Genomic DNA, 119,197 nt, shown 5'->3' with positions numbered 1-119,197 from the left:
TAATACAAAATCAATATCTTTTTTAAGTTATCTATAGGGATTGCTATCCGAATGATGAAGAAGACGGTGCTCGAAGATTATTATTTACTTTATGTGTTTTCCTGTATGGAGTTTTTCGTGTTTTAAGGAAAGCTTAGCACGATGTTGGGTGAGATGCTAATGCTTTCATTTTACAGCAAAGTGAATGAAAATGTAATCGTTAATCCTTGTCATTAAATGATAAATATGTAATATGTAGACTTTGAATGATGCCTAGACTGTGATGCTAAGAGACACAATGCTAAACACCAGTGTAACTAGTGATGTTAGTGTTAGTTATTAGTCTTGAACATCACTCTGACCGGCTAATACTTTCTACTCACTGAAACTGCGTCTGCTGAGCTTGTTATTTATGAATCTTATCAAACAAAACTGACATGCTCTCCTATCTACACTGACTGAGGGACAGGTGTTTTGTCTTTAGTCTGATATTCTGAACAAAAGCAATTGCAGATCCCCTATTTTAGTCAACATGAGAAGGAATTCGAGCCAGAAACTGACCTGAGTGGAGCATAATTGTATTGATGTATCTCATATTCCGCCCCATGTAGTTGTTTGTGTTGGGGTCATTTTGTTTGAGGCATGCGGCCTCCTATCAAAAGCACACCGACTGCTCTCAGCAACAAAACTGTCAAATGCCGTAACTCCAGCTGCAGAAAAGAAAGAACAAACAGTACCATGACCATTCTGATAGTCTCCCAAATGTCTGTGCTTCTCTTCAACACTAACTACCCTGTGGGTGTGTTTCCATACACCTGCTGCTAACTGCGGCAGAAAAATGAGAACGATTGTTGATGCACTCTGCACTCGATACACGTGTGTGCACCCAGCACGCACATTCTTGTTTACTATCGGCTGCAGTTGTCCCGCATGTTCCTGGAACAGGAAATGAACCAGAGGGCTGGATATGGACATGTGTCCACTCCTCCATGGGGTCAGGAGAGGAGACCTCCATGACACGGTGCAGCTGGGGTTCCCGGTCCTGCTGCCTCGCATCATTAGGAGGATTGTGACGCAATAATCGGGAGAAAGAGAGAGATTGTTCCTCCGATGTGTGTGTCTGTGTGTGTGTTTGTCTGTGTGTGTCTGTGTGTGTGTGTGTATGTATGTGTGTTTGTGGCCCACACCATATGTCCGTCAAGTCCAAACTTAATGTGATATTATTGTTTCTCAAGTTCCTTTACTCAACACATTTACCGTCAATTGATACAAATGCATCTGTAGGTGCACACAACTGTGTTGTCTGTGCATGTGAGTGTGTGTGTGTTGCCTTTCCCTGTGGTGTCCACCCGCTGAGGGTTCTTTGTGTATGTATAGGCTCCATTGTTGCCATGTGTGTCCTCAGCCTCCACAGTTCAGTCTATTTTCTGAAGAATTACCTCACAAACGGAAGCACCGCTGCTCTGATATCTGGTTCCCTTTATCTGCTGCTGGTCCTGGTTGAACATCTGGAGGACTGGTTAGGACCTGAGTCACCACAGGGTGGGTTGGGCAGGCGCGTGTACATACCAAATGTACACCCATACATAAGTCTTACAACACAACGCCTACAGATCTTGTGAAACATAGATCCATGATTCACTCGCCTCGTCTTTGCTGATGAATTGGAAATGAATCACTTACACTCCCTGAGCTGGAGACTTCCTCCTCTGATTCAGGGGTGTTATCTGAGGGTCCACTCACACACACACACACACACACACACACACACACACACACACACACACACACACACACACACACACACACACACACACACACACGCACACGCACACACGCACACGCACACCTTCTCCTACAGATGTCTACAATCAACCTCTTGTGCATTTACCGTCCATGAAGCATCATGGCCTTCTCGACATGACTCACTTGCTGCCAGTATGAGAAATAGCATTCTTTACATGTTAGTAACTTAATCAATCTTCACTTGTGTTTCACTTCTGTCATGTAAGGTATCGTCATTTTTTTAAATCTTGAAGATTATTGATTCGTATGTTTGATTGCTCACACGTTCATGTCTTTGCTCCAGCCAGGCATTCAGGCAAGATACCAAGGATCAATTTAACGTCACATAATGTGTTTTTACAGAAGGTAATAACGAGCAGAGGTATGTGTCTTTGTGGTATGATGGTTTTTGATTTAGCAGAGTTTATGACGTCCAAATAATTATTATAAATAACATATTAGAATCGAAGTCTGACCAGGTGTTTAGATTTTTTGTAGCAAAAGAAAAAATGTCAGACTTTTACCTCGAGGCTTCTTTATTTAAAACATTTATTTAATTTTAGGAGACAAGAGTTTTGGCAGATAGCCATCAGGCTGACCTGTGAGAGGTCACGGTCCATTTTATGTTAATGTTCTACACAAGCTAATTATGTTGAGCAAGTTGAATGAATGGACATTTAAGTACCTTTGTGTGGGCAATGTTCTCTTTTGCCCTGAACGTCTTTGTGGGGAACCGTCTACCTACGCACCGCCTCAGTTATTGATCCAGCCTTTAGCACGTTGATTAACTCTAAGGTGGGGGGATGGCACAGCTGTGTCTTTTGGGACCACCATGTCAATCTTCTAAATATCTATTTGGTATTCTAGCTAACACAAATAATTCACACTAGGAATTGCTGATAATTTGTATTTTGTATCTTTTGGCATTGGATAATAACTTATTTTTGTCAGACTGAATCATATGAAAGAGTTGAGTAATTCATTAATGGATGTGAAATGACATAACGCCTTGACGTTCAATAGTTTGGTAAATCAAGTTTAAAAAGTGTTAACCCTTTATACTGTCCTGAACTGAATCCATTCAGGTCGGAAAGGAGATGTGATGATGCAAATGCTGTGAACAGATTCCAAACACGTGGATCATGTCGAAATAAAGACACTATTTAGTACATTCAGAGTACTTGCCCTTCCTGAAACAACTTCCAAAACTCCACGTCCGGAGGCCGCTACTGTTTGTACGTTTTTAGAAGCTGGGAGGTCTTTAACAGGCTATCCCATAATTTCCTGGCTTCCTAAAGTGAATACATGCAACCTGTGACCACTAGATGGTGAAGAGAGAGAGAGATCAGCAGTATCAACCACAGTGTCTACCACAGAGGGACAAGTAGATTTGTCCCTGCGGATATATAGTTGAGGGTTTGCTGCTATTGATGAAAATAGAAAGGAAATAGAAGAAGTAACCGGAGGAAATAAAGATGAGTGAAAACATTTCACTTTCATATTGAAGGTTCCTGTCTGATAAAGAGAGGAAAGGCTTTAAGAGATAGCAAAGGGAAAGTGTGTGTGTGTGTGTGTGTGTGTGTGTGTGTGTGTGTGAGAGAGAGCGAGAGAGAGAGAGAGAGAGCACAGATTTGAGCCAATGAAGCAGGGCACAGGGCAGAGAGTGAAGGGGGGCCGGTTGGGAGTGGTTAGCCCTTCTTACTGCCTGTATATAGAGAAGACAGAGTCTGACAGAGCAGATCCAGCGAGAGAGTGAGGACAGAGAGAAGAGAGACATACCTTTTACCTCTGTACCTGTGGATGACTTCCTGAGCAACACACCAGCAAACGACTTCAGTTTTCTATCGGATTACCACAGCAGCATTTCTCTCTCAACTCAAGGTAACACAAGTTTTCAAACAGCAGCCCTCTTTAATACCAGACTCCCGCAGGTGCCGGCTCAACGTCACAGTACGGTGGAGACTGATTAAAGTATTTTTATGATTTATGGGATTTTTGGACTTTGCCTATCAGAATTTCTTCTGCCTTTCAGAATTTCTTATGAGGTTAATTGCTTTATGTAGCTAAAGGCTGAGAACTTAAGAACTTAAGTAAGTCAAGTCTCCACTGTTACGATATGTTTACCTTCTGGGTGTGGTGTGAGATTAGGATACAATATTCAAGTTATTAAAAGGTTCAAGAATAAGAGTGGGAGACTGATTTCTTTTAAAAACGTTATTGTACAATGCGTTTGTGGTCACTCCCCTTGTGTAATTCACAAAGAGACCAACTAAGACCAGTCAAAGTTCAGCCGTGTGAGAGTGGGGAAAGTTATACATAGTACAAGTATAAGTATATCACTACCTCTAGTAGCCATGCAGATAGTTTCGTTTTTTAGTTGTCCAGATTTTGATATATCTGTCCCAAATACAATCAATGCAATGATGAGATGAACACATTTGAACAAAAAATGACATTACAACACATTTAAAATGTTCAACATGCTGTTAAAACCTTTTATAGAGTCATCTGTCGAAGAAGTATCTGTGGTCACGTTGAGGTCTGTTCACCATCAAGACTGTTTTTACAGTGGTGCTGCTATTATGTTTTATCATTTGGGTGAACTGACCTATTACTAAATAAATATCTGTGTTTTTGACATCATCAACAATTCCTCACAGCATTGCTCGGTTTACTGAGATCTAGCAGGTCAAAGTTGTGAACATGGTCCTGAAGCGGTGATGACAGTCCGCCTGAGACAGTGACGGTGCAGTTCTACTACTTCTGCTGTTTGATGTGTGTATGCACTTTATGCATATGTGTGTGTGTGTGTGTGTGTGTGTGTGTGTGTGCGGGTTGCCCTTTCTGAGGGTTCATCCGTCCTGGGGCTGCAGTGTGGGATCATTAGCTTGGCTTCAGCTGTCCGGAGCACTGATGGGCCATATGGCTTCCAAACCGTGTTTCATAAGACTAAAAGGAGAATATTGATCCATCAGATGAAATGTCTCGCTTCAGCTGAGAACTATACCGAACACAATCAGCTATTGTCATACGTTAAAGTAAGTTGCTCTGAAGAGGGAGGTTATTGATTGAGGTACTGTCAGACGCCAGCATCACAATCAGGACTGCTGTTTCTTTACATGTCCAGTTTGACCTAAAGGCTTCAGCAGCTTGGTGGGCAGACTGGTGGGTGTTGCTTTGCACTGCTGCTCAGTCTGCCAGAACAAAACACTTGTGTTAGGAAGGATCTCTATGTGCAGAGGGTCCTTAGTGTCCGAGAGCTGATTGGATAATTAATGATGCTATTTATGTAAGCAGCAGGCCAACCCCTTGTCTTTGTCCAGCCCCACATAGACTCACACATTCAGTAACCTGAGACCAACACACACACACACACACACACACACACACACACACATGCATCCACGCAACCATTCATAATTATGGATGATTTTGGTTGACGTTTCGTTAAGAGTGAAAGTTGTGGATTGCTCGTTCATACACACCCACATTAAGTCATGGTCATTGAAGATGTTACACATCTGTACACCTATACTAGAAAATAAATAGTGTGACAATTAAAAAAAATAGAGGATCTATATCACCTTACTTTAAAATCATTGACCAAAATAAAATCAAAAACAGGTGATACAAATCCTTTAATAGCAGTTTGTAAAATTATTTGGATCCATTGACACGTTTGATTTCTTAAATCACTCAAATGGGATGATTTTTTTTCTTGATTATGCCCATTTCATACCAGAGTAACCAGCCGGAGCACAAGTGTGATACAGACATTTAGTGTGTGTGCATGGTTTCCCTCTGCCTGCCTGTCACTGTGCCTCAGCATTACTTTTAGATAACCGCTATTGTCTCAGAGGACCATTAATACTGGATGTGGGCTGTGTCTGGTCATTCAGACAATTTCCTTGAGTGTGACAGATTATCTTTGACAGCAGGACATTACTTTATTTCCGGAACTGAGATAGCATGCGGATCTGGAAAGATAATGTCCCCTCCCTCACACTCGGAACTGCACTGACAGGTCCCTCAAAGATACAGTAAAATACATAATTACAGTGTGATTGTAGTGCACCTGGATGTATATGTCATGCAAACAGTTCTGCATTAGTGAAAATAATAACAGTTCAGGATTGACTGTTATTATGCCTGCACACATTAAGGAAAAATATAGTATAATGTGGGACGTTAGGGTTGAGAATGAAAAATAAAAACATTCAACATGTTTAAAGACCTCATCATATACTTGTTTCCCATCACTTTCCTCTTGAGTACATCTACATATTTAGCTGCTGTTTGTTTTGGATGCTTGAAAGGAAATTGGAAAATGAAGCAGAGGATCTCCAAGGATCATGTGGGTTTGCTGCAAGCTCTGTTTACATGTATCTTGTGTGTGTGTGTGTGTGTGTGTCTGTGTAAGGTGCTAAGTGCATATGTGAACTACACAGCGGGAGGTGGATAAGGTGTTAGCAGCAGTCATATCCCAATCATGCTGCTCACAGTGCGACCCTTTCCCCTCTCTTCCTGTGGAGTGTGAAGCATTGTGTCTCTTGTGGGGAAAAGCAAGCCAACGTTAACAAACATAATTTTTCTCACTCATGTAAATGTCCATTGTGAGACTTGATTATAGCAGGGCATGTATTGTATATGTAATCATATTACCTTGACCTAACATCTTGAAATCTCATATCCTTCTACTCACAGATTTATCATGAAGCTCTTCCTGTTGACTGTGGCGGCGATGCTCCTGGTGTTGGGAGAGAGCACTGGTGAACGAATCCTCTCAAGAAGGACCAAGAGGGAGCTCGCCAGTCCGCTCCATGTTGGAGGCATCAGGGACCCGTTTGGCTCCTACTGCGAGAGGCGAGGAGGCTGCTGCCCCGGCAGAGACGACGTGTGCACGGTCCCCTACCTGGACACCATCTGCTACTGCGACCTGTTCTGCAACCGGACCGTCGCTGATTGCTGCCCTGACTTCTGGGGACATTGTCTTGGCGTGGAGCCACCTTTCATAGGTACCTCAAAGTGCACTAGTGAATGGGTTTGTGTGCGCATCGCTGAGTTTTGCAGGTGTGTAAGGGCCTGTCGTAGTTCGTCAGAGAGCAGCACAGAACCACACTGACAGACTCGTTGCTGCATCACAGCCCAAAGCAGCATCACACTTAAAAATTACAATTACAATTACATACCTGCTTTCTTAAACCCACAAGAAGGAAAAATGCTGAAGATAAGGGACCGTACGACAGTTTATGGACATATGAACATCTTCTTTTTTATGTCTGTTTGGCCCATTTGTTAATATTACATCTCAGAAGGTAGGGCTGAAATAAAATATAGTTATGGAGCAAGAGAAAAATAAATGACCTTCCCCTCCTAAAAAAGTCAGATTATCCTCAGATTTAGTGCATTTTACCATCTACCCCATTAAGACTCCCCACACAGTTATCATACCATTCTCTCATTGCAGAGGTGTAAGATGTGCCAGCGACAGCAGAAGACTACCTGCAAACAGAGCAGGGAACAGTAGGCTTCTTATTAACCCAGACAGAGGGAGGGAGGAGGGGTAGATGGAGGAATGAATGGAGGTCAAGAGAAGGAATGTGGGGTATGCGGAGGGAGGGGGACACAAACAACGGGTGCGGGACGGTAGACAGAAGGGTCGTTAAAGGTATGTGTTACCTGGACGACAAGGTAGGGGTATCGCGGGGTGGGACACTGATGCATGTTTAAGTGTGCGTGCACAAACACACAACGACAAGAGCCTGTCGGATGGCTATGGTGCTTCAAAAGAAAAGAGGTGATCGCTTCTCTTATCGCTGCCCTGCAGTTACAGATTGTTTTGTTCCGTAACTCATTTTCAAAGCTTCTGTTAAGGTGAAGTCGGTGAATAACGTTCTCATATTTGCTCACAGAAAAGAAACGTTTTCTTCATGCTACGTAACCTGTTACATTAACTCACATACTTTCAGTACAACAGAAGTCCTCTCTATAAAATCCTTCTCTGTCAATGAGTAACTTTTCAAACTCTTCAGCTCTGCAGTAACTGCGTTGTGACAGACTGGGCGAGACAGCTGTGAGGGGGATGATGGGTAACAGAGGGTCTCAGTCATAAATCACACAATCAGCTCTGGGCCTCACACCAGAGACAACGAAACCTGCTCACGCTGTAAATTCTCATCCGGCTCATGCCGTAAATTCCATGTAGGATTCACACCGACAGCACCTTCCACTGTAAATCAGTACGTATAGATAAACCTCATTGTGCCAACTCCAGGATCATGTTCACAACCTGTCAGTAAGCAGGGGTTCAAACTTCAAGTGAAATAGGCCAAAATATTTTCAAAAGAAATACCAATGCTATGTCCCTGCTTAATCATTTTTGTGGTTGGTTTATGAAGTTACTGAATGGACCTCTGCAGCTCACAAATGTTAACGATTTCCTGGTGCTTAATCGTGAACGTAATGGTATGCTTCTTCTGTGGCCCTTAACCCTCGGTCTCAGTAGGTGAAGTGGAGCTTAAGCTGGTTAAAGTACGACGAGGGCCCGGGAAGCCTGGGAAGGCAGGAAAGACGCTAACGCCACATTCCTACCCAGGATTACTAAAGCTTAGAACTCACATATATTCTGTGTTTGTACACTCGCACAAAGGCATAAACACTCTGGACACACACACACACACACACGCGCACGCACATGCACACGCACACAAGTGAAGTCATTTGGCCAGTATGACTGTATCTATCGTATTCAGTGTCAGTGCTTTACATATAAGTGCATCTCTGTTTACCATTTGTGTTTTTGCTTTTTTATTAAGTTCCCCTCTTTGTCTTCTCTCAGGCACCTGCGAAAGAAATGGAAACAAGTTCTTTACAGGGCAAACATACAAAGAGAACTGCAATTTATGGTATGTATGCCTGTCTTTCTTCCTCTTACTTCTCTTTGAACCTCTTAAATCCTGGGCTTTCCCTTAAATGTCCTTTTAAGTGGCTTAAAGCTTGAAAAACATGGTTTCCCCTCATTTTATTTCTGTGATCTGTGTCTACTTGTTCTAACACTTCACATGAACCACTGCATGCATATACTGAGGGAAACATTGAAGCCCAAGATTCCAGGTTTTTATGGCTGCACCATTACAACAAATTATAGTGATACAGTATATGTGTCGTGCCTCACATTTCTCCACATTTAATGCTGACACAGTAATTTGTGTTCTTAAAAACCCTGGGATCGGTCCTGGAGTAGACAATATAGTCGGTGGGTTAACAAAATATATTTGTGCACTGTATGTGTTCCAAATAATAAAGCCACTGCTGGCGTCATATTCAGTTTTTATATCCATATTTTGGTTATATTGATTTTCATATGATTATACATACACACACTGATCTTGTCTTTCTTTTCTGTGTGTTATACTTCTTACGCCGTAACAGGCGTTTTTTCTTTTAAGGTATTCAACCATTTGGCTGTTTGAGTTTCAGGGTACTATTCTTCACGCTGGCTCACTGTGATGGTTTACTGGGACGCTTTAATAGAGCGCAGCCATCGTTAATGTTGTTCGTAATACTTCCCCTTCTATCACAAGTCAAAAGGTCTGCTGTGAAAAGAGCGGAGACTCGAGTTAACTGTGAGAGTAATGAGATAGTTATTTTCCATGTATTGAACAGCTGATACTGATCAACTCGGTCATTCTTCTTTTTAAAGCTTTCTCTGTTATGATTTGTTGTTAAGTAAAAAATAGTGTGGTCATTGGTGTCGAGGAACAGGAGCTGCAGAACTGAGGATAAATCAAAACAGGCCCCATGCTAATGTGTCCTATCGGGTCGAGATGTTTTTGTGAGTGCCAACTCCTGCAACAGTGTGGTTCATATCCTCGAGGCCCACTGAGTAACATGGTCGACTTAACCTCAGTTGAAAGAGACTTTCTTTTGATCCTCTGAACTGTTCTTACTTTGATGTGGATACAAATCCACTTTCCTCTGAGCACTAATGTGAGGCTGGATATTGTAATACGGAGCTCATGTATTCTTGTTTTGACTCTTTTGATTAGAGCGCCACCACAATCTTGTATTCTTTTTTTCCAATTGGACACATTTTCCATCCATCTCTTCACTTTATGACCTCAAGCATTTCTGAAAACATTATTTTAGATTAGCTCTCAGTAACAGCAAAGTGCATTTTTATCTCCATGGCCTTCTACACCCTAAGGGCACCAGAGTCAATGTGGCTGTTGACATTTTTCTGCGTGGAAATAACGTTAAGTCAAGGAGAGGTAAAGTAGACCTTGAGCGACTAGAGGAAGGAGACGGAGGAGGTCGAGTAAGAGAAGGCAGGAAGAAGGGAAATGTAATTCCTCACTCGTCCTCCACTGTGTGCTCTCACGTCTGTGTCATTTGATGTTCCTCAAAGACCCTTTGTACGTGTGTGAACATGCACACCAATGTTGATTGAACATCCATTTGTACATCCCGATTATATTTATCCTCATGCACGAAGAACTCTGGCTGTTTGTCATGACACGTCTAACCCAAACCCCGCTGACCCCGCTGATCTCCACTTAAAAACGAGCAGCTGTTTGACTTCAGGAGCTCTGCTGTCTCAATCTGGTGGGCCTGAACTATGAACTATGTTGTCACTGCAGCTTTATTAGGTTTGTCCGAAAGGGTCTGAAGGTGTGCGTAGATATACCAGGATGGCAGTTGAAAAATGGCGGGCGAAAGTTTCTTCTTAAAGGAAAGACTTGTGTAAGCTGCTTGTTCTTAAAATAACCTCCAATGTCCTCGTTCACCAGAAAACAGCGTTTATGTGCTAACTCTCCCTTTCACTGGCAAACAAAAAGCGTCTTATGCACATACGCTCTCACACATGCTTGTTAAGGCAATACACAGGGATGCTTGAAAACTTGCACCACAGTTTTGGCGCGAAGGGACACACACTCCCTTTTCCTCCTCCCACTCCCTCCACTTATTAATTTCCCAAATGTGCATCTGCATCCTCCCAACTCTTAGAATAGTGGGCTGCAGGGTGGAGGAGAGGGCTTCCGCTTTGAGTTGATGAGCAGTTCTCCCTCTTTTCCCTCCAAAGTCTCTCATTAGCAGTGCTCTAGCTCCCGCACACTGTTATCTAGCCTCCCACATGTCTTCACTAACCACGAGCCAAACATCCCTGATACGGTCAATAAAAAGCTGCTCTTTGACCATCAGGATCACAATCTGTGAAACGTTGTCTTTTAGCTTGAAATAACTCCTGTCCAGAGTGCGTCAGTGCTCGACATCATGGAAACACGACCGGAATTAGAGCGCGTGTGTGTGTAAGTGTGAGTTAAGATGCAGCATGATATGTGTGGGAGTCTTCTGTTGTGTTAATGGGATAAAGCCACCAGAGACGTGCTCCTTCCATGAGCTGTTGGCATCCTGATAACTCTATCTGCTCCAAATGATCTGAAATGCGGCGCCAGCTGCTCATGGCGGCGACCGCACACGGTCCTGAAGGATCTGTTGTGATTTGGAAACAGCTCTTTCTTTTCAGCATGTACTTTAGTTCGGACAACAGCCAATGCCAACTTGTCTCGTTTCTCAGATTACACACGTCATATCTGAATGCGCTCCAACTGATTTAGTAATGCACACTCATGTCATCCAGGTGTGTGTATTACTATGTGTGTGTTTACGGCCCCAGAGGTGAAGAGGGTGTCTTTCTCTATGGGTGCGGCAGGGGATTTGTAAAATACTGCCCGCCACAGTCCTCAGAGCCGTCATATTTCTTTCTCAGCCACACTCTGTCCCCCTGTCTCAATGTGTCTGACATTATGCCTGTCCCTGTGTGCATGACCAGTACTATTACAGTGTGAATTTATTGTTGTCTTTGACCCCCCGGTGCTGAACTTGAATGTGTTCCTGCTGGAGGGAGAGGTGAAAGGTCATTGTCTCTTTCCACAGCCAATAGACGGTCCTGGTTTAAACTCTGCCATGTGTGTTTAAGTGTGTCAGGGTGGGTTTCTTTCACTCATGCACACATTTATTATGATATTCCTGAAACAACGGTTGACCTTGCAGCTGTTTATTTTTGGTAGCTCGGTAACTTTATTTAACTAGGTAGTCTTAGAAAGAGCGACTTTGGAATAATAATGTTTACAGTCAGACAACCCAGACACCAAGAAAATATAAATACAGCTTTAAAATATCTAAAGGGTAATGAAATAACTTAGCTTGTTTGAATTTCATTTAAACACATAGATACATACATATGACCTGAATCTAGTAAGGATTAATATACATAAAGAGACTTACTGATAAAACGTGCTGCCATTGACTGGATTGACTGTTAGCTTAGGTTAGCATAACGACTAAAACAAGATAGATTGTATTTATTTTTTGCTGGAGAAATTCAATTCAATTCAATATTTTGTATATTTGTTTTTCACAAAATACAAATTTGTACAAATTTGTCTTTACAATTACAATCTGTACATAGACATCCTGCCCAAAAACTCTCACGGAAAAAAAAAAAAAAAAATAACAGGGGGGGGGGAAAAAGAAGAAACCTGCAGGAGAGCAAGAGGAGGATCCTCTCCAAATGTAGGTGAATATGACAGAGTGGCATGGCGGGGAGGAGGGTAGGTGACAGGACAGATGCCAGGGAGAGGAGGGAGGAGGGCATATGGCGGATGGGAGTGGGGAGTACAGAGTGGCCAACAGTGGGCAGAACAGGACGGCCACAGAGTAGGAATGGCAGGAGATAGATGATCGGCCGTCTCGATGTCACTATGGAAAGCCCAGATAGTCGTCTCATAGGAGGATGCAGAGGGAGAAAGCAGTAAGTCAAGGAAGAGGAGGAGATGTTCATCCTTAAGAAAAATTGAGAGAGAGAAAAAAGTTCAAGGAGAGATAAAAAAATGGATCCTACTAGCAGCCTGGAGAGCCATAAACTATACTAAAATAGCAGAAGCCTAACTCTGGACCAGGTCAAACTACATCTCATACTAAGCTCCACTCTGTCATGATCTCTGCCTAACTCTACTCTCTGTGAAAGAGGAAAAAAAGAAGTCTACTGATAATAAAGGCTCTGGCTCCCATTCCTGACTTTAATTGGAAGCTGGTTCCATCTTCACTTTTCTCGATCGCGACAAGTCGGTCAATCGCGGCGACCTGGATCGACGCCTCCATGGCATATTGGTAGCCCAATCAATCGCATGACCCGCCCCTATCACTTTCTCTATAGCGCCCACATTCTCCCCTCAGCATGTTCTTTCAGCGCCCGTCTGCCCGCGCAGCAGTCCTTTCGTGTCGTCTATGCTTACAGCGCAGCGCCTCCGTCTGCGCTCCTCGCTAGCGCGCCGGCCCCACCAGTTTGCGCGCATCAAAAACTAGCAGTCCCCAACTCTTCCCTAGTCTCGTGAATCGTCAACCCCCCGGCCGGTCGGTCGATACGCTACCCCCCGTCAGTCGATCGCCTTGCAACCTTATGGAATACTATGCTGCGCATGCTGAAAAGTGCCGCAGCACTCTAGAACGCAAGTGGTAGTCCTCGCATTCTGGGAGCAATATGGGAGTGGGGCATATGAGTGCGATATGATCCTCAAGATGAATATGAACTTTGTAGCAAGGTTGATTTTAATGAAGAATTTTAATTTTTGATCTGAGATTTTACTGGGAGCAGTGATGGGTAGTTTTAGTGAGTTTTCTGCTTCTTGATTTTCTGAGTTTACTTTGAAATGATTTCTTAGGGCACTGATCTAGATTAACTGGAGGGACCCCTAAGATGCTAGGGAGCAGTCTGTAATAATAAGCAACTGCAGCGTGAACCAATTTTTTTGAACGTGAACTTTATTTTGAGACCTGATTTTGATTTATTGAATGATTTGTGAAAGTAAATTGAGATTTGCAAAAGAATGGTTTGAGGACAGAATTACGTGGGAAGTTAAGGACAAGTCGATCAAGAGAAAGTGATGTGGATTTGGATGCCAGTAGTCAACCCCGTCTGATCCACATCACCCGAGATCTGATCTCTGCTCCTCCTGAGGTGCAGGGTGATTAGTTTTTTTCAGGTTTTTCATTTGAGTTTACAAGTTTCATTGTCTTTAATTTTTTTTATGTCTTGTTTTACAGTTTTGGTTGGTTTTAGTTGGGTTTAGTTCTCGGTACAGGTCGATAAGTATAGTTTCATGTCATAACAATGTTGGAAAGTGTTGTTTGTGATCTGATAATATTAAAGGAAAAATATAAGGTATAAAAATTAAAATAACAACAGAAAAGTGTGGAACTATCGCGGTGACGCGTTTTGTGGTACAACATCGTCGTTTCTGATAAATACAAAGATCGATAAATTAGATATTGATAAAAAAAATGCCAAATTGTGCTAAATGCCAATCGACTGCTGTGCTCTCTAACATGTGATATAAGTCAATGGTGTGGAATGTTGCAGCACTAAGGTCTAACAAGACAGGACCAGGGAGTCCAAGTCTGCTGCCATTAAAGAGGTCATTGTATTTTTAATTTCACGTTCTCGGTGCTGTTTTGTTAGTGTTTTCTAAAAAAAATAATAAAATTTCTCAAATATGATATTATGATGGTGATTTACTGATTCTTTCTCTTAATCTTTCTTGAGAAGGGAGGAAGGAGGAGGGATCGAGATCGGTCTGGAGGATCCACCGCCTGGTCCCACTTGGAAGCTTCTTGTTGAAGTTTAGCCACAGCCCTTGAAGGTGTAGTAGTGTGGCTGTATAGCACAGAGACACATTGATAATAATACATTAATAAAAATTAAAGGCAAAACGTCTTTTAGCAGCCTCGTGGGGGTGGGATGGGGAGACAGGTAGACGTGTTCGTAGAAACCGATGAAAATGAAAAATTGGGGTTGGTGTTGAAAAAAAAAAATCCTCAAATATACAGGCCAGCAGCGGTTTCCAAGGCCATTCCACTTGAGGAATGCTGGTAGAAAGATTGACTTACCTTGAGACAAATTCAGTCTTCATGCTAAGCTAAGCCAAACTAGCTGTTGGCAGTAGCTTCATATTTATTGTATATGCAGAAAGTGTTTCCCAAAATATTAAACTAAATTATAACTAATAATATTAGTTCTTAATATGTAACAAATTATGAAACTGCATGACACTAAAGAATATCTACTGAATAAACTTAAAGCTAAAAGTTAACCCACCATAGTTTAAATTTAGAAAAGTGATGTGTAAATCACTGCATTATAATTATTCTGTATTATTCTATTCTATTCTGGTTGGATAATATAAAGTTTATAAAAGACAGGCCTCAGTTTTGATGTGTTGTTGTATCCACACAGATGCTTTTACAAACTCTATGTTCGTAAAAGACCTGTAGGTCTTTGTAGTTTCAAACGATTACTCAGCAAGTTGAGAGAACTCTTGTAAAGCTGTACATTTATACATTTGGCTCCAGTAAATCATTTACTGAGAAGTATCGGCGGAAGGTGAACTGAAGTGCATGGTGACTCATCTGTGTGAGTAAGCTTTCTGTCCGGTAGCATTTAAAAGTACACTTAATTTACTTAAATGAAGCATTTACATTTTTTGTTTATTTTTGATAATTTAGCTTTGAATAGGAATTTTACTTTTAGAAGTCTTTTTACTGAAGTAAAGAAGGATCTTGATACTTCCACCATGACTCACTTCTTCACAGTGAGTCATCAGAAAGAACACATTGGAAGTTATTTTTGAGCATCCCCTAAGTAAACATTGTTGTCATCATTAATATCCTGCTTCTATCTCTTCTGTCATCTTTTTCTCTGCTTCCTTCTGATTAAAAATGGATCTTCGTTCTACAGCCTTAAAAGATCGACTTTCTTCAGTTACTGACATTAACCTCTCAATTAACTTCTTATTTGGGAATTCCACTGAGTCCTTGAATATTTGTCTATGTCTTAGATAGTCCTTCTATTTTAGCTGTTGATCTCACTGGCTTCAGCATAAACATGTGAATTATAACTTGCTTAAGCCTTTTAATGGTCTCAACTCTTTGCCTACTCTCTGTCTGTTGCTCCTCTGTAGTACATGTGGGACCACAGGACGCTGGGAGTGTGAGCAAAACGCCTGTCTGATGGAGCCGGACGTGATCCACAGCATTAACAGCGGCAACTACGGGTAAAACAACCAACACGACATGCAATACCACATAATACTTGATAACATGATATTCAACAATAAGATTTTTTTCCACATTGTGACCAAAACATTCTCCTCCTGGTTTGTGCTTTCAGATGGAAGGCAGCCAACTACAGCCAGCTCTACGGCATGAGTCTAGACGAGGGTGTCCGCTACCGCCTGGGCACACAGAGACCCTCCAAGACGATTATGAACATGAATGAGATGCAGGTAGAGGACAGTATTCATCCCCAAAATGTATTCTGGGGTTGCTAGAACAAAGAAAGAAAGTGTGTGGGTATATATATATATATATAATGTTCGTTGTTCCCACTAAAGCTGTATCAGGTCATGTTGTTAGTCAGTTGTTAGTTTTGTTGTGGCCCGACACTTCTTTAAATGTTCCTGCATACTTCCTGTGAGTGATATGTTGATATTATTGTGATATGCAGGTTTAAAACCTATTACAACAAAAGAGCGCTGATCAAAACGTTTCTCGCTTAATTATGGTGGCTTGTCGATGACGATGGTGTCTCTGGCTGGAACCTCAGCCTACTCTGATCCGCTCAGTCTTTGTTTATATTTCACCCAGACAGATTACATAAGACGGAACCAAAACATAAGACAGAGAAGATGGTGGCTGGTGGCTGCCTGGAGAATAAAGAGCAAACCTATTTCAGTCTACACCCCCCCCCCCCCACACACACACACACCTCCATCTATGCCTTCATCCATCCATCCCCACTCCCCATGTTTAGCTCTCCCAGCATTCCACGACTACTTCCACCCTAAAAATCTCCCCCCCCCCCCCCCCCGTCTTCCGCTGTCAGCGTGTCCCTACCTGTGCCAGGAACCAGATCAGAGACTTGCAGCCCATTCATAAATCTCTCTGTCCCACTGAACCTTTCATGTATGTCTGTAGACTCCTGTGTATGGGATGGGAAATTATGAATTCATGTATTTGGATGTATTCTTGCAGGCCATTTCCCCTCTTTTATCAAACCTTTAGGTCAGGTGTTTCAGGTGTCTGTAGTTGTGAAAGGTCAAGGTCAAAAAGACAAAGTCTCAGCAGCAAATTCAATAGTTTTATATCAGGTGGCAGTTTATGCTTTGAATACATTGCTATTATCCTGAGGAATGCTGCACAGGAGCCCGGCTCTGAGAGCGAGAGAGGGGTGTAGTGGTACAGAAGTCTGAGCTCTGTTATAACACATAACGGAGAGATTAGGAGATTGTCCAACCTCTCGTGGAGACTAATATATGTTTGGCATGTGAGAAGCACCTTCCAGTGAACATGCGCTATCAGGAAGATATTTGCACTGGGATTTATAATCACAGTGACATTGGTGCCTCATGAAAGAATTTGGTTGGTTAAAATGACGCATTCGATGTAACCAAACGTCCTCATGCTTTCATGGAGAGGACCGGGATCAAAGTTCCTTCCCTTTCTACAGTGACCCGAGGCCAAATGGTCGAAGTGCTTGTGAATAAATCCTTTCTACTGGAGGGTCGATTAGCAGAATTTTGTCATTTGCCTGGGGTCCAAACTTGTCATACAAAGCAGTCCACAAGTACTTTAATTGCAGCTGTTAGTTTGTGGGGAAATAACTACATTGTGAATTCCACTGCCGCAACTCCGTGCTGGTGATTTGAACCGTTACTTCCTCTATTTTCCTCTAAATTGTTGCTTGAAATTGTGGTGATAGTTAATAATCGTTTTTACTGAGAAACATTAATGTTTTATGAATGAGGTTTGGTCTGTGAGAGTGTTATGGTGATTGAGCTCCATTGACTTGACTTTGATTAACAATCAGTGACCAGCTGAGGCCAATTAGACCTGGTCCCGACACCGTTACCTAAACCCCCCCCCCCCTCGCCCCGCCCCGCTCCACCCACTCTGTAGCCGAGCCTAAACACCCCCCACTGCCACGGTGGGCGTGGATGGTGGTCTGTCCAGGGTGAACCCTCTCTTCGCCTCATGTCAGCTGGGATCGGCTGAACAGGATAAAAGCGCTTTGGAGAATGGATTTTACTTGATACATCTTTCCTCTCTGTCAGATGAACATGGGTCCTGAGAGTGACCGTCTGCCAGCCTACTTCAACTCTTCAGAGAAGTGGCCGGGAAAGATTCATGAACCGTTGGACCAGGGCAACTGTGGTGCATCCTGGGCTTTCTCAACTGCAGGTAGAATACATGACGAAAATCCAGGGAAATATGGTATGGTAGAAAATAGAATGAAAACTTGTGAAAGTGTCACAAATGTTGACATATTTTACTTGTAAGGTGACATTGTTTCAAAAAGACAAAATCCAATACTTTACATGGTCATGATAATGTGCTGACCACAAAACCTCTTCCTCAAGTTTATGGTTGAAATATATCTATCTGTGCATATATTTGTTTTCCAGCACCTGACAAAAGTTTATGGATATTGATGATTATTTTAGCTTCCTCAATACACACATTGTTAAAATAATATAGAACAATAAAAAGGTTTTAAGCATGACATTTCATAATCACGCCTGTCCTTTTCTTTAGCTGTGGCATCAGACAGAATCTCCATCCAGTCAATGGGTCACATGACTCCTCAGCTGTCCCCACAAAATCTCATTTCCTGTGACACGCGCAACCAGGGAGGGTGTGATGGGGGACGCATGGATGGAGCCTGGTGGTTCCTCCGGCGTAGAGGGTAAAGGCTTCATGTTTAATCTGCAGTAGAAACCGAGAAAGCGAAGCAACATGCAATACGTTTTGACATTACTTGGTACCGGCTTCTAAAGATGTGGCCCATCTTACAATCTCTCCTCTTCTCTCACAGAGTGGTGACAGAAGACTGTTATCCATACCGACCCACGGAGCAAACACCAGTGGAGGTGGGCCGCTGTATGATGCAGAGTCGCTCCGTCGGCCGGGGGAAGAGGCAGGCCACCCAGCGCTGCCCCAACACACACAACTACCAAAACGACATCTACCAGTCCACTCCGCCCTACAGGCTCTCCTCCAATGTAAGCACTGCACAAACACAAAGCAACACATGCGGACACAGGTATTCCCTGGACACCTTTCCATCATCAGTTCTACACCCGACCAGCACTGAATTATACAGAAAACATGCAGCTTTAATAAAATTGCTGTACATTTTGGGGAATTCCTCGTGCTACAGTAGACTATTATCTCTCTCATGTGTTCATTAAAGTATGTGTTTGCGCATATTTTCCTTATCCATGCTTGACTCCTTCGTGAATGCACATGGGAATCTATCAAGTGCTCGACAACACTGAATGAATGAAGAGTTGCATTTTTATCTGCAAGCTCGCCACTGTCAAGGTCCAGGAAGTTGGATTCAGGATTCTGAAGGTTCATTGAAATATAATGCAGAAAGTAATAAATTCTGATTGTCGTTAGATTAGTTTAGCTGGAAATCTACGGGATGTACTGGCAAGTGAGTGAATGAACCATTATCCATAATCATTATCTACTAAAGATCAAGATTCAAGAGTGTATCTGGAATTATATTTCTGTGTTTAACTTCTAATATCAATGCCATCTATTCATGCTCCAGCTACAATAGTGAGTTAAATACATCAATATGTCAGTCAATATGTGTGTTGAGTGATCCGAATTAGAATAAAGTTGGTTATTCACATTGTGGTCAATTTGGCAAGAAAAAACATATTTATAGAAGGAAAGAATTCCAATATAAATATTTAAAAATACTAAAAAGAATCATGGTTTCAAGGAATTTTTACAGAATGAGAAATACACAATTAAACTATGAGCTCTACTTGGTTGATAATTAAAGGCAAAATGTACAAATTGCTTTGATAAAAGTGAAATGTTTATTTCCCAATTGTAAAAGCTGGATGTCTTGCATGAATGATGTTCTTCTCGTCATGCATTCATGTTGAAAGCACCTCTGCCCTCACTTTAGCACAAAGTATCACGTAACATTCCCTGAAACCATTTCCAGAAGCCATCTCTGCATGCAGCTCGGTGAATCTCCTCCAATTCAAAGTCGGCCACTGAGCTGCAGCCGACATGTGGTTTTATCGGCCAGCATCCATCATGGCTAAATGATGGCTAATGTCTCTCAAAGTCATTACAGCCTGTTGTTCCTGTCTCCCGATGGCCTGTGAAGTCAATAAACCGGGCATTAAGGCACGGGAGCCTGCGGGACTCAATCTTGTTATCTGACTTTTAACATCGGAGGGGTTGTTTTCGTCCTCTCCGTTTCACTAACGTATATCTTCCTGTCCTTCTCTCTGTCTCCTTCTTCCTTCCATCGTCTCTCTCAGGAAAAGGACATCATGAAAGAGATTATGGATAATGGCCCTGTGCAAGGTAAGGCAAACTTAATAATTTAGTGTAAACATTTGCTCCCAAGTGAGTGTTATTTTTAACAACACAACAACAATGTACTTCCAAGGGACACACACTTTCAAACACAGCCTTGTATTAGGTTTCCAACCCAGGATGAAGTCATGTTTGACCTTGTCATCATGATCGTTTCAACTTTGACCCCCAGTCACCTGGTCAGAAATAATGAGCCTTCATGTCGGTGTGCTGGAACTAACCGTTCTTTAGTAGCCCGCCTTACTGTCTGGTGTCCATCTGGACCATTGTCATGCATACTAGAATAGAGGCGGCATGTGGAAGTGTGTGTGTGTGTGTGTGTGTGAGAGAGAGAGATTCTCTATGAGCTTCTTGTTTGATTGTTTAGCAGGCCAGGAAAATGTATTGGCTTCATGTCAAGTTTCCTTTTTGTATATTAGCTTTTCTTTGACACAAAGGCCGAGAAATGTGTGTGTTTGGGTGTGTACGTTTACTCTCGTATTGTGTTTGTGTGAGCTATTTAAAAATGAGGAGGTTCACACACTGATTTGGTGCAGGTTGCCCTCCAAAAGAGTGAACTTCTCAGCTGTACATCATAAGATTTCATTTTCATTGAGCTGGAATAAGAATATTAAACAAGGTTCAGCTCGGACACACACACACACACACACACACACACACACACACACACACACACACACACACACACTGCTCTGTCGAATGTCTGGGTGTGTTTGGAATTGGAAATTGTTTGGTGAAATAAATAATTGCTTTCAGATTAATTGTTGTTTGAATGAGATTAAGATCTTTCCCTTCAATAATGGGTTCAAGCTGACTTAATAGTTATATATATATTGTGTGTGTGTGTGTGTGTGTTTTATCCACCCACTAATTTTCAATGCTTTTTTGTTCTTTCAGCTATGATGGAGGTCCATGAAGACTTCTTTGTCTATAAGAATGGGATCTATAAACACACGGATGTCAGCTTCACCAAACCTCCACAGTTCCGCAAACACGGCACACACTCAATTAGGATCACTGGGTAAGTTCCCAGTATGCAGTGCAAAGTCTTTTTTTGAATAAACAGCCTATTTATCATTGCATGGCCGTAAATCTGTACAAATCGGATTAGATTTAGCAAACTATTTTAATTTTGGGCTAGGATGTTATGCTTTTTGATGATGAAGGTTATTGACAGGAGAAGCATATATATGCCATGTTACACCGTGTTAGACAAAAGCATTTTTGCCCTCTCGATCCAAGTCTCCATGTTGCTACATCCTCAACTGATGCCCTTTCAGCAGATATATTTTTAATTAAAGATGCATCAGGTTTCATTCGAGTAGCTGCTGGATTCAAAGCATCACCTGCATGTGTGTTTGCACAAAGCTGAGAGTGTATGTGTCAACAAGCTTCCCACTTGGAGACACACCTTGGCTCCACTCCTCTGTCTGCCCCAGACGAGGCCCCCCCCCCTCAGCCTCGTCTATCTAGTAACTACGGCGACCACAAATATGTAGGCGGGTAGACAGCCGACACACCTGGATTACCTGCCCCCACCCATCTGTCTCTCGGTATTCCCCTGTCCTCCTCCGCTAGCCATCTGACTCACTGACCGCCTTGCTTCCTTCCTCTCTTTCCCTCTCCTCTGTGGGAGGTTTTGACCTCTAAGAAGTCCGAGACATCCTTCTCTCACTGTGAATATGTGATGGGGCTCTTATGTGTGAGTCATCCAGCTGGTTTTGAAATGTGTCTGTCGAGACAATAATACATTGCCACTCATTAGTTTCGCTTTCCAAATGAGAAAGATAAGCGGCTACCCCGCACTGGGTGTCTAGTGATGGCTGAGGAATGTGTGTTTGTGAGCATTTGCGTGTACCACAGAGTCTGAGCGTTTCCATCAACATCAGTTTCTAGAGAAACGGCATCTCAGTGCTGCTATCAAAACAGGCTCTCCGCTTTTATCTGCTTGGCCATTGGTTGAGACAAAATACAACCCATATACAAGCAGCTTTTCATGTCCGTGTCTTGCATGTGCACTTTATGATGTTTCATGTCGTGACATATGGCATGTAAAGGTATGTGTATGATACACACTCAAACGTGTACTTAGCTTGTTTGAATCACATACTTCACAAGCATGCACGGTTCTGAAATGTCCTTCCTGGAATCTGTGGATACACATGTTTCACATCACTTATGCCTGGCTTATACTATGTGGACGGTAATTACATCTCTACAACATGTCAATAAAATAGAGGTATGCATTGTGTAAAATGATGCTGCGGATGAGGATGTGGAATCCCACCTTTCCTGAATGCCTCTTTAGCTCCTTCTACTGACACTGTGATCCTTCACTCACTTGGCCAGTGTGTGTGGATGTAGCAGCGACACAGGTTTAAGGACAGATTGAGTGCGGGCGGAACACGGTGCTGTGAGCTCCAACCTGCCCGCTACAGGCATCAGTGTGTTTTCATAGGCCAAATCCGTTCCTTTAAGCCCAGGGCCTGGGAAAGTTTGTGGAAAGAGCATTGAGGTCCACTGTGGTGGAAAGGGCATTGTCTGGGCCGCTGATCCTGACTGCACCGGACAGAAAGAGAGGATCAATCCACGGAGGTCAGCGGTGGGTTGAGGGGAGTTGGGGAAAGGCGGGGCACATGGGCACAGCCGTATGCCCATCATTGTCTCCGCATGAGCAAGTGAGCTGATCGGAGGCCAGATAAGAGATCAGCAGTGGTCCGATTCTGTCTGGCTCTGTCCATCCCAATGAATATGCAGACAGGCATGCATGTTGGATCACACACACACACACACACACACACACACACACATACTGTACAGGTGTGAATGTGCCCTTACTCACAGGCACGAATCATAATTCTCCAATTTGGTTCAGATTGTCGTTGTCATCTTTGTTAACATGACTATTTGTAATGTGTCTGCGTTTTAGAAGGTTGGCACCATCTGCTCGTGTTGTGGTGGCGGGCTACACAGTTTACAGAGCCTGAGACCAGCCACTGTATTTCCCAGCATTCCTTTCCCTCATGAAAGATAACAAGTGATTGGTCTCTTGGGAAACGAAAGGCCAGGAGTGCAAAAACAGGATGGGAATTTGCTTTGGGAGAATGTTTTGATCATGACGAGCAGCATCAGCAGGCATATAAAAGTTGGCAGTGGCAAAGCTAAGAGCAAAGTGCAAGGCATGATGGGAATGTATGGGCCTTTTGCCAAGGTCTCCTGAGAACAAGGCTGCTGGTGAGGAAGAAGGGTAAATATTGACCGTGAAGTTCATCTTCACATATGTGTATTTTGACATTTTGTCATTTTGTTGTTGTCTGTGACGGGAGGAGGAGGTGTTCTCTTCCTCGGAACCTTCCCTCTTCTTCCTGTTTTATATCCAGTGTACGGAAGTGACGGAGGAAAAGAGGAATTCCGTGTTCTTTGGACTGGAGTGATGTAGGAGTACAACTAGGCATAACTCCTCTGTTTTCAGGATGTTGGAAACACAATGAATGATCTTTACACTACTTATACCTCTTCCTGCTTTTCTTTATCAATACATTCTGAGGGGGCTCTAGGTGAACACATTCCTGGGAAGTCTTTACTGGTGACATGTTCGTTGGGCAGCATCCATCCTTTAAAAATAGCATTTCAACTCTGACACATCTGGTTCTACGTCTGTATTTGAAAATAAGTTGGTGTCCTATTGTTTGGCTCTTATGTATTTTTAGTAACCATCTTCTCTGCTTTGTGCACCAGGTGGGGAGAGGAGACAAACTTTGATGGGACACCAACAAAATATTGGGTAAGTCATTGTGCTAATAAAAACCTGCCCTTAATTCGGTCCAATATGTTGTTCTTTCGAATATAAAATAGATTTTAAAGTGATTGTTTGACTGCGAATCTGTACTAAATTTGATGAAACTTTTTTTTTCAGATTGCTGCCAACTCCTGGGGAAAGAACTGGGGAGAGAACGGCTATTTCCGTATAGCTCGCGGGGACAATGAGTGTGAGATTGAAACATTTGTGATTGGTGTGTGGGGCAGAATCACGATGGAGGACATGCACAGCCATCGTCACCACCATCGTCGTCGGCACATTTAGAGATACGACAGATGTTAAAACCCCACAGAGACCTTTGTTTTTACTCCCACCTCTAGATGTGTTTTACCCCAGAGAAGAAGTGTCAGAACTTCAGCACATCCCCTTATGCATCAAGCTGGCTGGGACAGCCTCACAATCAACACCAGATCCCCGTAACCCTCTCATGTTATACCACTTCACTCTGGGGATCGTTACAACCCCTCTTCAATTTGATCTTTACCCTTTTGAAGAGAACAACCTTCCCCACTCTCCCTGTAACTCAGGGTTTATGGCACCAAAGCATCAAAGATAAACTCAACTAAGCGAAAGCTCTTTTGCGTCGCCTTACTGATCCAAAGACCACACTACCCAGAATCCTCAAGGTCATATCTGGTGAAACATGTCAAAGTTGTGTCAAAGCTGAAGCTCAGTCTGATCTTTGTATTCTTCTTCGCCCATCTTTGTAAACCTGAAACGTCTCTTCTAAATTAATAATCTAGACGGACCCAAATTCAGAGGGACAGTTTGGAAAAGAGGATATTTTAGAGACTCACCCAGCCGAACTGTGTCGCATGATAATATATCATAGATGGCCTCCCTGCCACTGACTTACTGTCAGTTACACAGAGTTCACAGTACGGCTCATACCCTCAGTTTTAGAGAGGACACTTATACAGAGTTAGCAGCTGCAGAGTTTCGCACATATTCCACTAAAAATGTCAAATCTGACACTAGAAATGGTAGAACATTTAATGTGGAGTCTAAAGATGACAAACACTCTGATTTGGGATTTAATGAGGTTTCACAGTACCACTGGCCATGACCAACACCGTTGGACATTTTAAATCAATTCAATAATTAATTTAATTCAATCTCAGCCCTTAAGTATAGATACAATTAAACATGTATGATTTGGCTCCAGGTGAAATAAATAATTTGAGTCACACTTGACGTCACCACTGAGAATGAACATAAGAGCCATGCTGCCATTCTTGACACCACCCTCCCATTTATAAGATGAATCCCTGATGCGTTAAGGGGTTAAAACGATTGTAATGCCTTAAAAAAATAGTTTAGACCACCGTGAAAGAAAGCGTTAGTGTATAGTAGTCTTAATGTGCTCCGTTCTGTGTACACTGTTACAGTTTAAGCTAAAGAACGTTATTTTTTTGTTGCAGTTATATTGTGAAGTTTTATTTTACTACTTGGTCAACGATGTACTTTATGGATTAACTTTCATGACACACTCATCACACAGTCGCTTCTCCACTTGAGCCTCTACATTGTTGTAACTGTTTGACCACAGCGAGGAGGATGGGGGGAGGGGTGTGTGTGCGTGTGTGTGTGTGTGTGGGGAGGGGGGGGGGGGGGGGTACCGCTGCTAGTCCAGTTTGTGCTTCGCTATTTGAATGCAGAGCCTGTAGTTTGATGCTTTCATGTGTAATAAACATGTAAAGCCACTTGTAACTAATGCAGAAACACTTCAAGTTGCACCGGTTCAGATGAGCTGTTAGACTTCATGCACTCGTAGTTATTTTGAGTGTTTTTTTGTAAGAAAGCGTAACAGCTTCCAACTTATTAGCCGTGGGCCTTTCTTTGCTACGTTGCTTTGTGATGTCTATATTTCAGACAAATTGAGGAATTTTCAGATCTTTCTGGAGTACATCCTCACTTGAAAAGAAAAGAATGGTGTATTATTACCACTAGCCTTAAATTACATCCTGGTGTGCTTTAGCTGTAATTTCAAAAGGCTTTTCCATTTCTATATCATCACGTCTTGTGATCTTTATGGTCCCTCTATCATCTTCTTCAGGCATAAGCAGAAAGGCATAAAAGCAAAGAGAAACGTCTGGATGGACAGGTAGTGTGCAATGTGGCGGCTAGATAAGCATGTTTTTCATGCAATGAATCTCTGTTTTCATTCTGAAGTGGAAGATGAAGAGCAGCCCATGAACACGAGATGCACAACAGGTTTACGATAAAGACGAGAAGGACAAAGTATAACTGAGCTCTTTGGCGTGTGGAGTGATTATGTCAATCTTCTGTCGACAGAAAGAAGGAGATTCTTTTTTCTATATTTTTCTACATCTGTGGGCATGTTGCTATCGCTCCTTTTACCTGAGAGAAAATATGGACAAAGCTTGCTTTGCTAGATTGGTTTAGATCACTGTTTTGCAGTCTCCACCAGAAGTTGGGTACATCTTTCATTTTTAACTATTGAAGATATGTCCATCTTCAAGAGCAGCAGCAACATTGGATATGTGAGTTTTGCACTTGGTGTGTATAAGTAGGCTAAGAAAAGTTATTTATTTCATGCAAAAGGAAGTATTGGAATCTGACCAATGCTGGAATCATCAGTTTCTTTTAAGTTGTCAGTGTCCATTTATGTTGCTTACAGTATGTTGCATTAATGGTCATTCAGGTTTATTGTTAGCTTGGACCTAAATGATGATACTGAAAATATAGAAGCTTTCTCAAGTAAATGAGCATTAACATGCGCTACAGTAATTATTATTAGATATATTTCAGATGTGACCAATAATAACTATATCAGTAAAGATTCTCTGCAAAACTGAAATATATTCCATATAAACGTATCTTACTTCCAGTAACAGTAAAAGCAAAAGCAACGCCAGGAGCTGCAGCAGACATCCACTCAGAAGCTGTGTATCTTATGTAAAATGAACCACTCCATATTCCCTGATATGTAGACTTTATTTATGACAAGATGTGTAAATTATATAATGTACTTTTATTCCTTGTTTTCCTGTGCAATGTGTTATTATCTCTCTGTCTCTTGTTTTGTGTGCACTAAATGCAATACCACATTAGTATTCACTTGTGCGGCACAATAAAGTCTTTCCAAAATCACATGGCCTCATTGTGAACTTGGACCTGTTTGTGTTGCATCATTGACATTTTAAAACAAGACGATGTGATCATGGAGAGGGCCTAGTTTATTCTGCATGTTTGTAGGTTGAATGGTTCAGATGGTGTATGATTTTTAGAAACATTAGGGATCAGTGATCCTCGATGAGAGTCACTGGATACAGGGGAAAGCTCCATGGGACGAGGCCGGGTGGGATGAGGACAGTTTTTATAAGAACCTTCCGTGTCAGCATACTCTTCCATCACTGAGAGCAATAACTGACCAACAGTCTGTGAAAGACGAGGCCCAAGAGTACGCATAATCCTTCATAAATATAAGAATAACAAAATAATAATGAATAATAATTATTAAATAAAGAAATACAGTTCATAAATAATAATAAAATTATTTAATATATATTTGTTAATTTATTGGCTCGAAGGATCCCCTGAAAAACATAAAAAGTGCAAACTCTGTCTCGCAAATATACATATATATATATATCGATATATATCAAAAACCTAGAAAAGATTGTCGATTGAACGTTCACTTTTATTACTCCAGTAAATGTTTGTCTCTAGGATTTAGGAGTTTAGACAATGAAGGAAATCCGATTGTGATGATTGTAAAAGGGTGTTAGATTTGTTTTTAAAAGTTCACTGTTTTTTTTTTGTAGATTGAAAATATACGCAGCACTCGGCATCTGGCTTCAATGTCTTTGTGATGTCTTGTAAGACAATGCTGGCTTTGCTTAGTTGGCCATATGAATGACTGTGATAACAATAATGCACAGACAGACCAACAGGCCAACTCTTTGGTCTCTGCGCTTGTTGGATTCAAAGACAAAATGCCTTCTGTGAGTTCTTTTTCATCTCAGCTCAATTTCATAGAAGATCATGAACAAAATTACCATTGATTTTAAGATGTAATTAGGACTCTAAAAAAAGAATGTAATTTAAAATCCATACACAGTATTTCAATAATACAATCCCCACATTTTCCTCCTCCTCCGATTTGTTTTGTTATGTAAGTGTGTTTAGCATGTCTGGCCCATATAAACACCTGGGTGAACATCTGCCCCAGAGAGGGACAGTGTTCTTACCTGGAGACAGGACACCCTCCTGTTTGAAGTGAAATACATTGCAGGTCTCGAGAATGTACCCTATTTAGCAAACAGTCACATATATCAGCCGGTTGTGTCAGTGAAAACTACCAGGTGTGATCCCGATGCACGTACAACACTTGGGCTGGTAGGCGGGTGAGCAGACCGGCACAGACCCCTGGGAGGGAGGGATGACCTTCACCTTGCATTCCTGAGTTCAATCACTCACCTATGAAACCTTTTAATGAGATTTAGAGTATATGTATTGCCCAATTTTAGTTACACATGTGCTCCAGACAGTTTCTGTTGGTAACACGTGAGCGGTTTTATTGGAAAAAGTATCTCTTGTTGCATTATGTTACGCTATCCAATACTTTTAAAGATCATTTTACAATGTGATTTGCTGAACTAAAGTATCCCCAGTGTGTAGAAATGTCACAATGATTGCTTGACATTTTTTTGTGCGTGAAGGGGCAGATGAGTGAAAATACCCCCACCATCATCACTTCCTCAATAGATAAAACCACCCATTGTAGTTATGCTGTAAATTAATATTATTAATCATTTAGTTGATTTGCTAAAATGTGAACATTTGCCAAGTTATCCCCCTGGCCTCGGTGAACGTTTTAAAGCAGGGTTATGAAAGAATCTAGTAGAAGCACCAAATATAACAGAGCTTATCTCTTCACAGCAGCCACAGAGACCAAGCATGGAAACTTGGATCAAGTGATCTGTCCAGTGACTGTTTACATTTCTCTCATTGTTTCTGCGTCACCGGGTAGCAAAAGCATTCATACCCCGGCAGATCCTGCCCCTGTCCTCCCAGCTGATGTTAAGGAATGGACGAGTACCAAGAAAAAGAAGGAAGCCGTTATTAGAGACAGAGGCAGTGAAACAATCAGGGGCTGGAGACCCCAACCTGGTTCCCCCGGTCCAGGGATGTGATCGTCTTCTCAGGCTGCTTTCTGTACTGTAGCCTGTTCTGCACACACATGCAGACAAAAACATCACTTTTCCATGTGCAGTCTGTACTTGAGTGTACTCAGGGGATGTCAATAAACATGTTGTGGAAGATCATGCTTGGCTGCCAGAGGCAAAGCACTTGTCCTGTAAACAACAACCTAATAAAGGACGTACATAGTTTGGGGGGAATCAAATAGCTTTAGGGGGAATCCTGAGACAAATTCACGCACTGTGTTCCTGTGAGGCATTGTTCTCTGCTGTGTAGACTAATATTTCAACATTACATATCTTCCCCCAATATAAATGTGAAGCATTTTCTGAAACTTCGTGGGCCCTCTGTGACACTGAATTTGTTCCAATGACTGTAAATAAATGGTCTATGATTCTCAACAGTCTGCAGTTTGATCTGATATTTGATGCTGATTCAACCTTCAATGCAATGCCTACATCCATGATCATATCTAAGTACAGTTATTGGAGTGGTCTCATGCTGCCATCTTCTGGTGGTGTTTTAGTAGAGTTGTAAAAATCACGCTAACATTTGAAGATCAGCTTTATTGAATGTGCCAAATGACAGTAAGAGAGTTATATATATATATATATATATATATATATATATACATATACATATATATATAATATAAATATCCTGTTACCATAATTCAATCATAATTAGACTAGTCATTACTGTACCTAATAACAAATCCATATTGCAAGAATATTACTTTAAAAAAAAAAATGTTCAGTCGACATTCAAAGGTCTCCAGGAGCAGCATCCAACATCATCTCCTCAGTAGATCAGTCATTGCTGCCCTCTGTTTGTCCTCAATCCAGAGGGGCTTTGTTCTCTCTTTCTTTTGATATACAAACTGTCTGTCTCCCTCTAGCGTGGGCCATTTCCTCTCCTGCATTCACACATTCTGTAGGCACATATGTAGAAAATACCTGCAACAGACAAAACCAATGTCTTTGGTGATGTAGAGATAACACAATTTAATTTAATAGATCTACTAACAATTGGTAAACAATCTGGCTTTGAATATATATATATATATATATATATATAGATCAGTATTAATGGGACTAGACATAAACAAGTATTGCTTAGATTATTTGTTAGTTATTTCTTCTGAGCTCCTTGACAACTGTCAATAATAATATGGTTTATGTCTGGAAAAAGATTGACCTCCAGCATTTGTCCTTTCTCACCTGCAAAGAAGTTCATGAGCATGGCCACCCAGCCCAGTATGTAGGACCAGGAGAAGCGCCAGTCACCGTAGCGCTTCCCCAGGAAGTTGATTGTCACTCCAGTATAAATGGCCATACCCAACAGAACAAAGAAAGCTAAGAGGTGCGACAGGGAGGTACATGTCAGTTATGATTCAGTTAAAAGTTATGTGTATGTGTTTCAATTCAGAGGAAACAAGACTCACTGGAAACAAAAAACATGATTCCTGCAGCAAAGGAGCGGTTGAACCTTTCAAAGGAGGAGAAGTGAGAGAAGGACATGATGCCAGCGATGATGCCTGCAAAGCACGACATCCCTGAGAGGATCATGAAGGCCCTGGTGGCATTCCAGTAGGCTAGAAGGAAGCCGTCAGAAATCATCCGTTTTGTCATCATTATAAAGGTATTTTCAAACACATCATGGACCTTTAAATCCCAATAAGAGACCGACGAGATGTAGCGGTATATGGCATCAGATAGCATTTCTCACACTTTAAAAGAAGGCATGACCTTTGCATTAGCAGGTTTCAAAAGTATACAGACTTTGAAATAGTTAGCAGGAGGTTCATGGTTTCAGAAGACATTGTGATTGTCCTTACCTATGCTGTCAGTCTGCATGTAGCACTTGTTGGACATGCAGTACCTCCACAGACCCTGGTGGGCATAGTTTCCAGACAGACGGTACTGCATCCAGTAGTCAGTTGCAGTGGAGACCACCAGCAGGATATTACCAACAATAGCACAGAACAGACCCCCTCCCATGAAGCTGTGCATCTTGAGCTGAGATAACGGGCCACTGCAGAGCAACTGTAATGTAGTCGGGGAAAATCGTGGAAGGTAAGTCCAGAGTACTGCAGATATTGTAACATCATATTTTGCTATTAATGTACTGCAAACATTCACACACATTTACAGTTCTTGCTGTCAAATCTAAGACATTTGGCACGTACATACACATACTACTGTCTAAACCTGCATCCTAAGAGGTTGAATGTATAAATGCTGGAATAAACACTGTACACATTAAAATATGTTTCCATAACGGCTCTATAAATGTACCACGACATCCTTAAAAATATATCAGTTTTCAATATGTTCACTAAAATCCTGCCAACACTTTGCAAAGGATCCATTAACAAAAAGGCTTGTGATAGTGAAACTTTTTTGTAGTTGGAGATACAAATGGACAATTAAGTTTCCAGTTTGAAAGGCATTTCATAATAAGGACAAACACAAAAATGTGAAACAAACATCTAAATCAAAAATATCACTCCATATATGATCATGTAACAAAAACATTTGCAGTTCCTTGAACCCCCTGATTTGTGAATACCATACTAAACAACATTATAATCCAACATACAGTAGTGGCCTCTTCTTTAGTGGAACCATCACTATAAGTTCAACAGATGCAAAGCAAAACAACAGAGAAAGCTATGATGTTTCAATTGTTGTTGTTGTTGTTCCCTTTTCCAAATCCACATGTCACACCAGTGCTTGTTCAGCTGTAATGAGGTTTTATCTGATTCTTCCAGCCTCTGGCCAATCACAGTCATCATATGTGAACAAGTCTTGCTCTAGGATACACACAAAAAACATCCTGAAATGTGATGCCTTACCTTTTTTCTGGAAATTCACCCACTCTAATGCCCAACTTTCTGAAGTAAAAATAGAAACGGGTGGAGGGGGTAAGAGAGAGAGAGAGAGAGAGAGCTGTTGCTCAATTAGGGGGAAAAAGAGAAAGAGTCGCAGACAATACTACAACCAAAAAGTTGCCCCCTCCTTTTTCTATCGATGAAAGCAAAATGCTTTGCTGCAATTCGTCTCCCTGCGTGGGATGCACTTCAATGAAACACCGTAGGGGTCGCAGTGCATGTGACCCTATGGGTGTGTGTCTGTGTGGGGGTTGTAAGGCCTTGGAAAGGGAGGGGCATGTTTCTTTTCTTTTTTTTGTAAATGGTGTGCTCTAGAATTGCGGGTATGCATAGGTATGCAGGACTGCCTGTATCAATGCAACATGCTGAAATACTCACTTTTCTTTCAGTGCTGTCACACAGTGGCAGTGTGGAGGTACACATATAGAGAGCGCTCTAGACTGGCAGTGTCTCTCTATCTCGACTTTAGGATTGTCTTAATTAATATAAAATAAATCCTGAGATGAACCTTACAGACTATAGGGCTTCTTAAGATGAGGGTAAAAAAGTATCTTTCTATTTCTCTCTCTTTCTGTTTATCTACCACACACAAACACACCCACACACACACACACACACCCACACCCACACCCACATCCACATACACACCGACACACACAGAGACACACACACACACACACACACACACACACACTTCCAGACATATTCTGTTTGAAGAGAAAATAATTAGTCTTTGGCACTAAAAAGAACATTAAGTGATGTTTTTAAACATTGTCTTCAAAAGAAAACAGATTGTGAGTATATAACTTTTAATTAGTTTTGAATTCCTATTATTTTCAGACAAAAAATAAATGGGAAAAGCATATATACTTCTATATATAGATATACTACCATTTAGATCTGCTGCACTTCCTGAGGTTTCTTCCCCCCCCCTCACACACACACACACACACACACACACACACACACACACAATATGTTTTAGGGGAGGTTATTGACTTTGAGGCTGCAAGTAATGATTATTGTTATTATTGATCAATCTGTCAATTATATTTTTGATGAGGTAATGAATCAAAACAATATTCTGTGAACTGTCAGTAAGTTCTGAACATCTCCATTACATCAATATGCAAGACCACCTGATCATGATCCACGTGGCAGGTGGCTACTTCTTTATCAAAGATCACATAGCCCGGTTTCAACAAAAATAAAACTCAGGAGGAAAACCAATCTTCAGCCTTTTGCTTGAAGCCCAGGCAGCAGACGTGGGAATTCCTGAGATTCGTTCTGGAAAGAGGTTTGACCTCTTATGACCCGGAAGCCGCCGCCAGACCCGAGCTGTTCCATCGGCGGAATAAAGATGGCTGACCAAGGCGCCGCAGATCCTGGTAATAACAACAATAATAAACCTGAAGCATCGGATGGAACTATTATCAAGGTCACCGTAAAAACTCCGAAAGACAAAGAAGAAATCGCCATCGCAGAGGATGCGTCTGTCACTCAGGTGTGTCCGTGTTCGCGTGTGTCGCTGCTCGAGCGCTCAGCTCTCACGTCATGCCCACAACTTCAGCTAGGAAGCTAGCTAGCCGCGTTGGCACTCGTCGTCACTCTGACCGGCAAACTTATAGTGTGTGAAATCAAAGCGGCTGTGTGTAGGAGAAGTATTCCTGCTTGGCGAAACAACTGCTCGGTGTTATCACCGCTATTGACACTCGGAAGAGAGGTGTGACCACGTTAATGTTCACCGGCTAACCGGCTAGCCAGCTAACGGTAACAGTTAGCTAGCTTAATTAGCTAACTCTGCTCGCGAGCTAAGCTGGAGAAATACGAACTGGAGAAGAACAAGTGTCATCTGGCGGGCTGCGTTCAGACAACAGTGGCCTGGGGACACGGACGTGGGTTTTGGATGGAGGAGGATTTGTTTAATCGCTTTCACTTCCTATTTCAGCGAGAGAGCGTTGCACGATGCTAAAGGCTCGCTGTCCCTCTAGAACATTCTCTCTGCTGCCACTGAGTCATTCAGCTTTCTAGGGAATATACACGGTTCCCTGAGCTGGTGTTGGCGTGGCGACATGTTGCAGGGGAACCATGCAATCCATGTCGCTTCACGTGGGCGCCATGTTTGTCTGTGCGTTCCATGGTTATATATTCACGTGAGTCAGGTTGAGACATTGGACTTGGATCCCTCTCTTCCAAGTGTGTTGCCATCTTTATCTGGCGTTACGTGTTGCTTTATAGTTTCATACATTGTTGAAGCTGAGGAATAACAGCATTCCCCCCCCCCCTTTTTTTCACTGTGATCCTCATCAGCTTCCACAAAGTGTTTAAAAAAATCTCTCATAACTGTTATATAATTACATAACAATTGAGAAGGAGAGACGCGCATTAAGACAGTCATAAACAGCGTCAACAAATGCAAATAAAAGAACACTAATGGGACATCTGTCTTGTGTTAATGTGACCTTTTGAAATATATTGTACTCTTGATCTTTTGGTGTTTGTATTTATACCATCTGTTTCAGCTATCAAAATTCATATAAATTAACTTGACTTTGTGGTCCTATTGTCACTACAAATAATTCATCAGAGTGCAGTGTAATCATAAAATACCCTTTTATTCACTGAAAGCTAAAGATCAAGACGGCAGCTTCCTTCAGGATTAGACTATTTTCTGTGCAAATTATGCTCCACACAAGAGTCAAAGAGTAACTGTGATTCGGTAGATTGGGAGTGTCCCGACCACTGCTAATAGGATAAGTACAGAGGACCTTCCTGGAAATGGGAATTTAAGAAGGTTGCAGCAGAACATAGACAGATTTGAGCAGCTCTCATGACAGCTCTATCTTATTCTTGATATTAGTCATTTAACTTCCTTTTTATTTCTCACCTTCTTTCTCTTCGGTGCCATTTTCGATCTAATCTCTCTTCAATTTTTGCTTTCTTATAGTTTAAAGAAGAGATCTCGAGGCGGTTTAAAGCCAAACAGGACCAGTTGGTTCTGATTTTTGCAGGGAAGATCTTGAAGGATGGCGACAGCCTCAGTCAACATGGCATCAAGGATGGCCTGACGGTTCACTTGGTCATAAAGACGGCACACAAGTATGGCAAAATCATCATTCGAGCACTTTCACTGTCAATAATGTGTAAATATTATCAGCATACATAAGTACAGAATTTCTCATACACCGATAAATTATCTCTGTAGGGCAGGAGATGGCGGTAGCACCTCAGCCTCCAGCTCGACCTCGACTCAAGCAGGCAATACCTCTAGTCCAGGTACAAACCCCCCCTCCTCTACTGGCACTGACGCATCACCCACACAGACGCCCAACATACTGAGTGAGTCCACATGTGTGTAACTTTATTCTTTCAAACACCCAGCTCCACAAAGGTCATTTTTTTCAACCTCACTCACTAATTTGGCATCCTTCAGCTGGCTTCGGTGACCTGTCCGGTCTGGCTGGACTGGGCATGGGCTCAGCTAACTTTATGGAGCTGCAGCAACAGATGCAGAGGCAGCTCATGTCCAACCCAGAGATGCTGTCTCAGATCATGGAGAACCCGTTGGTGCAGAACATGATGTCCAACCCAGACCTGATGAGACAAATGATCATGGCCAACCCTCAGATGCAACAGCTAATGGAACGCAACCCTGAGATCTCCCACATGCTCAACAACCCCGAGCTTATGAGACAGGTAAAGGAAATGGAGAGGGGCCGACTGGGGCTTAGTTCGTGGGCACTTGGATGACCACAGTAGTTTTCCCACTGCATTTTGCAATGTTTATTCAGGATTTTATTTCATCCGTTTAGAATGAACTAAGACTGACTTGCATCCCCTCTCCTTTTATCTCAACTCCAAGACCATGGAGCTGGCCAGGAACCCGGCCATGATGCAGGAAATGATGCGAAACCAGGACCGGGCTCTGAGCAACTTGGAGAGCATCCCAGGAGGTTACAATGCCTTACGGAGGATGTACACAGACATCCAGGAACCCATGTTCAGCGCTGCCAGGGAACAGGTATCTGCGAGGAATTGTTACTGATCAAAGCCTTGTTTGCATTGTGTTCCCTCATTGGCATTCGCTTTCACACTTTATACACGCTTTGGCTGGTTTTACTTGCCAGCTTTATGTGGCTTACTATATTTATTATTTGTCCAATCACTTTCTCTGTAGTTTGGAAACAACCCATTCTCAGCTCTAGGTGGGAACTCTGAGTCTGGTGCCCAGCCATCACGGACAGAGAACCGGGAGCCCCTGCCTAATCCATGGGGGCCACCAAATTCCTCTAGCCCCGCAGAGAGTGGTGGGGCCCCCACAGGGAGCACGAGCACCACTGGAGGCACCAACCCCAGTGTTTCTAATCCTCTGGGCATCAATCCTGGCAGTCTGGGCAATGGTAAGATGAAGCAGGTTGTGGTTCTCAATATGCTTGTTTGCTAAGTAGTTTATTTACTCAGCTGTATCTGCAAATCAATAATTATAATACGGGTGGATGAAATCAAGCATTCTGATTGGTTGAGTGAGTAAATGGGGTGTATTTTATTCAGCCATAATGTCCTACAGCTGTTTACATTTATCTGAGCTTCCATATCAGAGCACACTCAAAATAAGAATAACGGTAGATTTTGCTCGACCGTTAGTCGTCAGTTCAAGCTTGAGAGTTACAAACATGTTTCTGTGAACTTTGATATTTTGGGGGAATGACTTTAAATGAGTGGTTAGCCGAAGAGGATACTTCAGGTGGACGTCATGCTACCGGAGATAAGAAAGAAAGTGAGACTTATGAAATGTTGCGCAACGAAAAAAACAATGTCAACCAACGAAGTAGGCAATGAACTGCTTCCCCAACTGGTGCGAAGAGAAACCAGTAACTAGACCTGAAGACCATAACCAGAGACGATATGCAGTTACATCTGAATGTTGAGTCGGTGCTGGTGTTTGATGAAGCGCGTTCATGTCCGCAAAACAATGTTTTTGTTGGCGTTGTAAAATCCCGTTGACGCCAGGGACACCACAAAACAAAGTTCAGTAAAGTTGGGAAGATATTCACATATTCGGACATATATATGCAACAGACAAAACAGCCTTTTCTCTCGGCTACTTAAATGTGATACACAACGTTTGGTGGCGACAACTATTTTGTGCTGATAATGTCACACGCAACCGTATTATAAAAGCAATAAGGTACTTGAGGCAGTACTTTGTCGTCAATAATGTCCTTTTCAAGGGTCACAAAGTCCTGCCTCTCGCACCGTATTGCTTAACTAAACTCCTCTTTTTTGGGTGTTGCAGGGATGTTTAACAGCCCAGGCATGCAGAGCCTAATGCAGCAAATCTCGGAAAACCCTCAGCTGATGCAGAACATGCTTTCTGCTCCGTACATGCGCAGTATGATGCAGTCACTGTCTCAAAACCCAGAGTTGGCATCACAGGTATGAAACAGACAAACGTGTGCACACAAGCACAGAAAATGCCCAGGCTGTAGTCCTATTGAAATACACATCCTGGTTATTTGGTTACCATGCTTGCTTCATAACTCTTTTCTATTCAGATTGTGTACCACAATATGAATCAATTTATTTAGTTGACCTCAGTAGTTTGTAATGAAATGTAAATAGGTTCTAGCCTGTTGTGCATTAGGCAAATAAGCCCAGCAAGTTATTTCGTACTCAACAGAGGGGATTGTCTGTTAATTTCATTTGCAGCAAATTATAAGAAAAAATCAACAGCACACAGCTCTGATTTATTGTCTTCTATCAAACAATGCTGTCTGTACACCACAACATCCTCCCAGTGGACTGCTGCACAAACAGTGACGTGAAATACGGGGAAACCTTTATTTTGGTTATTTTACATTTTGTCAGCTACGGTGCTGATCAATTATATAATTTAAACACCAACTCAGATGTGGAATGATACATTACCATAACTGTCTTTCTCGCTCTCTCTGAAACAGGTTTTGATGAATAACCCCTTGTTTGCTGGAAACCCACAGCTGCAGGACCAGTTCAGATCTCAGTTGCCAATTTTTCTGCAGCAGGTACCACACCTATTTTAATCAGAAAACTCAGTCCTGTGTTATGTTTTCCCCCCCAAGTAAGACACAAGGACATTCCTCATGAAATAAAGTAAAGAGCAGCACTGCTTGGCCCATTGAGGGCTCTTTAGTCCAATAACAAGCTTTAGTATAGATTATCTGAAAGTTGGCACAGATATTTAACTGCACATGCTGAATATCATTATCTCGAATTGTAGACATTGGCCATATGTTTTTATTAAGATTTGACCAGTTAAGAATTTTTTTCTTTTCTTTCTCATAAACTTTGATAAAAATTCCATCCAGACATTTGGCAATCATTTGGCTTAGGTGTGCCCTTTTTTTCTTGAGTTGTATTTCATGGACTGCCTGGTTGAACGTTTGGTTAGTTCATTGTTACTCTCTCTGTTTGGTTACAGATGCAAAACCCAGAAGCCCTGTCAGTGATGACCAATCCCCGCGCCATGCAAGCTCTCATGCAGATCCAACAGGGTCTACAGACACTGCAGACAGAAGCACCAGGCCTCATGCCCGGGTATGCTCTTGGAACAATAAATGCTTATTGCTATTTCTTGTACATTTTTTCCAACTCTTCAATTTTTTCTTTTGGCTTAGTTTGATGTCAGGTGGGGTTCCTGGTGGACTTCCTGGTGGACTTCCTGGTGGACTTCCAGGAGGAATTCCAGGTGGAGTTCCAGGTGGAGTTCCAGGTGGAGTTCCTGGTGAAGTTCCTGGTGGAGTTCCTGGAGGAATTCCTGGAGGATTTCCTGGTGGTTTTCCTGGTGGATTTCCTGGCTTAATTCCTGGCATACCCACAGGTGGGGGCATGCCAACAGAGAACCCGGCCTCCTCACCAAGCAGTGCAGGAACAAATGCCGCCCAGCAACAGCTGATGCAACAGATGCTCCAGATGTTTGCTGGAGGTGGAGGAGGTGTTGGAGGAGTTGGTGGAGGAAATACAACGGTACACAGAAAAATGCACGGATAAGACATCTTTCACACCTGTATGTAAAGAAAAAAGAAACAGTCCATTAATTTATTCCATTAAATGTGCCCGTGTAGGCCCAGACCCCAGAAGTGCGGTTCCAGTCCCAGTTGGATCAGCTGAGCGCCATGGGCTTCATCAACCGCGAGGCCAACCTTCAGGCCCTCATTGCTACTGGAGGAGACATCAACGCCGCTATCGAGAGACTGCTGGGCTCACAGCCCTCGTAAAGACATACAGTACATACTGACACACAGACACGTGCATACATACACACCTAACTCAGAAACACACCCAGCATCTACAGAGAACCAAGAGAAATTTAAGTGTATTGTCCCAAACTTTACAGAAGACACTTGGCAGGATCTGTTAGACCCTCATTCTACATCTGTTCTCAGATCATTCCCTAGTCCCCATACTTTTTGCCGTCATCCAACCAGTTCTCTGTCATGGAGTGCTGCTGTAGAGCCGGACTGAACCACTCTCATCTTGAGGGGTGTTCTGGTGCAGAGAAAGGAGCGAAAACCTATCCTGAAAAGGGACTCCCAACCATTTCTTCATTCACTGTTTTCTTCACATAAAACTGGAGTTGATTGTTGCAGACACTTACATAACACAGATTAAACTCATGTGATGTGATTGGCTGTTGGCTCTGTTTTATACATGGCCATTGTCAGGCAGTTTGTTAGCATTTAACGAGCAAATCGAAACATGAAAATGTTCTGGTATACTGACAGTAAACCTGAACACCAACAGGAAGACAACCCCATTCCTCCCTAAAACCCTATTCTCGAGATTCTACATGAATAGCTGTTTTTGCCCAACAACTTTCACTATTTATTGCAAGCGCCTAATAAAATGACGCCCTCCAGACTTACCTTAACTTGTGATTTGTCATTCCAGATAAATGTGCCCACTCACGGGTGCACAGTGTCTTTTCCTTCTGAGGCACCACTGCTGTGCCTTCTGTCCTTCCCCGCCCTTTAAGCGCAATGTCGGCAATGACACCCCGCGTCCAGTGGGTTAATTAGAGAGCCCCAATAAATTCCACACAGCATCTTCCAGAACTGCGACCATAATCAAATATCACATTGCAGCAGCTCCAAAGCAGACAACGCTGTTGGAAAAAATATGAAAGAAACAAACAAGCTTTCCTTTTGTTTTAATCTGATTCTTTTTTTCATTATAATATTTTTCTTTTTTTGAGGTGCAGTTGGTACCTCGAAATAATTATGATTTTTCTCATCAAATAAACATTTGAAATCAAGTGGGTATAAAATAAATGATTAAATGATGGAAAGGCTTTACAAACAATTATGGTATGGTGGCGCCATACATTTATAAAATCAAGTTCTCGGATGTCTTTTTTTGTGTTGAAAATCTCAGCATTGTAGTTGTGGTAACCTTGGCAACTGCTTCTATAGCTTTGCTTGGTCTGTTGACCTCGGCTGGAAAAAAATCCATCTCACAATTGAACATGTTGAAACTAACTTTTAACAGTACTGTACTAAAGAAGAATAAAACATGGTCAAAAACAGTCTACGCCCTGTGTCAGGTGATTATAGCCGTGAAGGTGCAAGATGTCGTCCGTAGCTTTCCATTCATTCACGTTTTCTGGTCTTGACGTTAATATACAGTAATGTATGATCTTCTGTTTTATGTTTAAAATGTAAATAATCTGTTTTTGGTTGACACATTATCATATTGAGAGGTAAGTCGGCAGCAATCATAGAAAATGATATACCCCAATTTGTTCATATAAAGGAACTGGTGTCACCCTCAATTCAAATCACGTTTCTGGAAAAGGTCAATTTGATTTACATAGCCCAATGTGACAAGTAGTTTAATAATCCAAACGGCTTACTACACCATCCGTAGATCCTTAGAATAATAGTTGTACATTGGTAACACTTATAGGGTAGTTATATAAACATGCGGCAAATGTGATTGAATATTTACGTTAAATTGACGTGTTAGAAAAGGCAGTTTCTGACAGACTCATAATTTTGTCTTCACGTTAGCAAGTACTCAATTGCATAGGTGATTTTAAAGGTCATTATGTATTGACCTGTAAAATATATAGCGTTACCCAATGTTGTATTAATACTTAGTCATAGGATGAATGAGTCAATATAAGCAGGGATGCTAACCTTTTAGTATTACCATGTGAGCCTAAACTCTGAATTTCTGGCTGCTACAGATTCATAATGTTGTTTTTAGGTTGCTTTCCTCGTGCACATTCAAACGTGAATATTATTGCCACAGGCTAAATCAAATCTCAACCCCTGTCGGCATCGGACGTGACTAAATGTCATGTAGATGTCCACTGATGCACCTGTTCGGTGAGGTTTATTGTCGTACGAATGAAAGGATGGGTGGAGTCTCTTCTTTATTGTTACATGCCAGTAGTTCTACCTGTTGCACCTGCTCTCCTCCCCCTCAACCCTGCCTTGGGTGTCAGCTGATGAGGGATCGGCAGGCCACTGGATTGCCTGTCGGTCCTCAGTCATGAGCTACCCCTATCCACAGATAAAGAAGGAAGCGGCTAGGAGCAGGTAACCTATTGAAAGTGGCTTCAGTATATTTATATAAGTGAAACGGGAAAGCCCTTGCCACTAAATGCAGCATGGGATCTGATGAGTTGTACAATTTTGTTTTTAAAGGTGAGTGTTGTTTATTTAAGCTATGCAAGAAGAGAGAAGTTGTATGTAGTTTGTATTACTTCTGTAGAAGTTGTCGGGGGAAGAGGGGGAAAGGATTGAAGGGGGAGCTGATGGCTTTCTGTACATTTGGCTGGAAATGACTTATTGAATAAACAAATCTGACATTTCTTTTACTTTTTTTTGCTAAAGACTGTTCTTTGCTTTGTATGTTCAAACCTGATTTTCCATTCCATTCATTCCAAAGTAAAGTCAGACTCCGTGCCACGTTGATGTGATGTCACAGTGTTTTCGTGAGGGTGACAGCAAGTCTATGTGTGTCAGACGATATCTGAATAATCAGTCATGTTTTACCATTTAACAGTGGTATATTGGTATCGATGTGTCCAAAAAACTAAAAGGCCCTAATGTATTAGTCAGACAAAGTATGTATAATTAATTAACTCCAGATCCTCTTGTCTGTGCTTGTTGAAGTGGTTTTGATAGGGGAGTCTGGCGTTGGAAAGAGCAACCTTCTGTCTCGCTTCACTAAGAACGAGTTCAAACACGACAGTCGTACGACCATCGGCGTCGAGTTCAGCACGCGGACGGTTCACCTGGACAACTACATCGTCAAAGCCCAAATTTGGGACACAGCTGGGCTGGAGCGCTACAGAGCTATCACCTCAGCGTGGGTACACACACACACACACACACACACACACACACACACACACACATATACACACAAGTAATAGAAACAATGAAGAGATGAAAATCCTCACATCAGTGTTTGCTCACACGCATGCCAATATAAGTAACACTGATTGCATCCCATGACCTCACAGCTCTCTCTTTGATTAAGAAGATGCAACTCATCGCGGTCCGGTCTCCCTCTCTCAGGTATTACAGGGGAGCAGTCGGAGCCTTGTTGGTTTATGATATTAGCAAACACCTGACCTATGAGAGCGCAGATCGATGGTTGAAAGAGCTGTTCGACCATGCAGACCCTCACATCGTGGTCATGCTGGTGGGAAACAAGAAAGACCTGGAGACCCTCAGGACCGTGCCAACAGAGGAGGGCAAGGACTTCGCAGGTCGGTTGGGAACCGGTTATATGACTGGGTTTTTATAAGAGTACATCAACATTTTTCTTGTGATAATATAGAGTGCTCAGTAATGTCAATATTGCTCCTTGCTTTCCACCCCATCGGACCAACCCAGAGAAGAGAGGTCTCATGTTCATGGAGACATCAGCGTTGGACTCCACCAATGTCGAAGATGCTTTCAATGACGTCCTCACCGGTACGTTCGGTCAGCGCGTCTTCAGTCTTCTTTGAATGACTTGCTGATGCCAACCTGGCTTCTTTGTTTCATTACTTTCAGCGATTCATAAGAAGGTGGCCAGCAGGGAGGTGACCCGCGGCTCCATTTGTGCTGTAACCCTCTCCAACCCCATCAGACCCAAGAGCGAGACACAGGAGGAGCGGAGGAACTGCTGCGGTCGCTCCTAACTGACGGCTGCCTGTAAAACCTGCTCTGCCCCAGTGAAACCAACGTCATGCGTGACTGTCGCTGAAGCTGAGCCGTCCTCATTCACACCCAATTTGAAGAGCGAACCTCTTGAAATATAAAGCTCAAGAACAAAAGCTTAATAAGATCTAGATATTGAGAAAAGCCTTATTTTGTATGGTATATTTCTTGTGGTGGATAAATGACATTTTTGTATTCATGTTTTGTCACGTCAACGACGTATTGCTTTTATAAAACATTATTTATAATATTCTATCTATATGTAATTACCACACAAACTCAAAACCTTTAAACAAAACTAGTGATATCCCCAATGTAAACAACACTTATCAGTAAAGATGTAAAAGTGAAAAGTTTTTCCAACAAAATATAGTATAATAAAACTATTGTAGACAATACAGTATATTTAAGGGTTGTTATTATTGATGCATTAACATGTAAGCACGGCTGATTGAGATGATGCATACTTTAACTCTTGTACATGCTGTTGGGTGGTTCAATCGATAAAAATGGATAATATTTGCATCTAAAATCTGAAACAATGAGTAAAGATGTCAAATAAATGTTGAGTATAAATATATTGTCGTGTAGTACCTCGAAGTTGTACTTGATTACATTGTCATAGTTGGTTCCCACCACTGAATAACATATCTGTCAGTTGTAGTTGGAGACATGGACCTGTTGGGGGTTGCTGAGAGACGTTGCTTCACATTAAGGGCTCACATTGAAAAACAGCTGGGAACACTGATCAGTGAGTGGGAGGTGTGTGTCTCTCCTCCGCCTGTAGGTGCCAGTGCTGCCGCTGCATGTTGCATGTACACCAGGACTGTTCTGTGCAATGCATTTGCTCGCTCGTTCATTTCTTTATTAACTCCAGTACGAATCATACCATCTAATCCCACTGTTCATTTCATTAATTATCATAATATTAGGCTCATGTGGCGCTGCAGTGTTGTCGCCATGGCAGCAACCTCGGATGCCCTCTTGACGAGCTAATCAGCCTGCCCATGAGGCGGAGGGATTTAATTTACACTTTTACCACAACTAATCATATAGATCATATGGTTTTATGTTGTAAAGACTATGGATGTAATTGGACAGGCCCACATGGCACGACTGAGAGAATATAAACCTACAGCAGTGGTAGTTATTGACATGTTGGACAGATAGGGCTCTATCTCTAGCTCGCAGCATAAGGAGCTTTCATTGTGTGTGTGTGTGTGTGTGTGTGTGTCTACAAGCAAGGTTCTCCTGCTTTAGGATCATTCGAAAATGAAATGACCACAGATTCTTTTATTAAGTTTCTCCTCTGTCACCATGACAGGGAAGGCTCTGCACCGGGCAATACATGTTTAATTATTTCCTATGAATGAGAGTATTTTATAGGCTGAGTTAAAGCATCTGGTGCAATAATCCATGCAGACTAAGCAGGTTGAACGGTTATGCTATCTGTTAATCTGCCTCTGTCTTGAGCCTGGAGGTAAAGGTTATCTTTGCAAAAGTAAGTAATTGTTCTTTGCACTTTGCAGATTCCCCTGGATCTGTGTAGACCACTTTCTGAGTGGGTTTTAAAGCTCTTAGAGTAGTCGAAAAAAAGACTTTGATTCAACACATACATGTGGAGGCTATTACTCACATGCTATGACATGTGTCGCCTGTAAAAAAGACTCAAATATGCGAAAGTGATGAGTGGTATGGCACCTCTGACCCCAACATGGAGCTTTTTATTTCCCATTTACAAGAACTCCTCCTTCAGCACTTTGAGGGGAATCTTCACCCCCTAGAATTTACTGCTGCAATATCACATCTGTATGAGTATTATTGTGACCTTTGGGTTTTTATAATCTTTGAACCTGTGGAACATGGATATTTCCATCCATCATTATGGTGGCTCTGCTATTCCTCTGTCCCTCTCGGATTTCTGATTTCCCAGACATATCTGACTTTTCTTCATCAGGCTTTGCAGAGCTGTTTATTTCTGCTGTTTATTTCTGCTTCCATCGTCTGTTTACATGTTAAAATCAGAGACAGCATTTCTGGCAAAGGACCCCGGAGACATTATTCAATTACACATAAGATCTGGTGTTTTTCCACATCAGTGTTGCCCTATGGAATATCTTCTCAACCCATAATCCCAACCAAATGATGCCATATGTTTATGTTAAAATACAGAGGTCCCGAGGAGCGAGATGTATGGTTTGTTACCATTGTTATCACATTGGCCGATGTGCCATGTGTGGATGTAAACAAGTGTGTCTCTATGTGCGTGCATACCTCCACATCTGAACACCAACACGAAAACAAGACCAAACTCTGGGACGAGCCTTCAGCGTATTTCAGCTGAGAAGATCAATTCATGATTTATCTGCTATTTAACATCATCACATTAATAGAATCATAGTCAATGCCCGCTGATTACCATGGATATGTTGTTATGACGACCAATCAAAGGGAGAGGTGAGCTGATGCGTGGCTATATATTCAGACTCTTTACGAGAGAGAGAGAAAGAGAGAGATAATAATGGCTTTGAGGTGATTGCAGAGAAAATATTAATTGTGTTATTCACTCCAACTTGAAGCTTGTTAAGAAATTAAAAAAATGTTTCCAAAACTATGTGTACATTTGTGTGCTCTTTTGTGTCTCGCTGTACCACCTCCTATATAGTCAAACTATTTATTTAAAAGCCTCTAATTTCTTTTAAAAGCCTCTAATTTATTTTGCACTTGTCGGTATTCAAGGCCCAGCTGGGGTACCGAGATTCATTTACAATTAAACAGGTTACCAGCGACAAACAGAACTGAGAGACCTCCACATCGGTCCATTAGCGATAATATTACATACCTCAGTTGCCATGACAGCCTCAGTGTTTGGCTGCGAGTGTGTGGTGCTAAACGGCTGCAGGTGTAAAGTTATGCAGTGAACTATTATTTGAGTGCTGCTTTCAGCTAAAACCCGAGACCAGAAACAGTGTGAACTTGTATTGTGATCACCATATTATCTGTGATGTCACAGGTGAGCTTTCAAGTGGTGACACCTGGGGAGAAGTAGGCAACCTTTTCAGTCACATTAGCGCAATCAAGTCTTTTATCCACACTCATAACACTTGACTTCTGCTTGGTTTCACGAAGCTGCACTGACCACAAATTCCACTGACCCAGAAATTTCGGACAGCAGTCCAACATTTTTACCCACAGACACCTAGCGAAACCGAGAATATGAAACCTTGAGCTTCCAAAGGAGCCTCCGAGAGAAACCTTTCAGCTTCTCCTTCCAAGGGAGCGGGGAGAAAATAAATAATACCACACAGCCTCTAATGTGTGCTCTGCTCTTTCTCAGAGGAACACAAAACGTCTGGCAATACAGTGAGTGACAAAAGGGGCGTTAAATTGAGTTTATGAGATAGATATTTCCATGTGTGTACTTTTCTTCTCCTTAGATTTTGTTCCATATGGCTTCTGGATGGCGGTGCAGTCCAGATGACATGGCTCATCCATGCAGGAGCATTAAGGTACAGGCATTTCACTATTTTGTTCCACAGAATCATCTCATGGGGCTTTTCTGTATATGTATTCATATTCACATTTTATGGTTTAGTTTTGCATCTTGTCATTGTAATGAGGGCTGCACTTTCAAATCAGAAGTATGTGCCCACTTTATACGCATCACTAATTGAAATGTTTGTTAGTTCAAGCACACTGAGACTGTGTGTGTGTGCATTTCCTGAACAGTTGTTGAATTGACTGCCTTCCAGAGCTAAATCTCCCTGGAGTTGCATATTGTGGGAAAACACATGTTGTTGTTCATTTTTCTGACACAGGGGAGGAAATACGCCTGGGCTTAAGGAACAGGAAAGTTGAACGAAGTCTCTGCCAAGAGATACAGTGCATACCAACTCTCTCCGGGTGTGTTATGAGCATGTGTGCAACACAAAAATACATGAGACAAGATATTAACATACTAGATTCCTTGAGTGAGTACATGCAGAAGCCTAGATAAAAGCGGGACGGTCTGCTTTTTTTTTAGATGGTCTGTGTTGTTAAGAGTCGTGTGTAGTTTCCTCCCTATGCAGTGATAGCTCTGGGAGGTATCTAAAAATACCGTGGGCCTGATGAAAGCGAGGATGGGAAAACGTTTACAAAAGAAGAACACGGGGCTCCTTCCACAGACAGGAGTCGCCTCGTGGCCTGCAGGAGGAGTTCCCCTCATTCCTTCAAGCGTGAAGATTTGCTTTTGATACTTCCTGGCAAATCTGATTGAAGTTTATTTGTTAAAGATGAGAACCCCTCTCGCGTTGTATTGAGTTATACACCGTGTCAAACCCAAATGTGCTTCTTGCCTTGTTGGCTTCGATGGTTGCAATAAAACAGGGTGGTACTTTACACTCATTAAGGTCATTTCCATCTGTTTACAGAGTTAGAAACAGACCTCTGGAAGAAGTAGATACAGGAGCACACTTGAACACGAATCGTGAAGAGATGAGGCGGAGGAAGAGGAGGAAGGGGAGGAAGGGAGGAAGGGGAGGAAGGAGAGGAGGGACTGGTAGTTAGAAGGAGGAGGGAATCCAGATGGGAAGGAGCAGCATTGGTGCCGCAGGAGAGAGATAGAGAGTGAAGACAGACTGGAGGAGAAGACGCAAAGCTTCATCTCTGCATGGAGATGAGAAATACCTTGAACTGAACAATCGGATTTCACTTGGTGCTGCCATGTATTTTGGTACGTAAACATGCAAGTCTTTTTGTTGTTGTTGTTATAAATGCAGCGGAGTCACTTGTTGCGATGTTGAGATGGATTTGAGCGTTGTGAAGTCAGTCACAGTGAATCAGAGGCGGTGATAGCGCGGCTTATTCGATCTATCTCTTACAATATAGGTTTGTTTTGGTTTAAAGCTTTTTTTATTGCACTCATCTCTTTAAAGATCCTCACAATAGGAGAGATAACACACACTATTAGAAAAGCTCTGCAGACAGACACTCTGCTAGATGTGCACGTCCATCCTGTTGGTTGCCTTACACTGTACATTTCTTACAGGATTATAAAGTATGGATCACTGGAGACAGTAATACAAAAATATAATTGCATTAGATTATTACGTGCAAGTTCTGTAATTATATTTAATGAATTGTTTTTTTAGGCTTTAAAAAGTAACGAAACATGACAAGTGTCAAGTGTGTGTGTGTGTGTGTGTCACCTCGTCCACATGTCTCATGCGTCAAAAATGATCTGAAATAATTTCTCACAAAAGCACATTAGCGTGTGAAAGGAGGAGCAGCTGCAACCTTCCATCTGTCAAAGTGAAAGAGTGGAAATATTATTTTACACTTTAAATGAAATCTCTGATGGAGATAAATTCAAAGTTTCATCTGAGAGGAGAGGGGCGGTAGAGCAGGTGATGGTAAGCGTGACCTTGTGAATTTCGTTCATAAAAAAAAAGTATAATTGAGGGTCAGAATGCACATGTAAGACTGTGAAGGTCCCTGACAACAAGCCGCTTTATTTCATTATTCCATGTTGACTATAACACCACAAAGTAAGTCTTGTAATAAGTCCATATGAGTCTGTATGCGTGAGTTTTTTCAGCTTTTGGGCCAAGCTCGTTTGAATATCCTCAATCATATATGGATCATAGTTTATCCGACTAATAATCGAATAGGCTATTCTGCGTGTGCATACGCCCCTCCACTCCTGAATGAATTCACCTTCCCAGGCGCACGCTGAAGCAAACCGCCTACTCATGCCTGCTCATGTCAAGACGTGCACACGCTAACTGACTTCACAAGCTTGTTGAGCAATCAGACTAATGACAGAGCGGATGGGTGTGCTGTGATCTTGATTATGATGATTACAGACGCAGGCTTGTCTTAAATCAAACTGTAATCAAGCTCCTATGAATTGTGAAACTAAAAAACAAGATTCCATAGCCAGAACTCAGACGCCCAAACAAATCGCTTGTCACACAGCACTTAACCAGACGTGTGTGTGTGTGTGTGTGTGTGTGTGTTAACACATTTGGCCCCATGAATAGAGTTGCCAGCCTGAGCATCCTGAAGGAACCTCACAGAACAAAGAGTGATTATCAGAGTGTTATGTATTGTTTCATTCCTACTGGTGGATTAATGTGTATGTAAAACATGGACACACATATAGGAACAACCCAAACTATTACAGATGATACCTCACATTTTATAAATGCAATCTTAATCTGCAAATAAAATTGCACTCTCAAATGTAGTGAAGTAGAGATAGGACATGAAGGACACAAATGGGAGTACTTATGTACAACCAATTCAGAATTGTGCTTTTATACAGTCGTACATGTGCGGAGGCCTGAGCACCTCAGCTCTACATCTTACGGTGAGTAGTTGTTCAAATCAACATAAAACAAAGGGATATTTAATTTGAGTGCATCTTATTTCAATAACTGCCAAAAACTTAAATGAGACAGAGGTACACTCAGAACAAACGTCTTTTTTCCAGTCCAACAGGCAAAGTAATATGTTTTATTATATTCATGACACGAATGGATGGATAATAAAGCACATTAATCAACATTGACATTTAATATGAATAAAAATGAGCCGATAGGTTAATGTTCCTGCTACAACTAAAAACTAAGAAGCATCATCCATAGAAAAGTTGCAAATAAAAAAACACTGTATTGCTCCTAAAGAGAACCACCTCATCTCTATTGAGTCATTTCTCTGTCTGCTCCCTGTAGGTAGTGTGTGTCACGGCGCTCTGCTGCCGCTGGGCAGAACCCAACCCTCCCTGGACCCTCGGCCCCTCGTCCCCTTCCATCTGCTGCCTGGATTCACCGAAGTGAGTACCGTCAGTCATCGTGGTTGTCACAGCAACCGCGATCTCACCAACTGTGCCTTTTGACGAAAATCAAGAATCCCAAATCGCTCACTCTCTTGCGCCGATTTCTGCTGCAAGTATTTATTTCATGGTTTATTTCAGTGCGTGAGGAGTTGTTTGTCAATACACAGATGTAAGAGCGAGCTGCCTACACCATTTCCAAATATATCACTGATGCAGAGAGCTGTGACATTTCCACACTGGCTGGAGGGTGGAGCTGCTACCTTGATATTCCTCACACAGCTTTTCTTCGAGCTGTCTGTCCCGGTGCTCGTGAAGGTGGAGAGAAACCAAGGCTGGCCAAGTCCGAGCCGCGAAGAGCGTTGATGTGTCAGCCAGGGCTGACGTCTGGATTACAGGGGGCCTCGATAGATTCCTGGCTACGCAATGTATGAAGTCATTTATTTCTGGCCTGAACCAATGTAGGAGCTTGACTACACAGCTGCGGCGTATGTATTTGTATTTTCTCTGTATTTTCTAACACCTGTATTTGTTTCAAGCACACAAAGCCAAGAAAATAAGTGTTTTTTGTTCTCGCACTTCTACGAATACCAAACCTTTTTAGAAAACCCAAAGTTGCGATGAAGTTGAGATGACTTATCATCCCATCAGTGAGTCTGCCCAAATACTGTTCTGTTTGTTCTGTATTGTATTGTGTTGAAATGTATATTTTGTGTAAGCACTGAGAGACACTTTACCTTGTCAAATTCCTTGTTTGTGCAAACTTACTTGGCCAATAAAACTGATTCTGATTCTGAAACCAACCCTGAAGAAAAGAATCCTCCCTTCTCTTAACTTTGGTCTTGTCTTTAAACTGTGTTTTTCTCCTCGATGTTTTGAAGGAGAGAAATCGAAGGATACTTTGAGGGTTGAAAAGAAAGAGGATCGTGTGTGTGTGTGTCTGCTGCTCTGTGTTTTACGTCTGCTCTGTGTGGGAGTGGAGCATCTCCCTCTTTGGCAAAAAAGCCATTCTGCCACCTGAGGAAGTCTTGGCCCCCTCCCCTCCATTTCACCTCCCACTCCCCTCTGAAGCCTTCTCATCCATCCTATGCACTTTACTGTGTTGCTCTTGCTCCATCAACCTCTTCACTTCAGCTCTCTTTCTTGTACTTTACACTTTGTCTCCTGCTGTCATCTTCCCCATCTCTCACCCTCCCATCCACTCTTTCTTACTTTCAGTTTCAACTCTGCGTCACTCCATCACTTTCCCCACAAACCCTCTCCCTCTCTTTCTTCTTTCTATTCATCCTTTACCACACACACACACACACACACACACACACACACACACACACACACACACACACACACACACACACACACACACACACACACACACACACATCTTACAATCGACATCACAGGCTAGTTTGGATTTTAGTTTGACAGAATTGAAAGGAAAAAAAGGGCTTTTATTTCCAAGAGAATGCCTATTTAAATGACAAAGAACCAATAGCAGCAGCTCATTCATCATAACCCACTCTAGTTGCTTGACGTCATGTGCGCACACATAACTGTCACGCTGGTACACAATATGAATCCAGAAACATTCATCATTATATATGTTGAGGTTCTTGACTGTGTTCCAGGTAAAAGTCTGTTTTCCTTCACTTGGCCATATGTTTCAGCCTGAACTCGCTCCATCCAGCCGAGCCCGTCTGACACGCAACCAGAAACTTAGAGAGAAAGTCATGATTAATGCTGAAGCTATGTGGTGGAGGTCTTTACTTACTACTGGGGGACATACTTTGCGAGGACATTAAGGAGACTCGCCTTCCTTTTAGGGACAAAATGCATATCTCCATAACGTAAAATACATTTTAGGGTGAAGAATTGGTTTAAAGTTAGAGATAGGATTAGGCTGGAATTCGTTTAGGTTAGGGTACATTTTCCAGAAAATGAATGCAAGTCAATGAGTAAGAAGGGTGAAATAACTTTGCCACAGGTGCTCGTCCAGCCGAGAGTTGCATTGAGACTGGGAGGCAGGAAGGTGACTTTGATCAGACGGACACTAAAGAGGCAGAGTGTCCAGAGGGCTGCAGAGGGAGGGGTGACATGTGATGGAAGGTCAGATTGTGACACAGCAGGAAGGAGGGAGGCTAAAATGCTAAAAATGATGTTCTCATAAATGTTTAATATTAATGTGGCCTTGTTGTAATTGACATACATTAAACATAAACCTTATATATGTCCATGGTTATTTCAGGAGTCGAGTTACTGATTTGTTTATTTGTACTTTTATGATTTCATGATTTGTATTTTAGATATGATACTTGACAGAACTATATTGTTTTTATGTGTTTGCTCGAGTTTTACAAAGACAGACAGCTGCAGGGGAACAGAGAGAAACGAGACCAGGGACTGCAGAGAAGCATTCCACTGCAGCGGACTGGAGTGATGATCAAAGAAAATGAACACACACACACACGCACACACACACATACACACCCCGACACACACAGAGACACACACACACACACCCACACCCATACCCACATACACACCCCGACACACACAAAGACACACACACACACACACCCACAACCACATACACAACGACACACACAGAGACCACACACACACACACACACACCCACACCCACGTACACACACACTTCCAGACATATTCTGTTTGAAGAGAAAATAATTCATCTTTGGCACTAAAAAGAAACAAGCACCACCTCTAGTTAATGTCCTCAGGGCTTACAGCAATAGGTGGCTTGCCCACAACAACATATACATTTTCACCTTTAGCCACATTTCCACAAAGCCTCCCTAATTGTGGCTGATTATATGGCTGATACCAGAAGTGCTGTCTGGTCAGTGACTGGTCTAGGTGTGTACACATACACAAACAAAAAGACATGCAGAGGAATACTGCCTGTTTCTTACACTCACAAAGAAACCAAACGGTCTGTGTTGAAAGACCATCAGCAGGATCTGAATCGTCTTGGAAAAGGACTGGATGAGGGCTACGCGTTCAGCATGAAGCACTCACCCCCTTTAGGTTTGAAAGGTGGCTGTAAAATGTATTTATTGGTTTGCTCCATCATGGAGAGCGGATGCCAGGTGGTCAGGTAGGATTCAGGGTGGTCACACCTGTTTTTGTGTGGAAAATCAAACCATCAGAACATTCATTGAGGCTTTTCTGCATATGCCACTTCACTGCTATCCATCGGTCTAGCGCTTGCTCTTATGACAGGTCCAGGGGCGTCGTTAGGCCCATTTTAGGCGGGCTTTATTTATAACTCTAACATGCTACATTACATTCATTATACTTAACGATATAATCCCCGGGCACTAGGACCTTGGGGAGGCTGCTGCGCTGGGTTTCTCACTCTGCCAAGTAACGTCTCTCGTCAACGACAGCCAAGAGTTTAGTTCCAAGTAAATGATGCACGGAGTGAACTTGTTAGTCCAGGTAGTTATAGAAAGTGGCTATCGGTAGTTTTTAACGATTGTTACCTGCTTACATTTAGCTTTACTTGAGGCAAATGAAAGGGAATAACAGTTAGCTATTTTGTTAGAGTGTGAATGAGTGAATTCGAAATACAAGAAATAACTGTCACTAAAATATCACTATGACCCTAAAATTCTTTCTCTTATCGTATACTGAAAGCAAGCTAAAGTACAGGGTAAAATGTTCTGATTGAACCAATCAATGAACTGTCCAAAATAATGGATATCCAGGGCCCCAAAAATAAATTGCTGAAATTGCTCAAACATACTCAAGTCCATGCTGCTCCCCTTGGGGCTTATCCCCCCCTTTCCTTGAATCCTACAAACGCCCCTGGGCCTTGGTACACGATAGTAGCTATAAAGAATCACAAACACTATTAGTTAGTGAATGTTTGTAAAAAAGAAAAAGAAAAAAAGGAACCTAATTTAGGGCGATTGGCTTGTTCCCTTTTTCTTTTCTCACCGTCACTATTATGTTTGAAAGGCGTGACTACTTGCTTGGCTCACAGATATGAGCCACAGTATTTCAGATATTCTTTTCACATCATCAAATTGTGAAATATGACTTGACACTAGACAGCATCAACATGACTATTACCCAGCAATCATAATTGCACATCTGTAAATATGAAAACAACAAAGAAAATAAGTCGATGCTTATTAATCGTTTTTATAGTTTATGCAGCATTATCATATATCATTTAGTTCTGGATCTTTTCTATTTAAAAAAAGTGCTAGTTTAGAATGGCTTGCTCAAAACCGACTGTTCGAGGGATCCGATCAGCTACCTTCAAGCTTTTGACTGGCAACTTTCACATTTACAGGTGCTACGTGATTTATACTCACTTCAAACATGTTGGTTTAGCCCAGTTCAGGGTCATTAACAGACTGTTGTGTTTATGCATGACTGGGTGCAGACAATTACTCTCACACTCAGCTACTTCCCACAACACCCCACCTATTTCCTGCGATACTATGAATCTGTGTTTCTTAGAAGGAGCACACACGTAGCGTGTAGACAGCATGCCATTTAGCCCTGCAGGTGATCGCTTTCACAACCTATTCAGTCTTTCCTTTTACAACCCTGAACCAGTCATGACCTTCATTTTATGCTTCTCCTTTGTTGCAGATGGATCACATCCATAAAGCTCTGATTGGACCAGGCTTCGGGCTAACAGCACCTCTGAAGAGGAAGCTCAGTTCCTGTGGAGTCTGTCCACTGAGATTCAGATTGGAGGTGGGCGTTTACATATGAGAAACACACACACTTTGAATTGTTTTCCTTTCAGGGTGCTTTTATTACTCACACACACCCTTACATGACAGTTGAATGACTTAGGAGGACTGCCCTGAGGTTAAACATGCCATCTTTATGATTGGGTGAAATGTGCACATCTCTTAATATTCTACCTTGTAGAGCGTTATTTAACACTCCTCCTCCTATGTCTAAGCTACATTACAAACATTGATCTACTTGTTGGCTGATGTAAAACAACTGTTATCAATGTGGAGGGATATCAGACTCTACATTCACAGTTAAGTCATGTTGTGGATGTAAAAAAATTGTCAGGTTCACAGAACTAAAGAATTCTGTGCAATGAGTTCATACCGTCTTGTTTGCTGTTGTGTGGACAGGCACAGGCTTCTTCCCACTATATCGGCACCAAATACACAAAAAGGCTGAAAGCGATGGACACCACCGATTTAAGGATCAGGACCTTTGAACCAGTTGCCAAGGAAACCATATCGCAAATCCTCCCGTCACCCTGCTCACAACCCTCCAGCTCTGACACAACATCAAGAGGTGCGTGTCTCTGAAGGCACACATGCTTCCCCTGTGTGTGTGTGTGTGTATGTGTGTGTGTGTGTGTGTTGTGTGTGTGTGTGAGTGGGTATGTGTGCAGACATGAAATGTATGACAGTGTTAGATTTATGAATTTCCCAGTCACGACTTAAATTCCTTGATGTAATAAACCTCCTGCTGCTTTGGGGTTCACAGTGAAAGAAAATTACCCTCTAGTACTTCTTCACATCTACATATTCTTTCTGGACCTCTTAAGTGGCTTCCTGAGATCGAAAACACATTATAGTGCTCTGACTAGGTGTATGTGTTTGTGTGTGTGTGTGTGTGTGTGAGTGAGATTGAGTACATGTGTGTTTGGAGATGTATCTATATAGGTGTCAAGGTTTTGTCAAAGTGTTTTCCAGAATGTGTGTGTGTGTGTGTGTGGCAGTCCTGATGTGTGTGTGTTACAGAATGAAAGTAATACATTTTGCTGTGAGCTAAAATGCAAAAAGATTTGAGAATCGCTTCATTGCTGCTGTGAGAGTGTTTGAAGTGTGTTCATTTCCAGTTTGGGAAGTAGATGAGACGACAGGAGAGCTCTCTGGAGATTATTTCAACAAACAGCCTCATTGGCCTCCATCAGTGGGGAGTCAATGGCAACAAACAGACACCCACTCAGCGAGGATGAGCTAATCATTGTTATTTGCAAAGAGTGAATTCTTAAATCAGCACACGCTCCTCCAGGGAAACTTTTACAAGTTAGTCTCACAAAAGATAAAGGATAATAGAGCCAGATCATCTCTAACTCCAAACTCTAAATGTGAGTGCTGGGAGGCAGATCCTTGGGGAAATCATTGATTATTAGTGCAATTAGAGATGTTGATAGAGCTCATAGAGACCTTTTGCTTGGTGAGTTTGTGTGTCTGTGCACGTCATGAAAACAGTTATTCTCAAGTAATAGGAGTTAAGAAATGTATAGAATAATCTTTTTTAATTTTCTCATCTGTCATTGTTCTCCATCTCTCTTTTTCTTCCATACTTGTGTTTCTTGCACTGCTTCCATTGTCTTAATAATAGCTTTCTGTTTCTCTCTGTATTTATTTCAGAACCCTCAGCCCCAGACCCTACATCAGAGGCGTCCCCATCGAGCAGCGTCCCCTCTGAAACTGTGACCGCACCATCTGACCCCTCCCGGTCACCCAGCCTGAGGACCCCAGAGACAGAGACACAGAGGGACAGGGAGACGGAGGTGGCTCCAGAGGAGGAAACAGAAGAAGAGAAAGCTTCACGTCTGCTCTACTGCTCCCTCTGCAAGATTGTTGTGAACTCTGCCTCCCAGCTGCAAGCACACAACCGTGGTGAGGACCTGCATGCGTTGCTGTGGTCAAGCTTAGCCCACTTGTGCTCTGTTGGATGCTCTGATGACATGGCTTTATATCTGCTCAGGCACTAAGCACAAGACTATGCTGCAGGCTAGGAGTGGCGAAGGAGCCATCAAGTCCTTCCCGAGGACGGGGATCAAGGCCAAGTTGGTTGAGCCGTCTGAGTCCCCAACTGGACTCCAGAACAAAACATTCCACTGTGAGATCTGCGATGTGCACGTCAACTCCGACACTCAGCTCAAACAGGTCAGTTGCAGAAGTTGTCTGGTCAGTAACAAAGGTCAGAGGGGTTTGTTGTGATTAACACAGAAACAATAGTCCATGGGAGAGCCGACTTTAGACCAGTTTGTCTCCGGTGTCAGTGGAGATTTGGGATTTGAACCTCCGAACTTCAGACTACATTTATGATCCTGCTTTGGAACTTGTGAGTATAGAACTAGGAAAATACAAATACCAGAAACATCTTTAACTTGGATAGTTTGCATGGACATCCCTGGATTATTCAGGTTAAATTTTAATTTTCAGTCATTCATTTTACATTTTTCCAAACTCAGAACATATTGATCAAGATGGTCTGTGGTGATCTGTGTGTAATGTTACATTCAGGAACACAACCGCTAGCTATAAACTGTTCAATGGTCTTCCTGAACAGAATAGGCGCTATGTGTAATGTAAAAAAAGTAGTCGGCATATTCCACGATCGAGACTTCAACGATCCATCAGGCAGATGGAGGTAGAGAGGAGTGGGCGGAGTCTCAACAGGGCCATGGCATAGTTGGTAGTAGGAATATTCCACGATCCAGACCTCGATGATCCATCAGGCAGATAGGATCTATGACGTCTCATCGGGTCCGATGACCCTATGAGACGTGAATTCAAAAGGACTCCGGGGAGAAAGCAGAGTTAGTAATGTGCAATAGAGAGATGAAAATTCATCCATAAGGAGAGAAAAAAGAGGAGATAGGTGCTCAGTGTATCCTAAACGTCCCCCAGCAGCCTATAAGCCTATAGCAGCATATCAAGGGGCTGGACCAGGTGAACCTGATTCAGCCCTAACTATAAGCTCTGTCAAAGAGGAAAGTCTTAAGTTTGCTCTTAAATGAGGTGACTGTGTCTGCCTCCCGGACTGAAGGTGGAAGCTGGTTCCATAGAAGAGGAGCTTGATAACTAAAGGCTCTGGCTCCCATTCTACTTTTTAAAACTCTCGGAACTACAAGTAGTCCCGCATTTAGTGAGCGCAGCTCTCTAGTGGGGCAATATGGTACTACAAGCTCCTTAAGATATGATGGTGCATCACCAATCAAGGCTTTGTACGTTAAGAGAAGCATTTTAAAAGTGATTCTTGATTTTATGGGTAGCCAGTGCAGAGCAGCTAGTGCAGGAGTGATGTGATCTCTTTTCTTAGTTTTAGTGAGAACACGAGCTGCAGCATTCTGGATCAACTGGAGGGACCTAAGAGACTTAGTTTCAAGTTTCAAGTTTTTATTGTCACATCCCCTTTTATACAAGTATAATCGGTTCGTGAAATTCTTATGTGCAAAACACCCGACAGCAGTAGCAGACTAAAAAAAGAATAAGAATGAGAATAAACTATACAATATCCACACAAAAAAAAAGAAGAAAGTATTAACAATATATATATAAAACAATGTAATAGAATATACATCATGGCAATATATATATATAAAACAATGTAATAAAATATACACTTTTTTTGAGACTATATATATATATATGTATATACATACAATATATATATACAATATATATATATATAAACAATGTAATAAAATATACACCATGGCCATAGATATTCACAGAATATGTTCTGGTGTATAGTGTTAATGAGGGTCTCAGTCCTTGTTCAGCAGCCTGATGGCCTGACTGAAGAAGCTGTCCTCAGTCTGTTTGTGCGGCACTTGATACTGCGGTATCGCCTGCCTGACGGTAGAAGGGTGAACAGTTTGTGGTCGGGTGGTTATTGTCTTTCATCATCCGTTTGGCCCTGGCCACGCACCGCTTGGTGTATATGTCCAGGATGGAGGAAGCTCACCTCCAACGATGTACTGTGCCGACGCACCACCCTCTGTAGTGCCCTACGCCCAGGGCGGTGCAGTTCCCGTACCAGACGGTGATGCAACCTGTCAGAACACTCTCGATGGTACTGGTGTAGAATGTTCTGAGGATGCGGGGGGCCATGTTGAATTTCCTCAGTCGCCTAAGGAAATACAGGCGTTGTTGGGCCCTTTTCACCACGTGAGTGGTGTGCGTGGTCCATGTGAGGTCCTCGGAGATGTGCACGCCGAGGAACTTGAAGCTGCTGACCCTCTCTACTGCAACTCCGTCTATGGAGATGGGGGTGTGCTCATCATTATTCGAGCAGCCTGATAATAAGGAGTTGCAGTAATCCAGTCTCGAAGTAACGAACGCGTGAACCAATTTTTCTGCATCTTTTTGAGACAAGATGTGCCTGATTTTTGAAATATTATGGAGATGAAAGAATGCTGTCCTTGAGATTTGCTTCACGTGGGAGTTACTATCCTTAATTGTTTTTATTTTAAGTTGTAAATCTTCTGCGTGGCAGATTTATTAGGACAGGATCGCGTTGGAATGTTATATTTTAGAAGTTGTGCATCTGACAAATGTTTCACTACTGCAACTGTGTTTTTTGTGTGGAAAAAGTAAGTACCAATAAAACTGTTTAAAATATTGAATTATCAGCAAACGTCCTGCATTCCAAATCCTATTTAAGTAATGCGGTCTTGTGAAGTAATGTTCTCAGCTAAAAGTATTTTCTGCAGAAAATTGTCCTCTGTGAATGGAATGTTTTTATATATGATGATCTTAGTTTATTAATATTTATGCATCATTATGAAAGCATAATTTAACTGATGTTGCTGGTCCAGGTAGAGTTTGTTTGAACTACGTTGTATAAAGTTATGTTATTTAATTCTGTGGTTTCCAACCTGTGGGTCAGGCCCCCTCTAAAGTGTCACGGAATGAATGTTTTGGGCCGTGAGACAATTAATTGGAGAAGGAAGAAAAAGTATTTCGCAATGTGTCGTAATTTAAATGACATTTAATGTGAAAATCAAAACAGCAACTATGAGTTGCTCTTCTGAATGTAAAGCTATGAGCAGGTCCGCATCAACAGATTCGGCGTCACTTTATCCCGTATGCATCACAGGGTGGTAATTCAGGGCCGTGCGTATTTTCTACCAAATCACCATGCGAACATATAACACACAGGTCCCTTCAAATAAGGAGCACAAAGATACTGAGCTTATATTTTTTACAGCGAGCATCTGAATATGATGTGAGCATCTCTGTTCGTGATATGAATACTCAGCGTTGGCCTTACTGTTTAAAAGTTAACTTTGACCAGGTGCTCATGAATATTTAGCAGCCCACTGCTGATTGTGTGGCCGTAGCCATCTGTTTGTGCTTGTCAATCAAATCAAAAAGAATTCCAAACCCTCCCCCTCATGAATTTTTTGAATCTCAAAGTCAGAGCCAACAAGATATCGACATGCTGTCTGAGTCATCAAATTAAGAACGTTGATAAGGCTTCTTTTAATCATCTCTTCTTAGATTATTTAAATTTCAAAACAAAGGCGACTGATGCCTTCTTTCTTTGTATGCTCTGCACTTTATGCTGCTATTGCATCTGCCTGGTGTTTATCTGTCTGTTTCCCCCCTCCAGCACATCAGCAGTAGGAGACATAAGGATAGAGCAGCAGGTAAACCTGCCAAGCCGAAATTCAGCCCTTTCACTCCCACCCTGGGTCACCAGAGTTTCCAAGCAGTGAGTACTCTGCTGTTGCTTGATTTACTGTCATCCCTCATCATTGTGTTTGTGTACAAGAGTTGACTCTCGAGACCCTCTTCCAGAAAACTTCACTCCCTTGTCAGCGATATGGGTTGAAGAATCTCCTGTCTGAAATGTTGTAATCCTATGGCCGTGTGCGAGGGGAAAAAGGCAGATTACGCTTGAAAGGAGAGCAGATTCTAGATAAGATGGTTTGGCAGTATAACTGGGACAGTATTTACTTCTATTGGCCAAGTAGCTGCTCAGACTTTATCTCCTCCTCTGGTTTCCTACTTAACTGCTCAATTTCCTCTTGAGAGAACTCCCCCACCCCCCTTGATTGCAGTTTGTTTGTTTATGTTTGTCCTCATCAGATATGCCTCACTCTACAGAAGAACCAAGACCTGACCAAACCTCTGGCCTCCTGTCTCCTACAGCGTCAACTCTCTGTTGCCGCTGCTGCTGCCATGGCAATGCTGCCCCCCTTCCCTCTCCACCATGCCTCAAACCCGAGTCCCGCCCTGTTTCAGAGTCAGCCCCTCCCCCGGGCGCTGCTGCATCCTGTCCCTGGACCCATCTGTTCAGCACACACACGTGTTCTGTTTTCCCCCTACTGACCCCGTCGACGTCTCAATGAGCTCTGAAGCTGCAGCTCAAACCAGACCATGAACAAGATGTGGTACAAGGCGGTGCTCGACTAACAACAGATGCTGTGGATGTCATGGACCAGGAATAAGGATTATTTCCTGGGCCCAAAACCATGAAGTAGATTGCGATGGAGGAATTACAAAGCATTGTAAACAACAATATTTTCTGATGTGAGCGTTTGTGTGAATGTGTTTGAGTGCATGCTCAGGTATAGCCATCATAGAAGACCAACTTTTGCAACATATTTGATGCACTGTGTCACTCCTCCAGTAATAAACATATTTAAAGATGGTGATCATCAATATGACAATCAAGAAACTTCATAATATAGTAGACGGTGTGATTCAGTGTAGATATGAAAGATGCATTATTGTGAACTTCCATGATGGTTATAGCTGTGTGTGTGTGTGTGTGTGTGTGTGTGTGTGTCTTTGTGTGTGCAGATGTGCATACAAGTATATACATGCTAGTCAGAGCATGCTTGAGTGAAGAGGTTTATTATTTTCTAATAAACAATAGCTGTGGATACTCAAGTTTGAGCCCAGACAATTCTTATTTACCAATTCAATACTCCATAACATGCATTGTATTAAAAAATAATACAACTTAAATTAATATCATGTTCATGTTCATGTGGTGATGCATCTTCGTTACAACAGATGTATAAAATAAGACATATGCTGTAACAAACATCTATCCCATAACTCTCTGCATTCAGGAAGCCAATTTCATCCTCTTTTGCTACTGAGCAGTACACGCAGAAACGTCTCTTGGCTGACCTCTGGTATCTTTCTAAAAAAACGAAATGAAAACTGCACATCTAAAGCCACAGAGGAGTTTGGAGACTTTTTGTATTTATGACTGAAGAGGATAACTTTGCCCCCTCCCCCCCCCCCCCCTTCTCTGTGATAAATCAAGCCAAGAATGTTCTGCGCCACTTCATTGTCTGTCTTTCTGAGGATGTTAACAACACTGCAGCCTCAATGTGCGGCTCATTTTGGTCGGCTTAATGTTGAGGCCAAGAGCTATCGGCGTGTAATACTGCTTCAGTACTGGTACTAATGTTTTACTAGAGATTTGGATCAGATTGTGCATTGCTTTTGGACAATTATAACTGACCACATGTGTCTGATCACTGATGAGATTCTATGCTGATGTTCAGCGAATAATGGTTATTGTAACCTTTCTCAGAGGTGAAAGTCTTAATTCCCTCCATCAGGTCAAGGGCATTTCAACTTTCTACGACCTCTCAGACTATCTTATTGTTCTGGTCTCTCATCACTCAACTGACACCAAACTGGATTAGTTAGTGAGGTATATTTGCTTCTCCCTCGCTCAGCAGCTCCAAAGTAAATATTTCTCCAAGCCAATTCAGAGAATTATCTTCCAATCAATCACAGCGTCATGATTCTCCAGTTGTCGCAGCAGTTATTATCATTATTATTATTATTATTATTAATCGTCTGGGGTGATTGTGAACATCTGTGTGTGGGATTCACAATTCTCCACTGGCTGTCAGAATCCAGACCTCCTCTGGCCTTTCTCTTCACTTTTTGTCATCTTTCTTTCGTTATCTCACAATACGACCACGGCTACTCTCTTCGGAGCCTTTCCGTCTCTCACTCCTTTGGCGAGTTTGTGGCATGCGCACATGCGCACACAAACATGACAGCAACACAAAAGCCTGGCTTGGCATTCAGGGAATGTTTTATTCTCTGCTACCTGGAGAGAGTACAAAGGTACAAAGCAGACCATATGAGGGTAGTGCACATTTAAAAAAAGGACTAAAATAAACTCTTGGTGCGAGGGTGCAGCATTTTCACATCTGCATGTAATAAAACAAAGGTGGTCATGGATATGTGCAACAAGACGACGATCAACACAAATGTGGTTTGGAATTTCTGTTTTTCACGACACTTTAACTAGAAGAAAATCAAAGTATTTTTTAAAGTCTGCATTCAAATAAGTGATGTTTAAATTAAATGTATTAAAACCACTCAAATATATTACAAAAAAACCTTTTATGACAGGATAAAAAAACTTTAAGAAATGATTAAAAGAAAAGTTTAACAATTTGGGAACTACATGCATTCGCTTTCTGGCCTAAGTTAAATGAGAAGATTGATACGGTTCGCTTAGCTTAGTATTTAGGGTTGCCTGACCCGTAAGAGCTGCCATGGAACTGTGATTCCTGACCCTTTAGTGGCTGAGACAAAAGATAAATGGTCAGATGCTGTGGCACACGCTTTGTCCGTCTGTCTGTCTGTAGCGAGTGTTGCTCTTGCAGCACCAGGGAGGATTTCTTTAGTCGACCTCGTGATGCTGGTATTGCGGAGGCAGTGCAGCGCTGTGCCGTGGAGCAACAGATCTGTGAAGTAAATGGCTCAGCAGGGTGTTCAAGAGCAGGCTGTAGAGCATAATGACCAAACTGCACCGCACACAGAGTTGATTGTGTGTCTGGGGCTCAGTGCCGCTGTTGTCTGCTTTTTAAGGGATGTGCTGGTAAAAGAGTGCTGCTTCAGTTTAGCTGATTTGAAATGCAGTCTGAAATGACCCACACCCATAGAGAGAAACATGTTATTATCAGAGTTCCTCTGCAATGCTGAAATGCATTGTGGTATGTTCCAGTTATGGTACTCACTGCACCAGTGACTAGTTATTACTTTAATCAGTTCACCATTTCTTGCCAGTGTGCGTTTGAAAGGGCAATCTCACACTGATTTGAATGCTTAAACTGTAGGTTACCGGATTATCTTTTCTTTCGTTTTTCATAAATCTGATATTCATAAAACAAGTCACTATCTTATTTACTCAGCTGCTTCTATTTTAAAAGTTGAATTTTGGATTGATCACAAAATCTGAGTTATGATTTAATTCCCACAACTTGTGAGTATGCCACCATACTCATATTTTCCATACTAAAAAGTAGGTAGGTGTATTCTTGGCCCCAGCTTCAGTGAGAGCACAGATAAGAGATACTACTTCTCATGAAGCAGATGATCTTTTCATTGGCCAGTCAGTGAAGTGAGGGGTGCGTTTAAGATGTAGACAGAGAGGAGTTTGTTATCTCTTAATAAAGATACCAGTGCACCACGTCAGTAGATAAATAAACTGGTACTGGCTTCTGTTGCACTAAAAAAGGCAATGTATTAATCTGTGTGGATGTTCATGTGCCCTAACTTTTCTGGCTGTCACAATGCTCTGACCATTTAAGTCACTTATCCTGTTCTTATGCTGCACCTGTGATAACATGTTCTCTCCAGTTGTCTTGACACGTGAATTGTCAGAGATGTCATGAAATGACGATGTAATGGATTTGTTCAAGCTGAGCTAAAACCTGGAGTCTCTCTGGCCGTCTATCCTTCTCTTTCTCTCTTTATTTTTTAATACAGACACACAAAACACAGCACTCACTATTGCTCTGTTGTCAGGCAACAGCTGTAGCATTTGTTTGCTTTTTCCAGAATAACCCACCTTTAAGGAAAACAGAAGTGAGTCATTCCTCTGACCCCTAAACCATACTAAAGGTCTTACTAAAAAACCATGTTGGCTTCAGTTTAGGGAATCGCAATGAAATAAAATTGTATTTATTAGTTACCTTAACTGCCACAAAACCTTACATATGCATTATAGTAAATTCCTTTTGAGGCAACAAAGCGTCACATATTTGTGAGAAAAGTCAGCTAAATCCAGCGCTGTGTGTTACTCAAGGGTCTTGCCTCAAAGTACAGGCCTGTTTCACAGCTGAAGCTGTTGAAGTCATTTGTTTTCAGAGGTTGACACTGACAGAACCGAAGCTGTACCAAACTCCTCCCATAGCCTCAATATGCCATTCAGTTAGCTTCCATGGACACTTTCTTGGGTCCTCACCGCCAGAAGGTCCAAATGGATGTTACATAAGCTGCAATGCAATGCAGGAAATGTGTGAGTTTCTCCCCTGCACTCTGCCAAGTAAGACATGCCTGCTTGACATTGAGTTGGGAAAGTAAATGGGATCATGATGAGGTATTCAGGGTAATACAATATTTACAGAACATTTATTGGAGAAAGAAAAATCTAAGAATTGAAAGAATGGGTCCTACTTTCGACATGGAAACAGGGCTTTGATAAGGCTTTGCTCGTGCATAAAGGCAAGTGTATATCATGTATGACCTATGTAAAACAACAACAACAACAGCAACAACAGCAACACAACACAGAAAGCTGGACATTGGAGGAGCATAGAGTCATACTTACTGGCTCAAATAAAAATGTGCAATCATTTTAAAATTGAATTGCTGAGCTATTGTGGCATCCAATTTTGAAAGAGCCAAATGAGTTTTAGAAAAACCTTGAGAAATACAACTCAAACATTGCAGTGAGTTTTTAGATTAACACAATTATCAGCTCAATAGGACTTGCAGCATAGCCCTTTAGAGAGCTATCTTCAGTATTAAATTAGAAATACCAAATTAATGATTCTTTTGGGCCAAATCAGCCTCAATCGTGATGAGTACTTACCTAATTTACAATTAAGAAAATGTTATGAAATAAATCTATATTGCCGACCTCCATTTCCCAATTGGTCAATGTTCTCTGAAAAGATGATTATTGAACAGGCAATAAGTATGCGTATGTACCTGGTGCGCTATGTGCTGTTTTACTGCTTAGTTTTAACCGATACGAATATGCAGACGAATACTATTTAAAAATCAGTTATCTGTAACTGAGCAAGGAAACATAGATTATAATAATATCTTGCTATACATTAGCGCCATCTAGCGCGAGGTAGTTTCACTCAAAGGAAGTGACGTATATCAAACGCCTTCCAATCAACAGCCGCGGCTCAACATTCGAAAGTCAACTCGCGGAGAGTCGGACATGACGCGTTAAAGTGGATTATATGACTAACTTTAGTCACCAACGTCTTTTGTGACACACCAACTAGCTTGGTGGTTCACACCTGTCGGTAAGTTGACTTTTAGGTTGGTTTCAAATATGACGGTCGCCTCCAGCTACTGTGTTATTACGTGTGTTATACGTTAACGTTGAATAGCATGCTAACCCAGCGAGCACATTAGCTAGCTAGTACAGTCGTTTGTTTTGCTGACGTGCGTCGGCAGGCTGCTTACGTTGGATAACGGAAAGAAAACTAACGTGAACTTATCACAGATCCGAAGCCATGGCGAGAGAACGGCCCCAGAAAAAGTCCTTCCAGCAGAGTCTGGAGGACATCAAGGAGAGGATGAAGGAGAAGAGGAACACACGGATGGCTCGTGCTTTAGCCCCCAGAAGAGCACGGTCTAAGCTGATCAACAACAGCAGTGGTCAGGAAGTGTGCCTTCTTATCCCGCGGTCATCATTTGAACAATCGCATCTTAAATGACGTTTAGGTGTCTCCCCACACACACACACACACAGTTATGTAGACTACGAGCCTATAGTGCCAATACCATTATGTCATTGTCAGATTCTGGAGATATGTTGCAATGCATAAACGAGCAAATAACATCCACTCCATGTTTTTTTTTCTCCCAGTGGTTAATTCCATTCAGACTATTCTGAAGGGTGTCCAGCTGAACAACAAGGAGCTAGCAGTTGCTCTGCAAGCTGAGAAGGAAAAAGGGAGACAGGCGAATGCAGTGATCCTGCAGCTGAAAAGGGAGCAGCAGGCCCTGTTCCTCCACCTGCTTCTGCTCAGGAAGAAGCTCAAAGAGCAGGAGGCTCTTGCAGCGAGTGCTACACAGGTACACCGGGGAGACCTGTGGTCTGTTCTTGGTTGATAAACTAATCCTGGCTCTTTTGTACATTATTTCGAAGTAACGTTACCCTGTGCCTACGTAAAGGAAATTATTATTAGTATTTTGTCTATGTTGATTTAGACGAAAGCTCCAAATGTCCTTGTGGAACCCAAACACTATGAGGATTCAACGAGGTAACTTTGAAAACCAATATTAATTGCTTACAATTTGACATCCCTTTTTCTGAGGTTGAGGATTTTATTAGGATCTATTATCTCTCAATTTACAGGAGGAAGCCGTCCAGCCCGAACCTTGATAAGCCCACTGTGTGCAAATCCTCACCCATCTGTGCCGGTATGTATACACAACAACACTGCTACTATCACCCATAATATTAATATTACACATTAGTCAAAATAGGGAATTTATTGTCAGCGCAGTACTTTTATACAATGTTGTACGTAATTAAACCAATTGTTAAGCATTCTGCCAAGAGTTTTATTTGTAGATCAATCAACAGAAACCATTTATATATACCGTATTTTCCGCACTATAGGGCGCACTGGATTATAAAGCGCACTGTCAATGAATGGTCTATTTTCCATCTTTTTTCATGTATATAGCGCACCGGACTATAAGGCGCATTAAGCGAAACAAAACAGTCAGCCAGTCAAATTTTATGAAACGTGTTCACAATAACTCTCAACATTGTTCAGTTATAACACGTAAAATACAACACAATACACTCACAACCGCAAGCGAGAACTACAGTGAAGGGTGACATCGTTCTGGTCCCTGTTTCCTCCACGGTGCGGTTCACGGGGGTATCAGAGGTGAGGGGAACCGTGTCCATGTTGGTGACGTGCTCTGACCGGATCTTCTTTTCAGTATTACTCCGCGACGCTCCTAACTGCGGTAGCCGTGATGCTGCAAGCGGTGCGGCTTTGGAGTTTACCGAAGTCGTACTAAAACATGTTGACAGCGCGCCGTGAACCACACAAAATCGCTTCGAGGTCAGTAAACACAAACAGAATTAATCCATATACAAGGCGCTCCGGATTATAAGGCGAACTGTTGTTTTTTGAGACAATTAAAGGCTTTTAAGTGCGCCTTTTAGTGCGGAAAATACGGTAGGCTATTCTTCAGATCACTGCGTTGAAGAATTCCTTGAAGAAATTGGAAAAATATGAAGTATGCACAATATTACACGTACTGTGTACTGGTCTCACGGTTGCATGCATCCCAAAAACTAAACTGTTGTAATGATAACGTTTTTGTTCTTTTTGTTCTTTTCTTTTTTAACAGACCATACGTCTTCCGAAAAGATAGTACATTCTGACCAGCAGGTTGTGCTGCCATCTACAGTGAGTGTGAGACGTCACCGTGCGGATAGAAGAAGCAGGAGGAGGTCTGAACGCGTGAAGAAATCGTTGAGTGAGGGCGACCCCATCATAGGTGTGGGCACTTTGATAGCAAGTCCTATTTACAGTGACCATGAAAATACAAATCAGCCACAGCAAGAAGCAAAAATGGACTTCGCAGACCCTGTTGGCACTGAGGATTTTCTGCATTCTACTCCTGAACCTGTTCCACCCAAAAACAGCAACAACCAGCAGCGGCCCAGCAGGAAAAAAGCCCAGCAACAGCCCCGAACCAAACCAGAACCGGCTCCACAGAAAGTAGAGAGAGGTCGCAAACCAGACCGTGCCCCTTTGAAGAAACCGTGGGAGAATCCCAAACCCAAAGCTCGCTCCAAGAGTCGAGACCGGTCAGCCACACGGGCCCAAACAGCAATGCTGTCACAAGGGAACAAGCTCAACAGCTCACTGGGTTTTAATGACACATTTGACTTTGATTGTGAAGAGGCGGTTCACGTCACACCGTTTAGGGCCAAGGCAAAGGACAATCAGTCCACACTCCTGAGCGAAGAGACTCCTCAACCTGAGGCGACACCGATGCTTTCCATACAGATTGAATCCAGCTCGTCATCAACAGCCTCTGAATCGGAGGACAGTCTTTATGTACCTCAGAAGAGCCGACGGCCACAGACTTCTCCCGACCTGACCAAAGGGATCACCACTCGTAGAGGCCGGCACTCTAAAGTCGTCAGAGAGAAAGAAATCATTCCACCAAAACAAGAGATCTGCGGTGAGCTTTTGGGTTTGTTGTCCGTAAATTAATATTTGTTTATTAGAGTTGGTTATGGTTAAACCATTTCATTAATTATGTTGTGTTTTGTAGTCTTTAGAGATGAAGAGTCAAGTCCTAAGGATGTAGAGCAGCCTGACAAGAAAGAAGCTCATCACTCCCCTGACTGTAGCTTCTCAAACAGTCCTGAGACAACGTTGTTGAGACAGGGAAATCCCCAAAGTGAGTAAACGGTCAAGAACACATTCAGCATTGTAATTATGCTCAATGTGTCCATTGTAATTATGGCTCTCGGGCTGTAATGCACGAGCGTGAGTATACACAACAAAGCTGTAAAGACGAACTAGATGGTGTTTTGTAGTCTCATTGAGCCACTCACCTTTATTTAAGACGCGTATAAACTTTGATATTCTCAAGCGGGGTATTTACTGCCGTGTTTTATATAATAGATTACATTTAAATATCTCTAGCCTGATCAAACCACATCCCTTATTTCAGGCATCTAACAAAAACATTTTTAAAAATCCCATTTTGAGATTAGGGAACCGAAAGAGCAAAAAGTTCTTCTTTACCTGTGTGATGATTTCAATTCCACTGAGGCACAGCTTCAGTGCAACCCAAACATTTAGCTTGATGTCAACCGTTTCTCTTATGATGACCTTACTGTATGATATTTAACAAAGATGTCCCGGTGAATTGTGTCATGGCTCTGTTTTTGCTAGGTCGTAATTTGTTTTTGTTTATCCCGGTTTTTCAGAGCCTCCGAGAGGGGCTAATGAGAAGGATTGCTTCCTGCCTGTCAGCCCTCTGGTGGAAGTGGAGATGATGAGAATAGACACTGTCCTGTCTAATTTTGGTAATTCGTCTGGTGAAGCTCCTCATTTACCTCACCAAACACCCCTGAGGATCAAGAAGTGCAAGAAACGTACGTTTTATTGTCCAAATAATAATCTCACAGTACAACTGCCCAGTACGACAAGAGCCTTGTCACATCAGTGGGCAGCTTGGGAGGCGTGGCCAGATCACATCATTGCCTTGTCACTTCCCGATGCATTTTCTTCCCTGCAAAGTCTTAGTTGCTCACCGGTGGGCGCACATGAATACACACCGGCTTTTCTTTTTTTCTTGCTTTTGGATCACATCTTTCATCACGTTTCCACAGGTGGGCTTGGTGTCAGGACAGCAGGGCGGGGCTTGAGTCTGTGTGATGTGACCAATCTGTCCCCTGCAGCCTATCGCAAATTGTCCCATGATGGCTCACAGTCCTCTGACGCCCGATGCTGCGCTCCGGTCCCTCCTCGCAAGCGTCGCTGCACCATGGTGGTGGACTACAAGGAACCCACGCTAAATGCGTAAGTTCACATATTGCCGCGGCTCTTGGTGTAAACGATTCAAGATATGTTCACATTTTAATGTTTGAATGTTCAACATTGTCACATTGTCATGTTAACAGGAAACTTCGGCGTGGAGACAAGTTCACAGACTTGCAGTTCCTCCGTTCTCCTATTTTCAAGAAAAATTCTGGCAGGAGGTCTGTGCAGAAATCGAGGAATTCAATTAGCAGCCAGCAGCCATTTGATAAATACAATGAGTCATTTGTGGGATGTCGCTGAAGGCAGCTAACTTGTCCGTTTTTATCTGATTTCTTAAGAGATCTTTTTTTTTTTTTCACTCAGGGTTGTGTTTTTCTAATTTGATACAAAACTGTGATCAGTTGATCTTATTTGTTGGCTGTAAAGCTAAATAGTTTTTCCTCATCATCACTAGCAAAATGTATTAATGGCTATTTTATGAAGAGGGACAATTCTATTGGTCAGCATCTTACTTCAGTTCTATTTTTATTACGTCTGAATTACATATTATTGTCATCTAATAACTTTCTTTGCTTTATAATATACTCCTGTATTATGTGACAATAAATGCTGTTTCTTGAATTTCTCTATTGCATTTATATACAAGTTTATATTAATGGCTGTGTTAGCGTGACACGAGTCTGCTGGGTCTTAAATATTTAAAAGTTTATTAATAAAGTTAGTGCCATTTAAGGCCCATACAACTTAACCCTTGTGTTGCCTTAGGGTCATTTTGACCCGACTCAATATTACACCCTCCCCCCGCCTTTGGGTCATTTTGACCCGATTCAATGTTTCACCCTCCTGTTACCTTTATATTTACTAACATATTTTACCCTTTGGGTTCAATTTGACGCCAGCAATTAAAACCTCCAGAAAATTATTAGAATTAATATTGTTTTCCAAGTTTAAGTGTGAGGCACTTTATGTTTGTTTGTTGACTACCGAAAGAACACCGACATTAAACATTGAATGGGGTCAAATTAATCCTAAAGCGGGGGGAGGGTGTAATATTGATTCGGGTCAAAATGACCCTAAGGCAACACAAGGGTTAAACACCAACACAACGGTTTAGTTTAAATATTTGTCGAAAGGATTGTAAGCTGAAGTTTTCATTAATTTAATTATTGTGTAGGCAGGTAGTGGGATTCTGTCTGATTTAACGTCGGCTGAAAAGAACAACTGTTTGCAGCCGACTCGAGCCTCGGCAAGCCAGTGCATCAAGTCGGCGCTGGGGGGCGGAGACAACGGCGACAAGCTGTCCAACTTTATACTTTACTTTGGTATTATTCCCTAATGAGAGATTATGGCAAAGGCCTCTTCCCTGTAATATAAATAAAAAAAGGCTACTACACATGTACAATAATTATCAAAAATTAATTGCACCCATAGCCCATAAACAGATTTTCTCATATGTAGGTCTATACACAAATGACGAGTTGAAGAACTACAGACACTTAATTAGCCTCACTTCTGTTTTATTCAGTCTATAAAATAGGCTAATACTATGTCATTAAAACCAGTTGTACAAAGAGCATAAGATCATTTCCCAGACATATTACAAAATGTATTTTTTTCTTAAAGTTTGAAAAGTACAAACACCTTTTTACAAAACAGCAAAACTACATATTAATGCACAATTTTTTCATATATCTCCAAAGTATAACGTTATCAATCTCCATTTGCAGGACAAAAATAATAAAGAATAAATTAAGACCTTGTCTTAAGCATAATTCTTTTAAATTACAAAATATAAATAAGAATAAATTCTAGGTAATTGAATTGTGTCCTTAGTGAACAGCGGTAATTTAAGTGGAAAACAAATTCTGAAAAGAAGAGGAAAAAATATTCTAACAAATACTTAATAAAAGTGCATTTCGATAGTCAAACTGCCCTATGTGGCATATTGGGGGGGAAAATATTGTTTTTTGTTCTGAAACAGAAAATATATGTTATTTACACATTTAAAATATACAGTGGGTATAAGTGCTTTAAAATAATTCAAATCTGTACATATTTAAAGTATGTATTCCTCTTTTGGCAGGATGAACTCATCACAGACAAGCTTTGACCTCATTAACACAAACAAAATTAAATAGACAGGAAACCCTGAACTCTCAGTCACGTTTCTCACAGGTATTGTGTAATAATGACTTAATACAACGTAGATGTGGTTACTGCTCTTCACAACTCTACCTGAGTCAACTGAGAGGGAAAGGCAGACACTCAGAAAGGCCGGGGGTGAAAGTATGGAAAGCAAGGAGAGAAGAGATGGAGGAAGTGAATCTCCAATCAGCCGTCAATCTTTGTCACTTTTCAATGTCCACCACAAAAATAACAACGGACGTTTTCTGTCCTGGTTCAAATGTATCACGACGACACCTTCCACTGCCCTCTTTTCCCATGGGACTTTGGGATACGTGATGAAATAAAACATCAATTTGCTTCTTTTGCTTAATGTCAGCAACAGTCTCGGAGGCCTTCAACGAGGCCTTCAATGAGGCCTTTAATGAGGCCTTCAATGAGGCCTTCAAAGAGACCTCCAATGAGGCCTTCAATGAGCCCTTCAATGAGGCCTTCAATGAGAACTTCAATGAGGCCTTCATTATGACCGTCAATGAGACCTTCAATGAAACCTTCAATGAGGCCTTCAATGAGAACTTCAATGAGGCCTTCAATGAGGCCGTCAATGAGGCCTTCAATGAAACCTTCAATGAGGCCTTCAATGAGACCTTCAATTAGGCTTCATTGAAGGCCTCCCGTTAATGCATCTTTCAGTGTTAATATCAGTCCAAGCTGGGGTGGCATAACATCAAAAGAGTGCTGATCTGAGAATCGTTCACATCTGTTAAATTAAGATATGTATTTCTGCTCGAGTCAGTAGTCCAGTTCTTAACTCCTCCAAGCATGTAGATGTCTTTGCATGACCCATAACCTAACCCTAAACATGTAGAGTCTCATCTTTTGTTAAGGGGAGGAGAAACTTCTTCCTTTCTTCTACTTTTCAATGAGGCCTGCTTCTTTGATCTTGGTGTAGAGGAATTTCTCCAGTAAATTGGCACACTTATAGTACTCGCTCTCTGGAGGGTTGTATTCCCGACAGTTGGTGAAGATGCGCTGCATGTCGGCCATGAACAACTTGCGTGTCGTGTAGTATCTGCTCTTCAGACGCTCGCTCATTGTCTTAAGGTCTGTGAGGGGAAAAGGAAGTCGTTTGAATTCTTGACGCTCGATTAAAGATGTACACTACCAAACCAAGAGCTCTTCTCTTAATGCACAAAAGACACATGCGTATTCCAAAAGATCTGCACTGTGATCTAAAAATGATAATCTAAAGTGCAAACCATTGTTGAACGGACTCTCAAAGTAAAAACATAATAAACAAGTATAAATAGAAAGGTTAAGCATTTCCTCAAATGGAGATCAATGATCAACGTTCAATCCCAGCATGCACCTGCTCTGCCGATGTGTCCTTGAACCTCATCTGCAATGTCTTACTCTTCAGTTGTCTTTTTTTTCATTCATAATTGTAAATGATTGAATATTAGTAAGTGTGTTCCACTCTTGTACTATATACTGTGTACATACCCATTGGGAAGCGAATTACTTGATAGTACCCGGGTGCCTCTGTTTTCTTCACTGGCTCCATGAAAGGCCAGGCATTCGGGTGACTCTAAGACAGAATGACCAGTCTTGTAAGAATAAGATGTGTGTATGTGATCAAATAACAGTGTGTGTGTCTAAGCCTCACCTTCACATGCTGCAGGATAGTCTTCAGAGTGCTGTACAATTGATCTGGGTCCTTCAATTCCTTCCTAAAGGACAGTAAGTCACAGAAAACAACATCAAGTTAACACACCACGTCATTGGGTGCAGTAATGGGAAGGCCCATCAGAGTCACTCACCCTTTGCCCACAGGCTTCCAGCCAGTTTCACCTGGTGATATAAAAAAACGAAAATTAACCTCATATATCCTACGAAAGACGTCCAGAAATGTTAAACACAAACCGAACATAGCGTGAAAGAAAGATGTAAGATAGTGTGTAGTCAATATTATAAATAATTTACGTATTCCAGGAATGTTCTCGATGGGAATCTGTCGAACTCCTTCCTTAAAACAGGAAAGCCCCGGATAGACTTTTCTGATCTGCGCCTGCTTCCTCTCGATCAGCTTTTTGATGATCTGAGGGAGACAAATGAGATGAAAAGGAAGCGAATGCAGAGACAAAAACAGAAACGGAAGGCAGTGAAACAATTTAAATGCAGAAACACACACCTCCTTCTGCTTCTTGATAATGACAGAAAACTCGGTGTAGGGAATGCTGGGGTTGAGTTCACAGCCCATGAGCGTGGCTCCTTCATAGTCCTTGATGTAGCCCACGTATTTGGCCTTGGGAACCTTGATGTCCTTTGAGAAACCCTGCGAAGGAGGATATTTCTGTATTCATGCAGCTGTTCATAAAAGTAGTACAAATGCTGCCACTTGAAGAAACGTGTGTCACTAGCGTAAAACAAAGCAGATTACACAGTATCAAAAATAGCAAAGTTCAGAACAGTATCTTAAAACAAGTTTATTTACACTGGAAAGAAGTGAAATTGTCTCAATCGAAATGGTTCTTTTGTTTTTGCAGATCATTTAAAGTTATTTATATATACACGGTTTAGTAGAAAAGTGCTTCATGTGGCTAAAGTCGTCACAGTATTACACAAATGGTACATAACACGTTACCTGTTTCTTGAAGTAGCCAATGGCGTACTCATCAGCGTAAGTGAGGAAGTTGAGGATTTCATGCTTTATGTGATATTCCTTCAGGTGGTTCATTAAATGTGTCCCATAACCCTAGAACCACACAGCCAAAAAAGGCAAAGGTCAAAACTGACCAATCAGACAGCATGAATCAAGTTGACGGACAAAGAAGCGCCCTCACCTTGACCTGTTCGTTGGAGGTCACCGCACAAAAGACAATCTCCGTGAAGCCCTGCGATGGAAACATTCGAAAGCAGATCCCTCCGATCACGCGGCCATCTTTGATAAGTGACAGCGTCTTGTGCTTCCTGTCAAAGAAAATCGTGATTTTATAGTCAAAGTGTACCTTGACCACATCTCTGAATGCGATGGTAAAGATGCACTCACGGATCAAAGACCAGCCGCGTGATGTACTCCTTGGGCATGCGGGGCAGCTGGTGAGAGAACACGTTCTGGAGGCCGACGAGCCACATCAAGATCCTCTTATTGGGCTTCTGATTTAGGGAGTTACCAATAACGTGGAATTCAATCACCCCCCTGCGCTCCTCGAGGCGAGCAGCTTCATCGCGTGCAGAGTGAGCTGACAGCAGACTGGTCTGCACAGGAAGGAAGGCATTAAACGATGATGATCACCTTTGTTCAAAACACATATGATATATATCACACATCTGGATAAACATTGTCTTCATGAGGAGTGAGGAGACCACTCCTCACTACGGCACATCACTGTTACTAAAACGATCCAGGATCCTAAACTTAAAGTAGAGCATTCACAGCAATGCCAGGGGTAAGTTAATCACATGTAGTTCAAACATAATTGTCCTTCCTTTCATCTAGCACTTTTCCTGCCGAATGAATAACATTATTTGAACAGCATATTTTGGGGATGAAGAATTCTAATAAAAAAACGTATTGTGTTTTGTCTATATTCAAGCAAAACATGTTGTTTGATGTCATGAAGTTGCTTTTTTTCTTCATCCAACTCAAACTGGAAGTCAATGGGAACTGGTTACCTCTGGAATGGCGGCAGGATCGGTCATGGTTGCCATGACCTCATTGATGAGCTCCACGGGGATGTCGCCCACTACCCTCGGTCTCTTGCTTTCCTCATGGGGCAGTGGCTCAGTGGGTTTACGCTTTTCTCCAACTGTGACAATGCATGGACAGAGGAAACTAGTTATCTAAGATTTATATTTGCACTCTTCACACTTTCTTTTGCAACTGCTGCATATAAATTTCCTTCGTGATGAATTAAGTTTGATCTTCGTTTATCTTCCTCATTAAATGTCTCTTTTAAACCTTCTCAGCAGTTGAGTAGTGTATCTCAAAACAAACAAGAAGTAATTCAGTATTTAAGGTTTGCTTCCTATGGGCTCATTTCCAATAAGCCATTTGTACAGCGGCCATTTTGACAAGTCATTGCAGGGTAAACATCTGTAATCACTAACATTATGTACGCTTCCATTCTGTCTGTCTATCAGTATGTTAGACGCATTTCTGAGGTTTTTCTTTTACAGCTTTAAGGCCAAGAATCAAATATGTAATTGAGGAAATGCGTTAGTTGAAACTTTGGGACACTCGGTTATTACAAAATATAATTTGTAATCAATTGATAGAATTAAAGTAGTCGGATGGGAATGATAAAACTTTGTTAGCTAAGGAGGTTCAGCTGCAAATGCCACAATAACGTATAAACATGCTTTACATGTAAAACAGAAGACCTTCCCTAGTGCCCACGGTTTACTATGTGGAGTGATGTAATAACGTATAATCATTGTAACCCTATGAGTAATTACAGGTTTGACTGTAATACCTGGGCTTGGCTCCAATACAGAAACTGTTTTCCTGGCAGGGCTGACACTGCCGCAGGTCGATTGGTCCACTGGCACGGGGCTGGTGCTGTAGTACAATGGCCTGGCCACAGAGGGCGCACTGATAACTACAGAGCAACGGAGAGAACATTATTTAGTCTCAGAAAATGTCACGTGACAATTCTTACACAGTCTAAAGTTAGCTTGAAGGGGGTGTGTGTTACCTGTGTGGATAGGTATCTGCCCTCCTGGCGCTCCTGCCAAGAAGTCTTGTCTCCAGATCGCAGAACTATGGCTGTACACCTCCTCCTCCAGCATGGACAGGAACCTGAGCCAAAGAAAACAACCACGATAGAACTCATTTAATGATGGTTGTCATTACATACATAGTGCTTTTCGTGAAGTTTGATACTGAGGATAGCCATGCATGTGTAGTGCATGAGCGAGTGGCTCTGCTGTGTTAGTTTCTTGATAGAAATCTACGGTTGTGGTGAATCACTTTGCATTCAATCTCAGAGTTTATTTTTCTTACTTGGGAAAGTGTGTGAGGATGAGTGTACGTTTTTCTGGTGGCAACTTGTCCTTTTCCTGTCTCGCCTGCTCCAGCAGTTGTTTCCTCATCACAGTGAACACTGAACGCAACAGCGTCCGGCCGAAGATCTGAGTGGTCTCGTACCGGGGCAGACTGTCACAGAACTGAGGCACGTTGCAGTAGCACAGCCACCTGTAACAAGCACACCACACAAACAGGGATGACTGTAAACGAGTGTGATGCATGTAACCAGGGTGTCTGGCAGGACACTTGGTAGTGCTGCTACCTGGTGTAGTTGGCTTTGTATCCAGCGGCATCCTCATTAGGAACCCTCTGGCGTCTCTGAGAGGGCGTTTCAAGCTGCCAGTAGTTGATTTGGTTGAGAAACATCTTGGCCAGTTCCATGATGGTTTGACGTTCCTTAATGGGCAGGTGGCTGAATTTGTACTGGACAAAGTTGTTCACCCCCTTTTTGCAGAAGAGAAAACATATAGACACGATAAAAACATTCGTATTGATACGCGTTGATGAACATGAGAGAAATGTAATGACCTGCTCGATGCTGGGTTTTTCAAATGGAGGACTCTCCTGTGCTTCCAGCATTGGTTTACCCATCTGTAGGATGGATTTCCTCAACAGCTGAAAAAGGAAAAATACTTGTACACAATGCGGGTGGTAAAATATTGTGTTTGTATAAATTGATTGTAGAAGAAGAGGCTTACTTTGAAGAGGGAAAAGTAGACCTGTTTAGTGTCAGCATCCTCCTCTTTGTGAACACATGTGTAGAGATACTCTACATCCAGGACAATACCCAATAGTCTGTTCATTTCCTCCTCAGAAACATTTTCTAAATGGGTCACATGATCACCTAGGGAGGAAAGAATAATAGTATATTATGTATAGTGTTTATTATTATTATCTGCTGTAGCTTCTTTCCTAGACTTGCTGACATACCCAAAGTGTGAGAGCAGCTCCGGCAAGGCTCCTGCAGGTTGACTGTGCTAGACGGCTGGTCGGTACGTGGGGGTGTGGGAGGGGGGTTTTGACTTTTCCAGCCATTACACTTGCAGGCTCCCTCAGCCTATAGGCAAAACACAGTTTACATGAGTGTGAAACATGATTCATATTATAGAGTAAATAGTAATAAACTGATGAAGTTGAATCGAAATTGGAAGAAGAAGAAAAAAGCATTTATGAATCATTTTCCCGAAATGTAAGTGATTTGTTGTTTGTAATGTTGGTTGTGGTGTTTCCTGACTGCCAGCTGGAATTGTTGTTATCGGTCACCTGCATACTTTATCTGCTTTTTAACCCAGTGCCTGTAAAGTGAACAGTATGCTATAATTCCCTATTAATGTATTATTTTAATATACAGTGGTGACAACGCCGCTCAGAATAATGGAGATTTGTAATGACTGACTTTATACACTATCAAGGGGTAGAGTGAGGAGGCCTGTCAGCGTCAGCTGGATCTGCAGCACTGCGCATGCGCCTGAAACAACAACAAACTCCGCCCCTCCAGCAGCTGTCACCCTGTCAAAACAAAGACCCCGTCCCTTTCTGCGGGTGATATACTGCAAAAAAACAATAAAATCCTCTCTGTTTGACGCTGTCGGTGAGAGTCGGCGCGTGGACACCGGATCATTTCCCGTGGAAAGCCTCAGACCGCGCAGGAGCACACACACACACGCACACACACGCACACACTGGGATGCAGCCCTTGTGCACACAGCCTGCTACTCCCAAGTACCAGCGCCAAGCCAATGTTTACGTTCCCCGACCCCCCACCTACACAGAAACATTGTACCGCTGTACACAGCGGACAGCGTACAGCTGGAAGGCCCTACATTATAGTCCTGCAACTATTACGCTTGCATTGACTGGATTATTAATATCACTCTAACAATAATTGGTTCGTGCATGCAAAATGAAAAAAAAAAAATGAAGTGCGGCAATGGCTTCCTTTGCTGCGCTTGCATTTTGTAAACTATTGCAACCGAGCTCAGGAAATACGATTCATGATGAATAATTAAACCGCTGTGTTTGAAAAGACGGCCATCTGCAAAAAAAGATCATACTTTGCAGGATGAATACACTCCGAGTTTTTCCAGTTTCTTTGGCCGAGATGAAGAGCGGAGTTGCGCCTTCTTCACGGCGATACGTGCGGATCCTCCAGCGGCGCCGGAGCCTTCCGTCCCCCCGGCTCCAGGTGCGGCCGGAACCAGGCCCGCAGCCCCGATGGCCGGCGAACCTTGCTGAATCCCAGCGCTGTCGGCCATGATTCACACGGAACCCCGACGGGACCCCCGGCCCGGGAAAGATTCGCTCTGGCGTCCGCTCTATTCCACAAGCGGAGGATCAGACATGGCGCTCATCCTTATTTTCAATTTCTCACTTGTAGGCCCATTTTCCTCCGCTAGGGGACTCGAATGGGATAGGCCAAGTCCTCGACAATTCAGAGGAGAAAGGTCGCAAAATGCAACCGTTCCAAGCTAAATTTCAAGGTCAAATTTAATAGAGAAAAATGTGGATTACCATGCGGAGCCATATCTTAGCGCAGTGACTGGTGAATAGTGGTAATATAATGCGACATACGAAATTAATACTAAAACTCAATCATGTATACACTAGTATTACAATTATCATTAAAGCATTGACATACAACATTGTTGTTCATAGAAGAATAATTAGTTAAAACCCCTGAATGAAACAAATTGCGCGACCTAATCAGATTCAGACAATTATTGCATAACAATGGTCAGGTTAAAGGTCAGAGGTGTCTAAAGAATAGTGTAGATCAATTAAATTTCAAGTTCACAGATCATGACCTATAATACAGTTGAGAAATAAAAATATCACACTATCATAGAGACAGCAAAATTACAATAACAGATGATCAAATTTATTTCATTATATATTTGACCATTACACCAGAACTGTAAAATGCTTCAATTTAAATGTTTTTGGGTGCAATTAAGTGTTCACGGCAAAAAAACAATTTACATCCTTATAATTTGTTAATTAATTTATTCATGAATCACCATCGTGCCAGCTGATAGTTGTTACACTGTTCCTACAATATCGTCACAAGGTTACTGAATTGTTATGAAGGGGCCGACTGTTGGTTCATGGATCTGTACTGTGTCCGACTCCTCTGTAGCTTTTACCATCAGTGTTTCTGGAAGATCGGCTCGAACAACAGCGACGAGTGCTGGACCGCCTGACACAACAACAACATAATTAGTGAAATTCAAGAAAGAGATAATGTTAAAAAAATAGAAACCAAAATGTTTGGATATTATTATTTTTTCTTTTGAGAAAAAGATACAAGAGAAGACAACTAATAAATGCAATTTCATTTTTTGTTAATACCACTACATACACTTATAAGACCACCACTGATTATAATTTAACCATTTGTGTGAAAAGGAACGGCAACAAAACTCCAAACTTAGATTCTAGCTGTTTTTTTTGCTAACTGTACAGTTTTCTTTTATGATTATCTAGACAACTGCCTAACAAGCATTAGTCCCGTCACTGGTAAATCGAAAACATGTGGACTACACTGCAACACCCTATTTACAGTATATTATTTATATATTTATATATATATATTTATATCACACTGGCTGTAATTATGACAATATATATTCATGAGCATCATTAGTGCAAGGCTCGAGTAAGACCTCTAAAAAGAGTTATTGGTCACATATATGTATGTGTGTTTGTATGTGTGTGTGTGTCTGTGTGTGTGTACATGTTGCTATGTGTAACATTATAGTGAGGGAGTGGGACAGGAATAAAAAGTGTGCACTCAATATAAGTGAGAGACTGTAACAGACGTATGTGTGTGTGTGTGCGTGTGCTTATATACAGTGTTGTTTATGTCCGACAGAGTTCAGACCGAAGTCAATTAAACTTGCGTGTTAATGTGCAAATGTGTGTTCACACGCACGCACGAGTGAGTCTATTGAAAAAAATCTGTCATCAGCCAGCCAGCCCAGGCCCAGTTTGTACACCTTGACACATCTCCGTGTCTAAAGCACTTCCTAAACATGACAATAATGATGATTCAAAGGTGATTATGAAGCCTTACATATGGCAACTCCCAACTCACTGCCATCACCGTCTCTTTTTACCAGGTGCAAACCCCCGCAGCGGTGCAGCAAGGTAACACAATGGAAACGGTGATCTGCATACACTAAATCATCCAAAGGCCCGGGTATAACCACAGAGACGATCTAAACAAGATGTATGAAGGGACACTGCATTAGAAGGCGGGACGGCGGTGCCACTGATGAGGCCCATGGGCCGTGTTGTGGTGAAGCTGGGTGGAACGGGGGTTTGCTGCGCTGAGTCGGTCCTCACAGACACTCAAGTCACAGAGTAAATACTGTGACACATTGCACAATGCCACTCGGGACAGCCAGAAGCAGACTGGACTCCAGAGTGGAGCCTGAGATAATGTTCACTAGTGCTACTTTGGGATTAGTCGGCGAAAGGACATGACCACGTGGGAGAATCTAAAAGGACTACAGTCCACAAATGTTTTTTTTAAACTTTAAGATAAAAGGGTCCAAAGGACAGAGAGGGAGGTGTGGCGCTTTGGGTTTTTGGGGTTCGCTCTCTCTGCCCTTCCATCTTTACTAGATTCACAAGTATACACCTCCTCATCTCTAGACAGACATATTTCTATGCTACTCTAGACAAAAGGTTTTTAGTTTTTCTATTGTAGGCCTTGTAAGTATATAGGTTTGTGCATCCATAATTCATTTTTTTTTTATAGCTAACAATAAGTAACACAATTATCAAAAATTAAACGAAACAAAAGACTGGTATTAGCAATGCAGCGGTAAAGTGTTAAGCTACCCCAAAAACAGGGAAGTAAGCACTTCCTCAAATTGAATCTACAAGTTGAGACGGCTAACAGTGGAAGGCAAGGCATACTAACATCTCTAATATCTGCTGTCACTAAATACATCAATACTAATCAATAGATGTAAAGTAGAACATAATTGTTAGGGGACTTAACAAGGTAAGCAGAACCATGATGGAGAGAAAGAGGCAAAGCCAAGTGGAGAAATCAGTGTAATACCATTGACTTGAAGGGGGGGGGGGGGGCACAGGGCATCGTTTCGCCGATCAGAGAATGGGAGATAAGAGTACAACACATTGCTTTACTGCGGTGGCTTTCAGGGCATCGGCCGCATCAGTTACTGCTCTACAGGTTGTTTTGAAGGAAGGCGCTCTTCACTTTAGGCACTGCAGCACGGAGCCTTGACCGGCTGGGCAGCCTCCGTCAGGTCCACTCCCCGGTTCCGCCCACTATTGGCTCCTGCAGCCTGTGGCTCACTCTTCGGCAATCTCTTAGCTGTCAGGGAAAGACAAAACACATTGAACAGTGAAAGAAACGGCAAGTTTAATTTTGTTGGGTGCATACGTAACAAATAAATTTACTTCATGTAAATAATGTAAAATAAGAGAAGGGTTCATTCATTTAGTTCCGATACCTGCCTATTTATGTATAAACAGATTGGAGGGATTTCCAAAGTAGAGAACCAGGCAGCGTGATATCATCTAACGATGTGATGAAGGCCTGTGCGACACGGCTAAATAAATAGGCAATTATAGTTTATATACTATAATAAGAGACAGACAGATGTTAAGTAGCATATTACGAGAAATATCTTCTGAATTAGACAAAAGAAACACAACTGCAGAGCAGGCAAGGAGTTACCTTTATGTGGTTCAATAGACAGCAAACAGAAAAAAGTGAATGTTTTTACCTCAGGCAGGACTAGTCAAAGATATGGAGCCAATCAGAAAACGTAGCCAGCTATGGGCCCACAGTCGGTCAATAGCTATTAAATATTCCTGACTGATCAGAACTTTTGACTGTATAATTAGATTATTTATTATGACGTATTGACCTTCCCTGAAATGTTTATCAAGACATAACACATTGATGGCCGTTTCACTAGACACTCATATTCAACAGGGTTAATTTAAGGAGGAACATATTTCATCTAGCCTTTGTATCGATTATTTATAAAATAAACATATTTCTAGGAGACCGTCAAGTTGCTGCCACCGGTGTTTTCCGTAGTAGCTCGTATAATGAGGATGTCCCCTGGTTGTATCGCTATAGATCTTTCCATCTGTACCAATCAAGAAAAGCACTATGAATAAACTGTCAATAATTACCCACCAATAGCCATAAATATCTCATTCACGTTCATAGATGTCTTGGCCGATGTCTCCATGAAGAGTAAGCTGTTGTCATCTGCGTAGGACTGGGCATCCTTTCAACACAACGTAAACACCATGAGTTTTCAATATTACATTCAGTGACAAACAACAATTAGATGGTGCTATAGAGACTGAAAGTCTTGACTGGGAAGACGAGTGTAACTCATCACCCGTTGTGTATATTTAGGATGTAAAAACATTAAACCAAACCAAAACAAAACCAAGATATCCACGAGTAGATCCCAAGAAACGCAACACAGAGTGACTGTTAAGACAGTTGTTTGCTCTGACCTGGAAGTCAACAGCTCTCTTGTTAGCGAGGTCGGCCTTGTTGCCCGACAGAGCGATGACTATATTAGGGCTAGCTTGTCTTTGCAGCTCCTTCACCCAGTTCTTTGCCCGCGCAAAAGACTCCTACAAATAGAGAAAAAGTACAATCGGTCAATACCTTCATGTGATCAGAAACTTCCAAAGACATTTTCACACAGGGCACAAGCTGTATTTGAACTACAACTTGTTAAAGTAATCTTACTTTATCTTGAGGGCATGATTATGGTAAGTATCAACTGTACAACTTTAATAATGTAAGAAAGACATTGGAAAAGTTGAATTAAGAACTTGGTCCCGGGTGAACGAACGTGCCTCGTTGGTGATGTCGTAGACCACGATGGCTGCCTGCGCTCCTCTGTAATACATGGGGGCCAAACTGTGGTAACGCTCCTGACCGGCAGTGTCCCAGATTTCAAACTTCACCGTTGTGTCATCTAAACACACTGTCTGGGTGAGGAAGGCAGCTGAAAAGACAGGATAGGTTGAGGGGTGAGTCAGCATTAGATAATGAATATTTACACACAATAGGTTTAGAATGTTGTATCATTTTAAAGGTCCTGAATATACGGCAACAAAGCAGTCAGTTTTACATTACGCGAGATGAACATATTAAATATATTTGTGGCAATGGTGAGGACTACAAAATAAACTGGTTTACTTCTACAAATTCTTTGTGACAATACCAAAAAGCACCAAATTAGCTCAAAAGAAGTGCACCCGTCAAAAGTGTCATATAATTGCGAAACAACCAAGCTCATGAGCAATAACCTGGTTTGTTGATAAGAAACTCACCTCCTATCGTGCTCTCCTGGAATTCATGGAACTGACCCTTGACGAAGCGGAGCACTAAGCTGGACTTCCCAACGGCGGACTCCCCCAGGAGGACCAGCTTAAACTGACAGATCTTGTTCCCTGCATTGGGTCCATTGGGTCTCGTAGCTCCTCCACGGTTGGCCATGACCTCGTCCGATCCCCCGGTGTCCTGTGTGCCAAACCTCACTATCGGGACTGCTGCTGCAGGAAGCCAGAGAAGAAAATAGGTTTACGGACTATCAACGAGTCATGAATATGTGGTGAACGGTGACACACTTAAGAGAAATTAAGAAATGCTCTGTACAAAAAGAGAAAAATAATCCAAACCTACTGAGAGTTCTTATTTTGTGCAAGCAGTTAGTGGTGGTTTCAAGTAACGGGTAATATTCAGAGTGTAATTTGCCAAATAAGGGAGAAACAATTTATGGATCATGAGATCATGCAATACAATTGGAACCACCTTGTAAAAAATGTAATAACATCAATAATACAAAGTAAAGCTAGACTGATAAAAAGGCTGTTAAAACTACTGAAAGTACTTTATATGGAGGCTCAACGTCATGCCCCTTATTACAATAGATCAGTTTTTATCATATAGTTGGAGATGATCTCTTTTCTGTTATCAATACATTTGGATAGTCTATCCCCACCAGTCAAACTCAAGCTAATTTAGCCCTGTAGTGGAACACTGTTTTACATCTTGCATCTTAGTTTTGAAGAAGCCATTTCAAATGTACAACTGGCTTATGCAGAACTTCCACAACACTGCAGTTGGTGTACCATCCCTTGAGTCACCTAGTCACTGCAAGAGGAGAACATGTATGTTAAGTTACAAATGTCATGATTAAAATAATAATGAATAACTTTACATTGGAATTATGAATCGAGTAAATTCAATTATTATCAAAATATGCTCACAATCTACATGCAATAAACAGTTATCTTCTGTCTTTCAGTTATGGAAAAGTAAATAAGTAATAACTCTATGGTGAGGTAGTCCTTTAAATACAACCAATTAACACTGTGGTGAGAGCAACACAAACATGCAACGCCCACATTTAAATAGAACAGTCATTGTTGACAGTTACAAAAACAAATAGGCATCCCTTGCCTTTACGTACAACATTTTGGAAGAGGAAAAGCCCACCAAAACCACACACAATACCATCAATCAATGGAGATCTTGTAAAGAACCTCTTTCATGCGTTTTCACCCTCCCACATTACTTGCAAGACAGTCTGTATGGATACATGCCACACATTCATGCATTGCTTAGTAACTTATTTAGGACTGAACTGCTGACTAAATTGCACAACAGATGGCTGTTGTCAGGAGATAAATGCAGTCCAATTTGCAGAATTGTGTCCCAAGCATGATCGGTGGAATATTGTCCCTGATCGCAAACATTATTTCGCTATGTCCCCAACCCCCCAATAGATTATTATAGGGGACAAATAATATGCTTACTAACCAAAATACAGATGCGTATCATACTCACATATGCTTTGCAATGCAAACATTACCTTAATAAATCACATTAGTTAGCTTGCTCTCTGTGGGGTGTTCCTGGCCTCAACAGTGAAGTTTGAGGCCACAGTTATAAATGTAAAAACATAATGTTCTGTTGCAATACTAAAGGATTTGCTGATAAAAAGCCAAATCGTTTCCGAGGTAATTAGGTCCGACATTGATCCTTTACCATTGGACAATAATCCCTTTAAACGCAGGCAGAGCAAGAACAAAACCAACATGCATCACACACTGCTGCGTAAAAACAGCGACTAGTCCCTGAGACACACGGCAGGACTGTCAACAAACGCTGCAATGATCACACCACATGTGACTGGCGTGAGTTGGCTGGACACACTCATGTGAGGTGCAGCCAGGTATCTGTTCTGATCTCAGACGCGGCGCCATTTTCCAAATTGTTTAATTGTCTAGTTAGCTTGTTGGTTAGCTTGCTGTTAGCCGCCACATCTTATAAACTGGACAGTTTGACGTGCGCCTCCCAACCACCTTAAGACAAGCACACACCACGACAGGCTAATAACGCTGCATACAACACACGTCGGGGTAACAGGCCAGTGGTTGTAGTGCTACAAAACGGCATCACATTTCAATGAAGTGCTGGTTTGTTTAAGTTATTTAATGGGGACCCCCTCAACTGATAAACACAAACGTTAGCATCCCACCCATTTAGTGTCGAGCTATCACACAGTCAACGCTTGGCTAACCCCATGAATCACTCGTCCCTTGCTGGTGGCACCACGTCAACACTAAAGAGGAGCAGCTGGTCGCGGGTCGACGGGACAAAGGCCTGTGTTTACGCACTCCCTCGGCTGTCAAACATGCCCGACATTAGCTGGAGGCAGCTAGCTCGCGACAGGGCGAGCGAGCGTCGGGTCCCCGATGAGCGTCAGCTCGCCAGCTGGACTCGTAGATTCATTTCAAGTACCTGAGAGCCAGACGATGGTTGGAACTTTAAACACCACTGCTGTAGTATTCACACAGGGAGCGCGGGACACTGTGGTGGTGGTGGGAAACCAAGAGAATAATTTCAACAGCCCCGTCACGTCTCCTCCTTTCTTTCTTCTCGCAACTTCCCCTTAGAACCAAAACACAAACAAGTTCTTCCGCCCCCTTCGCGCCACGTCACACGCGCGTCTTCCCTCGAGAAACGAGTTGTTGATGATGGATAGACAGATGCTTTATTAATCCCACAAGGGGAAATGGTTTCGTTACAGCAGCATATATACCTACAAGCAAAGTAATATTGCATATACAAATTCACAATATATACAACAAAATAATGATAATAATATTGACATAACTAAGGAAACAATAGAACAAAATGTAACCAAACAAACAAACAGTGTTATAGTGATTGATTTGGCCACAGGTGATTTATTATTAAGTATTATTGCACTCGACAGGAATGATCTCCTGTATAGTTGGATCTGGATGATGTTACCAATAACAATAATTGTACTTTGCAAGACAAATGCAACAATTATTGGTGTCAGAAAATAAACATAATTTTGTGAAACAGAAATATCCAAGAAAAACGGTAAGCTTCCTTAAAACTCCCGTATTGTTACATTTCATGCAAACTTTAAAGCATATTCTAAAGGTTTGCATCTGGTGAAATGGTTCGACAAATGTGCCCTGAAGGTTATTTTTGTCATTTACAGAACATCTGGGGAATATTACCTTACGATTCCCAGAAGGTTAACAAAAAAAAGTCATACCTCCAAACAAATCGGCAGAAGGTTCTCTAAAGGTCAACACCTCAGGAGAGCCAAGGTAACATTTCTCAAAGGTTCCCAGCATATTTGTGAAGCTTGCATTTGTATAAGGGGCTCATTTTCAAATGTAATAGTACAGTTTACAGTATCTTTCATACATTATTACAATTACTACATGGTACCAACATGCATTAATTGTATCTATATACTCATATATATATATATATTTATATGTATTTATGTATGTATGTATGCATGCATACACATAGATAAATAACATTGTAGGGAAGAGTGATGTGATGTAGAAGCAAGACAGAGAAAAGTGGAAGTGAAGTGGAAGTGGAATATTGTGATATATTCTAAAGAAAAGTAGATTAAATGAACAACCATCTATAATCTGTATCTAGAAACCAATGTGATCAATATATAAGCTCCTGCATTAAATCTATCACTTCGGTGAATAAATATATATGTAAATAGGAAGGATTTGAAGGCGCGCCTGCAGCATATCACAGCTGGCTGCTATGACAGGAGAGCACTGTAGTATCGTGACAAGCCAATAGATGGCGCTGTAGCAACAACTATTCTAGAGGTCAGCGAGAAGAAGAAAGCTCCGCCCTGATTCCTCGTCTCTTCCGGTTAAGTTCATATGAGCATGTTTTTATTTATTGTGGAATATATATTTATTTATTTATCTCTCGCCAGTGTTGCGGTCTATTTTAAGACCGGCACAGAATAATACTTTGTTTATCTGACGGCGGCCAGTTTCACATCGCATCGCAAAGACTGAACAAACTGTCATGGAGGAGGAGACAGTGGAGACATCCGAGGAGCAGCTGGCAAAACAGCACCGCAAGGAGAAGAAAGATATGCAAGGTAGCACACCTACTGGTTTCACGATCACTGTCAGCTGGTTTGATCTGATGTGTTGTCTTATTTATTGGACTTTAGCACAGTCTAGTAGTTTTCTAAATCTGATTTCACAGTAGACAATTATGAGCAACCCTCTTCTGGCAGTGTAATCAGGCCCGGGGTGGGTAATCGGGAGAATCGGGAGAGTTCCCGGTGGGCCGCTTCACTTCTGGGCCGGTCGAGAATTGTATTTGTTGACATTTGTCACGTTCGTCCATCTTCTCTTAAAGTGGGTTAAACACATTCCGCATTCTGACACCGCAGCCTCTGCATGGGTTGTACCATGCGAGGAAGTTCACCCCTCCCAAATAATAGAGTTGGTTCAGTCCATTATGGAACCAACCAACTCAATTTGGGAGAGGAGCACTTCCTAATCGAGTTGGTTCGGCCCTTCGCGGTCTTTTCCAAAAAGTTTTCTCAGCTCCTGATAGCTGGGCCGGCCCGACCGTAACGATACGCGTCAGGGAGGATGGACGGGAGGAAGAGGGCCGGAGGGGCTGGAAAAGCCAGGTTGAAAAAAAGAAAGGCATTGGAGGAGGATGCTGCCAAATGTGCCAAGCTTACCGATTTATTTTCAAGAGGACAAACACAAGTGGCAACTGGTAAAGAGAGACAAAGGCCTAATGATTAGCAACATAACTATTCGGCTAACGTTGTAGCCTTGATTAATACACTGTCACATTCATTGAATGTATTTAAACTCTAAATCTGTCCTTCTGTACACATTACATCTATTGTTCTGTCCATCCTGGAGAGGGATCCTCCTCTGTTCTCTCCTGAAGGTTTCTTCCCTTTTTTTTCCCCCTGAAGGGTTATTTGGGAGTTTTTCCTGGTCCGATGTGAGATTTTGGGGCAGGGATGTCTATGTGTACAGATTGTAAAGCACTCCGAAACAAATTTGTAATTTGTGAAATTGGGCTACACAAATAAACTGAATTGAATTGAATAGCGTTGTCAACCTATTCCCAAGCAAAATATTGATGAAAAATGATGAGCCCGACATTTGCAATGAGGAGGCCATGACTACAGGGACAGGTAGAGAGGATAACAGAGGAAACAATATGAATTAAAGTTATATATTCTAAGAAAGAGCAGTATATGACAGTACTTGATGAACCAATATGCATTGTTTGCTCAGAAGTGGGTGTAGTAAAGGAGTAAATCACCACTATATAATACACATGCAGAAAATTGATAATGACCATGACAATGACGGCCCCCATGAGGTCTCACTCCAACAAATCTGGCCTACTGCCTAATCTGAGTCTGACACCCCTGCTACGCCCTTCTGCCTTTTTTAATGTTATGCATATTTTTTGTTAACTTCTCATCTTAAGTGGATTATTATTGTTGTATTTAACCTTTACATTATTTGTTCGACCATGGTATTAATAAGAGAACTACAGGATAGTAAGAGCTGAACTTTTGCTTCATTTATCCAATTTCCACTACCATGAAAAAAGTGGGCTGGTCTTGAGCCTGAAATTCCCGGGCTGAAAAGTGGCCCCACTCCGGCCCTGAGTGTAATCATTGTCAGTCCTTTTCTTTGCAATATATAGATTTTTTTACCATGTAGCTCACAATGATTGTAGTTTTAGGGTTAACATTCAGAGTGAATAATAGACTAGATGGGGTGAAATGTTCAAGCTTCTAAATATATTCCCATCATTTTCATCACTTTTCAAAGGCACACTACAAGCTGTGACCCCACACGTGATTTAGGAATATATTTTTTAAGAATTAATCACACACTCCTTATGTCATTCTATGTAGGTTAACTTATTTTAATTCATGGAGATAGGTGCATCAGCATTTTTTCTTTATAACCAATAATCATATATCTACATAAATACCATCTTTGAGTGTATTTTTCTTTTTGTTGATCATCCTGGCAATGTAATTAAATTGTTTTACTTTTCTAACAACAGCGAGCCCCATAAGAGAGCTCTATTATGTATTTATTATGAGGTCCTGGGACAGGGATGTCGCATGTGTACAGATTGTAAAGCCCTGTGAGGCAAATTTGTAATTTGTGATATTGGGCTTTACAAATAAACTGAATTTATTTGAATTTAGTATCTATGCCTTATTGAAGTATTGTTTTAACAGACAATCTGCTCGTGTGCTTATTTTTCAGCTAAAATCCAGAGCATGAAAAATGCGATCCCCAAAAATGACAAGAAAAGGAGGAAACAGTTGACAGAGGAGATTGCAAAAATTGAGGCTGATCTCAACCAGAAGCATGAGGAAGAATTGAGGCCACTCACATCTACAGCTGACACAGAGGTGACTATCTGCATTCAGACTTCTGGCAAATCTCTTTACGATTTTACATCATAAAACACGGCTGCCTTAAAAAAAAATCCTTTTCAATGCGGTACCCATATATTTGGTTGCACAATAAGTATGTATATAAACACATATTCTGAACGAGACACATGTATGTATTGGAAGTGCACCTAAATGAGCATAATGGATATGTACAGAATGTATTTTTTCTTCCCATTTGTATCTGATTATGGCATGCTGACATTAGATAAATGTCAATATGCAATATAACCAAAGCTTTAACCATGCCGTCTTAAAAGGTGGAACAGGTGTTAAATGGAGTGGAGGCCATAAATATGGACGATGAAGAAGAAGAGGAGGGGAAACAGCCACGTTTAACCAAGGCCCAGAAAAGAAGGGTGAGATACAGTTTCCAATTCAAATAGATCAGTTTTAAGTGCTTTTTGTCGACAGCTTTATAACTGTTATTTAGTGTACAGTGCAAGATGCACACTTCAGGCTAATAATCTATCATCCTTGTTCACTAGAAACGCCATAAACAAATATCAATACTTATATAGCAGGTTATTCCATAACATGTTATTTATACTTGGTAGTTACATCACCCACCTGTTTGCTTTCCTCTTCAATTTTGTGTCGGTCTTGATTTTAAGTACTGATGAAATTAGTTTGATTTAAATCATCTTCTCCAGGACAAGAAGGCTGCCGAGGAGAAAGAGAGAGAGAGCAGGATAGCGGAGGCCGAGGTAGAAAACCTGCAAGGTGTGAGGCACCTGGAGGGTTTAAAGCTGGCTCAGAAACTCGCACAACAGCAGCTTCAGATCAAGGAAATCTCCTCTGACGGCCACTGCATGTACCGCGCCATTGAAGATCAGCTGGCACAGCGGTCAAAGGTACGCCATCTTGTTAAAGGACTATTGTAGCTGTAGTTTGAATATCTAATTTAACTGTAGAAAGCAAAATGGATGTCTACATTTCTTGCCACTGCACTGACTGTTGTATTCTCTTCTGTTGTATTCTAGCCTGGATTAATCACGTGTGTGAAGGACCTGCGATCCCGCAGTGCTGAGCACATGAGAGGCCACGCTGACGACTTCCTCCCTTTCCTCACCAACACCAACACTGGTGACATGTACACAACAGGTAACACTTTGATCTTTATTTTGGTTTCCAGAAACAATCTGTCATATGATATGAAACATGATGTTTTAATGTGCACGCACAGTAATCATGTTCGTGTTTGTGTGTGTGTGTGTGTTGGTTTCCAGATGAGTTTGAGAAATATTGCAGTGACGTGGAGCACACAGCAGCTTGGGGTGGGCAACTGGAAGTGAGTTGCTGAAGTTTGTCACAGATGCACTGTGCTGTTACTCTTTGTGCTTTTCAATCATTTTCTTTTTCATGTCTTTTTTCCCAACAGTTGCAAGCTTTGACCCAAGTTCTTCACTTGCCAATAGAAGTGATCCAGGCCGACTCTGCAACTATAAAAATCGGGGAGGAATTTGAGAGTCAACCCATCACCCTTGTGTACGTTGTAAATATGTTGTTAATGTTTGCCAGGGACTCGGGGTGAATTATCATAATTGTTAAATTAGTAGGAACATGTATTGTAATATATGAGGCTGAGAATATTCCATGTACTGTACTTGTTCACGTGGAACATTATTAAGTTTTTGACCCTCATGTAACCACATGTAAATATTAAGGCATTAACAACATGGCGATCAAGCAGCACACTAAAGCAGCTGAAGACGGACACATTTTTATAACTTGAATCTTTGCATTAATTATATTAAATGACATGTTCTGATGAAGCCTTTCCGAATTTCGAAGGTTTATCTCAGGCCTCTTGTCTCACAGAATATTTGTTCTCATTGTTTGCAGCTATATGCGTCATGCCTATGGACTCGGAGAGCACTACAATTCTGTGGAGGTGCTGAAGGACCCAGCCAGTGTCGAGGACGGCTGAGAAACAGCTGGTCCTAGTGGAATATTACCATTGTGTGTAATGCAGAGTGTGTTCACATTAAGGGCCCCTAAATACAAACGTATTCGGAGGGACAAGACCCTCTCTCCCATTGAAGACAAGCTAAGATTAACAGAGAATATTGCTGTTTTCAGAATGGCTTCAACACATAACGGTCAGTCACTGTTTAGAAGTCAAACGATATCAGTGGGGAGTGTAAAGTTCTGAAACCATTATCATTGTGCTCATAAAATGGAGCACAAGTAATCTGTTAATGTTTTTACCCTGGACGACCTTGGCCCTAATGATCCCCAGGTTCACTTTAGTCAATTCTGGGAAGCAATAATGGTGTACAGCTGACCTATGGGGGGTGGGGAGGGCTACTGTAATGTAGTTGCTGAACAGATGTTAACCGGTCCTGTCTCTCCAAATGTCAACAGAGTCACTGGGGGGTTGTTGAACTTTTGCAGTGTTCTTGGAATGAACTGAATTGTGAAACTTGTAAATCATATCAATGTTACATAAACACATAGAATACTAAGAAGGTATGTTCCTGCTTTGTTATTGGGGGTATAGGAGAACCTGATCATATGCACATCTCTTAATTCTTTATAGGTGTTTAGCAACAATTATCTGAATAAAAAGATAAAGAGCTAAACACTACTGTCACAAATCTTTTATTTTACATGAATATGACATTTTGACCACAAATGGTCTCCCTCAGGCCAATGTTTTTGTCCTTCTATTTCTTGGGAGTTTCTCCTGATCCGATGTGAGGTCCTCCTGGGACAGGGATGTCGTGTACAGATTGTAAAGCCCACTGAGGCAAATTCATAATTTGTGATATTGGGCTATATAAAATAAACTGAATTGAATTGAATTGAAATTCAAGTTAATAAAATAGTTAAAACATCATGACTAACTATCGTAAAAACAACACATACACTGAAGGCCAACCAAATATCTACAATTAAACACATTACCTTGCATTTCATTACATCAGTGGAGGAAAGTATATTACTATGTACATTCACTTTAATACTGTACTGCAAGTATTTATACTTTTTTATTTAAGGATATTCAATTAAATTGTAACTTTATTTTTTTGAGAAATATATTTGCTGGTTAAATTTTTTTATAATAATAATAATAATCATTTTATATAGCGCTTCTCTAGACACTCGAAGTCGCTTTACAGTCCAGAGTCCAGTAGTCATACACACACAGTCGTCCCGGTGGTGGTAAGCTACATCAGTAGCCACAGCTGCCCTGGGGCAGACTGACGGAAGCGTGGCAGCCAATCTGCGCCTACGGCCCCTCCGACCACCACCAACATTCATTCACATCCATACGAACCGGGGTGAGGCTGCGGTGCATGTCTTTATGATGGTGGGGGAAACCGGAGTACCCGGAGGAAACCCACGCAGACACGAGGAGAACATGCAAACTCCACACAGAAAGGACCTGGAATGACCGGGACGACCGGGATTCGAACACAGGGCCTTCTTGCTGTGAGGCGACAGTGCTAACCACTGAGCCAAAACATGGTAAAAATAAAATTAAAATAAAAAATGATAGATGGGCCACTGATGCACCATGCTGCAGTAATCTACTGAATGCATAAAAAAGAAGCCTGTTGTACAAACTTATGAACAAAGTTTAATGAAGTGTTGTCATGTGGGTTATGTACCCTTTGCAAATCACAAAAAGATACCCTCTGGTGAATGCTGGAATTAAACCTGCCTATAATCCTGTCATGTCTGTAGTGCTTCCCAATTCTAAAAAACAAGAGGAAAAACGGTAGAAGAAATGTGGATACATACTAAACTCTCAAATAATAATTTAACAGTAAATACAGTTACTTTTACTTTAGTAAAGACTAAGTAGTTCCCCTTGTAGTGGTAAATGCTGTGCAATGGGAATTGTAAATGAGTGTTATCACCAAGCTGATGCAGGTGGGACCATCCTGCTCTGCCCAGCTGTCACCACTAGGGGCCGCTCTTTCCTCCAAGTGTACCTTCATCAACGTGTCAAAGAGTCTCGTCGCCATGGAAACTTAAACGCAATGACGGAGTCAGTGTTAATAGCTTTATATCGCAATGCGACTTCTTTAAATTTGACTTGCAAGAAACTAAAGGTGGTTCCCACGTGTGTGTCCACAATAGCAAACCTGTCAGTTCTCCTGTTGAACAACAACTCGATCTGCGCGCTGCCCGCGGAGCTGCGCGCGCTGCGACACGTGAGTGCGCATCCGGCTGATGGACATGTTCCAAGACAACGCTCAATGTTTTACACACCGTGTAGATTTGTGATGAAATACTTCTCGTTTTCAATGCCTGCAAGCTCGCTGAGCTGAATTTAGGAAATAATGCCTTGAATGAGGTTCCTGCTGTGTTGGGCCATCTGGAGTCGTTGAAGAAACTGTATCTGTTCAGCAACCAGATCACAGCCCTGCCACCTGATGTGATCGGTAGGTTCTCTCTGCTCTGAATGATGAGAACCGTACACGATGTGTTTCAAAGAACAGAGCTTATTGGTTTATTTATATTTTACAGATGGTTTACGAAACCTTGTTGTGCTCAATCTAAACCACAACCGGATTCGAAGACTTCCACCGGAGATTAAAAGGTATACAGACCACATTCATGGACCATTAAGAACCTGCAAATACACTATCACTTAAGTAATTGGAGCTTACATGCAATGTTGTGAGGAGTAGCCTATATAAATATATTGTGTTACAGATAAGTTACTCTTATTAAAAAAATAAATTAATACTACTTTTCTAACATGTCTTAACCCTTGTGTTGCCTTCGGGTCAATTTGACCCGATTCAATGTTTCACCCTCCTGTCGCCTTCGGGTCAATATGACCCGATTCAATGTTTAACCCTCCTGTTACCTTTATATTTACTAACATATTTTACCCTTGAGGTCAATATGACCCCAGCTATTAAAATCTCCAGAAAATTATTAGAATTAATATTGTTTTCCAAGTTTAAGTGTGAGGTACTTTATGTTTGTTTGTTGACTCCCGAAAGAACACCGACATTAAACATTGAATCGGGTCAAATTGACCCGAAGGCGACAGGAGGGTTAAATATTGAATCGGGTCAAAATGACCCGAAGGCAACACAAGGGTTAAACTGGTCAATACACACTTTGAAACAGTTAGTGTAAAACTCACAACTTTACTCAACACTCTTCTTCAACTTAAAATTAAGAATGGAGCAAAATGTGTGTGTATATATATATATATATATATATATATATATATAAACATGTGTGTTTAGTAGTAACCCCTTTGCAATTGGAAACATTTTGATTAGTAACTAATTTATTAAATATTTTTTCTCAGTCACAATAACTGATTACACTTACATTTATTTTGTAATTTATTAACCTAACTCCATCATGTGTCTTCCCAACAATGCTTACATTGGATTGTTGACTTGTAAACTTGTTTTAATCTCTATACCAAGACACTGTCAAATGAAGGCCACAAAGGGCTTAAGAATGATGTATTTCTGTGTTAAACATATACATCCTGTCTATATTATTAGTTTGAGTCGGCTGCGACATCTGAGTGTGCTGGACAATGAGCTGGAGGAGGTCCCTGTCGAGTTGGGTCATCTTACCGAGTTGACTGAGGTTAACTTGACTTCCAATAATTTGTCCTGGCTACCTCCGCAGCTGTACAAGTGTAAAGACCTAACCAAGTTGCATGTAGCCAGAAACAAACTGACCAGCCTCCCAGAGGTGGGTATTCTCTGGTGTGATGTTAATTTTTTTTTTACAATGGGTAACTTACTTATCCAAAATACTGACATTACATTTCAGGGAATTGTTGCATTGGCAAAACTCAGAGTCCTGGACGTGGCTGGAAACAAGTTGTACATGTTCCCTGCTGAGGTACAGTATACGTTTGAACTCATTCAGCGCCACAATGCTGTTTCCTGAAAGGAAAAAAATATGGAATTACAACTTCACTGCAAGACACGGGACAATTACTCTGTGCAGTTTCACCTGCTGCCCCTGAGGGAGCTTTACTATGAAGGCAACAGGTTTGTGCGCTGTGAGCCGATGTCATCAGTGCAGGATGTGGAAGTGCTTACGTTAAAGGTAAAGTGTCACAGAAGTACAAACAGAACACTTTGAATATGTATTGCCCACTGTGTAAGATAAGTCTTTGGGCTTATTCAGTAACTTTGTATCGGTGTAATTGCGTCACGTCTGTTTCCCAGGAACTGGCTGCCAGATTTGTTTTGCAGGAGGACAGGAAGCAGTCTTCTCTGGTCCACACGATGCTTCCCCACTACCCAACGCTGACCGCCCTGTTGGATAATTGCAGCTGTTGTGCGTTCTGCCGGAAGCCCTTCCTCGGCACCTGGCTGGAGTGTGTGCATTTTATCAACCTGAAGAAGGTTAGTTGAATGTTTGTGCCCTACGATCATGACATTAGGGGATTGTGTTTAATTGTTTTCACAAAAATATGTTTCTCTGGCTTCTAAATATAGGAAGAATATAGCGGCTCCTGTAATTTAATGTGTGTTGTCATTTTTTCCCCCTGTGTTACAGGACATGAAAATGAAAAGTTTGCAGACTATTCCAGTGCGAGCTCTTCTTTGTTCATACAAGTGCTTCAATATGGCTGGATACTCCTATTATGGTGTTGCCAGAAGATAAATACAAGTTCATTAAAAAGGTATATTCATGATCTCAATCACTATCATATCTAATTTTTTAAACTTTGGACAAAGATCTGTTAATACATTTATTTAACAACAGACCTGGCAGCAGTTTAGGTGAACATGGTTATAGGATTTCCAGTATTTGAGTTTTTTTTGTCCTTCAAACATCCCACAGATGCCATTTGACTCTGCAGTCACTAGGTGGCATCCAATGAGCATTGAAAACTGTCATCTGGTCCAGCATCTTTCATGCTTCATATAGACTTCAATCAACAGCAGGTAGAATATATCTGTGCTGTATGCAAAGCGTTTATACAGTCCCAATAATAGAATGATCACTGCAACAGCTGGGTACCAGTTATGTACACAGTGGCTGTGTTTACTACTACTTACTATATTTAGATTAAAACCTTTCAACTTAAATAACTGAGTTTTTTTCATGTTTCTCATTTCTATCAATGAGGAGAGGTTAACTATTGGACACATCCCTCTGTGTAATGCAATACAGCTTTTATAGCCCTATAAACTGCATCCTTCAAAACGATCATAAAGTTGAATCAACTCCTCTCTCAAACAGTTTGAACCAAGACTGAACAATATACACTACAGAGGATTTCATACTGTTGTATTAAACTGTTCTAGTAATTACCCGGTGTTCAATACCAGTAAAGTCATACATTGCCAACAAAATTCCAATTATATCAAATCAAGATTTTAGAATATATCACCTACACATACTGCATCTAGTGAGATCCTATTCTGGTGAGATCCTATTCAGGGTTGATCAAGCTGTACTGAGACTTCATAGCTGTCCTCTCTATCTCCATCTCCAGCCAGTGGCATCTGTTCCAACCTGCCAGACAAGAGGGAGAGAGGAAGATAGGAAGATAGAGAGAGAGAGAGAGAGAGAGAGAGAGAGAGAGAGAGAGAGAGAGAGAGAGAGAGAGAGAACTTCATTTCTAGCAAATTAATTTCCCATCCACGCCTCCAGAGCTTGCTAGCTCGTTCAATGGCTGCTGCGGCCGCTGCTGCATGCGTCTACTGAGTCGGAGCCTCATGCATAAGGCATCAGGTTTAATTGCAAACCCAGAAACTAATGACTTTGGACTGGTTAACAGCAGGGGAGCCATACATCTCGAGCAAACTGAATGAAAAATCAGCTCAGAGGAGAGAAAAAAAGAAGCCTAGGCCCTAATTGATGAATAATTGAAGCGGCGAGCTACAGGGCATAATTGTGACATTTTGTTTCAATCAATTTCCAAGTGGTGTGGGCGAAAGTGCACTTAAAGGGAAAAGGCAACGACAATGAGGAAAGAAGGAGAGCGAGTGAGCAGTTGGAGATCGAAATGGACATTGGCTCTTCGGTCATTACAGTGACATTTTCTGGGGCAAAAGACCAAACTCATTCAAAAACAAAATGACTTTTCTGTCTGTCTCCGTCTCATTTTGGAGGCTTTTTTTTTTTCAAACTCCTGTTATGCCACTGTTACATCACTTTTTCCCTGCCAGACAATTTATCCATATTGTTTTAAAATTATCTCTTTTGTTAATTTTTCACTTAATAATAATCATTTATTTTATATAGCGCTTCTCTAGACACTCGAAGTCACTTTACAGTCCAGAGTCCAGTCGTCATACACACACACAGGCATCCCGGTGGTGGTAAGCTACATCAGTAGCCACAGCTGCCCTGGGGCAGACTGACGGAAGCGTGGCAGCCAATCAGCGCCTACGGCCCCTCCGACCACCACCAACATTCATTCACATCCATACGAACCGGGGTGAGGCTGCGGTGCATGTCTTTATGATGGTGGGGGAAACCGGAGTACCCGGAGTAAACCCACGCAGACACGAGGAGAACATGCAAACTCCACACAGAAAGGACCTGGAACGACCGGGACGACCGGGATTCGAACCCAGGGCCTTCTTGCTGTGAGGCGACAGTGCGAACCACTGAGCCACCGTGCTGCCGTGCTTGGCATATTCCTTTAAAAAAAACAATTTCAAAGCTAGTGTCCTTTAACAGCATATACAAACTAAAGTAAGGACAGAGAAGCAGTCAGGGCCATTTCTGACAATCTTACCCTAGATAGTATGGACTTTGGTTTAGTTTTCAACAACTGACGAGACTAATACATTTCATTACATTATCCGAACCGCTTCTCTTTTTTCATGGTCGCGCGGCGCTGGAGCCGATCCCAGCTGACATTGGACGAAGCCGAGGCCTCCAGTCCATCTCAGGGCCCATATAAAGACAGACAACCATTCACACTCACACCTACTGCCAATTAACCTGCACGTCTTTGGATTGTGGTAGGAAGCCGGAGAACCCGGGAGGGAACCCGCGCTGACACGGTGGGAACATGCAGGAGGACTGCCCAGACCGGGACCCGGGGCCCACTTACTGTGAGGCGACAGTGCTACATTTTACATACGTTTCATTTAGCTGACACTTTTATCCAAAGCAACTTACAATCCTACACCCTAGACACAGCTACACATCAACTCGGGCACTGATCCATCGATAGAACCGCTGATCCTCAGATTGAAAGACAGACCTGCTATCCACCGACCCACAGTGCTATCCCCAATACTAATACATGTATTTGTATTATCAATGCTCCACCCAAAAGCAGAAATCATGTTCTGATTGACATCATCAAGATACTTGGAAAATACCCATATTCTTTTTCTTGCAGAGTTGGATATATTGATACCGCTCATGTATGTACAGTAACTACTACTTTATAGTTGCTACTAGTACCATCCTTTTAAACAGAATGCTGAACTTTAGAGGTGCTGGTAGTAGGATTATGCCCCCCACCCTCCCCCTAGCTGTTTTTCCGTTTCCAGTTCTTGTGCTCACTTGTTTATCCTTGAAAAAATTGGTATTTTCCTAATTTAATGAAACTTGCATTCAACATTTTTCTATTACATTGTTCCTGAATAATCACACTGGGTGCCATCATATTGCCAATTAAGTCTAACTCTAGTGTGGTTTGCACTTCACAGGGACGTTTTGCTGCCTGGTTACATCACTACCAATTTTGCTCCCCTGCCTCCGGCACTGGAAGAGAGCTGTAGGTTCACACATGAACATTTAAACTTTTTAAAGACTTAATTACCAAGACTAAGACTACACAGACATCTTTTTGCTCTGGGGAAAGTGTTATTATAAATGTTATATAATTTCCCTAAATATTCACTAGATTTACATAAAGACCTCACACATTCAAATTGTTTTCAAGGCGTGTGTATGAACATGCCTGATAAATAGGTCACTCCATTCTGCTGGTACCATACTAATGGGTCAAAGGCCAACATTACGTGCCTTCTTGAAGGCAGCAGATGTTGGGTTCTAGAGCAGTGGAGGTGGCCTCAGGACCTGTCTGTTGGTCGGTCTGGTGTCTGGTATGAGGCGTTATGTATTCACACGTACACACAGGCCTCTTTAACCCACTGCAAAAAACTAATATAAATCACTGCACCCACTCTGCATTGATGGCACATCATCAAGATAATTCTGCCCCCATCGCTTTGTTTTTATCTTGTCGTTTCACAAAACACATAGTCACACCCCCACTTGTGCGCAGACACACCTTTGCCATATCACTGAGCTGTCCCTTATGAAGGCTATATTCAGAGAGCCCTGTGTTTTTGTACAGCATATTTCTAGAAAGCCACGCACAGCTTGATTGACGTCTATGGAAATAAGGAGGTTGCATCCTCAAAGGAGACGCCATACGGATGGGAGCAGCACACTGACGAGAGGCATCTACGAAAGGCTCTTGTAAATTCCTGACATGCCTAGCATATGTTAATGAGCCATTCTCTCGCTCTGATATAATTACTGCACAGGGATATTGCCTTTGGAGGAAATATCTGTCTCGCATGGCATGGCTACCTCATGGAGGTGAAAAAAGTAAAGAATGACAAAGTAGTAGAGGCATACATTCTCATTTGCCATGCTTGGAGTTTAAGAGAGTGATGTTGGCAAATTCACTCAGGATGATGTATGGGGGAGAAGACACGGTGGGTTCATTACATACCTCCTTTGTTAAAGCGCTTTCTGCAGCCTTGTATCGTTTGTTAGAGGGTATTTAGTCTGTCTTGTCATTTGGACTACTTACTTAGGATGTCTTCAGAGGAGCCTCTGGCTGCTTGAGCTCTCATTGCATCTTTGAGCTAGAAAGGCATGTGATATGTTAGCTACAAACACAACATAGGATGCTGCAAGATCATAGGATGCTGGATGGAAGCTTTTATTGTAATGGATATCATGAAAATGTGCGTTTGCTGCTGATGAAGGTCATATTCAGCCATGTCTCTGCACTCTACTCTGTATCAACACTACAACTAAAATGTGTTAAGGCTTAACATATATTTTGCATGGTTATCTGTGTGTGAATCCGTACTTTTACAGAAATACATTTAAAGAAGTGTGTGCAACTGGTTCCAGTAACAAACGGAGCCCAGCATGACTGCAGCACTGTAGCCTGTTTAGCAGTTTTCAGAGATCCATCAAAGCCACGACTGCTGTCTTTTCCACAGTAAAAAAGGATTTGACACTGGCTCACCCTGATTTCTCCTCTTCTGTCCTCGGGGCAACAGCAGAGGTGCTATTAAGATGAGTAGCATTGACTGCTGAATTAGGGGACTAGTGGCTAAAGAGAGAGAAAAACAGCCATTCGATAGCGAGCAGTAGGCCAGTGTCATAGCCAGGAGTGCACACCACTCCAATCAGTAGAATCTATTGTCGTGCATCGCTGCCCATGACAGATCTTGGTATCGAGCCACTGGCAGAGTACCAGGCTATTGTCTGGCTGATGGCTGCACAATCAATACTGTTGTGTTACAACTTACAAATGCCTGTGGGCACCAGGGGGCACTATGATTCCCTGCTAGCTCTCCTGCAGATAAGGAAAGAGATGCACTGATGCACAGCAAACTGAGGTATGCCTGATTAATCAAAGAGATAGAGCAGCTAATAAAATCAAGAACAATGAGCTATTATTGGAATTGGAAAGCTTAATTGAAGTCTCAGCATCAGATAAGACATCGTAGCTCATGTGTGACTGTTGAATCTAAAAAAGTGCAACCAAATGTGAGAAAAGGTGGAAGTTTGCTTGCACTCATTGAGGCACATCAACAGAGAAATAGATGACAAAGACACCAGATGTACCAGACAATAACTGCACCGTCTTTTCATCAAAATCAACACAATTGTACAAAAGAGCATCCTTGATAAAGATAAAAAGCTGGGGGAAATAATCTGCAGGAGAGGGATCACAATCGCGCTGGACGACAAAAAGATGCTCCAAAACAAAGCCGCCCAGATGTGCCTAAAAACACCAGCTCCCTTCTAGTCTTCTTTTTCACACCACAATATAATATATCAATAACAGTTGGAAAACAAGCGAGTAAACTGTCTGTCCTTTGAGGTTACAAAGAAGCGATGCCATTACTGAGCCTTTCCTCATTAGGGGAGTTTGGAGACAAGAGCCCAGCAACCTCTCTCTCTCTGGCAGTTCTGGGTCAGCTCCGACCACGCTGCCAAAACAGCACGCGACATTCAGTGAAGAAATAAGAGAAACACTGTGCTGGAACTTCAAAGGAAAAATACATCTTTAATCTTGAATGTCTTTGAATCTCTTCGAAAGGTTTCCACGGGTTTGGCAATGACAGCGACCGTGGAGACGGATGAAGAATCCGTGTTTGTTCGGGAGAAAGTGACTGTTTACTTATCAGGGGAACAAAACTGGATGGGAAAGCAGGCTGAAAGAGATAGATGCTGCATCACATCTTTTGATGTCACCTCTGATAGTTCGCTCAGTAGGATACCATGTGTGTATTTATGATTTCATTTTCCCAAAATAATTCTTCATGTGTGATATTCATTTAGATTATTATCAGGTTATGATATTACTCCTTACACTGCAGGTGACTTTTCAGTTAGAAAAGGCATGCGTGTTTTTCATACTTTCTTTTTTGATTCATTATTCAAAACAACCCGGCGTATGAATTAAGCCTGTCACCCAGTGGTGAACCTGCTGAGTCGACCCTACGAAGTCTTTCAGTTCCAGCTCCGCTCTACTCTATCATCAATTTGATTGACGGCACACAATCTTAAAACCCAGTTTGAGGTCAAGTGATGGCTACTGGAGCATGCCCAGTATAGCGGAGCAGCAGGCGGGTGGGACACCAGGTAGCAGCATCTGGTCTCCGGGTTTTTCTAGAACACACACTGCCTGTGGCGCTGCAGGCTTGGCTGGCCCAACATCTGTTTGCGATGTGCAGGCCGGCTGGATGAGCAGACCCTCAACCCAACCAACCAGCCAATTGAACGTCCTGCCCAAGTGAACGTCCTTCAGGAATATGTGGGTTAATATCTCTGTTATCTCATTCGGACTCCACTCATTATACTCTGTCTTTGCTTTTTCTCTCCGGATGAAGACTGTATCCTCGAAAGTTACACGTTTCTCAATGCTTCATTTCTTGTGAAGCAAATGATTTTCTCCAACATCAAACAATTCACCAAGCAGCTGTGGCCTCCAGTGGATACAATTTAAACTAGAAAGATAAGTTGTGCACATTTCAACCATGTATCTGTTGTAGCAGTAAGAAAGAAAGAGAAATACTTGTATCATCCTATTACAAATAGTTATAAACATATATGAAATGTATTCTCTGCATTTAAGCCCATCTTTATTTTATAAGGAGCAGAGGGCTGCTGTGAAGCACCCAGGGAGCAACTAGGGGTTCAGTGACTTGATCATGGACACTTCAACATGCAACTAATTGAGGTAGTCGGAATCGAATCGACTACCTTGCGGTTGCAGGACAACCACGCCCCCCACTGAGCTACAGTCGCCCCAGGAAGAGGCTGCGTGGATTCTTAAGTTAATCAATGCCAAAAACAACAAAGGTGCTTTAGTTGCTTAACTAACAAGGCAACATGTTTGCAATGACAACATGCTGAGTTTAGCAGGTATAATATTGACCGTCTAAACGTCATGAATTAGCATTTCCTAATTAGCACACAAAGTACAGCAGAGTCTAATAAAAATGTAGATAGTTTTGTAATAATTTGATCATATATTAAGTACTAAACAAATAAAAATGGCACCAGGTGAAAAGTATAAGTTTCACTAAAGTAATCCTAAGGGGAACATGAACATGCATCTTACATGTCATGTATCCATCCAATAGTTGTGGAGAATGGAGATGTTTGAATAAATAACAACAAAGTTGACATGGCATACAGTAATAGTCAGCAGGAGTCCTCCTCTGGGGAACACGAATGGCTGAAAGAAATATGGCATTTTATCTGATAGTTGTTGAGATATTTCAGTGTGGACCAAAGTGGTGGAGGAGAGAGAGTGAGAGCTGCCCTCTGCTCACTCCCCACATTTTAAATATCACTCATCCTTTTAATGGTTCCAACTCCCTGTCCGCTTTTTTTTAATACACAGTCCCAACAGACTTCAAATTCATAGGTTAGAGCAGCGTACGCAGAGAAAAGAGTTTATTATTTCTGTGTTGAGAACAAGGACCTGCTGTGAATGAAGATGCAGCAATCGTAACCTCGCCGGGATAATTGAAGAAACTTTGTAGCCACTGTCATGTCAATCAAGCATTCATGCCCTGTCTCCCTGTGAAGGGGGGTAAACATTTCCAAGATAATTAGAAGAGAGCTCAGTTTGACGAAAGCCAACCGTCTTCATGGGGTTTTACTGGATCCAAAACATTCTGTATGGGACCTTGCCTTTGTGTATTTACCACATCTTGAATGTCTTGAAAAAAGATGTTAGCGCCCTAAAGAGAAGCTACAGTTACTTTTAACATTGCACTGTAGCTCATAAAATGTGTGCAAAATTAACTGTACCTTTTTTCTGTTGCTATATTATCTAAGCTGGGTAGAAGTGAAAACAACAAAATCATAACAGCTCAACACTTCACACAGCTCAGACCAACAAAAAAGAGCAGCATGATGCATCGTGCCCGCTTGCCCTCTTCCAATCCAGCCTCGCCGACACCAGATGGCTGCCTCTCCCACAATGCTGTGCGGTCGCAGATGCCAACAGAAGAGGTGACAAACACTCTGCAGGTGTCTGTCCCTCTGCGCCCGCAGTGTGTGTGCACGTGTGTGTGTGTGTGTGTGTGTGAGTGCGTATGGGTGCGTGACAGGGGACAAAGTGCATCTTTCTTGCAGGGAGAGGTGAGTGTAATTGATAGCAGAGGACAACCTGCAGGAAGGAAGAGCCATCATATGTTAAATGGATGGCTTGGCACAGACTGGCACACACTGCTGGGATACATGCAATCAACGATTCTCATTATGGAATCATATACGAGTGTGTTGAGAGTCTGGTTTATCAACACATTATGTGTGAATCCCTGTTTCCGAAAGCACTGATTTGTTTGTGGAAATCAGCATTTTGTGCAGTAATGTCCAACGTAGTGCCTTAAAAACACAAGTCTGTGCATCAATAACAGTGCAATAGCATCGATACCCTGTATCACTGCATCATTTCATGCTGCAATATTGGAGAGCTTTTGGCTGCACTCTGCAATCTGTTCTGTTCCCGTTCCCTGTGTGCTGGCCAGGCCAGGTGTGGTGGTTGGCAAGGGCAGCAGAGCCAGGTGAGCAAGCTGCTGGCCAGGTGCCCTCCAGAGGCACACGAGACTGACCAGATACCAGATGGCTGTGCAGCACCAGCAGGCAGGCAGGTTCACCAGCACACACACACACACACACACACACACACACATACACACACACGAGAGCACACACAGTTACCCGTGCAACTGGACCATCTCACACATTTATTTACGAGTGCACACACACTCTGTTGTGCGTCATAAAAAGAGCGTTCAGAAACACTGCAGCCCTTCAGTGAGTTTTGAAGTCATGCACAACACAGCGATATGCAACTCCCTCCACCTCGCAGCTCACATTAATGTCACTCATAAAGCTCGACTAGATCAGGATGAATTCTTGAGAGTTTATGGGATCTTTAGAGTATATATTCTCACACCTGCTTCTGAAAATCATTGAGGGAAAAATGTGTTTAGCCAGAACTTTATTACCAGCAGAACGGTGGTAATAGACTGATTTGAAAACAGGCGTTGCTAATTCAGAGTTTAAATCTCAGCCCAAACATTGACTTGACTTTTGGTTTGACTTGATGTCGCTATTTCCATCTGGTTCGAATTAGGTCAAGTTTAATTAAATAAAATTTTAATAAATGTATTGCATTCTTCAATTGATGTTAATGTTCTTTACATTACAACGTGTTGTCTGCAATCAGCCATTTGATCATCTACAATTGACAGATTTATCTTACTTCACTATTGAATACATTTTAGAATTTTCTTTTACAATTTAAATAGCATGTCAAAGATACAGTTACCGTTTAGAGATTATAGTATGAAGTTCAGTTAGGGGAAAATAAAACAAAATCAAGTAGGGTTATTTTAGGCCATAGTTTTACAACTGTAATAAAGTCGCTAATACCACAGTTATCGCTTTAAAGGCTAATAAAGTCTCAATAACCTTTTAAAACCCAAAACAAAGTCTATAGTTTCACAGTAGCAGCCAATTACATTAACGCAGCAGTGTCTGAAACTTACAACACCATATAGCTGCTTGTTATATATACATGCACTGCATAATATCCAACTTCCATACAGAAACAATGACAGCCGTTTCTTTTGCGTCAACTGACTGTTCATAAATCACCCTTGTGGGCCTGGCCAGGAGAAGACGGATTGGCCATCTGTAAATATTTATTCAGCATCTCTATAATTAAACAGAGCCAATGCATCATGTCAGGCATACATGTCTGATGACAGCAGCTCACACACAGTGCTGCAAAATACAGTGTGGAACAGCTTGGTCAAACATTTGTTTTAGATCTGAGAGAGAGACATAGACAGAGAGAGAGAGAGAGTAGATTAGATTCGACCAACATGTTGGTCTAGTAAAAGATGGACTTCTAAATGCAAGATGTCATTTGACAAAGAGTGATAGCGGAGACAAAATCAACAGATTAAATGATAAATACAAGGTGATGCAGGAGAGAGAACGACTTGGAAGGATAAGTAGCAGAGATGAATCCAAGATGTCAGAGGAAAGAAAGAGAGAGAGAGGAAATAGTTTCATGATGGTCTGTCAGAAGCAATCTGACCTAATATAGCCCTGTCCTACCTCTCCATGAAGGAGCAGAGAGTTGGAGCCAGGATTCTCTGGCATCAAATCACCTCATTGTATTGATTTTACCACCGATAACTTTACTTTACAATGAATTGTGTAAAACTGTGAAATTTAACTGTGCATCTTTTTTTCGATATTTCTTATTTTCCTTATAGTTGTTATTTATCGTAAAACAACGGACACACTTTTACATACTTATTTTGTATTTCCATTTTTCTTATTACTATGTTTGTATTTGAATTCTGAGATAGAACTACTTTAAACCAACCTCATTTTCTGCCGGGGATCAATTAAGTATTTCGGATGATTATTTAAATAAGTGTTAAAGTTATCTAATGATCCAAAACTGATAAGAAAACCATGAGAACAGGAGGCAGAGTAGGACAAGAGTCTTTAAGTCGGATTAAAAGGAACTTGTAAGCTAACGAAGTTTAGCAATTCTTAGCTGGATGATAAAAAGAGTGACTGAGCATCTAGAGAAGCTTTGGAATTTTAAGTCGTTGGACTTTGACAAATTAGGCTCACATTAACCCTTTTCAGATGTCTGTGTCTTTGGTTTATGACAACGAGATATAGGTAGTTCCATCCAGTACGGAGCTCCCTTACAAAAGATAAAGTATAACTTCCCGTTGGTCCTACAGTATCATCATGTCAGAGCGAGCCCTCTATGTGAGATCAAATAAGTCACACAATACAACAGGACACATTAAAAATGTAACTAGGTCACTTATACACTATAGAAATTGTCCGAGTGACCACGACTCTCTGGTTCAGTCAACACACTGCCGAGTTGTGTTTGGCCTGACCTGCTGATGCTAACGGGGGTGGGGCTCATTATTCTGTAGGTGAACACACTATGACACAAATGCTGCATTAAGCACATTTTGACAAACAACACTTGATGTATTAGTTTGATAAAGACATTGAATGATCCATTAATTTATTAGTCTCCACAGAGAAATTTGTCTTGATCTTTAAGAGTGCTGTCATTGTAATGCACACAGTTCACATCCCCATAGAAATCATACGATGTACATACATTAGCTCGCCATCACCTGCTTCCCCATGAAGCCGCAGCACTCTGTTTCAAAACACTTTAGCACTTACGATCTGAAGTTGCAAACACATGACTACCATTATTGTTGCAGAGCACCTATTATGCCTATAAGTACATGTAGTACATTTAACCCCTGTTTGTTTCTGTCGGGCTAGACAGCAATGGTTGCCAGGTTGCCATAGTGTGTGTGTGTGGGTGTTTACATATATATATATAATATATATATATATCTATATTTATAGATATATATATACGTACACACACATACACAATATATTCTAAATATATATAATATAATGTGTATACAAATATATATCACGATATATTGATATATATATATATATCTCGATATATTGATATATTATATATATTCAGTTTTAGCAATCAAAAGCTGATGCCTAACTTTTAAAAGTTAGTGTTGAGCCCTAAAGTGTAATCACATCTTCTCTGTATGTCTCCGTCAGTGCTGTGCACTCTGCTCATTAGTATGCGGATTGTGTCTGGATTTGAACCCATAAGGGAGCTGGCATTTCTGATCTGAGACATTTGACGCAGATATAGAACAGCGTTGCAACCTCCCCCAGGTCTCCAGACAACCAGCCCGAGACAATCTTCATCCATCTTCCTTCCCTCTCACACCAATCAAATGTGTGTATCATGGGACAGCAAAGAAGTCCCATGTATATTTCAGAGAAATATCTCAGCCAGTCTGCAAAACTCTGGGAAATGTGACATTTAAAATGATAAATTGATTTCACTAACAAACCATTCACCAGTAAAATAGCTTTTAATCAAGATGATGGCTTGATGTGCCTGTGGGGCTTCTATGAAATTGTAAATTTTATATTAATACATACGGTAGCATTGGGATTAATTCATTTCATATTGTCCACAGGGACGACATCATGAAGTGATAAATATTCCATTGGCCCTGTCATACTTTGTTTAACTTTCGTCAATTCAATAATATGAAAACATTATTTCTGACATCCAGGACAAACACAACAAGTTAAATTACACACTGGAGAAATATTTAGAATAATAAGTAATGGATGTGAGTGTTAATGCATTTCTTAAGAGGACAGCAGGAAACTGATAATATCTCTTTCATAGAGTATATGAAATAGAGGTCTGTAGGTTTGAACAGTGCTTGTAGGGATGCGTATGAATCTGTATGCAATAGGACTCTAGAGTTGAATTATATCGATATGTTTTATATCAACAAACACAACATGGACATTGTATTGTTATCAGTGGAGATGTTCATAGTTGCTATAAGTAACACACATTCAATCATGAACCCAAATAATTACAGCATTACAGATTGAAGATGACATGTTTCCTGAATTTTCCTAACATTTTGGGCAAGCATCACAGACCGTTATGACCTTGGACCCAATCTCACGCTGTCATCTCATGGTTTTTGGTTAAAGTATTCCCCCCCCACACACACACACACTGGAGGTGAACACTGACTTCCTTGAATGTATTAGCATAGCACCTTTGATAGTTATAACATCCCCAATTATAGGATCCAAGACCACCATTACATGCAGGTCCTATGTGGCAGCTTCAGCACACAGCTTCAGTTGTATACACAACTCAACCCCCACAAGTCCATTTGCTTCCTGAACTCCAGCAAACCCGATGCACACACATGCGCGCACACACACACACACACACACACACACACACACACACACACACACACACACATACGCACACATACCTCACATGCCTCCTCAGAGAGATGAATGGCATGCATTCCCATCCCTCCCCTCGGCCAGCATCCAGGTGCACAACAGCTGGGGAAACCAGGAGGAGGGGGCTGGGTAAGGAGGGATGGGGGAGACAGAGAACCAGGGATGGGTGAATGGAAGTGGGGCCAGGGGTTTAAAGGATGCTCCGGAATAAGCTATACATTTCCTGGCGTCTCCTTGTCTGTCTGGAGAGCAGTACTTATCCATGGTCGAGCTCAGTTTCATTAGACGTAAACTGTGCTCTCCACTGTCTCGTCATCAACAGGAGTATTTCTATATATGTAGAGAGAAAGGAGTGTGGCAGTGAACTGGACACAAAATCACAATGAAGAAAGAAGGGTAGGGGGGGGGGGGCATTGACCTACTGATTTACAACCCTGCTTTGTTGCTCCATTCAGGAACGTGAAAGATACTGTACATCACAGTGAGTCCCATATTGTCTAAATGTTCACCTTCACTCTCTGATATATGGCTCGAGTGTATGATTTAGCCCTCAGTATGCAACTCATGTTTAACAGGGAACTCTTTGTGCCTGCTGAATGAATTATTTCAGGGAAACACATTACTGTTTTTTCTGCATCATATTACTGTAATGGACATCTTTATTTACAACAGCTCTGGACACAGACATATTGAATATGATGAATAATGTCCTTAGAGTTATACTGCTACAGTGCTTGAGGTCACAGACAAATAACAACATGACTAAAGTTTCTTGTTTGTTCGTTTTACATCATGAGTGAATAAATATTTTCTCGAATAATTTTGATTCCCACAGTGGTCCTTATATGAATTGTTGATGTTATGTTCACGTGAAATAAACAAAAAGAACATTGCTGTGTAAGTGTATCACTTCCATAGTAAGACGATAAGATAACAGATAAGTCTATTGGAAGAACATCTAAATGAGTTTAGAACGTGTTTCTCTGTGATCAAAAACGTAATCTTTATGTTCTGGACTGTCTATCAGACAAATTACGAGATCTGCAGATGAGAATATGTGAAAGCCATTGTTCACTATTTTCTGACCTTTGATGGATAAAACTATGAAAAGATTAATCAAAAAGCAATGAGGAAAATAATCATTAGTTGCTGCCCTGATGACTTGTATGTTTTAAGTCTCTGTCTGTTTTCTTGCATGCAACATCGCAGTCAAGGTTATGCTCCAACGTGCGGATCAATTTATCACCGATCAAACTAACCTGCAAGATAAAATATGATTCCCCATCTATCCATATGTTGCGAGGTTTATACGAGGCTTCATGCGGGGTCTATAGGAGCAGTCTGCGTGCTATTTGAATGGTATGAGATGGATCCACTGAGCAGGAAACAATAGGGTTCAAAATGACTGATGGAGTGAGACATCCCACTGTTTTTGGATGTGATTTAAAGATTATATTGAATGTGGTGATGAATGGAAATCAGCTAATGTAAGGGGTTGGCACTTTCCTTTCTGAGCAACATGTTTTACCTTGTACTTATACAAATTTAAAGCAATGATAGAAGTAACACACATTTTAATAAACCTCTCCATATCGATGTGCACGTCTTACATCCACACTTCCACACAGACCACACATAAGCTCGTCCACATCCACTCTGAGCAGTATCATGTGCATGTGTGGGTTCTATCTCAGCGTGCCATCCATCATGCGGTAAAGCCGCAGTAGGCAGTATACAGTGTGTTTGGCCTCAGCTCCTCGTTCAGCCCTCATTAGCCATCAATCACCTCTCTACTAGCTGGCTGCATGGGAAGAGACCTCCTGACTTCACATCCAAGCAAGATGTTCACTTTGGCACTTAAACACCACACACACACACACACACACACACACACACACACGAGTGAAAGCAGCCCCACAAAGTCAAAGTCAAATATTGAGAGGTCAGTCGCTGTGAGGATGCAGGTGAGGTGATGGTCTGCCAGTTAAATAGTTTGTCCTGAACAGTTTGATGATCATTTACGAATGTCAAAAGGAGACCTTACAAATCAGCACCACAAATGGGAAGCATTTTCCATTTTAAAATGATTTCAAACATTGATTAAATCTTTGTATTACCAATGTACTTCTTCCAGGAGTAAGATTGCTTCATCTAGAGGACTCTCTGATACTATAAAACAGGAAGTTTCCATTTATAATGTTAGAAGCATGGGTGATACTGCCTTGAATATGATCATCATTTTCTGGCTTTTCCCCCCCTCCAAATTAAACAAGTATGTATGTGTGTGACTTGAATGAGCGTTTGTGTGAAACAACTGTGGCTGTTTCAACAAATGCATGGCGGATTGTAGGATGCTGCCATTGAAGGGTGAGATTGAAGGAGGAGGGAGTGAGTGTAAAGAAAAGGAGAACGTTTCCCCCCCTGTTGAATCCTCTCGGGGAGTTGTCACTATTCCCAGTGGCATAAGGAAGCGTATGTATTTCTCTCTCCAGTCCCCTGCTGGGCAGTGTATGGAGGTCATTACTGGTCACTGCTGGCTGCCTGGGCTTTTGTCCTTGACCTGTATATGCACAGCTGAATACACATGACTGGGCTGCCGAGGAGACTAAATGCAAGGTTGAGGCATGTTTGCAGTGATTGCAGTGCAATGCAAGTCTGAGTCTGACTTCCGTCTGTTATTACATGGCCCTCATCCCATTTACCCACTACCCCTAATGCAACTCTGATGCGTGACCTTCCTCAAAGTGGTTTGGTCGGTCACAATTCTCCCGACATACAAGTGTGTTGTCATATGATTTCACAGTCATAAATCATTTTTAACTTTGATATTTTGCAGGGCACTTTTAAACAAATGTCACTGATAAAAAGAAAGCGTTTTATCCTCATATCCTTTACCCCTGACTTCCTCGCTCTTCCCTACATTCGCTCTATTTCTCCCTCAGTCTGGATCATCCACTCCTATCTCTTCCTTCAGCTCTTCTCATCCAGCTCTGCCTCCCTGTCTCTTTTGCTCTTTTATTTTGCCTCTCTACTGTTCCCTATGTGTATATGTGTGAGAGAGAGAGAGAGACAGAGAGAGAGAGAGAGAGAGAGAGAGAGCTGACACATGGGCCCAGTTCCTTAATAATGTCATTCGGTGTGAACGCTATTAGCAGATTACCCCTAGCCCAGGGCGGCCTAACCATGTGCAGGAACTAGATAACCTTGTGTTCGGTAATTTAATATCAACACTTCCCCTTTTCTTACCACGCTTTACAACACACAAATACCCTGCTTGTCCCCTCCGGTCCTATTTCCTGAGGGAGAGAGAGAGAGAGAGAGAGAGAGAGAGAGGATTACAAGATAGTGACTTCCTGAAGATGCCTTTCCTCCGCTGAGAAGTGTGAAAAATTGTCCCTTGTCAATGAATGTGAAAAAATACATTAACAGGCTTAAAGTGAAAATTCTATCTGATTAAATGCAGTGAATTTAGCTCAGCGCAACATCAAAGGAGCCGCCCATCTTTGTGAAGGCCCTAGATTGGTTACTGTTATCCTCCCCCCTCCTTCTAGTTCTTCTCCTCGGGGGCTATTATTGCCCAAACATCTACCACTTATTAGGCCAATATGAAGAGCAAGGAGGAAATGTCTTGTCACACAGTTTGATTGTGTGAGAGTGGGTGAGAGAGGCAGGGGCCGACTGGAAGGGAGAGAGAAAGAGATCTACCAGTTAAAGGAGCGAGCTGTCTCAAATCCCACGCTTCATCCCCCTCCTGAATCACAATCCTGCATGAGCTGCTATATCACACTTTGTCCTGCTGCTGCTCTTTTCCCCGTCGCCCGTGAGCCAAAGCTCCGCGAGGGCCAGCCGGCATGGTCCTATCACCGGCACTCTCTCATGCCGGCATTACCACGCCTTTATCTCATCTCCTGCAGCCCGGCATGGCCGGCCGCCTCTCGGTCCTCTAGGCTACTTTACTAATAACCTATTCCTTATCAGTCACCGTGCACCTCTGCCTCTGATCAAATAGCCAATTAATGGAGCGGGGAAAGGTGAAGCATTCAAATAATGGAGACAGCTGTTTTTCTCTGTTTGAGAAAATCCATTTTGTATTGTTATCGGCTCCAAGCAGCTCCCCGAGACCAGCGCTTATTTCAAGTCACTGTCTGCTTCTGCCTGGCATGATAAGAGACAGTGAGTGAGAGAGAGAGAGTGAGCGAGAGAGAGAGAGAGAGAAGGGGAGATGAGCTGGAGAAGAAAAGAGCTCATGGTCACAATGAACTTCCTGTGGAAGAATGTGGCAGGAATATCACAGCAGTCCAACTCATCCTTGAGTTTTATCAACTCCAAAGTGGTTCAACACAGAGCTACAGATGAGGGAGGTCATACAAAGGCAGAGCTTCCAGAGCTCACAGGCTGCTTTGTGACTTGACTGTCATTCATTTGGGAGGAGAGAGCAGCGGATTCAAGCTCTTTGAGGTCCAACACAGTCTTGTCTGAATTAGTTAAGAGGTTAATTGTCCTGGTCACAGAGCAACAACTCTATCAAAGGCTCCTATCTTCACAGCTTTGTTATAATGAATATCACCCGGCTTCCTTCAACAGTACCTTAAGGTTGTTGCACTGGTGGATAATCAGTTTTCTTCAAGCGTCAAACCAGACCACAGTGGTTCACATATTGATACGTATATTTATATATCTCCAGAAAACATAAGAAGAAAAGATTATAACTACTCAAAAGGTCACACATAGCAGGCTAAAGCTGGCTGTTATGAATTAGTCTTTCAAATAGCTTGAGCTCAACAGGCCCCAACACTCGGACTGCTCTGCGCCCTCAGAATCAAGCATTTAGTTTCCCTTGGCTACCTGTATTCATTATCAATTATGAAGACTGATTTTTGTTTTCTTAAGAGCCAACTTGCCGAAGAAGATGATATTTGTAGACTAATACATATAGCTTAAAATGTCAGACAGGATCATGACATCCTGATACTGTCCTATTGCATCTTAAATTACTTCACCTGACACATCCAAGTCAACAGGGAAAATCAAATCTTTTTGACAGCCCCAATAGATCCATCTGGGCCCTGATGATACAGAAATGCTGAAAAATAATTTTCATAATCCATATTTGCTTAAAAAGCTAAAACAATGCCGCCCCACGTCAGTTAAAGTCTAATATTTCAGGTAAATAAACCCACATTTCATCGATATAGTACTATGCTGTCAGTACACAGTATTGGTAAATGCTAGTATTTGGATGGTGTTGTGAATATCTTGGATCCTGCTGATTTATTGCAATAATTCAAGTCTAAATCTCCGAGGCAGGTATTAACATATTTATTACACCGTTAAGAGAACAACAATACCAGAATTATACTGCAAAGTTTCACAGACTGACAGACCATAGTTTACAGCCCAAAAAATTAATTAAAAAAGAAATAAAACAAAAAAATAACAAGAAACCACAGTTCTGACATAGTAGACTGGAAAGCTCTCTAAGGATACTGACTCTAGGCGATGGAGAAGACCGCCCAGTGTCAGCCTACCACTAACCTGTGGTTTTCATGTCTCAAATAAGTATTGCACAACAACTTCAAATCATTTGAGCTCACTTTTTTTTCACAATACATTTTCTCAAGAGAACCCATCCCACCCCCCAAAAATTAAAAAAACTCCCACCCTTTTAATTCAACTCACCCCCAGATTAGTGCTACGGCCTTCACTGTTCACTGTCGGCCCCACACATTTACCCAATGTTTCTTGGTAAACAGGAAATTTAAATAACATTTCTCCCCATTGTGAAAAAAAGGTGTGTCTACATTTTAGCCTTTTCTTTTTCATGAGTTCTTTTTACAAGTGTTTTCCTTTTGTAAATCCCCTCTTTTGAATCTGTATCCCCGCTGACAAGTCGACAAGCACTTTAGCATGTCTTCACAACAGAGAAAAGTAGAACAAGGTGGAGGGAAACAGGAGAGAAAAAAGAGAGGGAGAGAAACAACATTTCTTATCTGTGACCCGACAGTAGCTTGTATCATCGAGTTAAGAATCACTTTCCCTTAAAATTAGCATTTGTTAAAAATTCTGTTCAAACAATTCACTCTTGATGTACTCTAAAAACGCCACAGGCATAAAGGAACATAACAAAAGTGTTTTTCTTTTTTTTCTTCTCATTTCTATTTATTTATGTTTCATTTATTTATGAGGTCTGCATTGTTACCAAGTAGTGATATGGTTTTGCAGCTGTATGAGCTTCGACTTTGGGTTTTTTGTTTTCCTGTTCTCTTGTGCCCATTTGGTTTAGACTAGACCAGTATCAGCGCCGCGACTGATGCTCTTATCGTGCTGTAAGAGGTAGAGTGAGACTTGTTTGCCACCGAGGAATTTGTAGCAAAACACACATAGAGGAGGGAAGAAAGAACAAAAATAGAGCTTCTCAAATAATTATTGAGCAATAATGTTAGTCTTCATTTTTTCCCCCTGTTTTTTTTAACCCAGGTTTTGCCCTGATAGTGATGAACACACATTATTTGTTGTATACTTTCAAATAAACTCATGTGAAAACAGCTTGGCTGTTTCTTCACAGCTTCTGAGGAGTCGTTAGTCGGGTGTTAGACACCTTTTTGGATTGTTTAACCCTTAAGAGTCAATAATGCAGGTGTGTATTTTATTTAGACAAGAAAGGAGGGATGAGGAAGTACAGAAGGAGCAAACAGCCCAGAACCTTTGTGGGCCTCCACTTGTTTCTTGAGGTCAGAAATTGTAACGCGCTTCTGTGTAGCACCAAGGTGTTTGGGGGGAAGAGCTTTGTGTGTGTCAGGATAAGTGCTCTCTTACTGCGAATGAGAGGTCTGTTTGATTTACATTGAAGGTTTACAACAAAGCTGTGACTGATTATCTATACCAACAGCAAAAATTACTCTGATATAAATAAACACAAAACAAACGGCATTGGTTTGAAAGCCCAGTCACATTCACCTCTTTAAGAATAAAGAACTTTACTGCTTAAAGCTGAAATGGGCACTTAATCAGACATTTGTGGAAGGAGAAAATGCACAAACAAGATCCAAAAATATCTTAAGACTTCTCTTCAAAAATGGTCACAGAAGTCATCAGTGTTAATTAGTTATTATTGCTCCAGTTGAAATGTAACACTGCTGTGAAAATGTCCATTATGTTTAATTCACACCTTCTCATTTCACAATGTAAGATAAGTGCCGTTGGTTTTCCAGAAAGGATTAAAATAAATGACTTTTATGACACTGAAGTTGGTTTTGTTCCATGAATGTGTGAACAAAACATGAAGAAATAAATAACCCAAATATATGTGTGAAGTAACCTCTTTTGAAAATCGTTTAAATTAGGATTTTGGTCCTTGGTGTCAGTCTTTGGCTGTTTTTTTGTTTATCTCTTGTGTTAATACTGTGTGTTACCTGGTGCTTTGCAGTGTTAAAGCTGTCAATCGGAGTCTACACCTCTGCATTTGGAAAGTTAGTTTGTTAGAATATTTTTTGTCATTTTTTTGGTTGTTTTTCGTTTTTTCTAAAAGATAACAAATATTTAACAAACGGTCAGTAATGTGCATGCACTGTCTGTAACTATAAAAAATAAAATAAAAATGATGGCCGCTTTTGTTAACATGTTGAGATGGAGAACAAAAAGTGGGTTTGGTGATTTTACATTTTTCCAACGAGCCCCATCCCAAATAATGTGAAACAGATAGTGCTATCACTACATACAAAATGGTTGATGAGGTATGGCTCAATACCAACAACACAAGTATGCTAAAAAAGAAGCATGCCGAAATAACCTCTGTGACAGTGCAAATACATTTAGGTATGTCCCTTGTACAAAACATTTAGGTTAGCATTCCGCGAAACATGCTAGTTCTCAGAAAAGATCTGGGTCGGACTCAAGTAGCAGCTCTGAGATATAGCTAGTGTCTTTTCTTGAGGACGAAGGGAAGTCAAACTTATAGAACTACGAGGGATCTACCACTTACACACAGAATAGAAAAGCAGCTTGGAAAAAACATAACACTTCTTTTTTATCTCCTTTTGCTAGAGAGCGAGAGTTATGAAGGACTCAGAGTTGTGACTGGTTGAAGTACGATGCATTGTCACAATTGTCCAACACACATACAATAAATAACCATTGTGACACCACAGGACAGAAGTCTTTAACACCATGACA

General features: G+C 41.7%; 10 protein-coding genes across 13 annotated transcripts; 7 read left to right on the top strand and 3 right to left on the bottom strand.

The window, feature by feature from the left end:
* Nucleotides 1–3,434: 3,434 nt before the first annotated feature.
* On the top strand, nucleotides 3,435–27,163 carry tinagl1 (tubulointerstitial nephritis antigen-like 1). Its single transcript, XM_056418260.1, has 12 exons — nucleotides 3,435–3,645; nucleotides 6,469–6,779; nucleotides 8,603–8,669; nucleotides 15,783–15,875; nucleotides 15,992–16,106; nucleotides 17,934–18,060; nucleotides 18,415–18,565; nucleotides 18,695–18,881; nucleotides 20,172–20,217; nucleotides 21,127–21,250; nucleotides 23,968–24,013; nucleotides 24,146–27,163. Exons 2-12 carry the CDS (start codon nucleotides 6,476–6,478, stop codon nucleotides 24,311–24,313), a joined length of 1,428 nt encoding a protein of 475 aa, XP_056274235.1. The 5' UTR covers nucleotides 3,435–3,645; nucleotides 6,469–6,475; the 3' UTR covers nucleotides 24,314–27,163.
* Nucleotides 27,164–30,097: 2,934 nt separating this feature from the next.
* Nucleotides 30,098–31,227, bottom strand: LOC130196310 (lens fiber membrane intrinsic protein-like). Its single transcript, XM_056418333.1, has 4 exons — nucleotides 31,053–31,227; nucleotides 30,660–30,809; nucleotides 30,436–30,570; nucleotides 30,098–30,171 (listed from the first exon to the last, which is right to left on the bottom strand). Exons 1-4 carry the CDS (start codon nucleotides 31,225–31,227, stop codon nucleotides 30,110–30,112), a joined length of 522 nt encoding a protein of 173 aa, XP_056274308.1. The 3' UTR covers nucleotides 30,098–30,109.
* Nucleotides 31,228–33,444: 2,217 nt separating this feature from the next.
* LOC130194999 (ubiquilin-4-like) lies at nucleotides 33,445–40,671 on the top strand. 2 transcript variants are annotated; one of them, XM_056416236.1, is made up of 11 exons: nucleotides 33,445–33,612; nucleotides 35,056–35,207; nucleotides 35,314–35,447; nucleotides 35,542–35,804; nucleotides 35,971–36,129; nucleotides 36,286–36,508; nucleotides 37,405–37,544; nucleotides 38,069–38,152; nucleotides 38,569–38,684; nucleotides 38,765–39,113; nucleotides 39,212–40,671. In XM_056416236.1, exons 1-11 carry the CDS (start codon nucleotides 33,469–33,471, stop codon nucleotides 39,362–39,364), a joined length of 1,917 nt encoding a protein of 638 aa, XP_056272211.1. In that variant the 5' UTR covers nucleotides 33,445–33,468; the 3' UTR covers nucleotides 39,365–40,671. The 2 variants fall into 2 exon arrangements, with proteins under 2 accessions (XP_056272211.1, XP_056272203.1); XM_056416228.1 differs by having other exon boundaries at nucleotides 35,314–35,459.
* A 99-nt stretch (nucleotides 40,672–40,770) lies between these two features.
* On the top strand, nucleotides 40,771–43,886 carry LOC130195013 (ras-related protein Rab-25-like). The gene is made up of 5 exons (XM_056416246.1): nucleotides 40,771–41,797; nucleotides 42,269–42,464; nucleotides 42,677–42,870; nucleotides 42,998–43,078; nucleotides 43,160–43,886. The coding sequence occupies exons 1-5, from the start codon at nucleotides 41,761–41,763 to the stop codon at nucleotides 43,285–43,287; spliced, it is 636 nt and encodes a 211-aa protein (XP_056272221.1). The 5' UTR covers nucleotides 40,771–41,760; the 3' UTR covers nucleotides 43,288–43,886.
* A 4,040-nt stretch (nucleotides 43,887–47,926) lies between these two features.
* LOC130197968 (zinc finger protein 385D-like) lies at nucleotides 47,927–61,778 on the top strand. The gene is made up of 8 exons (XM_056420977.1): nucleotides 47,927–48,020; nucleotides 50,023–50,123; nucleotides 54,751–54,858; nucleotides 55,257–55,425; nucleotides 56,514–56,765; nucleotides 56,854–57,035; nucleotides 60,493–60,594; nucleotides 60,972–61,778. The coding sequence occupies exons 1-8, from the start codon at nucleotides 48,011–48,013 to the stop codon at nucleotides 61,212–61,214; spliced, it is 1,167 nt and encodes a 388-aa protein (XP_056276952.1). The 5' UTR covers nucleotides 47,927–48,010; the 3' UTR covers nucleotides 61,215–61,778.
* Nucleotides 61,779–66,111: 4,333 nt separating this feature from the next.
* Nucleotides 66,112–71,047, top strand: sgo1 (shugoshin 1). Its single transcript, XM_056414355.1, has 10 exons — nucleotides 66,112–66,193; nucleotides 66,397–66,551; nucleotides 66,763–66,971; nucleotides 67,107–67,159; nucleotides 67,255–67,319; nucleotides 68,271–69,113; nucleotides 69,207–69,335; nucleotides 69,871–70,038; nucleotides 70,276–70,465; nucleotides 70,567–71,047. The coding sequence occupies exons 2-10, from the start codon at nucleotides 66,407–66,409 to the stop codon at nucleotides 70,724–70,726; spliced, it is 1,962 nt and encodes a 653-aa protein (XP_056270330.1). The 5' UTR covers nucleotides 66,112–66,193; nucleotides 66,397–66,406; the 3' UTR covers nucleotides 70,727–71,047.
* An 879-nt stretch (nucleotides 71,048–71,926) lies between these two features.
* kat2b (K(lysine) acetyltransferase 2B) lies at nucleotides 71,927–79,913 on the bottom strand. Of its 2 annotated transcripts, XM_056411605.1 has the most exons (18): nucleotides 79,634–79,913; nucleotides 78,510–78,636; nucleotides 78,278–78,423; nucleotides 78,108–78,194; nucleotides 77,842–78,023; nucleotides 77,556–77,747; nucleotides 77,248–77,351; nucleotides 77,026–77,151; nucleotides 76,226–76,359; nucleotides 75,600–75,808; nucleotides 75,394–75,520; nucleotides 75,195–75,305; nucleotides 74,742–74,885; nucleotides 74,534–74,648; nucleotides 74,371–74,401; nucleotides 74,217–74,280; nucleotides 74,054–74,138; nucleotides 71,927–73,656 (listed from the first exon to the last, which is right to left on the bottom strand). In XM_056411605.1, exons 1-18 carry the CDS (start codon nucleotides 79,832–79,834, stop codon nucleotides 73,463–73,465), a joined length of 2,379 nt encoding a protein of 792 aa, XP_056267580.1. In that variant the 5' UTR covers nucleotides 79,835–79,913; the 3' UTR covers nucleotides 71,927–73,462. The 2 variants fall into 2 exon arrangements, with proteins under 2 accessions (XP_056267580.1, XP_056267572.1); XM_056411597.1 differs by having other exon boundaries at nucleotides 77,842–78,194.
* Nucleotides 79,914–80,562: 649 nt separating this feature from the next.
* rab5aa (RAB5A, member RAS oncogene family, a) lies at nucleotides 80,563–87,533 on the bottom strand. Its single transcript, XM_056417588.1, has 6 exons — nucleotides 87,403–87,533; nucleotides 84,927–85,148; nucleotides 84,447–84,598; nucleotides 84,096–84,218; nucleotides 83,764–83,857; nucleotides 80,563–82,926 (listed from the first exon to the last, which is right to left on the bottom strand). The coding sequence occupies exons 2-6, from the start codon at nucleotides 85,090–85,092 to the stop codon at nucleotides 82,811–82,813; spliced, it is 651 nt and encodes a 216-aa protein (XP_056273563.1). The 5' UTR covers nucleotides 85,093–85,148; nucleotides 87,403–87,533; the 3' UTR covers nucleotides 80,563–82,810.
* A 1,290-nt stretch (nucleotides 87,534–88,823) lies between these two features.
* otud6b (OTU deubiquitinase 6B) lies at nucleotides 88,824–94,017 on the top strand. Of its 2 annotated transcripts, none has more exons than XM_056412857.1 (8): nucleotides 88,824–89,068; nucleotides 91,242–91,390; nucleotides 91,693–91,791; nucleotides 92,086–92,286; nucleotides 92,416–92,536; nucleotides 92,662–92,723; nucleotides 92,814–92,920; nucleotides 93,278–94,017. In XM_056412857.1, exons 1-8 carry the CDS (start codon nucleotides 88,993–88,995, stop codon nucleotides 93,360–93,362), a joined length of 900 nt encoding a protein of 299 aa, XP_056268832.1. In that variant the 5' UTR covers nucleotides 88,824–88,992; the 3' UTR covers nucleotides 93,363–94,017. The 2 variants fall into 2 exon arrangements, with proteins under 2 accessions (XP_056268832.1, XP_056268824.1); XM_056412849.1 differs by lacking the exon at nucleotides 88,824–89,068 and adding an exon at nucleotides 89,111–89,706.
* A 1,407-nt stretch (nucleotides 94,018–95,424) lies between these two features.
* On the top strand, nucleotides 95,425–98,081 carry lrrc69 (leucine rich repeat containing 69). The gene is made up of 8 exons (XM_056417675.1): nucleotides 95,425–95,598; nucleotides 95,703–95,829; nucleotides 95,915–95,987; nucleotides 96,922–97,117; nucleotides 97,199–97,270; nucleotides 97,379–97,480; nucleotides 97,603–97,782; nucleotides 97,937–98,081. Exons 1-8 carry the CDS (start codon nucleotides 95,425–95,427, stop codon nucleotides 98,042–98,044), a joined length of 1,032 nt encoding a protein of 343 aa, XP_056273650.1. The 3' UTR covers nucleotides 98,045–98,081.
* Nucleotides 98,082–119,197: the final 21,116 nt, after the last annotated feature.

This window comes from Pseudoliparis swirei, chromosome 1 (assembly GCF_029220125.1).
Source record: "Pseudoliparis swirei isolate HS2019 ecotype Mariana Trench chromosome 1, NWPU_hadal_v1, whole genome shotgun sequence".
Classification (NCBI taxonomy): domain Eukaryota; kingdom Metazoa; phylum Chordata; class Actinopteri; order Perciformes; family Liparidae; genus Pseudoliparis; species Pseudoliparis swirei.
Note: the sequence above shows the minus strand (reverse complement) of the source record. Positions and strands in the feature narration are given on the sequence as shown.

Coding starts and splice junctions, on each gene's coding strand:
- LOC130194999 (XM_056416228.1), top strand. CDS start 33,469: ATGGCTGACCAAGGCGCCGCAGATCCTGGTAATAACAACAATAATAAA. Junction 35,805..35,970: donor ACCCCGAGCTTATGAGACAG/GTAAAGGAAATG, acceptor CTCAACTCCAAG/ACCATGGAGCTGGCCAGGAA. Junction 36,130..36,285: donor TCAGCGCTGCCAGGGAACAG/GTATCTGCGAGG, acceptor CTTTCTCTGTAG/TTTGGAAACAACCCATTCTC.
- lrrc69 (XM_056417675.1), top strand. CDS start 95,425: ATGACGGAGTCAGTGTTAATAGCTTTATATCGCAATGCGACTTCTTTA. Junction 95,988..96,921: donor CTTCCACCGGAGATTAAAAG/GTATACAGACCA, acceptor CTATATTATTAG/TTTGAGTCGGCTGCGACATC. Junction 97,118..97,198: donor AACTGACCAGCCTCCCAGAG/GTGGGTATTCTC, acceptor ATTACATTTCAG/GGAATTGTTGCATTGGCAAA.
- LOC130195013 (XM_056416246.1), top strand. CDS start 41,761: ATGGGATCTGATGAGTTGTACAATTTTGTTTTTAAAG. Junction 41,798..42,268: donor GTACAATTTTGTTTTTAAAG/GTGAGTGTTGTT, acceptor TGCTTGTTGAAG/TGGTTTTGATAGGGGAGTCT. Junction 42,465..42,676: donor TACAGAGCTATCACCTCAGC/GTGGGTACACAC, acceptor TCCCTCTCTCAG/GTATTACAGGGGAGCAGTCG.
- kat2b (XM_056411597.1), bottom strand. CDS start 79,834: ATGGCCGACAGCGCTGGGATTCAGCAAGGTTCGCCGGCCATCGGGGCT. Junction 78,637..79,633: donor GAGTGTATTCATCCTGCAAA/GTATGATCTTTT, acceptor TTTTGCCTATAG/GCTGAGGGAGCCTGCAAGTG. Junction 75,306..75,393: donor CCTCCAACGAACAGGTCAAG/GTGAGGGCGCTT, acceptor GTGTGGTTCTAG/GGTTATGGGACACATTTAAT.
- LOC130197968 (XM_056420977.1), top strand. Junction 50,124..54,750: donor TGCTGCCTGGATTCACCGAA/GTGAGTACCGTC, acceptor CCTTTGTTGCAG/ATGGATCACATCCATAAAGC. Junction 57,036..60,492: donor CCGACACTCAGCTCAAACAG/GTCAGTTGCAGA, acceptor TCCCCCCTCCAG/CACATCAGCAGTAGGAGACA.
- tinagl1 (XM_056418260.1), top strand. CDS start 6,476: ATGAAGCTCTTCCTGTTGACTGTGGCGGCGATGCTCCTGGTGTTGGGA. Junction 6,780..8,602: donor CGTGGAGCCACCTTTCATAG/GTACCTCAAAGT, acceptor GTCTTCTCTCAG/GCACCTGCGAAAGAAATGGA. Junction 15,876..15,991: donor ATTAACAGCGGCAACTACGG/GTAAAACAACCA, acceptor TTGTGCTTTCAG/ATGGAAGGCAGCCAACTACA.
- rab5aa (XM_056417588.1), bottom strand. CDS start 85,092: ATGGCCAACCGTGGAGGAGCTACGAGACCCAATGGACCCAATGCAGGG. Junction 83,858..84,095: donor AGAGAGCTGTTGACTTCCAG/GTCAGAGCAAAC, acceptor TTGTGTTGAAAG/GATGCCCAGTCCTACGCAGA. Junction 82,927..83,763: donor TGAGATATTTATGGCTATTG/GTGGGTAATTAT, acceptor TTTCCCTGACAG/CTAAGAGATTGCCGAAGAGT.
- sgo1 (XM_056414355.1), top strand. CDS start 66,407: ATGGCGAGAGAACGGCCCCAGAAAAAGTCCTTCCAGCAGAGTCTGGAG. Junction 67,160..67,254: donor CACTATGAGGATTCAACGAG/GTAACTTTGAAA, acceptor CTCAATTTACAG/GAGGAAGCCGTCCAGCCCGA. Junction 70,466..70,566: donor AAGGAACCCACGCTAAATGC/GTAAGTTCACAT, acceptor TCATGTTAACAG/GAAACTTCGGCGTGGAGACA.
- otud6b (XM_056412849.1), top strand. CDS start 89,574: ATGGACGGGAGGAAGAGGGCCGGAGGGGCTGGAAAAGCCAGGTTGAAA. Junction 89,707..91,241: donor ACAAACACAAGTGGCAACTG/GTAAAGAGAGAC, acceptor CTTATTTTTCAG/CTAAAATCCAGAGCATGAAA. Junction 92,537..92,661: donor TGGTGACATGTACACAACAG/GTAACACTTTGA, acceptor GTTGGTTTCCAG/ATGAGTTTGAGAAATATTGC.
- LOC130196310 (XM_056418333.1), bottom strand. CDS start 31,227: ATGCACAGCTTCATGGGAGGGGGTCTGTTCTGTGCTATTGTTGGTAAT. Junction 30,810..31,052: donor CATGCAGACTGACAGCATAG/GTAAGGACAATC, acceptor GCTTCCTTCTAG/CCTACTGGAATGCCACCAGG. Junction 30,571..30,659: donor AATCATGTTTTTTGTTTCCA/GTGAGTCTTGTT, acceptor CGCACCTCTTAG/CTTTCTTTGTTCTGTTGGGT.